Source organism: Schistocerca cancellata, chromosome 7, assembly GCF_023864275.1.
Source record: "Schistocerca cancellata isolate TAMUIC-IGC-003103 chromosome 7, iqSchCanc2.1, whole genome shotgun sequence".
Lineage (NCBI taxonomy): Eukaryota > Metazoa > Arthropoda > Insecta > Orthoptera > Acrididae > Schistocerca > Schistocerca cancellata.
In genome coordinates this window covers 346,372,415-346,516,593 of record NC_064632.1, presented here as the reverse complement: position 1 = coordinate 346,516,593, position 144,179 = coordinate 346,372,415, and the positions used below count along the sequence as shown (strand labels likewise).

Below are 144,179 nucleotides of genomic sequence, written 5' to 3'. Positions count from 1 at the left end.
TGTGTTATTTTTAATTCACAGAATTATGTGGTTCACTTCATTTAATTTTAATGGAGCCTAGCATAATTTAGTATAAGTAGTCAAGCTAACTTTTTATCCAGAGACAGTAAAGAATTAGAAAACGAGCTACAAGCGTGACTTCCTAATTAGTCCCATTTGTCATTTAATTAACATATTGGACAGAGATTAATATTTCATTGCTACTGTCAGCATAGCCTTTTTATAGTCGGGCATTGGAACTAACTCTCGGTGTCTGTATAGGTGAAGCTGATAGCGGTGATCTGTAGGGTTGACTGGAACGCCTCTCATTAAATTTAGTACTGTTAGAGCTCGAATAGTGTAGCATATTTTAATGATAGCAGACTAATGGATAAACGCTAATGGGTTTTAATCATTACAGGAATTGTTTCAATAAGATTCAAGGTGGTCAACAACAGGATTTTAAGAAACAGATATTTTTTTATAAATCAAGGTCGCGAAAATCTCCACAAAGTACATTTATGTATTCTTGTTGAACACAATCGGAGACAGCCACTACCAGAGTCATGCACGTCTATTTACATCGAAAGTCAGTACAGACCAAGTACATCAGAATAGTGTCACATTCTCTTGTAACAATCCCGATACTTTATTGTCACTACAGTCCTCTGGTCGCCACATAAACGCGAATGAGTAATATCAACACTCCAAAATTATAATCACATTCAGGTAAAACACTTTTGCTCCACAACGTTTGCTAGGGTTCAACCCACGGCGAAGAGGTACACATACAACTGGTACAATAGTGCTCTTTTCACTTCATCATTACAACAACTTTACTCATTGACTGTTCAACTGAAACTGACAACAATATCACCTGCTCGAGGTACTTAGCACTTGACAATGTTAGCTCTCAGTATGGGAGAATGGGTCTCATACATAATAAAGATCTTTATCACCTAGCCCAACTATGAAATACGCCCAAAGAACATATCCTGCGTTTGCAGTGAGCGTGACAGCTGTCTAGTATAATGCATACTATGAAGGTGGTGGGTACTTTATAGCCCTCAGAAAAATAAATGTCATTAATGTTGTTAACTGTTACTAACAATGTGATTTTCAAATAGGTACTGATCTATAAGTAGGGAACAGAACCTGAAAATATCCTTTAAAATATACCATCGCATTTTTCATAATATGTACACTGAGGATAGGGGTACTTTATGACCACCACAAAAATTTTAAAATTGTAAATTTCGTTAATCATCGTTGATTATTTATTCACGACATATTTTTTAAATGTATACCGATGTGCAAGGAAATCCATGACACTGGAAATACGAATATGACATTTGCAGCAAAAACTCACAATAAGTACAAAGACTTAAATTGTGGGCTAAGCTCAGAAAATGTAAAACTGATATGGAATGTGGTATAAGATATCATTAGAAGAGTAAATACTTTTTCAAAATTTTAAATATATAGTACACTAAATGTGAAAAAGTCGGATGAAATGTCACCCTTCCCATCTTTGGCATTGTGAGGGTTAAAATCGTACTGAAATTACCCCGGATATTAAGCTGACAGTGTCATTAAATGTGCTGTGCAGTATTGTGAACGTTGGAAAGAATTCAACATACGCCATAATGCACAAATATATTACATAATGGATAAATCAGTCAACTTGTCTCTTCATCCCAGCTTCAGTTGTGCTACTAACAGCTTTAAGGTGCAAATTATCGACTGTTTGAGGAGGAAAGCACTCAGTAGCATCCAAAAAATATAAATAATGTTACACCTGATCAACATTTTCTCTCTTTGGCGCACCCCAGAAAACAAAGAATAGGAAAAGTTTAATACTGACTACATTTTGTATGTTCATGCTGCATAAGTTCAGCATCAAGGAAAATGTTCTCAGATATTATTTAGTTATTACGATGAGGGTTGACTGAAAATTAATGCCTCTACCTTCTGTAACGCTTTAACAGTTGTCAGTATTGGTATGCGTCTGATACTGGCTTGTTCCGTAACCTCTTCTCTACAGCTCCAGTTGAAGGGAAGCTTAGAATTGAATAGTTGTGTTGTTACAGTGTAAAGAATGGAACCCTGCACAGACAGGAGAAGGTGTCACCCCAAAGGAGTATCATCAGAGAGTGGAAGCAGTTTCTGGTGATTGTGTTGATGTGAGTACTGTGTGTCGTTGGGCGAGTACGTTTAAAGATGCTGAGGTGGGAATATCTGACCTGTGTGACAAACAAACAGTTGGGTATCCAGTAACAGCAACCACCCAGTTTCACCAGCAAACTGTTGAGAGATTGATTCAAGAGGATCGCTGTATCACTCAGAGAGAAATTCCAAGCACAATCGGCATTTCACAAGAACGTGGGGGTCGCGTTATTGCTTCGCTTGGCTATTGGGAGATCTGTGCATGGTTGTTACCCAAGATGCTGACTCCTGCAATGAAAGTGCACAGACTTGAAATTTGCCAGGAACTCCTCTCATGTTACGAGCATGAAAGTGACGCTTTTTCTATTTAATTGTGACAGGAGACGAAACTTGGGTACATCATTATAACCCAGAGACAAAACGACAATCTATGGAATATCGACACAAAGGCTGGCCCTATGATGGCCTCAGAGAACTTGTTCATTGTTGGCAAAAATGTATACAATTGGCTGATAAGTGAATATTAGGATTTAAAGATCACATTCTAAGGATTAATTCTGCATTAGATTTATTAAAATTCTTATCGAAACATATTTTTCAGACAGTATATACATATGTTGCACATACAAATTGATTTATTGAAAATTAATCCTTGATACACTTAACATCTCACTATATTTTAACGAGGAATTATTAATTACTTAATAGGTAATTACATTGAAAATAATGATTGTAATAATAATAAAACGTGGGTTACATGATAACATAGCATTGTACATTAGTGTCCCAGAAAAAATTACAGATGTACTAATAGAAGTTAATGCAATAATGAAGAAAAACTAGTAAAACTTCTGTTTTTCCAAGATAATTTTAATTTTAGGGAAGCACTCTTATTCTGTGTTGGAACTGGATTATGCTCTCATGTTGCAGTCTTAGTAGAAACTAAGATGCTGCATTTTTCCTTGGTTTAGAACTGAAATGCTCTCCATGTATCGTACGTTTTTCCAAATTCTGCCTTTGGATTTATTTGCTGAGTCTGTAATGTGAGGCTCCTCAGTCATCTTGTGAGTAGTTTTCATGAGTGTGCCTGTTGAATGGCTTCTGTTGTTAGCTTGTTTATGTGCTTCTTTTTTCCAAAACATGTCAGCAGTTTCATCTCCACCGATACTTACAAGTGAAACCATCAACTGATACAATATTTCTGTATGTCTTTCTATGATGTACTATAAGACATGTCTTATTTGAATTGTAGTTGTTGTTAGTGTGGCAGCGTTCGTTGAGAAAGCTTGAATGTATGCTTTAGAGTCAACCAGTCTTACATATTTTGTAAATTTCTGATTCTCTGTGACATGTTGTTAACTACTAATTGGATTGCATATATTTCAACACCAAAACTGAGTCATTCATTTACACACCTGAATCTACCAGTAAAATTATGTGCATGACACAATTTAGGAGAACTGAAGTTATGAACATTAACATACACAGAAGAGTAGCTTCTGCTAAAATGTAGCTATTGGAGCCTTTAAAATGTTTGTAGTGAGGGAGGAAGAGGGTTATCAGTTGTAAGTAGGATAATAGAAGTAATTGTTTTCCTTCCTTCCTTTGTTAAATGAATTAAAACTATATGGCATTCTCTTTAACTTTTAGTTTTTTAATGTATTTATGACTTCATTATTACAAATACATATGTAAAGATGCTGCGTTTATTGTCTGTGTCAATGATTGTGTGTTACTCCCAATGCTCATCTAATACATCTGCCCACATAGACTTAAGATTTTTTAAACTATGATCTAATCACTCAGGTACAACAGCCCAACAGATAGAATTAAAACAATGGAAATTATAGAATCTTTTAAAATCAAAGGAGGAGCATTCTGTTAGCCTCAACTCTTTGCTATGAAACTCCACATACTGAAGCAGTTCATTTAGCTCCTGCCTATTGCCAGATAAAAAGAATGCAGAACCTTACAAGAAACAAAAATCATACTTTTTCTTCAATATAAATGTATAATCTGGCACTGAATCTCTGTTTTACAGTTATGACACTATTACAGGTGGCACTATACCATACTTAACTCATTTTAGTGATAAATTCATGTCAATAACATTTGCTACACGCCACTTATTCTGCATCCACTGTGAAAGGCAATATAAAATACATACTCTTTATCTGGTACTTATACTGGTAAATTTAATGTAGAATTAGAATTTTGTGTAGAATTATAACAAATTCTGAATACCTTGAGAGTGATGAGTCTCCAATTACTTTGAATGGTTTGAGATACATCATAATTCAATGATGTCTTAAACAGTACTCTATGAAAATCGAAGAATCTTGAGCGTTAATTTTTTATATAAAATTTTGGTAACTGCCTGTCCTGTAAATGTTTCATTTATAAAAAGTAAATGTTTCAGGCATGTTCAGAAACTGATGTCATATAGAGAACACATTAGGCTATTGAGTTGAAGAATACAAACAGCAGAAAATTGGTAAGAAGTCATGTCACCAGTAATGCATAGTTTTGAGGTTTCAGAAATAAGATCATCCATTACAGAGATCGGAAATTCTGCTGATACTGCCAAAAATGAACATGACGATTACTTGATGTAGGAATCAGATTGATCTGATATTGCACAGTATTTTTATAAGCCACTACAACATATTTCTTTAACAGCAAACATAGCTTAAGCAGTCTCAATATTTAAGCTCATTTTCTAACTGAAAAGTTCAAAAGTGGAAAAATAATATTCATTTAGAAAGTTACTTCTACAGATATTCTCAGTGAACAAGTGTACTTTTCAATTCCATTATCTGCAATTTCTATGGTGTTACACAATAATTTTATTAAAAACCTACTTACAATGATCAAAAGGATATATATTATTACTTAGTTATTCATCAATGACAATAACTCATCGGAACAGATCATAGATATTTTTGAATTAAGATAGTAAATCGTTTTTAAGATTAAGAGTGAAGTATTTTCTACAATGGAATGGAAATCTTCAGCAGTATTAGTATGAAAAGGGATTTAGTAAATTTTATAGGCATCAAAAGATCTTCATTGCCATCAACAAAGAGCTTCTCTTTACACACCACTATTTTTTGTGACACAGGAACTGACCTAGGTCAGTAACAATTACTTTTGTATTGTTTTCAAATTAAATGTATTTTGAGTTATTTTCATCACATGAAATGAATTCATGAATACTCTCTGTAAGAAAGGCAGCCCTAATATGGAACCCTGAAGAATACTGATTTTACAGTATCACAAGTGAATGTATTAATTTCGAATATGTTAGTGGTTAAAGCAATATTTAGGTTTCTAATTTCAGGAGACCATTGATCTAACTGTATAAATTATGAATAATTTAGAGTGGTGAACGTTTCCTAAGAATATACTATAGTCAATTCGAACGATATTTCATAGTCTACACAGTCAAACGCCATTATTTGGACAAGGACCATCATATGCAAGGAGGAAAATATTTTCGTCCAAACAAAACCAAAAGTGACTAAGCCAAATTAGAGAACTGAGAATATAAAAAAAAGTACCATAATATAATTTTTTTGGTGGAGAATCGAGGATGGGAAGAACTTGGCAATTAAGTCACATGTAATATGATAACATGTAATGAGTATACCTCAAGATCCTCATCAGTACATGTTTGATTTTAATTTGGAGGATGGAGAGCTGGAACCTGGCACACAGTTTTACTAACTTGTCATTGTTCGTAGCAATAAGCAAGAAACAAATTGCGTGAATAAATGTTGCTCCGAGATCAGGATAGCTTTCTGTTTAGTCAGTCATTGATAGTTACATGACTAGGCTATATTACTGTTGTTTGGAGTCACGTCGAAAATATTTGAAAAACTTGGGATTTAGAACATCACATTTTTCTTCTTTGTTCCACAGAAGTCTCAGCACTGACTTAAAGCGATTTACATATAATTAAATAAACTCCTGAAGTGAAGTATATGCAGATACAGAAGAGACAATCTTCATCATATGAGAAGTCATTTTGAATTATTTGAGGATATTTGACATGTGGGTGCAAATGTATTGTTTCTTTCCATAATGCTTTATGTAATTCACACTAAACTGAAATTAAAGAAACTTAGGCTTTATGAGATTGCACCAAAGTACATATTTACAAGAATGGAATAGAAAAGTTATGTATTCTAGCGATATCATATTTTCTGTTTGCCAAACACAGTACAGTATGTATGTAAGTACAACTATAAAGGTTAAATTCAAGACACTTTAATGGAACATAAGAAAAATCCGATACATGAGGCACAGAAACTTGAGCATCTCATTTTATTAATCTCCAACATTATACAGAAAATACAGCAAAAATACATTCTGATTGATGAACTGAGAAGATGGTTTTGATTTTCCAATTGTGGTTCACCACTAGCCTAAACTTTATTAGACTCAGTAACAAATATAAAACATTTTTGTATGAATAACATATAAGCTTTACATTGTGGTACTAGTGAAGACCAATGACATGAAACAAACACATTGTTATAAGGTTCCCAGTGAGACACTGTCTGCTTCAGTGATATTTCAATAATTGCTGAATATGAATATCATAACACAGTTACAGTTAGTGGGGCCTATCGTTTACCATCTGACATCACTACCAAATTCAGAGAAAGTGTAAACATTACTAAGGGCGCAATAGTCGTGACAGAATGAACAAGGAACTGTTAATAATACATGTAGAAGTCGATTAATGACGACATTTCAATTCTGTCTTTGCATCTAAATGAAAATTATATTTATGCAACCTAAAATAAACTGCCCAAAACACAAAAGTATGTAACTGCATTCAAAAAATGCATCATAAACCGAAAATTATGTGACATCTATAATCAAATATCGTGGAAAGAGTCGTGCTAGTTTACTACCATGATGGAAAAAGTCTAAAAATCGACAAGCAGATCCACAGACAAAATGTAACTAAACATATAAACAAAATCACGAATCTAAACTGTACCACACAATCATCATAACGACAATCATATACATATGCCCCATTTTCATTTAGAGCAATGTATCTTACAAATATAGTACTAACTGACAACAGACAGAATCTCTTGAAAAAAGGTTTAAAACACAATATTGACTCACTTCACAAATTAACAGCTAATTGATAGTTTCATTGTAGCAGCTGATTATGTTCTCACTATAGATGAAAATAATAATTACAATAATGTAACACAGGACAAACTGGAGAATTGAAAAAAGAAGAAATGAAAATCATGGCAACACAGATTATAAATATATACAATAAATTCAAAAAGTTAAAAATGGTGGAAAACTACATGTAGAAAATATTATGATACTAAGATTTGACAAAGGGAGTTGTGTTGTACTCACAGAAACAAAGAAATACACACAAGAGACACAGAATTCACCACCAAAAAGCATAGAATGGTTAAAATCAGACTCAACTAACAATTTTAAACACAGGTTTGTAAGAGAGCATAAATTTTCAGACAGGGAGACATTGTCCGACAGAAAGAAAAAGCCAGAAAGCAGTATGAAAAATATTTCTGTCCATAAAACAGTAATTTTCAATGTAGCATCCACATACCAACTACCAAAGCAAATGGAATCACTGTGCACACAAGGCTATGATCTAGGAAATGATTGCAGAATGGGAAATACCACCAAGGTAATTGAACATATAAGAGATAAAAGTCCCTTATAGCAACATTGCTATCATTTGATGCAGAAAATATGTATTGTTTCATCTCTGATAATGAAACCATTTAACTAACTGAAGGAAACCCAAAAATCCATAACCATCTCCCCATGAAAACATAGATGGAACAATGAAATTGTTATGTTTAATAATAGAAGAAAATTATTTTCAGATTGTTCAGTAATACTAAATACAAAAATAATGTTTAGCTATTGGTTAAACAATTTCAGGAGCACTGGCAATGTCATCCTGAATAATATACAAAATTAATATTTGAAGGTACAAAAACAAAAAAAGGCACACTATTAGTTAGTGGTATATGTATATGGACAACATAATGAGTATGGTAGATAAACCTCAAAACAAATAAAACAGTTACATAAAGACATAAATACAAACACAAGAACACTAAGTTTACAATGGAAGAAGAACAAGAAAACCCATCAAAATTTTTGGAGGAAACCATCACACCTTTTATATTTGCAGAAAACCTACAAAAAAACAACACAATAATAAACGCAACATCAAACCACCCACAAAGTCACCAACAGTCTGCAGTCACATATAATCTGAACAGACTCAATAACATTCTCCTAACCGCTTCATATTACCAAAAAGAGCTAGCCACTCTAAAGGAGACAGCATTCAAACGCATACAAAGAAACATTAGTAGATAAACCTAACAGAAAAATAAAGAGACAGATGATTAAACAGTGGAATGAAACATATGTACATATACAGGCAGCGCAATCGCAAGAAAATTGTCTACAGTTACCTACCACGTCTGGTTGAGACTCAAAATTCATTAAACAGGTCCTAAACATTGCCTGGAAAACGAATAACTCATTACATAAACATATAACTAAACTAAAATCAAAACGTGATCGAAAAAAATAGTCTGTTATCTCCCAGCTCAATTACAGGGACTGTGAAGAGAATCTAAGTATGGTGGGGCATTTTACAACAGATATAATGAGCACATATTGCATGGAAATACATTACAAACCATTCCACCTTCACAGACCACTTTAAATCAGTTTATAAACCAGTTATTATAGAAAAAGATGTCAACATTATAAAAGTCAGTATGGGCAAATAGCTTCCCCCTTCCCATTAAAAAATTCCATACACAGCAATCACTTTCACACAGTAAACAGATACTCAATGATGAAATAAATTTTGGAAAGGGGACAGTGCACAAAGTAATCAGAAAAGTTTCACAGAAAAAAATCCCTTTACAGCCTTTACTGCCTTTTACTCTACCACCTGCCTCCTCCCCTTTCTACTTCATCTCCTCTGTTCCAGCTCACTATCCATCCCACTACATTTCACATAATTTTCACTAATTTTGGTCTCCCACAACCATCCACTCACCATGTACATTTTCAACACCATAAGTACTCCACCTTTTCCTTTACATATAAAATAAATATATAGTAAACTAATGAATTAGGACGAGTAATAAATGACGAAATGTTGCAGTAGTAGAGAGAAAGTGAGAGAAGTTTTTACATCTAATCAAAACTAGTGAGAACACTGATAACACTAGAGAAGACCTACGATACACACTTAGCCAGAAGGATGCAAATAAGTACGAACAATATTACTTTGTGATGTTTTTAACCCCTTTGCCGGCGCATTTTCGCAGCAATTCAGTGAAAGTAGTTTTTTGATATCGTATTAGAGTTACGATCAACTGACTGTACACATTTTTTATAAATTTATTTATATAATTTAGTACCGAAAACTATGGTAGTACATACATCAGCAAGGCGCCTGTCTGAGGTATTAAGACTATGATGGTAAATCGATTTTCCTCTTCAATTTTGTGAGCTGTTATGTGTTGCCTTTACATGTAAAAATAATGAACAGATTTTTCTGTTTTTATTTTGTTTTATTTTACTTTATTTAAAAATCTGATATTGGAGTTTACTTACCAAAATGTGAAAATAGTCCTAGAATCTTAATCGCGCAATAATCGTGTGAGCTGGTGCAGGTAATAATAGTGTAATTGCAGAAGCGAAGGAATGTGTTCCGACGACTGTACTGATCTCACGACAAAGAGAAACTGATTGTTGTAGTAGTTTTCATACACATGGTCCAATGTTCTACCACAAGACATCAGGCACAGACTGAGATAGTAAGACACATTCCCAAAAGCTTGGGTATTCCCCTACGTTGGTGGTAAATACGCATCCCAAGGACCACAGAAGAGAGATTAATTCTGTGGTAAGTATATTTCTCAAGCCCCTTCAGGAAACTACTTTGGTGGCTAGCATACTTCCCAAAAACCATTAAACCACTGGTGTTTGGTGGGATATTCACTTCGCACAGTTCTGAGGGCCAGATTTCACAACAAACAGAAACTATAGCTGGTACAGCGGACTGCCATTAGATGCTAGGAGCATAAAGAAGTTTTAACACATACTCCCTTGGACGTTATAAAGAAATACATTTAGTGGGAAGTATAGCCCACATGGCTCGCGAGAGGGTGTTACTTTGTGATGTGTGTAACATAAAAAGACACAGTTTTGCAAAGCAGCTTGGGATTAGGCCATAACCAGCAATGTCGCACGAATAATTAACACAAAAATATTCAAGCCGACGGCGTTTGCAGATGTGAGCGAAATATCAGGCATGAAATACCGTAAGTAATATCACGGTCCCCAAATGAAGATTTTAAGGACACCTTATCAACTGATATAAGGTATTGAACCTAAATTTATAGTTATCACCACTAAAGAACCATTTAAATTAAAAAGTTCGAGAAGATTCACGTTAATCTGCACATAACTGTTGAAACCATAAGATTTAGTAATCACTGTAAATGTAATAATCTTAAGCCAAATTACATAGACGATAATGTCAAAAATAGTTCGAAGGTAGCGAAATTCAGAAGACAAGCTGCACAAAATTCTTAGCTGAAACTCCAGGCTAAGTGTGTCGGACACTTCAAATCAGAACATAAGTAGTCATTTTCCTAAATTAAGTTTAGTTTGTAGTAATGCAAAAAACAATGTATTGCGTCATCTGGCGTCTGCAGTTTGATGCCCCGGACCACCGAAGTTAATGAGCTCTACTTCCCTTGCAAATTAGGGACAAAAACTATAATTTCCGTTGCAAAATCATATTCTTCGCTTGTTCTGTCACTTGGAGGCTCATGCCATTTCGTACCTGTTTATCTCTATGGGACCAGTACGCATATCCAACCAGACTGAAATATATATTGTGTGACAAAATTTGAACTTCTTATTCAGATCCATTACGCTGAGCAGCTGAACTTATGTTTCCAAGCATATTTGTAATTTTACTTAGTGACCAAAATGTGTGAGCTCTTCCTTAAACATTTATCCTCTTATTCAATTTCATTTAAATCACTTTTTCGGCATTTGCTTTCCCGTTCTGTCTACAACTACTGTGAATATTTCTAAGCATATAGAAAAAAATTTACTCTCTGGCAACTTCATTTGGACCTGTCATTCTTCAGTTTTTCCCATTGTATTTCTTGCCTGAATTGTCCACGGGTCTGCTGCCAGTCCATAGTGTATAGCAGGCACTAAGGGCCGGCAGTACACCCGTGGACTGTTCAAGTTCATTTGAACCTGATTGCATTATACATTCAGAATGGCTGTGAATGTTACTTTTGCCAGATTAAAGGGTAAAAGGATTGCTGTTGTGCTCCGCGCATACATCTGAAAGCCCACTTTGAAAAAAAAAAGTCTGTATCATCACCAGCTTCGTTTGTTCCAAATAAGTGATTTGCTGTTTGATCAGTTGCTTCCTCATACATCTGCATTACGAGCATCACAGAAGACTAAGTTTCATGAGAAGTTTGGCTTTTCTATATTAGCTTACTCCTAAGAGTGATAATAGTTTATCATTTCTATAAAATATATGACACTAAAGTAAGTTGGATGACTTTAGTTTAAAATCTTGTGAGTTTGTGATACAGTTTCTGTTTGCTCATACTCCACCAGTTCTCTTAAAAACTACAAATAATGTGCACCATTGATTTATTCGCACACCAGCTATGACGAGTACGAGGCTGCCGGGTTGGCACTGCACAGCCGCCTAAATAGGTGAGTATGGGAAACGTGATTTGCCACAGACTTCACGTGGTACGGAGAGTGGCGCAATCGCATGGCGAGGCTCGCATTGCGGGCGTGCGCCAGAGCACAGACGCCCTAGTAGGTATCTTGGTCCGTACGGTCTGGCGAGCATTCTACTTCCGCACCTTCTGACACCAGATCCCTCCACCCGGTAACCTGTGCATAGGGGCAGAAACGCACCAGACGGTGTCGTCGTGGGCAGAAGGAGGGAAAGACCCTGTTTCATCGACCGCCAGCAGTGGATTGGGAAGGCAGTCTGTGGAATCCATCAAATGTCACCAGAGATCAGGCCATTACACAGAGTCTCTAATCCATGTGGAAGTGGGAAGGAGAGACGGTGTCCCTGCAGGGAGCCAATGGCCATTGGCAGTGGGGCTGACTCAATGACCTCGTGCACACCAGAAGGAGGTGAAAGAGTTGGAGGAAGTGAGGTGACACAAAGGAATACAAGGCCAAACTTGGTTACAGTGGCAGCGCTCTAGCCCCTTCTGTGTCTGCAGTGACTCAACACGCTGCCCATGGGTCATGACTATTGTGGTGGGAGTCCAAGCAGTCTTGCCCCTATAGAAGTGGGCCCACTCGTCTGTGCCCAGGGTGTACCACTGAGAGGGTTGGAAGTGGGTCTCCGAGTATGTCAGCAGATGGAACAGAGTCTGTGGTTGTCGCCCTGCAGAGAAGATCGGCTGTACTATAACCATCAATCTGCTGGTGTGATAAGTGCTCAGGAATAAGGCGTGGGCTGACACAGTGGCAGAGGACCGACTGCTTTTGTCAGCTGTAGTCTAAAAATCTTGACCAGTGGTTCTGCTGTACCATTGGAAGACAGATGGAAGGGAGGGGTGCAGAGAAGTTTGATACCATTAGCCTCACAGAATCTGTGGAATGAGGCTGCCATGGATTGAGGGCCATTGTCAGGGACCAAGGTACCAGGCAGGCCTTCAATAGCGAGAAAGTGAGCCCAGGCTGTGAGTGTGGCATCAGTCATGGTGAACGCCATGGGAACCACATCTGGAGTATGCATCCACAATAAGTACCACATCGATCCTAGGAATGGGCTCGCAAAAGTCACGGTGGATGCGGTCCCAGGGCCAGCGAGTCATGGGCCATGGTGCAAATGATTTAAAAGGGTTGACCTGGTGACGTGAACACACTGTCGCCATCGACGCCAGCCAGTACACATGCTGGGGACCCAGCGCCTTCATGTGAGACATCCCATAGTTTCCACAGTGTAGCAAGCATAGGATGTCATGTTGCAAATCGGGTGGGATGATCACCAAATGGGTGTCAGCCTCTGTGGCCAACATTGAGAGCCTGTGTGAGAAGTTCGTGCAGGAGCTGAATTCAGTTTTCAACTGGCGAGTCAGACTGGTGAGCCAACTATGAGTCACATAGCAAAGAACCTGCCACAGAATGGAGAACCAGTGTGTGGCAGAGGCGACCTGTGTAGCTGTGATGGGACATCTGTCCAGTGTAACTTGGTGGGCCGTATCGATGTGAAAGCAGAGGACTTCCTGCTGGTCGAACTCGGAATCATGGCCCAAGGGGAGAGGTGACAGGGCATCTGTGTTGGAGTGTTGAAAGGTAGGCTTGTATCGGATAACGTAGGTTCAATTGTGTAACGATAGCCCCCCCCCCCCCCCCCCCCCTGTGCTGGAGATGTTGAGCATTTCCCTCTGGGTAGTGTGTGTGTGTGGGCCGAATAGTGTAACCTAAGGCTTGTGATCAGTAAGGAGAGTGAACTTAGTCCCCAACAGGTAGATGTGAAACTCTTGTACAGCAAACACAATCGCCAGAGGCTCTTTCTCAGTCTGAGAATAATTCCTCTGTGCTAGGGATAGATACTTTGATGCATACACAATGAGCTGTTCTGGGCCATCCGCAGTCTTGTGACCAGTACAGCCCCAATACCATAGGCCTAATCAGTGCTCGCCATAACCAAGCTGCTGTCCAGAGTGAAGGTAGTCAGGTAAGGGGTGGAGATGAGCATAGTTTTCAAGTAGAAAAGAGCTTAATCACAGGCAGAAATTTAGTTGAGAGGTACCATTTTGCCACACAACCCTTTGAGGGGCTGTGCAACGTCAGCAGCCTGCGGTAAAAACATAAAGTAGTAGTTAACCTTGCCCAAAAAAACCTGGACGTGAGATAAATCCTTAGGTCAGGGAAGGGAGTTGATGGTCATGGCATTGCAATCCTACAGATGAAAGCTGTTTTTACTGAGCGAATGACCCAGGTATTCGATTTCCAGTTGAAAGAAAGTACACTTTTGCAGCCGACAGCGCAAGCTTGTGGCCTGCAGGGCGTGAAATAAAGTACCGAGGTTTTGCAAATACTCGTGGCGTGTACGGCCGGTGACCAAGATGTCATCGAGATAAGTGACACAAGCCGAGATGGGCTGTGTGAGCTGCTTCAGGTGCCTCTGGAAAATGGTCGGCGCCGAGGAAATACAAAATGGAAGGTGCTTGTGTTCGTACGATAGGAAAGGTGTGTTGATGACGACGATTATCTCGGATTCCTCATTAATGGTATTTGCTGGTAAGCCTCCACCAGGCGGATCTTAGAGAAGTACTCGCCATGTGCAAGTTTGGCAAAAAGATCTTCCTGCGGGGGAATGGGATAAGTATCAACCATGGACTATGCGTTGATTGTAACTCCAAAATTCTCATACAGGCAAAGGGAGCCATTGGGTTTCTTGATCACCAGTAATGGGGCCACCCCAACACCCACTCTGATAGGCTCGAGGACGCCAGCAGCTAAGAGGCGATGGAGCTCTTGCTTGACTACCCGACATAAGGCCACTGGAATCAGTTGAGACCAGAAGCATCACGGCTGAGCATCTGGCCATAGAGCAATGTGCTCCTGGAAGTCCCAGTCTCTCCCTAAGTCAGACTGAGAGGCATAGGCCAAACACAGATTGTCAAGGTCCTAGAATGGAATGACAGTGTAAATGATCTTAAATTTGTCAGAAATGGAAAAGCCAAACAGTGTGAAAGCATCGAGTCCAAAACTGCTTGACGCCAAGTGATGGTCAACCACAAGTAGGGTCAGGAGCTGGGGAACGTGTTTATAGCTGGACAGGACCGAGAAATGCTCAGGGAGGTGGACAGAACCATCAGCGTATACGATCAATAGACAAGAACCGGGAGAGAGATCCAGAGAAACTAGGTTGTATACGTCACCAGATTGATCAAGGGGACGGTGGCTCCGTATCGACCTGGAAATGAATGTCGACGTTAAATATATGGAGTGTGAGGAACAACTTCCACGTTAATCCAGTGTCCAGTGCAACAACTGATTGCAGCAATTGCACATTATCCCGATGCCCTGTGGGTGAGGGCAGGAGGAGTCTGAGTGGCTGCAAAAGACAGATCAGAGATGACCATCTTTCTGGCAGAGCATGCAAGTTTTCCAGTGATGGGGACAGTCTGAACGAGAGGAAAAGCACTGCAGCCAAATCGGAAGTGACACATGCGATTGATGATGAGGGGCCACCAGCAGCTCCGAAGCCCAAAGACGTCGAACAAGGAGGAGACTCGACGACGTTACTCTTGGTGATCTGTATGAAGCCGATGGCGCGAGGAAAACACCTGTAGGGAAGATTCTACTGGTGCCACCTGCGGCCTCACCAGGAGACACTCGTTCATTGCTTGTGCGATTTCAAAGGGGGGGGGGGGAGGTGAGGTTCCGCAGAATGTCTTCTTCCAGTAAGGGGTTATCGAGTATCAACGTATCCCTGGGGACCTTTAGATCGGGTACCACTTGAACAACAACAACGCGAATGAAGGAGTCAACATAGGATGCCTTGTGATGCTGATTGTTGCAAGTGAAGTCGCATTTTTGGCTGAGACCCTGCAGATCCGTGACCCAAGAATGGTATGACTGACTGGGCTGTTTATGGTACTGGTGGAACTCAGGATGAGACATCTAGACATGGTATAGCTGGGAATAGTAGTTATCTCCTTAAAGGAAAGAGCCATGGGGTCTGACAATGGTGTCAACTTGCGAAGCAGAAAGAATGTGTCTGGTGATGCCCAGGACAAGAATAACGACCACTGTAGGGAGTCGTCCATGACACTGTGAAATGTTGTTTCGGATGATGTAAGTATGTCTCCCAGTCTTCCTTAGCATCGTTAAAGGAGCGGAAACGACGGCGGGCGTGTGGAAATGTCAGAAACCGGGACAGCTGGGAGCTGGTGCGGTAGGGCGACGTGTGCTGTGACTTTGCCCATAAGAGACTGCAAGGATTGCTTTAAGACATGTAACTAGCCCTGCTTCTGCTTCTGCATGAGCTGCTGCTATTGATCTATGACACAGACATGCTACTGAACGTTTTATGTCGTCGCCAATGTTATAGCTCCGACCGATCGGCAAGTGGTGCACGACAGAGAATGGAGAAGCGAAGCTGCCAGTTGGTGGAGCCACTGCAGGTATTGCTAACAACTAACAGACAGGACTGGCTAATAAGTAGGGGGCGACAGATACTACGACACAACATGAGGTAATTACGTACGACGTGAGGTGATAACATGGCGAGACAACAACAACAATGCAAGAACACTCCTAACAACGACAGTAATAATCTCAACAGATGGAACTAGAACACATTAGGGCCGAGATGCACATGCCAACTACAGCAAGTACCAGGGGTAGAGTTTTCATTTTTCCTTTGTTTGTTGTAATTTCATTTCCCTGCCCCATGGACAGGGGATGGCTGGCAGCACCACAGTCCACCGCTATTCAGCCAAACGGGTTTACAACATACATGAAAGGAGAACGCTTAAAAAAAAGGGGGTGATAAAAGAGGGACATAAAAAACAGCATGTGGAGGTGATGGGAGTTAAGATATACACTAATACAGTGACATCCCGAGGGCAGACAGTTGAAAAGTCGATATAAAGTTAAAAGAACACAGCTGGCAATTCGTTGCACACTTAACATCACAGGACTCAAATGCAAAGTCAGCCACTACATAAAAACCAAGAACAGCGAGACACTTAAAAAACAAAACCACTGGAAATGACAGAAACCTCATAAAGAATAAAAACCACTGGTCGGCACCTGCCGAGGGGCTAGAGATCGGAAAGGAAAGAAAAAGGGGGATGTGGGATGGAGGAAGACGAAAAGGGGGGAGAGAGGGGGCGCACTAAGGGGCACGAGACTGGCAGGGCTGGAGATGAAGAGGGGAGACAAGGCAGGAGGTAGTGAAGGGACACTTGAAGGGGAGCACCGGAGAGGGAGGGGTTGTAGTATGGGGAAAGCCGCTCAGGGGAAGCGAGGTGGAGAGAAGGGAGCCCTGTGGAGAAGGGAGGAGGAAGGTGTCCAGTGAGAGGACTGATTGCAGAGTGTGCACAGTATCCCGATGCCCTGTAGGTGAGGGGTGTGAGTAGGTTGAGCAGTTGAAAAAGACACATCAGAGATGACCGTCTTTCTGACAGAGGAAGAACGTCTTCCAGCGATGGGAACAGTCTGCAGGCAAGATGGAAGTGACCCATGCAATTGCTGACGAGGGGAGACCGGCAGCTCAGAAATCATAAAGACGTCACACAAGGAGGAGTCTCTTTGTGAGCTGTATGACGCCGACGGCGCGAGGGAGGCACAGCGAGTATTCAGCTTCCGCGCCTCCTGACACCAGAGAGGACTTCTCGACTGCATACAAACGCATGAAGATATGCAACATCATTTGATTCTGTGTACTTCGGAGGGGTTATCAGAAGCTAATGTTACGAAGCCCACAATGGAATGTGTAAATTTTATACAAGAGAGGGACAACACAATTATCCACACTAATTTCTTAAAATTACATATTCATTTTCTTCAATATCTCTTTACAGTCCTTCATTATACTCTCTCTGTTTCTCTATGACTGAATTCCAGCGTCTCACAAACTCTGCTATTCCATCCAGGACACCACTTCGTTCATTTGTAGAATGGCTCGGGCAATAGTGGTTCAAATGGCCCTGAGCACTATGGGACTTAACTTCTGAGGTCAGCAGTCCCCTAGAACTTAGAACTACTTAAATCTAACTAACCTAAGGACATCACACATAGCCATGCTCGAGGCAGGATTCGAAACTGCGACTGTAGCGGTCGCGCGGGTCCAGACTGTAGCGCTAAGAACCGCTCGGCCCCTTCGGCCGGACTCGGGCAACGATGGTAGAAATTACTTCCAGATAAAGATAATGACGATAGGTTTTTTCAACTTCGAGAACAAGTGTAAATCTGATGGACTCATGTTTGGGCTGTAAGGAGGATGGGGCAACACTTCCCAACCATATTCACGCAGTTTTTTGGCTACTACATTGGCGACACGCGGGTGAGCACTACCGTCCAGAATCAGTGGCCCAACTCCGAGCGGCTGAGGACAGGTTTTGTACATTTTTCTGCGCAGGTTTCACGTAAAATTAAGATATTACACAGTTGTGACATTTGTTCCGCATGGGACTATATAGCATGATGATTATTTGGTTGTTGTTGTTGTGGTCTTCAGTCCTGAGACTGGTTTGGTGCAGCTCTCCATGCTACTCTATCCTGAGCAAGATTTTTCATCTCCCAGTACCTACTGCAACTTACATCCTTCTGAATCTGTTTAGTGTATTCATCTCTTGGTCTCCCTCTACGATTTTTACCCTCCACGCTGCTCTCCAATAGTAAATTGGTAATCTCTTGATGCCTCAGAACATGTCCTACCAACCGATCCCTTCTTCCAGTCAAGTTGTGCCACAAGCTTCTCTTCTCCGCAATCCTATTCAATACCTCCACATTAGTTGTATGATCTACCCATCTAATATTCAGCATTCTTCTGTAGCACCACATTTCTTTAGCTTCTATTCTCTTCTTGTCCAAACTAGTTATCGTCCATGTTTCACTTCCATACATGGCTACACCCCATACAAATACTTTCAGAAACGACTTCCTGACACTTAAATCTAAACTCGATGGTAACAAATTTCTCTTCTTCAGAAACGCTTTCCTTGCCATTGCCAGCCTACATTTTATATCCTCTCTACTTCGACCATCATCAGTTATTTTGCTCCCCAAATAGCAAAACTCAAAACTGCTTTACTACTTTCAGTGTCTCTTTTCCTAATCTAATTCCCTCAGCATCACCTGACTTAATTGGACTACATTCCATTATCCTCGTTTTGCTTTTGTTGATTTTCATCTTATACCCTTCTCTCATGACACTGTCTACCCCGTTCAACTGCTCTTCCAAGTCCTTTGCTGTCTCTGACAGAATTACACGGCGAACCTCAAAGTTTTTATTTCTTCTCCGTGGGTTTTAATACCTACTCCGAATTTTTCTTTTGTTTCCTTCACTGCTTGCTCTATATACAGATTGAATAACATCGGGAATGGGCTACAACGCTGTCTCACTCCCTTCCCAACCACTGCTTCCCTTTCATGTCCCTCGACTCTTATAACTGTCATCTGGTTTTTGTACAAATTGTAAATAGCCTTTCGCTCCCTGTATTTTACCCCTGCCACTTTCAGAATTTGAAAGAGAGTATTCCAGTCAACATTGTCAAAAGCTTTCTCTAAGTCTACAAATGCTAGGAACGTGGGCTTGTCTTTCCTTGATCTAGCTTCTAAGATAAGTCGTAGGGTCAGTATTGCCTCACGTGTTCCAATATTTCTACGGAATCCAAACTGATCTTTGCCGAGGTCAGCTTCGACCAGTTTTTCCATTCGTCTGTAGAGAATACGCATTAGTATTTTCATCCGTGACTTATTAAACTGATACTTCGGTATTTTCACATCTGTCAGCACCCGCTTTCTTTGGGATTGGAATCATTATATTCTTCTTGAAGTCTGAGGGTATTTCGCCTGTCTCATACATCTTGCTCACCTGATGGTAGAGTTTTGTCAGGACCGGCTCTCCCGAGGCCATCAGTAGTTCTAATGAAATGTTGTCTACTCCCAGGGCCTTGTTTCGACTCAGGTCTTTCAGTGCTCTGTCAAACTCTTCACGCAGTATCGTATCTCCCATTTCATCTTCATCTACATCCTCTTCCATTTCCATGATATTGTCTTCAAGTACATTGCCCTTCTATAGGCCCTCTATATACTCCCTCCACCTTTCTGCTTTCCTTCTTTGCTTATAACTGGGTTTCCATCTGAGCACTTGATATTCATACAAGTGGTTCTCTTTTCTTCAAAGGTCTCTTTAATTTTCCTGCGGGGAGTATCTATCTTACCCCTAGTGAGATAAGCCTCTACATCCTTACATTTGTCCTCTAGCCATCCCTGCCATTTTGCACTTCCTGTTGATCTCATTTCTGAGACGTTTGTATTCCTTTTTGCCTGCTTCATTTACTGCATTTTGATATTTTCTCCTTTCGTCAATTAAATTCAGTATTTCTTCTGTTACCCAAGGATTTCTACTAGCCCTCGTCTTTTTACCTACTAGGTCCTCTGCTGCCTTCATTACTTCATCTCTCAAAGCTACCCATTCTTCCTCTACTGTATTTCTTTCCCCCATTCCTGTCAATTCTTCCCTTACGTTCTCCCTGAAGCTCTGTAGAACCTCTGGTTCTTTCAGTTTATACAGGTCCCATCTCCTTAAATTCTCACCTTTTTGCAGTTTCTTCAGTTTTAATCTAGAGTTCATAACCAATAGATTGCGATCAGTGTCCACATCTGTCCCCGAAAATGTCTTACAATTTAAAACCTGGTTCCTAAATCTCTGTCTTACCAATATGTAATCTATCTGAAACCTGTCAGTATCTCCAGGCTTCTTCCATGTATACAACCTTCTTTTATGATTCTTGAGCCAAGAGTTATCTATGATTATGTTGTGCTCTATGCAGAATTCTATCAGGCGGCTTCCTCTTTCATTTCTTAGCCCCAAGTTGTACATGTTTATATGCAAACTAGCTCTGCAGATGACTAAGAAATTGAAGAAATGTATGATTATTTGGTTAGAAGGGGCAAATATTATTATTTGCGTGAGCTTTGATTGAGCGCGTCGAAATTACTTGCGTGTACGTTATTTGAAGCTCTCCAACAATTGGACTGTGATTTCGACTCAGCTTCAAAGTCTCTAATCCACTTTTCACTAACAGCGACACTTCTAGAAAAGAATCTAGACCTTTTCGGTCGAATCGTTGTTTCAATAAGGTTGCAATGTCCTGTCACTTCTGGTTTTTCTCAGCAGTCAAACAGTTTGGGACCCACCTCACAGAGATGTTTCTTTTCTTCAAATAATTAGTCAGAATACGGAATGCTGAAGATGAGGGAATTACCGTGGCTTCAAAGAGTTGATCACAAGATGCACTGCAATCATCTTCAAGAGCACCTGCCACAAGTTTCATACTTCGTCCGTCTGTTGACGTTTTGGCCCTTCTGGGTCTTGGATTATCGTCTATGGTCATTCGACCACCACGGAAACTAAACTTGACACGAAACTGTACTACGTTTCACTGTAAACTCACCGCAAACTTCACTTAACGCACTGTGGACCTGTGTCTGGTTTTTGCCGCGTAAAGTACGATTGGATGTACGACCCCTTAGTTTCAATAGTCACAGTACCCGAGACCCCTGCAGGTCCGTTTCTACCCATAGCCAACTTTACATTAGAATAAACAGTCAAAAAATAAAAAACCGCGCTTATTCCTCAAGCTCCCAACAACATCTGACATAATTTTCATTGCAGTCGCGTAAAAAAATTCACACTTGTATCTACCGGTGCATTATTTATGAAATGTCTCTCATGTATACAGCATGCTATTTTTCGACATAATATCAATGTCGATTTAGGCAGTTGTCGATTGTTGCGATGAATCTGAATATACACTGCTCGTAAAAATGCTGTCCTTGTAGGTTCAGCCACGTTGCCCATGAAATGTTCTATCAACATACGATTCGTGAATCGAACAGAGAAGGCGGAAAATGGGAGTGATAACAAAAGTGTCCCCCCCCATGAACCATGGACCTTGCCGTTGGTGGGGAGGCTTGCGTGCCTCAGCGATACAGATAGCCGTACCGTAGGTGCAACCACAACGGAGGGGTATCTGTTGAGAGGCCAGACAAACGTGTGGTTCCTGAAGAGGGGCAGCAGCCTTTTCAGTAGTTGCAGGGGCAACAGTCTGGATGATTGACTGATCTGGCCTTGTAACAATAACCAAAACGGCCTTGCTGTGCTGGTACTGCGAACGGCTGAAAGCAAGGGGAAACTACGGCCGTAATTTTTCCCGAGGGCATGCAGCTTTACTGTATGATTAAATGATGATGGCGTCTTCTTGGGTAAAATATTCCGGAGGTAAAATAGTCCCCCATTCGGATCTCCGGGCGGGGACTACTCAGGAGGATGTCGTTATCAGGAGAAAGAAAACTGGCGTTCTACGGATCGGAGCGTGGAATGTCAGATCCCTTAATCGGGCAGGTAGGTTAGAAAATTTAAAAAGGGAAATGGATAGGTTAAAGTTAGATATAGTGGGAATTAGTGAAGTTCGGTGGCAGGAGGAACAAGACTTCTGCTCAGGTGACTACAGGGTTATAAACACAAAGTCAAATAGGGGTAATGCAGGAGTAGGTTTAATAATGAATAGGAAAATAGGAATGCGGGTAAGCTACTACAAACAGCATAGTGAACGCATTATTGTGGCCAAGATAGATACGAAGCCCACACCTACTACAGTAGTACAAGTTTATATGCCAACTAGCTCTGCAGATGACGAAGAAATTGAAGAAATGTATGATGAAATAAAAGAAATTATTCAGATAGTGAAGGGAGACGAAAATTTGATAGTCATGGGTGACTGGAATTCGAGTGTAGGAAAAGGGAGAGAAGGAAACGTAGTAGGTGAATATGGATTGGGGCTAAGAAATGAGAGAGGAAGCCGCCTGGTAGAATTTTGCACAGAGCACAACTTAATCATAGCTAACACTTGGTTTAAGAATCATGATAGAAGGTTGTATACATGGAAAAACCCTGGAGATACTAAAAGGTATCAGATAGATTATATAATGGTAAGACAGAGATTTAGGAACCAGGTTTTAAATTGTAAGACATTTCCAGGGGCAGATGTGGACTCTGACCACAATCTATTGGTTATGAACTGTAGATTAAAACTGAAGAAACTGCAATAAGGTGGGAATTTAAGGAGATGGGACCTGGATAAACTGAAAGAACCAGAGGTTGTACAGAGTTTCAGGGTGAGCATAAGGGAACAATTGACAGGAATGGGGGAAAGAAATACAGTAGAAGAAGAATGGGTAGCTTTGAGGGATGAAATAGTGAAGGCAGCAGAGGATCAAGTAGGTAAAAAGACGAGGGCTAGTAGAAATCCTTGGGTAACAGAAGAAATATTGAATTTAATTGATGAAAGGAGAAAATATAAAAATGCAGTAAATGAAGCAGGCAAAAAGGAATACAAACGTCTCAAAAATGAGATCGACAGGAAGTGCAGAATGGCTAAGCAGGGATGGCTAGAGGACAAATGTAAGGATGTAGAGGCTTATCTCACTAGGGGTAAGATAGATACTGCCTACAGGAAAATTAAAGAGACCTTTGGAGATAAGAGAACCACTTGTATGAACATCAAGAGCTCAGATGGAAACCCAGTTCTAAGCAAAGAAGGGAAAGCAGAAAGGTGGAAGGAGTATATAGCGGGTCTATACAAGGGCAATGTACTTGAGGACAATATTATGGAAATGGAAGAGGATGTAGATGAAGATGAAATGGGAGATACGATACTGCGTGAAGAGTTTGACAGAGCACTGAAAGACCTGAGTCGAAACAAGGCCCCCGGAGTAGACAACATTCCATTGGAACTACTGACGGCCTTGGGAGAGCCAGTCCTGACAAAACTCTACCATCTGGTGAGCAAGATGTATGAAACAGGCGAAATACCCTCAGACTTCAAGAAGAATATAATAATTCCAATCCCAAAGAAAGCAGGTGTTGGCAGATGTGAAAATTACCGAACAATCAGTTTAATAAGCCACAGCTGCAAAATACTAACACGAATTCTTTACAGACGAATGGAAAAACTAGTAGAAGCCGACCTCGGGGAAGATCAGTTTGGATTCCGTAGAAATACTGGAACACGTGAGGCAATACTGACCTTACGACTTATCTTAGAAGAAAGATTAAGGAAAGGCAAACCTACGTTTCTAGCATTTGTAGACTTAGAGAAAGCTTTTGACAATGTTGACTGGAATACTCTCTTTCAAATTCTGAAGGTGGCAGGGGTAAAATACAGGGAGCGAAAGGCTATTTACAATTTGTACAGAAACCAGATGGCAGTTATAAGAGTCGAGGGGCATGAGAGGGAAGCAGCGGTTGGGAAGGGAGTGAGACAGGGTTGTAGCCTCTCCCCAATGTTATTCAATCTGTATATTGAGCAAGCAGTAAAGGAAACAAAAGAAAAATTTGGAGTAGGTATTAAAATCCATGGAGAAGAAATAAAAACTTTGAGGTTCGCCGATGACATTGTAATTCTGTCAGAGACAGCAAAGGACTTGGAAGAGCAGTTGAACGGAATGGATGGTGTCTTGAAGGGAGGATATAAGATGAACATCAACAAAAGCAAAACGAGGATAATGGAATGTAGTCGAATTAAGTCGGGTGACGTTGAGGGTATTAGATTAGGAAATGAGACACTTAAAGTAGTAAAGGAGTTTTGCTATTTGGGGAGCAAAATAACTGATGATGGTCGAAGTAGAGAGGATATAAAATGTAGACTGGCAATGGCAAGGAAAGCGTTTCTGAAGAAGAGAAATTTGTTAACATCGAGTATAGATTTAAGTGTCAGGAAGTCATTTCTGAAAGTATTTGTATGGAGTGTAGCCATGTATGGAAGTGAAACATGGACGGTAAATAGTTTGGACAAGAAGAGAATAGAAGCTTTTGAAATGTGGTGCTACAGAAGAATGCTGAAGATTAGATGGGTAGATCACATAACTAATGAGGAAGTATTGAATAGGATTGGGGAGAAGAGAAGTTTGTGGCACAACTTGACCAGAAGAAGGGATCGGTTGGTAGGACATGTTCTGAGGCATCAAGGGATCACCAATTTAGTATTGGAAGGCAGCGTGGATGGTAAAAATCGCAGGGGGAGACCAAGAGATGAATTTACTAAGCAGATTCAGAAGGATGTAGGTTGCAGTAGGTACTGGGAGATGAAGAAGCTTGCACAGGATAGAGTAGCATGGAGAGCTGCATCAAACCAGTCTCAGGACTGAAGACAACAACAACAACAAACAAAAGTGTCCTCAGATCTTCAAACCAAAATATGGTTATTACATTATTAATGAGGATGCCAACTTTCTATTTACTTTAGTCACAATAATTTTAGAATTTTATGTAAGAGGGTAGCAATAGTCTCATACGGAAATTAAACTGAACAAACTCTTTAAAAGAGCCAATACACTAACGAAATATGCGTACTATACCAGAAAACACACTAAATGAAATGGGACAAAAAAAGTTGGACATAGTTCCCAAACTAGGACATCTCTTGCTATTTTGGACCTCATCGTCCTGGCTGCAAGCAAAACGGTCGCTGACCCCGACTGTACCGATTATGCTGGTGTGGTCATCTGTTTGGCTTTAGTGAAGTTAAATGCATAGGGGAGTCAGTTCTAATACTGTACGTGATTATGGAACCTAGGCTTAAGAAAACTCAGGAAATGTATGTAGGAAGGACGTCTCGACCTAGAAAAAGCGCCCAATAATTGCGCAATATGTTGAAATTATCATAAAAATGGACATAAGCTGTAGCGGACGATAGGTAATATGCTGGGTGATTCACTAAGATACACAAATGTTTAAATATTTTATTCTGCAAGTAAAACTAAAGAAAAAAGTTCATGTAAACAAAGGTCTGCTAATATTTAGTTATGGAGTTACGGCTAGTAATATATTTTGTCTTAAATTTAGCAACTTCCCTAACATGAAGCCATAGCAAAACTGTACGAGGTTAAAATAAAGCACGACTTTCATTTATTTTCTTGATATTGATGTGGTGAATCCAATAAAAGATGTCCCAGTCGTTTATTTGCTGTTGTTTTCCAGAACATCCAGAGAAGCGAAGACATTATTTCGTAAAATTTTTAATTTACTAACTACTTGACCCATTTTGTTTCTTAAATTATGGACAATTCCACAATGTTATCAAGAGACGTTCTAGAGAATTTAATTTTGCAAAAATTATGCTAATAAATTTAACTGAACCTGTATGAATGCGTCTGATAATCAGCTTTTATTAATACCGTAGCGCACGTGAATTCATATCTAATCGGAAACAACAAAGCTTTAACTGAACAATACACAAAACTAAATCGTTTCAAGATTAAGAAACTATTGAAACAACTCAATAACGATTGCCAACAATGACAAAAACGTTTCTATATTCTTAATGGAAAGTAAACAAATTTATTTGTATAATACTCTTTGCTACTCTGGATGTTCTGATGGCAGCGGCAGATACACGTCTGGGACATGTTTTACTGGATTCACCAGACCAATAACAACAAAATAAATGGAAATCCTCTCTTACTTTAACGTTGTACAGTTTTTTGATGGCTTCATATTAGCCAAATTGCTAAATTTCAAGCAAAATCTTTCCTTAGTCGTAACGCCAAAACCAAACATTTGCAGACCTATGATTATATGATCTTTTTTCTATAGTTTCACTTGTAGAATAACATATTAAAATATTTGCGTATCTCCGTGAATCACCCTCTATGGTACGTACAATAATGTTCAAGGTAAAAGGTACAAAACGACGTAACAGGCCAAAATTTGCGTGGGTCGCTTTGGAATAACGTAGTGAGACGTGAATGCGACGGAATCATGTGTTGACAGACATCTAGGCAATGGAAGCATGTGTCGTCACCATCCTCCAAGATATTCACAGCTGTGACATTAGCAGGCTGGGTGATGTTCACTGTCTGTTCCGACGCCCGATAATCATTGACTTCTTCGAAAACCCTTAACAGTGAACTGTGAGACAATCTGTAGTCACCGCAAATTCATCAAGAGTGAAAGTTCTGAGCTCCTTAAAGAGGGAATGAGTCTGCTCCGCGATAATACGTGTCGATGTGTCTCCAAGGTTACACTAAGTGTAATGATCAAATGGAAGCAACTTGAGCATCTGCCCTACCGCCCGGACAGCTTGAAGCATGTTCCTTCAGCACAAACATGGGACATGTCGGTCTGCGACTGCCGTGTGTTTGGTCCCCAACTGAAAGGGAAGAACTTCAGCTCGGACGACGAACTGCAAGAGGCAGTAGAATACAGGGTCCTGTCACAGTCACAGGTATTCTGGGAACAGGGAATCTCTTCGGCTCGTGAAATAGTAGGAAAGTTGTGCTGAAGCCTCTGGTATTTACTTTTCAATAAAGACATCAATTATACCCAGAAGATCTTTCGCACCTCTTCTTTTAAACCCTCGTCTTAAGAGACAAGACGTAAAAATAAGAATGGAACAAATCGAACCAAGTGCTAGGATGAAAGCTGATTCATAACTGGGGAATAATCTATGGCCGTATTGTTCAACCTGTAATCGAAGAAACAATGACAGATGTAAAAGAAAGACTGAGGAGTGGAATTCCAATTCAGGATGAAAGGATGTGATTGATCGAAATTGCTGATGACACTACTCTTCTCAGTCAAAGAGAAAAAGAAATTCAGGTATCAGTCTAATGAGCAAATATTTTGGAGTGAGAGTAAACTGAAGCAAGAGACAAGTAATGACGACTAACAGGAAGGGATTTGCAATAAACTTACTAAAATTGGGGATCACTGAGGAAACGAAGTGCAGGAAGCAAAGTACAAGACAACAGGCGAAATAAAGAAAACATAAAAAGTAGAATAGCAGAGGTCCAGAGGAATTCAGAATCTGTTTATTTTATTCCCGTCTATGTTAACAAAAAGTTTTGTCCTGAGACTTTCGGTATCCATCAGTGGTGCCATGGTCCGACTTGCAGAAAAACTGGAAACCAAATGAAGCTGAGAGAAAATCTACAGCTTTCATATAAATCGTGATATAATGAGCAGTGCTGCTTACAGTAAATAAAAGGTCTTAAAAATGTTCATAAAAATGTGACCGTTCACATGGCTATAAGTTAGATGCGAACTAGAGCACATTGCCAACAGAGTCACCATCAAATGGTGTTACTGCTCGTAACGATAGGAGTACACTTGCCACAAAAAAATTTATTCTATTTTAAACTCCTTTTGTGCCCCTACTGTACGCTTATTTGACCGGTATACAACATAGAAAATGCATTTAAGTGAAAACGAGCAATTAGATAAAAATTTCGGTGTTGTTCAATTTTTCAGGTTGTACTGTCGAGATCCTCAGAAGTTTCCGTTTCTAACGCTTCGTTTAGAACTGATATGGTCATTTGCAAAGGTGTTACAAGTTCCGCTGGATATTGAGGACCTGAAGCATGTATATCTATGTGGAATCTCTGCAAATGACATTTAAGTGCCTGGCAGAGGGATCATCAAACCACCGCAACAGTAACTCCCTATAATTCCTATCTCGCACAGCGCGCGGGATAACGAACAGCTATATCTTTCCGTGCGAGCCCTGATTTCCGTTATTTTGTTGATGATGATCGTTTCTTCCCACGTAGGTCAGCGTCAGCAAAACAATTGCACATTCTGAGGAGATAGCTGGTGAATGAAATTTCGTGAGAAGATTCCACCGCAATAAAAACGCCTTTGTTTTAACGATATTATTACGAAGGCCAAGAGTATGTGGTACGCTAATAGAATAACTAATGCACAGGATAAAATTAAAACTAAATGGTCAGTAGTGAAGCAAGTGTCTGGTTAGTAGCATAAGGTCTACAGTATAAAGTCAGTTCATGGTAATAATATTCTGTTAGTAATAACTCCGATATATATATACAGTATTTAACAATCACTTTCTGAGCACAGCTGGTGAATTAAATAAGAACTTACTTTCTACAGGGAATCATATAACTCTCTTGCATGATGCCTTTCCGAGACTGAAGTCTGAAGTACTCCTGTGTAATACTGACAAGGGGAAGAATTAGTCAATAATTAAATCACTGAAAACCAAGGACTCTCTTGGGTATGATGGAGTACGTAGCAGAATACTGAAGTACTGCAGTGTACTTAGCCACATTTGTAATTTTTCCTTTAAGGGCGTTCAGTTTCCTGAACGATTTAAGTATTCAGTAGAAAATCCGCTTTATAAAAAGGGAGAAAGGGATAATGTAGACAATTTTAGACCTATATCTGTGCCATCATCTTTTGATAAAGTTATTGAGAGGGCTGTGTGCCTAAGGATATTTGATCACTTTATTTCACATAATTTGCTGTCAAGTGAATAGTTCGGTTTTAGAAGTGGTTTAACAACTGAAAATGTTATATTCTGTTTTCATTGTGAGATACAAGAAGGATAAAGCAATAGGTATCGTATGCTAAGCAAATATTTGGTTTAACTAAAGCGTTTGATTGTGTTGGTCACAAAATGTTGCACCAGACGTTGGTCCCTTTATGGAGTATGGGAGTAGCTCACAATTGGTTCACCTATTACTTTAACAACACACAACAAAAGGTCATTACCCACAGTGTTGAGAACGGCTATGATTTGGGGTCTGAGAGAGGCACAGTTAAATGGTGTTGCCCCAGGGATCAGTGCTGGAGACACTCCTGTTCCTTATTTAAATAAATGATATACACTCTAGAATTACTGCCTTGTTAGCACAAAAGAATGTTGTCTGCAACGTTGCACTGTTTCAAATATTGCAGATCATGACATAACTTCATGGCTTCTAGAAAATTAACTAACGCTAAATCAGAGTAAGACTCAGTTCTTACAGTTCCTAACACTGAATTCAACAAAACTCGACGTTTTAATTTCACTGAAAGGATATATGATTAGTTAAACTGAACAGTTCAAATTTCTAGGTGTTCAGATATATAGTAAAGTGTCGTGGGAACTCCACATTTATGACCTTCTTCAAAGACTTTATGCAGCAATTTTTACTGTTTGAACGATACGTGAAACAAGTGGTAGTTCGAGACGAAAATTAGTCTCCTTTGTTTATTTTAATTCGCTTATTACGTTTGGTATTATATTTTGGGGTACCTCTGCGCATTCTCAATGGATGATTTGGCTCAGAAACGGGTGGTTCAAGCAATAAGTGGTGTAATTTTGGGTACCTCGTTTCGAGCCCTGTTCATTAGCGTGGGTATTCTGACACTGGCCTCTAAGTATTTATATTCTTCGCTGTAGTCTCTCGTTAAAAATATTAATTTATCCAATAATATTAGCGACTTCCACTCAGGTAATACTAGGCAGAAATGCAACCTTTTGTGCAGAAAGGTGTGCGGTATACTACTGCATCCATTTTCAATGAACTACCACAAGAATTCAAGAACACTTGGGAGTAATCGACTCGCTTTCAAATCGAAACTGAAGAGTTTCCTCTTGGATCACGTTTTCTATTCTGTCGAGGAGTTCCTTTAAAACTAAAGCTGTTTCGTGTGTTGTATTGTTGATTGTGTTTACATAAACTAAAGGCTTGTCCATTTTTGGGTTTATAAACATTTTATTTGATCTGCTATTACTTTTATTTTGTAATTTCATTTACTGAGACGTTCCATGACCTTGTAGATTTGATCTCCAATTTGGTGCTACGGAACTAGACGTGTAAATTAAAAAAAATATCTGTATACGATCCGAGTTATGTGTGACAGTTTGAAAATCTGCTGGAGATCATTTCAATGAGATGTTTGAAGGCCTGTGAGGAATGGCAGCCCGTTATTTCTTAAGAGTGAAGCCGGAGAGGATAATTTTGTGGAGGACACCGAGGTCATTACAGATCGAGAACAAGTTCGGATAATGGAAGGATGGGATGGAAATCGGCTGTGGCCTTTTTCAATGAAACCGTGCCAGAATTTTCCTGAAGTGATTTAGGGAAATCACGGGAAGCCTAAATCAGGATGGCTCAAAGTGGGTTTCAAATGTTTCCTCCCGAATGCGGGTCCAGTCTACTGCATTGCACAAACGAGCGAACAGGCATACAGCCCGGTGAGGATGGAGGATAAGGAGCATGGCTGCTATTCCCTCTTACGGTTCGGTGGTCTCGCGTTCGAATGGCCATCATGCTACTTCCGAGGGTTTGCGAAGCAGTCTATGGCGCCTTGGTCCTCCGGGGTAGGCTGCCTCCTGCCGGAGCGCCACTCTTCCTTCACCCACTTCTCCAGTGTGCTAACCACTCCACCATTCCGCTCGGTAGTGTGTGGTGTGCATGCTGAGGTCTGCAAGCAAAGTACACTGCCTGACTCATTCCAAATGTCTCCCACACAATAATCCAGGTCGGGGCTCTGGGTAGTCCAGTCCGTTTCAGAAATGATGCCACCTACAAGCCACTGCCACAAAGATGCTGCCTTATCACATGGTGCAACGCACGATCATCGTGTCGAACAGCTCCTCTATAAGCGTGAAACGTCCCCTTTGAACAATTATACAAGACTGTGCTTATACACCTCTTACACTATTTGCTTTTCAAACAGCTGAGCTAAACTGAACGTACTCACACATTCACTAAAGTGACACACAATATTTTTAGCGCAACGCAATCTGACTATCAAAGATCCCTGCAAAAGAATGGCCCTGAGTAACATTAAACTATGCCTTTCAGAAATCACTTACCTCACAAAAATCTTCATTACTCGAACTACTGCAATACAGCGAGCGCCACTACTGCCAGCTAAATAAAAGATTCAAACTACTGAAGGCACTAACTACTGATAGTCTTAGCAAATGAAAGATTCTAATAGAGAACAAACAATGTATTTACCTCAATACTCATAATATATACAGCAGTTCATGACATTTTTCAAAACTCCACCATCTCTCTCCCCACATCCACCACTGCTGGTGGCTCACCTCCAACTGCGCAACGCTACGCGCTGTTCACATCCAGCTGCCGCTGCCTAACACTACAATGGCAGACAACAATGCAAACTGGCCACAGACTGCACACAGCACAGCCAGTGATTTTCATATAGAGCGCTATGTAACGTTGCCAATAAGAAAACATAAACAGCCTACTTACATATAGAAAACATAAACAGCCTACTTACATAAAGAAAACATAAACAGCCTACTTACATAAAGAAAACATAAACAGCCTACTTACATAGCCCCCACGCTCCCCACAAAAAACTTTTACAAATTTTTTCTGGGCAGTGGCCAATACAGATTTGAAAAATTTTTTCATAATTACAGTAAGAAAGATATCAAATGCACACACTTATTAATACAATGTTGGTCAAAAGCTAAAATTTTCTCACAGTCCATAAAGATAGTCCTGATCATTCATCATAATAGTAATTACAGTTTTTGTTTTTCACAAAGTCTCATTAGTAAAAGAAATTGCACACAGAAGTCGTGGATTTCCATGCAGTCTTGAAGAAGTAGTGTTGTCCTTCCAACGGAAAGACAGTGCTGACTCTTGACATGCTGACAGGTAATGGGCCACAACAGAGCAAACCAAGCAGAGTCATTCGACGTTTTGAAGAAGATTGGTAGGTAGGTCATCACAGAGTAGACCCACTGTTGTCCTGGTAGAGATTGTGGTATTGGTTGGCCATCAAAGATGCAGACCCACTGTAGTCCTTGTAGAGATTGTGGTATTGGTTGGCCATCAAAGATGCAGACCCACTGTAGTCCTTGTAGAGACGGCCAGCAGCCATCTGTTGCGACTGTGCAGGTGCACAAACACCATCGAAGAGTCTTGCAGAGAAAATAGCAAGTCCATAAACCACCACTCGTGCACTCACAAAGTTTTTTGAATTGTCCTTAGAACCAGCAATGCTGTTATCCAGTCCCTTGCTGAATTATTAACACACGTGCAAACACTAACAGTCCTCTTTTTTTCACATATTGTGTACATACTATGACCAACAGAACCGTGTGCAGTGAAATGTAACTTACAAGTTACTTAATTTGATGAACTGGTGTCAATTACAATATTATAACATGAGAATACAATTACAAGGGTCAAAATACATCATTAAAGAACATAACAATGCAGATAACATTTGTAGTACAGGCTTTACAAAAGAATCGAAATGACATATACATCAGTGTTACAGGAATTATGGCATAAGTAAATACATAAAAGATCAGAATAACTTTAAAAAACATCAACTTCACACATGAGCAACAAAACAGAATAAATAATGTCTAACATCTTTACAAGGTAAATAACGTATTATTAATGCCAATTATATTTGAGGATAACAGTATTCCTCATCATAGTGAATATAGCTTAGCATTAGAAAAATTCTACAACATAAGTCTTATCAGATAAACATATAAAGACAGGAAGAACATAATTAAACACAGGTACCCAAACACATAGTGGGATAACACAAAAGGAAAGGACAGGGTTTGTTTCATTGCAGTATTTTGCAAACAAAACTTTCTTTGCTTCTTGGAGATCTCCCTTCATTCATCATTATTCCCAAAAGTCCTATCTAAGCCTGCTTTCTGTATTCTGTTCACATCCTCTGTCAAAAATAGTTTTTTTCCACTGTACACTACTTTTTTGGCCAAACCATTTTTTTTAGCTTCTCAATGCATTTCTTCCAATCCATCATAGTTAGTTTCTTATATAGTCTACTCCCTATTAAGCTAACTTAAATCTACTGAGCTCAGATGCTAAACTAAGGGATGAGGCAATGCAGCATTACATAAAACAATTAATACAAACATCAATGAGAAAAAATAGAAATGGCAAAGCAAGCAGCATAAATTACAACTAATATAAGGCACTGTGCAGGAAGCAAGAAAAACTAGCTTAGAAGAGTAACACAAAGTCAAATTCAGTAACACTATGCCTGGCAAACAGCAGCAGCAAATATAAAAAATATAAAAAATATAAAACTTATATCTCTACATGACAAAGCTCAAGCAGAAAAAATATTACACTAAAAACAATAATGCAGACAAGGGAAATGCATATTCACATCTTAATGTCTATGTAATTAAAGTGGTGCACCATAACAAGTTATAGTAAAAAAAATATTACCATGTACTTGAAAAGAAAATTATGTGTCCAGTTACTGTTACTAGTCCCTTCTTATTGTTCTTTCCTTTCCAAGTGCTCCTTTTTTTTAAAGAATGTGGATTACAAAATTATCATTTAATAGATCTGTTGACAAAAAGTGTTCACATTAGCAAATGCATCTAAGTTTATTTTATAAAACTAATGCTGTAACACAGCTGGAAACCAGATATTAAATGAAATAAGCAATTACGCAAACCAAAGCATAAAAATATCATTCAATAGTCATGTGACATTTCATAAGTTAGTGGAAATTCTCTCAACTCTCGTAGAAAGACGCTTGTCGTAATCAGATGTGCAGATGTAAAAATATTTCTCGTCATTTCATTAGGCATTGCAGTAAATATCATAAATTACGAGCTCCACAGTATGCTTTCAACAAGGAAATGTCAGTAGCGCTGACAATGGCCTCCCCTTTCTTTTTTTTCTACCTGTGCTTCTGACGAGGCACTCACACTATTGGCTTGTTCTCCAGGTGTCTGACACAGCTGTGTGCCGACGATGCACGTGCAGGTGGTCACTTAACTTTCTTATGGAAATATTTACGACAGCAGTTTCCGCTACAGTGACAGTCTCATATAAAAATATTTCACAGGTCAAGAATTTGCGTTACAAATCTGTAGAAACAAAATGCTATTGATATAGCAGTGTCCAAAAAATTTTCATCGGCATTGTGATACATTCACGCATTTACACACATTTCATAACTCATAAAGTACGACTCTCAGCTTATTGATCATAAACATACCTCAACAGCATAATACACATCGTCATCGTAAAAATAACATCATAACACTTCAGTCAAATCTCAAAAAAGTCGTAGCTTTCTGCAATAGTTTCAAACCATAAAAAATTCTCTGCTCATGTTAAAAGTGTCATCTGCCTCAAACGTACTTTAAAATCGTGATACCATACCAAATACATCATTCAAAGCTCTCATAGTATCACAATGGTTCTGAAAAAATATGAACAGTTCACACAGTAGAGACAAAATACAATTTCTTAAGTGTGAAGTTATCCAACGGTGTAATTGCGTAAACATCTGTCACTGACATAGTAAAAAGGTTTGTCTCTCTCAGTTAAATGATCAGATAGCTGTGTAATTTATGTATTAGAGAAATATGGTACCGATGTGTAAAGTTGTATAAGCAAATACCTTGTGCTTGCCACACACGTGGTACACAAAGTAGGCGTGTACCCCCCTGAGGATTAATGTAATTATACCCTCAGGTGTTACAGATTACAGCAATGGAGTGAAATGTATCACGAAAAACTTTCTTTGTAATTCAAAAATCTTTAAAAATAAATGTTTTAAGTACAAAATTAATCACTCAAATACGTGTCCTGTAGCGCTAAATGTGCATGTTGTTGTAAGATAATCTCTGTGGAAGTGTCGTAATTATCGTCCTCAAAAGCTAAGTTCTGCAGAAGTCAATGTACTTACCTCATGATAAACAAAGTGAAATGCTTTGCGTATAGATATCTTACTTATTACGCTTATTACCGTGATGAAGAAAGTACTGTGCTGTAACGTATTGTTGTGCTACAGAAAAGGCTGTCTCCTTGTAGCTATACCACAAAAGTTACCACTAAAACATGTTCTGCTTTCCAGAAGAATTCAGAAAAACCGTGCAGATATAAAACAGATACTCCGCAAAAGCAACAATGTAAATTGTGTCACACATTAGTAACGTCGTGATATAATCGTGTAGCTGTCACATAAACTAACCACTGTGTCATCTGGTATCTCTCAGAAAGTACTTTAAATCCGGAATGTACACTCCTGGAAATGGAAAAAAGAACACATTGACACCGGTGTGTCAGACCCACCATACTTGCTCCGGACACTGCGAGAGGGCTGTACAAGCAATGATCACACGCACGGCACAGCGGACACACCAGGAACCGCGGTGTTGGCCGTCGAATGGCGCTAGCTGCGCAGCATTTGTGCACCGCCGCCGTCAGTGTCAGCCAGTTTGCCGTGGCATACGGAGCTCCATCGCAGTCTTTAACACTGGTAGCATGCCGTGACAGCGTGGACGTGAACCGAATGTGCAGTTGACGGACTTTGAGCGAGGGCGTATAGTGGGCATGCGGGAGGCCGGGTGGACGTACAGCCGAATTGCTCAACACGTGGGGCGTGAGGTCTCCACAGTACATCGATGTTGTCGCCAGTGGTCGGCGGAAGGTGCACGTGCCCGTCGACCTGGGACCGGACCGCAGCGACGCACGGATGCACGCCAAGACCGTAGGATCCTACGCAGTGCCGTAGGGGACCGCACCGCCACTTCCCAGCAAATTAGGGACACTGTTGCTCCTGGGGTATCGGCGAGGACCATTCGCAACCGTCTCCATGAAGCTGGGCTACGGTCCCGCACACCGTTAGGCCATCTTCCGCTCACGCCCCAACATCGTGCAGCCCGCCTCCAGTGGTGTCACGACAGGCGTGAATGGAGGGACGAATGGAGACGTGTCGTCTTCAGCGATGAGAGACGCTTCTACCTTGGTGCCAATGATGGTCGTATGCGTGTTTGGCGCCGTGCAGGTGAGCGCCACAATCAGGACTGCATACGACCGAGGCACACAGGGCCAACACCCGGCATCATGGTGTGGGGAGCGATCTCCTACACTGGCCGTACACCACTGGTGATCGTCGAGGGGACACTGAATAGTGCACGGTACATCCAAACCGTCATCGAACCCATAGTTCTACCATTCCTAGACCGGCAAGGGAACTTGCTGTTCCAACAGGACAATGCACGTCCGCATGTATCCCGTGCCACCCAACGTGCTCTAGAAGGTGTAAGTCAACTACCCTGGCCAGCAAGATCTCCGGATCTGTCCCCCATTGAGCATGTTTGGGACTGGATGAAGCGTCGTCTCACGCGGTCTGCACGTCCAGCACGAACGCTGGTCCAACTGAGGCGCCAGGTGGAAATGGCATGGCAAGCTGTTCCACAGGACTACATCCAGCATCTCTACGATCGTCTCCATGGGAGAATAGCAGCCTGCATTGCTGCGAAAGGTGGATATACACTGTACTAGTGCCGACATTGTGCATGCTCTGTTGCCTGTGTCTATGTGCCTGTGGTTCTGTCAGTGTGATCATGTGATGTATCTGACCCCAGGAATGTGTCAATAAAGTTTCCCCTTCCTGGGACAATGAATTCACGGTGTTCTTATTTCAATTTCCAGGAGTGTATTTTCAAGTAAACCAAAATGTTGCATTAGAATCTCATTAGCAGTATTGGTAAATGTTCTAAGTATGTGAGCCTTATAGTCGTTACGTAATCGTGCAACTAACAAGGAAGAATGTACACACACAATAACACTGTGTCGTCTGTTCGCAATAACAATGCAGTCGTAATTTCTGTTAAATAAATTCTCTTGGTTCTTGAGTGGATATTGAACTTCAAACATTGTTGCATGGTAACAGTTTCTAAGTCTGACAATGCATACTAGAAATGTGAAGTGAAACGTTTTATGGGAAAGACAAAGTAAAAAAGCAGATTATCTTTCAGTAAATGGTTTTACATGTGAAATGTGGTGTAGCCCTTTGCTCTTCCTAGTACGCAGAGTTTCAACTTTAACGCAATTATCATGTGGTATACGTCGGTAAAGGATATTGGAATTTTGCTCAAGGTTAGCGTCAATGTTATTTTTCCCTGAGCCAGCGGGCGCACACGGCAGCCTGTGGTGCAAGTCATTGTCTGTTCCTTTGTTGGCGCGCATCGTTACTGGGATTAGGAGACCTAGCTTCTACAAATTCACGTTGTCGAAAGTGCCCTGCTATATTTAATTCCCGCCAGTTCTGATGAAATTCAGGTCTGTTGTTATGATTATATGGTCTGTCGTCATGTCGGTAATTCCTGTAGTTTCTTTCTTGTCGGTTAAGTGGTGGAGAATTTCTCCCTGAATCGTAACTGCGCGCTGGACCATTGCGTCTGAAGTTATTCTGCCTCCCGTGATAATAATTATTTAGGTTCCCATATTGTCTGTTTCTCTGATTGTCTCTGTCATATTCATTACTACAGAAATGCGATCTTTCTCTGTAACTATTACTCTACCCGTGGTTGTCATACGGGTGGTGTCTGTTTTGGTCACGATTTACGTTGTAAGAATAGGCTTGTCGTGGCCATTTATTGTTTCTGTCATCACGGAATTGTGACGGATGTGACCTGTAGTGATTGTTTTCCTGTTTTCGCATCCTGTGTCTGTCTGTGTCAATTTCTAATTCTTGTAAGAGTCCCTGAAAAGCTTCAATGTCGTCTTTGCAACGTCCTGCCAAAATAATATGCCGTAAATGTTCAGGTAATTTGATTAAGCAAATGCGGATGAGTTCAGAGGGGCTGTATGGGTTTGAAAGGTACTGATTCTTGTGCAACATGTCTTCAAAATATTTGACAAGACTGGAAAATTCAGATTGTTCAAAGTGTTTCATCATCATGTTGCTATGTTTTATTCGGTCTTGTGTAGCTTGTGACCAATATGCTGAGAGGAACGCATGGTAAAATTTTCCTTCACTGTGACAATCGTGAATGACCGATCGCATTCTTACCGCTGGTTCATTCTCCAAGTAGCCACACATAAATTCTAACCTGTACTCCAATGACCAGTTGGGAGGAAAACAATGAGAGAATTGATGGAGCCACGCTTGTGGATGAATTTCGTTGGCAGAATTCTTAAACGTTTTGAATTTACGTGTAGTAATGAACAGCTTATAGTCAAAATCAACGTGTCGGCGAGTAGCATGTCGGTCATTCTTACGTCGTGTCGGCGGTTCCATCTCAAAATTCGGTGCACATTGCCAATTTCTTTCATAACTTCCGAAATGCCCTGTGTTATTATTTTGTGGCTGTTCCGTATTTCTATGTCCCTCTTCCCGTATTGGAGCGCGAGTGGCCTCTGAAATACGTAATTCTTGTATTACCTGTGTCAGCTGATCTTGTACTTCCCGGATTTCTCTTTGGTGTTGCGTATAGATTTGATTTTGATTTTGCTTGAATTTTCTTATTTGTTCATACTCTTCTGTGTCAGTGAAGGCTACGGGTCTTGTGTCATTCAGATCATCATCTACCTTTGTAGATAAGTTAGTGACCTGATCCGAAAGTTCGGCTACTTTCTCCGATAGTGTACTTATTTCCTCCATGTGTCTTTCTGAACCAATTTTCAGGGTATCTACTGTGTCCTTTAAATTTTCCTGAGTTTTTGCAAGTTGCGTAACCGAATCGGTAGATGCAACTGAGTCAATTTTAGCTTGCAAGGTCTCATGATTTTCATGAACAATAGTTTGCAGTTCCTTTATGGCTGCTTCGTGATTCTGTAATGCATTTTCATGACGCGAAAAAATAGGTTGGAAATGCTCACAAATTTGTGTTTTTACGTCATTACAGACTTTTTGACATTTCGATTCGATGTTATGTAACTCAGTAGTTAAATCTTCACGTGTTTGTTCAAGTGTGGTGTCTAACTTTTGAAGATTTTGTTCCATTGTGTCTAACTTTTTAAGATTTTGTTCCACTGTGTCTAACTTTTTAAGATTTTGTTCCACTGTGTCTAACTGTTGCTGTGTTTGTCTCTGGTATTGTTACATTGTGTCTAACTTTTGAAGTTTTTTCTGTGTTTGTCTCTGATGTTGTTCCATTGTGTCTAACTTTAGAAGATTCTGTCCCATTTGTCTCTGATTTTGTTCTATTTGTTGCATTAATTGCAATAATAATGTATTAGTGTCTGGAATCTGTTTCTCTATGTTTTTGGCAGTGCATTTTCACCGGCAACATTCACATTTTGACAAGCAGAAAATGTGTCTTGACTCATTTGAGAAAACGGTGAGGACCCAAATCCGAAGTCTACAGTATTTGCAGTATTGTGTTCTGTCATTTCGGATTCCTGAGGCGAGCTGTTGCCGACCGATCGATCGATAATGCTTCCCTGTTCACTACCTGTTTCACTGTCTACACCATTATTTGCCGCCCGCTCCATTTATCTATGCACAGTTACCAAAGTACTACTTCGAATGTCTCTTAATTCACTACCCAGTGGCGCTGATAAGCTACGCTCGTCGTCACTATTATTTCTCATTTTACTTTGGAGCCTAGTGTTACGTTTTTCACACGCCATTATTGTCACAATATTTCACACGATAACACAGAAAAGCACAATTTGAATAGCAAAAATAAGAGAACACATTAACATAGCACTGAAAGTAATATGTAGTTAATTGCAAGTGCAGCTGCGAAATACTTGGTGCAAATCTACATGCATGCCACAACTGTTTTACTGTACAACAATGAAAAACCACAACTATCAAGGAAATTCTCTCTATGATTACTCGCTAGCAATAAACAAAAGCTACACTAAATACACAAACTACAAGAAAATATCAGAAGATTCCAGTGAGGTATCCTAGGCTAAGGGTCGACGTATGAAACGTCCCCTTTGAACAATTATACAAGACTGTGCTTATAAACCTCTTACACTATTTGCTTTTCAAACAGCTGAGCAAAACTGAACGTACTCACACATTCACTAAAGTGACACACAATATTTTTAGCGCAACGCAATCTGACTATCAAAGATCCCTGCAAAAGAATGGCCCTGAGTAACATTAAACTATGCCTTTCAGAAATCACTTACCTCACATAAATCTTCATTACTCGAACTACTGCAATACAGCGAGCGCCACTACTGCCAGCTAAATAAAAGATTCAAACTACTGAAGGCACTAACTACTGATAGTCTTAGCAAATGAAAGATTCTAATAGAGAACAAACAATGTATTTACCTCAATATTCATAATATATACAGCAGTTCATGACATTTTTCAAAACTCCGCCATCTCTCTCCCCACATCCACCACTGCTGGCGGCTCACCTCCAACTGCGCAACGCTACGCGCTGTTCACATCCAGCTGCCGCTGCCTAACACTACAATGGCAGACAACAATGCAAACTGGCCACAGACTGCACACAGCACAGCCAGTGATTTTCATATAGAGCGCTATGTAACGTTGCCAATGAGAAAACATAAACAGCCTACTTACATAAAGAAAACATAAACAGCCTACTTACAAGCGCAATGAACAATGCTATAAAATCAATTCGCGTTCTTCCGCATTTACTGTTTTCTCAAGCCCTGTAAGAGGGCCAGATCCTAACTGATGTCGCACGACGGAACTACAATCGTTTGGCCACAGCTGTATCTTCTTTGACTGCTCGGTGAGGTGGCACATTAAACTAGATCACATGACATATTAGTTCAATTTAGTACATAAATGAATAAAAAGCTTGACTAACTTTGAAGCAGTTGCCTTCTACAGGATACCTTGACAACTTATTGCTGTTATTGACTATTAAAGCATCACTTGATGCACAGACTTACTAACTGTACTCTTGCAGTACCATGTTCCACATTTGAATGAAGAAGTCGATAAGAACATTAACTATCACGTTGGTTCTACATTACCATATCTATTCCTGTAGATGAGATCTCGAAATGGAGCGAGCTCTGGCATGCTCGATACTGTGCTGAACACAACGTGAGGGCGCTGAGAGCTGATAGGGGACGCGTGATGTTCAGGAATGTCTCCTATACGTCGTTGCGGAGAGCAGCGAGCCTTCGCTGATGTCTGTGGCATCGATTAGCGTTGCCAACTTTGGTGTGGAAACGCTGCCTCTGGACGATACAAGTCACGAGCAACACTGCCTCCTCCTTACCTCACTCTTGACAATACCTATGATGGAAGGTAACACTCCCCAGGTATTTGCCAAACGCAGACACTTAAACCGCATTGTCACAGAATATATCGCTGACTTGTAAGTTGCTGGACCATTGTACTCCGTCCTTTCTTACCATATCTGCACTGTCAATGCGTTACTTGGACTGGTGGTAACACTACGGAAATCGCAAGTGATTCCTTCGACTCATTTCACACAATTTTTATAACCACATTCTACAATACCCGATAGCAGCTTTTTGTCAGTATATGCGGCCTTTCTGGTCTTAGTTAATAACCAAAGGAGTTTATTTAAATATGGATCACAATTTCATTTCGTTATATGCGTGAATATTGCTTGCTCATTTTTTATAGACTAGCATTTGTAAGAAAGTGTGGATCTGTTATACTTACAGTCCCCTGGTGTTATACTGGGCGGCAGCATACAGAATGCAGCTCTTGTCCTGACATATACAGGAGGCTTCAGGCTCGGTGTAAACTCAAAATACGCTATCTCGCTGCCATTTGGCTGCACCGCAGGAGTAAGGAGCCTTTCGCTCCCTGCACCGAGAAGGTGGCTCTTTTGGAAGTCAAAATCTTAATAATTTCGGCAAAGGGACAGTGGAATTCCTTCAACGAGCACTTCTGCTTAGTTTGCTCTTGGTGAAACTACCGACTACGTGTGAGCACGCTGTCGCACTAACAATGTGCAGGCAGAGAAATGTTGATGGTGTAAACAACATAATGTCAGAGGGGTAAAAGGAACCGCTATCTTGATAAGCATGAAATGTAGCAACAGACGGGATTGGACAGAAATATCGATTTGCGGCTTTCTGGGACTGGTAGAGGCATGCTAGAAATAAGAGAAAGAAGGTGAATGCAAAACTTCATAACTTCCAACACGAGAGTGTGGCATCCTTTTCCTTCTTCCCCTATTTTCTGAGTCAGATGAACTACTTTGCTAGATTAACAGGCATCTCTATCGCGGATTACGCTGACAACGGAGAGGAAATACTTCTGCTTCATAATCTGCAAGTGCAGAGCAGCCATCTGCCTTAGCACGTAGCCAAATAGTTTTATGATTAACCTTCAGTTGTGACAGACTAAGCTCTGTTCGTAAATGCTAGAGTTGATAGACTGTTTCCTATGATCATGAGAAGTGTTATCTGTGTTAGGGCAGCTTTGGTCCTAAGGGCAGGTTTATGCAAGAAGCTCCATGCAGAAACATACAGTGTTTTACCCTTTTATTAGAAAGTTTTCTTCATTTTGTGCTGAACTTTGCTGAGTTTTAAAGATAGGCTTGGCATTTTCTGTGGTCACTTAACGTCATCGTCATTCACTTGAATTTGGTGATACTATTTTTGGAAAATTATTTCAGTGTAGGCCACGTTTAGTCATGACTCAATCACCCCCAGACGAGTCTGTAAGCACAGACCTGATACTCAGAACAGACACCGACTAGCGCCAGTCATCACTTGCTAAGCTTAATTACGGTGTAATTTCGTTTCGTTCAGTAGCTTTTATTTTCTGTTCATGACATACACAGTGTCCATAACATCTGTATCGCACTTATATTGCTGTTTGGGAAGAACTTGTCCCAAGAAATAGAAGTAGGAAATCTCTTGGTTTCTATTTCCTCCTTTCCCATACCCCAACTTTTTACCTAAATCAACTAAATTAATTCTTGTTCCTCTAAAGGATTTTAAGGTTCCTGTTTAATGTGATCAGTAGTTGTTGATTTCACGTCCAATGTTCACTTTTATGTAGTGAATATTAATATCATTCACTGAATGTGACATCTTATTTCAAGCATAGCACCATTCATCCTTGAAATTTCTATGATATGAATGCAGATTCAAAGAATGACACTTTAAATTCACGTAAGTCAGATGCATTATTAAGAAGTACAGTTTCAATTGATGTTTGTGAGATGCGTTATTACAAATATTCAGGAGTAGGAGTAATTTGTGCTAAATGCCAGACCTTAAATTGAATGCCACCGGGTCAATATCATTCTTTTATACGTGGCTTTCAAACTCTTGTTTGGATTTATCGCATATTCAACTTGAGGAGAGTAGTGCAGCAATTGGTATGTGCACACACGAGTTGGAGTCCACTTAATAAAATTATCACTCCGTCTGGTATCTCAGATAGAAAAGAAAAAAAATATCAACCCTGCCAGGCAGAAAAATTTAGTGGTTCTTCTGCGAAGCCATTAAGTAAACTTAACTTTCTTTATGGATTTAAGATTTTAAATAAAATTCTTTTTCTTTCAAAGATAGTAGTCATATAATGTTTTAAGGTGGCAGAATATATGAAGGTCAATTTCGCACCTTACATAAGGGTTTTATACATTGTAATGGGAAGGTGAATATGACATCTAACTTACTTTGGCAGTAACAAGCTGATTTGCCTGTAAGCATGTAATGCAAAAGGGATGACCCTCAATCGACGGTATTAACACACTACTCCTATATAATGCATGCCAATGAGCAGAAGGTGAAACAAGCAGCGAGAGGAAACGTTTTGTGTGGAACACACAGCTAGCAGATACAGAGGCTACACCCTGGAAGCCACTACAGAGAGCTCTTAATGGGGCGCACCCCACGGCGAGAGTCAGCGACTGGACAGATGATGCATTCTGCAGGGCGAATAACTGGCCACCAGAAATAGGACAGAAAGAGGCTTTAGAAAACTTCGTTTCGGAATGCCAATGGGATACGAACAAAACCGGTGATGCATTCGATCACGTGAACTGCAAGTGGTACACACGCGATAGACACATGTAACTTTTTAAGCGTCTGGATCAGGCACAAAACGTCCGATTGGCGGAAGGAGTAAAGTGCTGAGATTTCGATGCAGTTTAATGGTAGGACCCCTGCAATTGGTAAAGAGAGTTTCCTCGAAGTAAGAGGAACGCCACTATTGGTCGAAAAAAGCCGTGACGTGGAGAACGAAAGCACCAAGGTGGGGAGAGAGTTTGACTACGAGAAAGATAAAACGGAAATTTTGGGGTGGGCTCTTCTCTGAAGTGGCGTCAAGTGCAGAACGGAGAGCATAATGATCTGTAAGATGCAGAGGAGAAATCTGAGTGAACACTGCGTTCACAGCGGCTGAACTCCAGTTAGCTTCGTTGAGCTACAACTGTGGAGAAACGAACCAACCAGTTAGTTAAATCTTGCGAGAACAGAAAGGGCATTATAATATGCATGCTGCTCCAGCCATGCGCATGTATATCGACATAGTCTGAGACTATGCATCTCGAGAAACGTAGGGAGAGCTTCTGCTGTAAAATTCAGCAAAGGCTCAAATGGATTTTATAGGAATTTCAGTGGGCGAGAGCAGCCATGCAGACGACAACTCGTCGCAGCTAAGGTAAATACTGCCTGCAGAGGTGTAAACTTGTTTGTTCACCAGCTTGCGTCCACTATAAATTCGATCGACCTTCGGTAGTCTTCTGCTCGACTTGTCACAAAACTAACCATCCTTCCTTAGACTTGATTGTCATCCTAAAAATAGTACCGAACTTTGAACTGGATCAGATGAATTATCGTCGAACTGCACAACATCATCGTAACCGAAAAAATTATTTTGTAAAGAAACTTTCTGAGAGTTTCTGAGAGTTACAATTTACTACTGTTGTGTTTAGGATTAGTTCACTTTCAGAGGCCGAGATGTGTCATTTTGACAACTGCCTTAACATTGTCACATTGTAAACCGTGTAAAAGCGTGTACTGCCGTGAAAAAATTGCAATGTTAAACAATGTCGTTACAGCTCACACAGTTGTGTTCAGTCATAGAATGAGAAACCACCTAACCATAACCTTACAATCTTAGTAGTGTAGCGTCCTCGCATTTTATAAATATTAATTTTGTTTTCAACTGGGTTCTGTAGGACCTGTTCTACATTTCGGTACTGTAGTTTGTCGTTGAGAGCGTAGAGACGTTTTCGTAGTAGGTAAATTAATTTGTGGCAAGATCGCATGTTGTTCAGTATATACTTTATATTATCTGTGTCAGTGTTGTTGTTAAAATAAATGTTAACTAGGAAAACCACAGAATAATTTTCAGATTGAAATGCAAGAGACAGAATTACTTGTACCGGAAGAACAGCTAAGTCCTCTCAGTTTCGGAAATGAACCATCTGGTGTCAAAATATTGAAACCAGATACCGCAAAGTTGGTGGACAGTTCCAGATCGGAGACTGCAATTCCGCAGGACGCAGAAGCAGTTGTAACTGTTCAAACTTGTGGTTACAGTGACGATTAGAGGGCAAGTTCTGCACAACCCAGCCACGGAACAAATCAGATGAACTCACGTTGGTCGTCACCAAATAGAAAGACAGAGAAAGCAACAAAGAAAAAAAGATAAATTCGACGAGTTGTTTGATTTTATGAAACGTTCAGCCGAAGAATTCGGTGAAAAATACGAACGTATCGCTGATCATATTGATCTTATGAAGGAGAAAACGGTAAAGGATGAAGGAGAGAAAATAAAACGAGGTGAGGAGGAATGCAATCAAATCGATGAAATAAAAGCAGATGTGAAAACAATTTGCTGAGCGGATAAAAAATACAGTAGACAAATGAGACACAAATAGTAAGAGAATCACAGACTTAACAATTCATTATCTGCTGTGAAATCGCTAGCAGAACAGTTTCCTGTGGCGCAAAATTCAGTTAGCAAGCTAGAGACCGTGCAGACGTATCATGAAAAATGTATTGAAGCCAACGAGGATAAAACTAACCAAGTTGAACAACAAGTTATGGCCGATCTTGTTCAAATTACCAAACAGTTGTAGAGAAGCAACCGAAATATATTAGAACAAGAAATTGCTAAGATGCAGGAAGAATGAGACATCAGGAATGCAGCTCCAGCAGGTAAAACTAAAGAAGTACAGGACATGTTGGCTTTCAAAACGAGACAAGATGCGTACAGTAAGTGGCAGGAAGAGTACATGAAGAGCTTTGAAAAGCGCATTGATAACTTTCAGCGAAAAACTCACACAAACGAGAATTTTCGATGTTAGTAAATGTTCGGCAAACAGTTTCATATATTTCCGAAGGATTGTTGCTGGAATGCACGTGGCTTGTGGATCTAATGTAGGGACTTGTTCCGAATCCACAGAGCATGCTGATGCGAGTAATCCGGCAGGCGTCACAATAACGCAAGAGTCTGCATTGTAAATAAGATGAACTGTAAGCTCTCATGACACCAGAGCATTGGATTTAAGAGACAGTAAACAGCCCTTAACTTCCCTCAGTAATCTTCAGGGTTTGACATATTTGTAACAGCTCATTGGAGAAGGAACAGAGATGTCTCCCTTTATCCTTTTCCAACCATTGGAAGTAACTGTATCAATCCCGTCTTATTTCCGTGAACCTCCTGTGCCATACCATGTACTAGTATCAGTAGTAAACGAGTGTGCATACATTTCCTCCTCCTTAGGCTCTTTATCCCTTAATTCAATAATTTTCTTCTAATTCTTGTGACAATTGCACTTCAGCTTTTAATTGCAATGAGTTGGCTCATAGCAAAGTAGACTATGTCAGGACAGAGAGAAAGCAGGTTTCACAAGGAACGGCTTCCAGCGGCAAGCCCTCGGCTTCCAGTTATTTGCCTTTAGAACGAGCAGCAAGGCAAGAGTCTTACCCGGATGGTATAACCCAGGCAGACACCACGGTTTTGTAGAGGGCCACAGCCTGTGATCGGACGCACTAGAAGGCACCGTCTGTCCCTGAAGTATACAGCAGGTTCATGCTCGGCGAAAACTGAGAACAAACTTTTTCATCACCATTTCACTGTACTGCAGGTGGAAAGAGCGGTCCACACAACACGCTGTAGAGGTTTTGGAATTCAAAATCATAAGAACTTCGGCAGTGGAACATTGAAATTCCTCCCTAAGCCACTGCTGTTTATCTTGTTCTTTTTAGAGAAACTCCGAACCGAGTGAGAGAATGCTGTGACTACAGCAACGTTCAGAAGCAGAAATGCTGAAGGTGTAAACGACATGAGGTCAGAGGGGCGATAGGAGACTCACTCTGGAAAACATATAATGTAACAACACACTGTTTTGGACAGAAATTTTTTTAGTTGGTCATAGAGACTTTGTGCACTGTGTTACATCCTTTGTTTGGGAGAGGTTTGTTATAAATAAAGAAAGAGCTGAAATGCGAAGTGTCATAATTTCCAACTTGAGGGTCTGGCAGCATTCATCTTCTAATTCTATTTTATGATATTCTGAGTAAAGCGGACAGCTTTTCGAGATTAACAAGCTTGTCTGAGTCTGGCTGCCATGCCAACGGACCGGAGGTACTTCTGCTTCGTAATGAGCAAACGCAGACAAGCCATCTGCCTTAGCACATAGGCAAGTAGACAGATTTCTGTTTAACCTTCAGTTGTGACAGACGCAGCTATGTTAATAGCTGCAAGATTTTACAGATTGCTCCTCACGATTGTGGAAGGTGGACGGAACATAGAAAAATTTCCGTTCCTTGGCCCATGTTACGAGGGCTTTGGTTCTAAGTACAGCTTCCTCAGGAGCTTCACTCAGACTCACTCAGGATAATATGTTTTACCCTTCCATTAGAAGTTTTTCTTCATTTTTTTTAACTTTCCTCAAATTCAAAGATAGGTTTACTTCTGTATGGACACAAACTGCCGTCCTCTTTAACTTAAATTGGAATAGGTTTGTTTGGAAAATTATTTAAGCGTAGGGCAGGTTTTGTGATGATCCAACCATTGTCACATGACACTGTAAGCACAGACACGATATGCGGAATGCACGCCAACAAGATCCAGTTGTTGCTGCAATGACGCCGCAGTACGGTCAGTCGCTATGGTAAAGTCGTGGTCAGCTCTGGCATGGTAGTGTGGTCAGTTAGCAAGATTCAGGGAAATCTCTTTCGAATTTTTTCTTATCTCAGCAAGGCATGCGTTGTTTCGTTTACATTTGTAATACACATTCGTTGTTATTCGGTAAGGGTAATTTGTATCGTGAACGAGAAGTAGCAAATCTGTTCGTTCCTATTTCCTTGCCGGCCGGGGTGGCCAAGCGGTTAAAGGCGCAACAGTCTGGAACCGCGCGACCGCTACGGTCGCAGGTTCGAATCCTGCCTCGGGCATGGATGTGTGTGATGTCCTTAGGTTAGTTAGGTTTAAGTAGTTCTAAGTTCTAGGGGACTGATGACCTTAGAAGTTAAGTCCCATAGTGCTCAGAGCCATTTGAACCATTTGAACCATCCTATTTCCTTCTTTTCTGTATCTTTTCATTTAGCTACTAATTCGATTAGTTTAATTCTTGTTTTCCTAATGCAGCTTATGGTTCATGTTTCATGTGATCATCAGTTGTTGAAATCATGTTCGATGTCCTTCTGTGGTGGAAATAAATTGTATTCATTGAACGTAACATCCTGTTTCAAGTATTAGCACCATTCAACCTTAAAATTTGTGTTTTATGAATGTATAAGTCAGGTGTATTATTTAGAAATACCAAAATCAATTCACGTAAGTCAGAGGCGTTATTGTAAGTAAGACGCGTTATTACAAATAGTTCGGAGCAGGAAACGTGGTAAATGATGGGCCTTAAACTGAATGTTACAATTTCGCATTCTTTCCTTTAATTGTAACTTTCTGATCCTTGTGTGGGTTCATCACACCTTCAACTTGAGGGGAGTAGTGAAACATTTCACATATTCACACAAGAGTCAGAGAACAGAAAAAATAATCACTCACTTTCGCAACTTACGCATTTCCAATTAACTACGTCTGCCTAGTTGTGTTCTTACTAACGAATTACTAATCCTTCGTCACTATTTACATAATCAATCCCGGTACCTTTCACTTCATAAAAACCGTGCTCCAGAGCTCCTCTCTGTTCTCTTTTAGCTCCTGTAAACTACCGATTTGCCAAAGCAATCTCCAACACAACTCCCCCTTTCAGCACACTGATGTAACCGCCTTCCTAGCCCTCTACCATACATTTTAGAAATCACGAATTTCCCTCCAAATCCAAGTCAACCCCTCCAAACCCCAGGCAATAATTTTAGGACAAACCACCGACACTCTCCGCCTCCATGACTATATTCAGTTAACTAATACATTAACCCAACACTAAAATATTTTAGACGAAATCATGACTGCCAGCTAACATAGAATCCTCATGTACAAACCATCCAAACATATGTACACAATAGACTAATGCTACAGGAACTACAAACTGGCCTAAATAGCTGGTTGCACCTTACTATCACCGACAGCTTCCAAAACAATGATATAATAACAAAATAATTTCATTCCCACCAAATCCTACAATATTATGCTCTCTCACTTGCTCTTGGTATCAATGTGCTCTTCCTCACGTAAATCCTCTACAGTCTCATCAATTTCCCTCATCTCCTACCCACATTGAAAACTTCCGCATATTCTACATCGCCTGTAGAGCATATTTCCAAAACCTCATTGCTTCCACTCAGGTCACCTATCACAGAATAGTGTCGAGCCCTTACGACCACATCCTACGCTTCATATCCTATCCAAAAACATCTCCAACAGACTAAAATTTGCACTGTCTCCCCCGCCACCCATAGACCAGACCCCCTCACTAGGCTCATATTCACCTTCTGTCTTCCAACTATTCACCACAACACGTACCTCCATCCCCACTTTTTACTTCCAAGCGGATCCTGTATGTATTTTTTTACATGCACCCTTTAATCCTACAGAACCCGTTTTCCCTACCCAACTACTAGTCTCTCAGTGTAAGTTATTCAGATTTCAAGTGAATATGTAGTGCTGTTCATTTATGGAACGTCTCCATTTCTGCAACAGATTCCATATAGAAATATTTACTAATCAATAGTTCTTCTATCTTATTTTAAAAAACAAAGGAGACCAAAAGTCTTAATAATTTTATGTGAACGAATAAAATCTTAAACTTTTTATATATTTGAAAACCATCTGCAAACAGTTCTACTTGTAATCGTATTTCTTCCTACACAGTTTATATTTCTTAAGTTTTTAGACAAGGATTGTAGTTGTATACGGCTGACAGCCCATTCTCATCTTCTGCCAACCAATGCGGTGCGAAGTGGATAAAATAACAATAAAGTGGTAAACGATTGTCCCACGCTTGAACTGGAACACTGCATTCCCTCAAATTATCGACTAGTTCGGCTAGAGCTTCTGTACAGTGCTAGTTTCAACGCTGCTGTTTCATCGTCGTCCATTTCGTGCTTTACCGGTCCTATTAACTGCATAGTTAAGCAGCCACCTACATTGTCCTCTTTTTCTGTCTTCGTCACATTGTTCCATCCTCGCGCCACAGCGATCTGCTGCTGTACTTACTGCCCCATCTCTTGGACATTGCTCTCATCTACTGTCACCTCGGAAGCCATTCCTCGCCGGCCTCCTACACGTCGCCTACAACTCCGCCGTAGCACGTCGCCATCATCCTCAGTGTCACTTCAGTGGCTGTCCAAGCCACTCAGTACCGCTCTTCGCCATTTGCCATCATGGGCCTGCAAACCACTTCTCCCCACCTCTTATACCGTCACTGCATCATCCATCCAATAGACCCCACCAGTCTTCCCCCACTACCCGCTTCCGCTCCCACTCCAGTATCACTAGATTACTGCCTACATCTTATCCTCCCATTCACATTTTTGTCCTTTCCAGTCCAAACCCGAAATTCTACAAAATCTAAGACATTCACCTTCCAAACATGGAAATAAAACAGTTGATCCCGCCTCACGAATCAGTCCTAATAAAGACTATGGCCCCAAATTCTATAATGATAGCCTCCGAAAAAAGTTTCACATTACCTTTGATAGTAAAATCTCGTCAACATTTCTCATCATCATTCCCCTGACCAAACAACACCAACGCCTTCGAATCTTCTCACGAGCACTGCTGTGATCACGAAGGTTGACCTCGACTTCACAGCTGAGGAAGTACCAGCAGAATCTGCTCTTCAACATAGATTAAAGTTCGAAAAAGCACTCTGGATCAACAGTGACATACTTCAGACATATCTTGGCCGCGTTTTTGCAGAATCTGCTTCTATCATAAATCGTCTCCTTAAAGGATGGGTCCTGACGTACAGCTCTTACCAAGGAAAGTAAATCCCAACTACATTCGTGAAGTCTGATGTTGCAGTAAGTTCCTGTGCTATACTGATCATCTCACAGCCATTTGCATGACATACCCACTTGCACACACTGTAAAGGCTATCATTTTCTGATAAAATGCCCTAACCTCGCTTCTCCTCCCACGTCAAACGCATGCAACTATTCCCAAATCAGCAATTCCACGAGATGCAAAGCCATGTCCCAGCCTACCAAACCTGAACTAACATCCCAAGTCTGCCCCATCGATATTCTTCCCAACAACTCCCCTTTGCCCATATTCTATCTAAATAGCCAAGACACCTCCTCTCAGATTCATTCCCACTTCGTCTTCACCTGGCTGTACGACATAGTTTAAAACTCTGAAGCCCTCATCCCACCACTCCATAACTCTTATCATGGAGTGTGCAGTCACAAGAGGCCTTCCCCTAACACTATCACTCCAACCAAACTTCTCCCTCTATCCTAAAACTTGTAGAGAATCTGCGGCGGATATGGAGCTGGAAATGAACACCGAGGCCACATCCCATATACGTCTGATTTAATCGCCCCATCTCCTACACCCACAAAGACTATACATTTCATCTATAGTCCAGTCGCTGATCTTAACATCCCCAGCAGATCCTTCGGCAGTGGCGATAATTTACAGACATTCTTCGAAGTTTCACTGTCCCACTTCACAGCACACCCAACCTGAGGAAAACACCATTCCAGATATGGACTTAGCATCTGCCAAACTCCTTGTACGCCACACTGAAACAGTCCAGGATCAGAGTGGAAATGACCACTACATGTTTACCATTTGCTAGTCACTACCTCATCCCCATGCACCCTGTATCATTATACGTCATAAAGGTAAGCGAAACTCTTCTCATGGAGTGACTGCACTATAACATCCTGTTCCACGACATACCTTTCCTCCCAAGAAGTTGGTCCCTGATCATTGCTTTCATTTCAGATGAGGCCTTCCCCTTACACTATCACTCCAACCAAACTTCTCCCTCTTTCCTAAAACCTGTAGAGAATCTACGGCGGATATGGAGCTGGAAATGGACACCGAAGCCACATCCCATATATGTCTGATGTAATCGCCCCATCTCCTATACCTACAAAGACTATACATTTCATCTATAGTCCAGTCGCTGATCTTAACATCCACAGCAGACCCTTCAGCAGTGCCGATAATTTACTGACATTCTTCAAAGTTTCACTGTCCCATTTCACAGCACACCCACCCCGAGGAAAACACCATTCCAGATATGGACTTAGCATCTGCCAAACTCTTTGTACGCCACACTGAAGCAGTCCAGGATCAGAGTGGAATTGACCACTACATGTTTACCATTTGCTAGTCACTACCTCATCCCCATACACCCTGTATCATTATACGTCATAAAGGTAAGCGAAACTTTTATCATGGAGTGACTGCACTATAACATCCTGTTCCACGACTCCCAAGAAGTTAGTCCCCAATCCTTGCTTTCATTTCACATGAGGCCTTCCCCTAACACTATCACGCCAACCAAACCTCTCCCTCTATCGTACAACTTGTAGAGAATCTACGGCGGATATGGAGCTGAACCTACTAGGAATCCACTGATACCCAATTGGAAGCCATCTGTTAACCTTCAACCAGCCTGGTGATATCAGTAATGCTACGTTCTTCCTGCAGCAGACATTGTCAGTCTCTACACATGCAAACATTTCTACCAAGACGATAAATACTTATCATCTCACCCTCCCCTAAGAGCCGCTAATCCTATTCTTAGAACCTATAACTTGTTCTACTATTTCCTGTACTGTAGCCAGGATCCAATCACATGTAATCTCCCCACGGAAAATTACCCTCTACCCCGCAATAATTAATAATGGTCAATCAAATCATCCACATTTATTTACGTTTGAAAAGTATCTGAGCAGATTTTCTAGTAATATATGCGCCGACAGCTCGTCGACGCCAAGGTATTTTTCTAGTACGTTTATTCTTTGGAACAACAGAGGTACAGAGATGTATGCTCCATGGTTATTATAGAGAGAGGAGAGAGAAAGGAACAGCTTCGGAAAGTATCGGTTGGAAGATTTTCGGATTGCTAAAGGAGATTTATTTACTCTTCTTCGCGCTAAAGCGAGACAGGAAAGTTTGTGCCGCTAGCGTGGTAGATAAAGAGAAAGAAGGACTTGTAAAAGTAAATTGCATGAGACTTAAAATCCACGGAAACGGAACATGTACGGAAATGGATTCAATATACAATTTTCCTCAGAAATAAGGTTTGTGACCATTTTATTCTAGAGTGAATGACGAATGCGTTCTCTGTCTGAATCATTGATGATTGTCTGGGCCCTGTACTTAATTGGGAAGTTTCAGCTGTGACGAAGAGAGCCTGCAATCTCTGAGTTTTATTGAAATCGTCCAAAAAGGCTTCGTCCACATCTGAAATTTTAGATCTGTCGTAAACTGAACGAAGTGTTCAAACGATCGATTTTCCCAACTGAATGCGGCGCTTAATAATAATAACGTATGTAAAGATCTTTTCTAGCAAGCCAGCCGCTGAATATTAAGACGAAGGGCTCCACCAGAGATTCTACTAGGCTGATTTCATGTAACTTATATTTGAACTGTACACAGATAAAGGACAGAGAGAGAGAGAGAGAGAGAGAGAGAGAGAGAGAGAGCGAATGGAATTCTAGAAGTTACTCAGAATCCTCCCATTAGTATAATTTTTTTGTCTGTCTTTGCACGGATAAGCCTGATAAGAAAACCTAAGCCCTTGACTTTATTGTACAGAATTGTGTGTGAGGGTGAGAGAGCGATAAAGGCGACAGATACACTTCTGTACAGACAAAACATTACACCAAGTTAGCGGCTAGCTGCATTAACACACACACATAGAATTTCATCAAAACCAAAGAAGTAAGACAATTCATTAGACACACACAATTGGGAAATGCAGAGACTTATCAGTAACTTAATAAATGCCGAAGAAACGTCAGAGTCTGCGCCAGACATATATCAAACTTTACGCTACAGTCCCCTTTCACTCTTGCAAGTATTCTTACAGCGTTACGTGGCTTAACCGGCATCAATACCAAAAGAATCCATTGTGTTACACCCTGTGTCTGAAGACCTTTTACATCATACCTAGCCGCATCTTCACAATTTCTGAGGGCCCTTATTACCATTACTCTTCATTCCCTAAATTCTTTAATGCACAATTAAAACTGTCCAATTCCAAGTTTCCAGATTCCACTAGTTGCAAAACGCACGACAAACAAACAAATACACTAATAATAGCACACAAACAAAACAATCACCCATGCTTCACGAAGAACGTCACACTACCTCGTCACAACCGCATTAGGTAGCGACATCTGAAAGAATGCCCATTCTCGTCCATAGTCCTCAATACGATCCTGTCCAGAGGTTACAACATTGATTTGGGGAAGACCTTCCACATCTCTTCAAGCCTCAGGAACTTCCTCCTCTTACCACCGCAGTCTCACAACATCGTCCAGTGAATGCTTTGTACCCATGTAGGCCCTGACAAATCCAAATCCATCAACAGCTGAAATAATATCAACTCCTTCTTGTTAACCAATTCGTTCAGTCATATTTCAGTCCCGTCTCTTCCTCTGATTAATTGCTGCATCTCAACAACGAAAAATAGCGGATTTTTCTATTCCTCGACCAAGAGAAAACGTATGACACTGTTTCCTGTTCTCTTCTTTTCAAGTTTCAGAATTATGCAACTCCAATTAACTTTTCCCTCTTTGTTGTATCCTCACTACCAAACTGCGCACCATGTATTACTATTAACATGTTCAGTTCTGAAACCCTCCATACCACTGCTGGTGTGCCCAAAGGCTTCGTACACTCTCTTCTCCTTTGTGTACTGTGCAGTGCCGAAACAAACCTCAACAGTCCACGTGCTTCAGCATAATTATGACACCACTTTTCTATGCCTCTACTCTAATCCCTAGAACTCCCAACAATATCTCCAAATCCAAGCGAATCGTTTTACCTACTGGTATAACCAATGGCTCCTCAAGATAAATTTCTCCTAACTCCAGGCAATAATAATAAGAAATACCACCAGCAATTTGCACCTCGACAGCTCCTCGGCCACCATTTGAACCATCATATCCAGTTAAACAAAACATCACTAAATCTCGGCTGGCAACAAATGTAGAAACCTCACCTACCAACTGTCCATCAGAAATCCCACTATTAACCAAAACTACTAAAACTTCTAACTGGTTGAATATTGGAAGTATATCCTTCCACTATCCTCTCCATTTACCTATCTGCAGAATACTTTACCATCTTTTATTCACATTGAACACCTTCGAACAGCCTACACCAGCCGCAAATTTGATTCCAATAATCCTATAGTCTTCCCTCTAACTTCCTTTCCTAGTACGCTGCCGCACCTATGAAAGACATTCTACCTACCCTACACCAGTGTAGTCTCCACATCCTCTCCCAACGAAATTTCAACCAACTCTCTCTCCCGACATTTTCGTATACTCCACACTAACCATAATTCAGCCACGCCTACCCCACAGCATCAGGGATCCGTTTACTTTTGCTATTGATCTTTTCCTACCCATTCTCCCATCTCTTTAAATTTTTACCTAACTATATTCATCTTTATGTTATAACTTTACAGACACATTGAACTACTCTTACCTACCGATACTACCCATCGGTCCTCCATATCTATAGTTACGTCCTGTTAGTCTGCTAAACGTCTCAACATTTTCCCTCCAACGACGGACCATTTTCCCAGGGCCGTTTAGTCAACTTTTGGTGACAATGCAGCACATAATTTTTAAAATGACTAATGTCTGACATCGTTTTGAACTATTTACACTGTATTCTTATTGTTTCGTGATTAAAATTAAAGAAACGATTAAAATCAAATTTGTATCACGTAAATTAATTTCTCCATTCAATTCTTTAAATCATTTGCAAATACCCCACTGTTCATTTTAAGCTTTATAGTCTTTGCACATGTTTATGTTCTTAGGCTGTAGAACGAGTTGACTCTACGGCTGAGAGCACACATCCTGAGTGGGATGAAGTAACATTACTGAAGAATAAACAAGATTAATGTAGGTCGTCCTTAGACACAGCAAAATGACATTTTGCACAAAATTGCTTTGTCCATTTAGCTATCTGCCTGGCTTTTGCTTCCTGCCTGTACAAATTTCCAGCTCCTCGAGCAAATGGAGAGCACAGCCCTTTGATACTCTGTGGAGAGTGTGCATATTATTCTGAGTGCTCCTTATGGTGTGGGCGTGCTCTGCTTAACGCAACCACAACTCAGTTTTGTCACGCAGTTGTATATTTTTCTTATATCTTAACACTTTCCGTCCTTTCAAACGACTTTTTGGTGTATCGTTAACTAGTAAACCACATCATTAGATTTTCTAAGACATTTCTATATTTTTGTGATTTATTACTGAGACAATCGATGGAACAGTTTTCATTCTTTCTTGGTACTTTTGTTTTCTTGGTGAGTGTGAATTTACTTCCTGTTTACTTTTATGTTTCTTCAGCGTGATTTACTGAAGCAAGACATTCATTGATAAACTATTTGCTATTGCATCTAACGTTAAAACACAAAAGTTCTTTAGGTATTTCACTGTTGGTTAAGGGTGAACGAACAGGACGCACGTAACACGTTTCGGCAGAATGCGACCAGTTCTGCAGAAAACGGTACCTCGTGATGCTTTGTGGTGGAGGAAGGTTGGTGGTACATTAGGACATGTCGTTTAGAGGAAACCAAATGATATTGATTTGTATCTTCAGGGTGGTACTGGTCACCTTACAGCTCAACGTGAATGAGTACTTCAGATCCTGATAGGTTATCGTTATAGTTTCCCCACCTCTAAATCACCTTTCACCACAGGGAATATAGTGAAACACAGATCAGACACGCTGTGCTATCCACCTACCATGAATCGGGTGAATGATGAAAATAACAAGGTAGCTCCAAAGTCTATAGCATCTTTGCCTTACGCAGGTAGCTTTCCCCACAGGATTGAAGGAATCCTGCGAAAACGTGAAGTTAATTGTTTGTTTTCCACCACCATCTAAGATTAGGGTTCTATCAGAGTCCATAAAGGATGATCCTGGCCAAGAGAAGTCTGCTAGAATCAAACACAGGTCTTAACACTGGGGGAGAAATTTATGAGAAGATACGTTTGGAACACAGTGTTGTATGGTAGTGAGACTTAGACTGTGGGAAAACTGGAGCAGACGAGAATCGACGACTTTATTGTGTGGTGCTACAGAAGGGTGTTGAAAATTAGGTGGACTTTTACGATAAGGAATGAGCAAGTTCTCCGCAGAATCGCCGAGGGAAGAACGCATAGAAAACACTGACAAGAAGAAGGAACAGAATGATAGCACATCTATCAAGACAACAGATTAAGATAACAGGGAATAACGCCTATTGTACCGGAGGGAGCTGTAGAGGGCAAAAACAGTAGAGGTAGACGGAGAGTTCAATGCAATCAACAATTTCACGACATAGGTTGCAACTGCTACTTTGAGACGAAAAGTTTGGCAGAGGAGAGGCATTCGTGGTGGGCTGCATCAGACCAGGCAAACGACTCATGACTACAAAAAATAAAAGTATGCCTTGATTTACATAATGTGGGTTTCCACTCTGTCCCTTGCCGTTGCGGCAGGTTAAACCTTGGTCAGTCCATCAGGACCGTGGAGGACTAGGACCGTGGAAGACTGGCGTACTGAGCGTAAGCGTTACACATCCTTACAAGAATCGAACAAATTTGCCATTGCAGTATATCGCTTTGGTACCAGTCGTTATGTTGAGTATAACAATAAGAAGATTCTCGTAAGCACATCCTGCTATTTGGATAGTGATATTAAGGAAGCAGCTCAGATAAAACACCAAGTGACCTAATAAGTGCAGACGGAAGACTTTGCTTAAATCCTAATTGGCATCCTGCTCTCTTCCTGATCAAACAACACAGGTTCAGAGTTCATCCTACTTCACCCATTGGTAACTCATATTGTAATCAATACTCCCTACGTCAGAAGTTGTCGGTGGTAATTTTCTGTTGTATAGTGGCGCTGGTGTTTCCTTTGTGTATGTTGTCCTTTGGAACACGCCCAACAAACTGCGGTTTTATATTTCCTTGGACAGGGCTTTCTCACTGAATTATTGTCTTGAAAATGATAGGGTATGGACCTGTCGGAATATCCATGGCTCTCAAGCACTTTACACAGTTACATTCCTGTAAGCTCTGTGGCACAGAAAATTCAATTTCCGGGTGTAAATATAAATGATTAGAGTGGTTGCTGCGGGCGTTATAGAACTCATACCTTATGTCTCAGCCGATATCTGGGAAACGAAAGGAGAGCTATGTTGCAGAAGGCAGAGCGGAAGTCATTACCCATCGCCACATCGAGCTGAGCTGTAATCGAGAAGCACAAGCGACGCATTATTAACAGCGAGGTCTTTTGGCGAGCCATGTACAACAGTGCCATAACCTCCTCGTTCAACCCCTCCATGGCATCGTAGCACGGGCAAAAAGCAATGGGAATGGGCAATAATCGAGACATCTCGTTGGGACAAGTCCTCTGACATCTCTGAGTAATGCGGATGAAAGTCCGGCGTTAAATATACAATCTCTGAAACCTCACTCTAAGTGTGCGGTAATCCTGTCGGTATTTATGATTCATATGGAGTCTCACTAGCTACAAAGTAACTTAACTGGCGCATCTTGATGTGCTACCTGCTGCCATAAGAAGTCTCCATCTCTGAGACCACAACCAGCCCTCCATAATGGGACTTACCCGCTGCAAAATATCACTGCTGTCGGACCGCCGCAGTAATTGAAGAAGATGTGAGCAAGCGTGGCCCAATCCCATGTTGAAGGACTGTACGGAGTGACAGTAAACTACCACCTACAACCCGTTTGGCGGGAAGACAGAGGACCGCTTGCCTGGCTGTACGCTGTGTCGCCGATCCGTATCCTGGGCATCCGTCCCTACAACACTCGTCATGTGTGACATGCAGTTCGCACCCGCCTAATTGCACGACTTTATTCCAGAGCACTGAGATAGAGAGCGCTTTATGTCATTGCAGCGCCTCCCCTGCTGCCACCGCAACCAGAACAGCACACGACTGCGCCACAGTCCCAAGGCAGTGGTCAGCTCCTCTTCATGGCGTGTACGCTTGCTTACACACCCAGCTGAGGACTGCAGCTCTCAATACAATGATAACTATGAATAAATAATTTACGTGGCAAACAAATGTTATTCTAGATATTGTTGCTCCACTGACCTGTGTGTGTATGACGGCCGGCCACATCAGTTCCCGAGCTCTGCTTCCTACATCAGTAGCGCCAACACCTCACCTGCACAACCACCACACCCAGTAGAAACCCTGACGTGAGGGTGACCGCTACAACTGGAGGTCAGAAGTGGGCCTCACGACCATACTACCACCGGTGTTTCAGCTGTCGTCAAAAGTGTTTTCCCACGATACAGTTGACTGAACATTTTATAGGCCGCGAGAAACTCAGCTTTCAAATTACGGGACGTGATTTTCAGCAAGTTATGACAAACAATGTGAGCTATATTCTGACGTATATTGTGTTTATTGATCTCGAATTGTGTCTCTCCTGGCAGTAGTTGCTACGGTCGCAGGTTCGAATCCTGCCTCGGGCATGGGTGTGTATGATGTCCTTAGGTTAGTTAGGTTTAAGTAGTTCTAAGTTCTAGGCGACTTATGACCTAAGATGTTGAGTCCCATAGTGCTCAGAGCCATTTGCCATTTGGCAGTAGTTTCCGGTGCTCCGATCTTGTTAGTTATTGTTACTTACTATTCGATTGCCTTCTGTACATGTTATATCATTTAATACCTCATATAAGACTCATTCCACTGCTAGAAGAAGAAATGCATAGTACCACTACAAAACGACAGTTTCGTAATTGACAGTTATGGAAGCTAAATATTATATGCGTTTGTCAGAAAATTAGTCAAGTTGTCTGGTATGACTTGGTGTCTACATCTGCGGCTGAGGATGTACTACAGAGTGGATGGTACGCAGCTCGTGCATTCGACATGAAACGAAACTGTACATATATTCACTGACTACTGATTACAAATAAAAAATATCAGACATTAATGGTGTACGTACTACAGTACTTTAATGTATTTTACGAATTTTTACGCTCTCTCACCTGTGATCGATTTGGTGGGGAGAGAACCAATGTATAAGTCTCTACTTTCCAATTGCATATCTCACGTGTTAGATATTTGTGACGCACGTCTACTCCAAAGAAGAATGAAAAACATAGTAAATGCCAAAACCACACACTTCCTTACGTATCAAAGCAATAAATTGTCAGTTAATACAAATGGAGTGCGACAGTTTAATTTTAGACTGAGATTTTCACTCTGCAGTGGGGTATGCGCTGATATGAAAATTTCCGGCACATCAAAACCGTGTGCCGGGCCGAGACTCGAACTCAGGACCTTTTCCTTTCGCGGGCAAGTGGTCTACCATCTGAGCCACCCAAGCACGACTCACGCCCTGTCCTCACAGCTTTACTTCTGCCAGTACCTCGTCTCCCACCTTCCAAACTTAACAGAAGCTCTCCTGCGAACCTTGCATAACTGGCACTCCTGAAAGAAAGGATATTGCGGAGACATGGCTTAGCCACAGCCTTGGGGATATTTCCACAATGAGATTTGCACTCTGCAGCGGAGTGTGCGCTGATATGAAACTTCCTGGCAGATTAAAACTATGTACCCGACCAAGGCTCGAACTCGGGACCTTTAACTTTCGCGGGTGATTGCTCTACCATCTACTCAGGTGGTAGAGAACTTGCCCGCAAAAGGCAAAGGTCCCGAGTTCGAGTTTCAATCCGGCACAAAGTTTTAATCTGCCAGGAAGTTCCAGTTTCATTTTATGTTGCTTTCACGTAACTTACACTTATGTGACGAAAGTCATGGGATAGCGATGTGGTAGTATAGCGTACACGAGATACATGAGATATTACGGTCACACAACGTGAACTAACGGGCTTTAAATGCGGAATGGAGCTAGACGTATGGGATATTACATTTCGGACATCGCTAGGAAATTCAATATTCCGAAACCCATACTTTCAAAAGAGTGCAGAAAATACAAAATTTCAGGGATTTCTTCTCACCACGGCCTTCTTTTAGCGCCCGATAGCAGCGGCGTTTGCATAGAGTTGTCAGTGCCAACAGATAAGCGACTCTGCATGAAATAACCGCAGAACGGACGTCAGCCGCAAGTGCATTTGCTAACAGCAGGGCATCGCCTGCAGTGCTTCCCTGGGATCCTAACCATATAGATTGGACTGTAGACAACTGAAACACCGAGGCCGGGTCAGATGTGTCCCGATTTCAGTCGGTAACAGGTGATGACAGGATTCAAGTGTGGCGCACACGCCATTAAGCCATGGGCCGAAGTTGTCAGCATGGCACTGTGCAAACTGGTGGTTCGTATGGCTCTGAGCACTATGGGACTTAACATCTGAGTTCATCAGTCCCCTAGACTTAGAACTACTTAAACCTAACTAACCTAAGGACATCACACACATCCATGCCCAAGGCAGGATTCGAACCTGCGACCGTAGCGGTCGCGCGGTTCCAGACTGAAGCGCCTAGAACCGCTCGGCCACACCGACCGGCTGCAATCTGGTGTTGTCTCCATAATATTGTGGGATGTTTACATGGAAGAGACTACGTCCGCTGCTCGTAACCGAACATTGACAGGAAATGGTTATGCTAGGTAACTTGGAGACCATTTTAAGCCATTCATGGACATTATGTTCCCAAACAAGAATGGATTTTCTATATATGAGAATGCTCCATGTCAGCAGCCTACAATTGCTCGAGATTGTTTGAAGAACATTCTGGACAATATGAGTGCGTTATTTGGCCATCCAGATCGCCCGATATGAGTCCGGTCGAACATTTCTAGGAAACAATCGACAGATCAGTTCACGCGCAAAATCCAGCACTGCCGACATTTTCGCAATTATGCACGGCTAAATAGGTAGATAGCATGGCTGAATATATCTGCAAGGGACTTCCAACGAATTGTTAAGTCGATCCCAATTTGAGCTTGTGCATTACGACGGGCCAAAGGAACACGATGTTAGGAGGTGTCCATCACTTTGTCACCTAAGTGTGTATTCAGTTGCTTTAGATAATAAGAGTCTGTAGGATGGAAAAACACGAATATGTAAATTTGATTTTAGCGTAATACATAGAATTTAATTTATTAATTATTATAATGTAACGACGGAGATATAAAAATGTTGAAAGAAGAATTCTAATGGAAATATTGGCAACTAAAAATAATGGTAATGTCGGTAAGAAACTACTATCATACAATGAGGTCTATCTGAAAATGGGAACGTTGTGTGATGAGATGAGGGAAAGAGGAGTATAGTTTTATGGACACATGTATCGAATGAATAGTAGCAGACTAACCAAGCAGATATTCACTTTATTAAACAGGTGCGAAAAATTCAGATGGTCCATTGAAACTGACACAGATATGAAAAACACTGCAAAGGGAACGGACATCATAGGTAACAGAACACAATTTAGAAAAGTAACAGAGTATGCAGAATTTGAAGAAACAAAGATGACAACAAATGGGAGGATGTGTATGCAAGTGTCAGTGAAACGAAAGTCTCGAAGAATGAAGAAAGTGTGGGCGCTAAGGAACTTAAACACAAAGAACTGTAGCTGAAGATGATTTAACGTACTCTCGAAAAGCGTTATTCAAATAAGTCGGCGCAGAATATGAGTTAAATGGCATTCGTCCATAACTTGAATGAAGAGCATAGAACTGTGAGAAAGGGAGCCGTTTAATTTACAGTGAAATTAAACGTTTACCTACAACACATTCTATGTATATCCATGTGTTATTTTTACAGAACTCTCAGATGTCTTTCTCTACTGCTGATTAATGAACTCGAAATTTTGCTTTTGTTGTTATGGTACTGTAAGTCTTACTTGTAGTATTTATAATGAAGAAAGATTAATATCAGTGAAATTCATGTCAGAATAGCAAGTCCCTAGACTAGTGTCAGTCTAATTCTTATAACGAGCACCAGTCTTCTGGGAAGCCGACTTTCAGAAGAAAACAAAACGAATAAACTAAATGATTATGATTTAAGAATTACTACAATCACCTAGCTTATTGGAGATTCAAAAATAAAAATAAAACTGACCTCTGCAGGGACGGCAAGCGCTCATACACAGACGTGCAACAGAATGGCTCGTTAGCTGCTGTAAGTGTAGGAACGTCGTTACAAATATGGCTGAAAACTGTATGGTATAATAAGCAGCTGCAATGACCACTGGTATTGCAGCGTAGATGCCTATTCTAACTTGGCAGACATAGAAGGTCTGGAATATACAACTCCAGCGTGCTTGCAGATTTTGTTGATAGTTTCGTCCATCATATTACAAGTAGGCAGAAGTCTTCTGTTGGTCTGTATTGTGAGTATTTAAGGCAAATAGAAAATGCTGAATAGATTGACTTAAACGAGAACCGCATTGAAGGATCACTGTAATGATCAATAAAATACTGATGATGTGGACTTAAGGTTCTCTGGGGCTGTAGATACCGTGCTGACGAATACCAAAGTGTGGACATCCCTAAACAGGCAAATAACAGAGGTTGAACAAACTAATATAGGTACAAGGAAAATAACTGCTAAGAAATATTGAGAAACAGAACAAATACGTCAGTTGATCGAAGAAAGATGAAAATATAAATACGTTTGTTCTGAGAGGAAAAGAATTCAGCAATACAAGGCTTAAGACTCAACAGGAAGTGCAGGAAAGCAAAAAAAGAGTCTGCAGGAGATATGAGATGTCACTGAAAAGGTAATATTCTCCATAAGGACCACTTCGGCACATATAAAAGTCGAAATAACATTCCGTGAAGTTAATGAAAAGGGGTGAACAATACGAGTGAAATGGAAATTCCACTGCTAAACACAGAAGGAGTACAGTCTGGAGAGATAGACGAAGAAATGGGTATCGATTCTGAAGACATAGGGAACCGAATTTTAGAGTCAGAGTTTGGCTGAACTCTGGAAGATTTTCATTCAAACCAGGGAAAAGAGTAGATCCCATTCCTTCCCAAAGCCAATGGGGCAAGTCGCAATGAGACAGTTATTCAAATTAGCATAAAGAACTTATGAGAATAATGGAAACCGTAGGAGTTTTCGAATAATATTATCCCGAAGAGACAAATGAGAAGAATGTGATAAATATAGAACAATCATGTAACACCACACAAACAAGATCCTGACATGACTAATATAAAGAAGATTGGAAATGAAAACTAAAGAACAGTTACACGAGCCATTTCTGAATCTGCGCTTGACAGTGGAAGCAAGACTTAAGAAAACTCAGGACACTCTCTTTCTCAGATTATGATGTAGTATTGTTATTCATATCTGTGGAAAAATTTCCGGTCCCTCTCTGACGTCTCTATGCTGTCGTATTTTCGAATGTACACTGTTCAAATAGTTCAAATGGATCTGAGCACTACGGGACTTAACATCTGAGGTCATCAGTCCCCTAGACTTACACCTACTTAAACCTAACTAACCTAAGGACGTCACACACACCCATGCCCGAGGCAGAATTCGAACCTGCGACCGTAGCAGCAGCGCGGTTCCGGATTGAAGAGCCGAGAACCGCTCGGCCACAACTGCCAACATTTAGACTGTTCTCTGGTATTATTATTGTTAATTTTCGTTACATTATCTCAGATAGTGGATTGCAACATAACAAGAATGGTGAACAAACATTTCAGTCTTCAGGTCAGAAGAATGCGCGCAATATCCGAAGTCCCTTATGTCTCTTCATATAGTCAAATAAATTCCTGCGAAGGTTATTACAAGTCAGGACGGATCACTTCATCCCAAGATTTATTACATAATCCTCACATGATACCGCCTCCATCCCACCCTCCCGCACACACAAGCACAAACAATTATACACAAGAAATTTCCCTCCTTGATAAAACCAAATAACTTTACGTGCTCTTTAAATCGATAAATCACTTTCGTCTTTTTCTTCTTTACAATTACTTAGAAAATATATTTCGCTTTAGAGAGAGATTGGTATTAATTTTTAATTATAATCCGTTTCTTCTTACTAATTCTGTCAAGTAAAGGATGCTTACAAACGTCATTTGCGTGTTTTAGTATTTGTTCCAACCGCTGTTTTCGAGAACAGCGGTAGTGCTAATGATGACAATTTTTACTAAAGAGACGGATTTACCATGTGCCGGTTGATTCCTTGTGAAGCTCGAGTCTTCGGGAGAATATACCGTTACCTTACTGTTTTTGCTCAAGTTTTGAATCAGTTCTTTTGGTTCTTTTCTAAAAATCTGAAGTACCCAATGGTACTTATCTAGGTGGAAATTCGCAAGGTTTTTCTTTTGTCTTTTCAGCTAGGGACATCTTTGTTATGTTGCAAAATCATAACATAGGTATAGTTCCGCCTTCTGGGCCTAGACGGGGCAATCGCGCCCGACCACTGTCAATGACGTCATCAGATGCGGTACGCAGGGGCATGTGGTCTGCACAGCGATCTCCCAGTGGTTGTCGGGTTTCTTGACCTTGGAACGGCTACTAATCGGTGGAGTGGCTCCTCAGTCTGCCTCGCGAGGCTGACTGCACCACGTACCCTTCCTCTCACTGAGAAAAAGTCCGAACCCGGGTCCCCTGGTGGTGAACATCCACGCTGACCACTCACTTATGCAGGCAGATTAATCATAACATGTGAACCACTACATATGAGGATCTCAGACTGGCACGCTAATAGGTGCAATAACACATCCAGCTTAGGTAAAAATCAGTGTGTGGAAGTCACGAGTTTAGTTAACACTAGCTCCCCTAATTATTCCTCTTGATGTGTGTTTCCTACACTGGAGATCGAGCGTAGAGGTCACGGAGATACATTTGTTATGTCGAGGTCTCAGTCTTCAGACTGAAAGCAGTAATTTGCATTCGTGGTGCAAATGAATCTTGATATAAATCGTGAGTAAATGCCTGTCGTAATAACCGGCCGCTCGTAATTGAAAGACGGAAGAAGCGATCGGAAACAGGTACGAATTACCTCCGGCTTAGTTTCCGAAGCTCGATTCAGTAACAGATTTCGGGCAGGGAACAAATACCGAAGTAAATCTCGCTGCCATTGGAGGCTAGGAATAAAATATTTACTATGATTATGTCCACTGACTAACGGACAAAAGGAGGACAGTGACAATTTTTAAAGTTTTATTTGGGACTTAATTACGGGGCTGAGGCGTCTTTACTTATGCAGTGGAGCAGAGGCGTAGCTCTGGCATATTTTGGGAGATCACCAGAAAATGCACCAGTAATAGCTGAGTGAGCAGCGTTTGCTACCACCACGATTAATACATGATCAAATTACAGAAGGGAATCAAGCATCCTCACGCAGCAGAGCTCTTAAATAGCTGCACATCAGCTGGGACCTCGATGTGTCTCAGCTGCCGCTGCCCAAGGATACTCTGCATTTTCTGCGCTCCTGAACAAAAAGCCAGGTAACAACGTTCCGGTCTATCGTGATTCGCGATATGCTTACACCTTATAACAATTATTCCTTTACTTGCCGTAAGTGTTTTTGGAGGAAATAAAAACTTATTTCCTAATGCTTGAATTGACACTTTCGCCCCGTTAACCAATGCTACATCCAACAATAACTGATTTACCAAATCCACTGGTTTGATAGGAACACTGTGTGATGGTTACATGTACGTTTTGCAAGGCAAGTTGAGAGTCAGATAATGGTATAATTTGAGTATTGTTTTTTTTTTGGGTCGTATCATCACAGTCCAGCGCTCTCTGTCTCTTACTAACTACGTTTTTAGTAGTGAATGTATTTATCTCCTAAGAGAAGTTCAGGATATTAAGCTGTTAGAAATGAAATACGTAAGTGTTTTATCAGATACCAGATACCGGAGGCCCGGCTATCGTATAAGCCAGATGCCAAATATCCGAAGCCGGATATAAAGATAAACAACGGCACAGAGCTTGCTATAATATGTACCTCTCAGTAAGCCCGCAGCAGTATGGTGCAGACAACCGTGCAGTTTTGGGTAAATTTAGACGTCGTAGTACACAAGCGAAAGGAGCGAATGACGTGTTGATTGACTGCCGTGACTATTTAATTTGTAGCGATTCGTGAAATACACCTTTCGGACTATTTTCATACAAATAGTAACAATAATAAAATCGTTGTTTCTATATTCTTCTGAGTTCAAAATTCTTTTTGAGCAGTTGCGATAGTTTTTGAATGTTTTAATTTCAGGTTGCTACTGAAAATTATTTCTTACTTGCAAAATAAATTACTAAAAATGGAAGGAGAAGATAGCCTGTTTGAGAATATTTTGGTATAAATAGTGACAATAACACATCTGCCGCTCCTTTGTTGCGCCGAGAAAAAATTTCTCAGGGTGGAGAAGGAAAACGTGCAGTTATGCACCAAAGCTTTAGCTTGTACTTGATTCTTCTGTTTTGAATTTTTTTTATTACATTGATCTATATAGTATTTGTCCACAGATAGATAATTGATAATGTTAAGTAAGTATCTGTTTGTCGAGTGCTCTGCTTAACTAAATTTGTTTGGTATGTGCGGAAACGTACTTTAACCTGTTAGAATACCTGTCACTATCTTCAACGATATGAAATGTTACTTCTATCGAACAGACACTTCACCTGAGAAAAACATTTGTAGACGAAACATGCACATGATTTACAGGCATTTAATAGATACTGCCACTGCCGTGTCTACAACGCCCTCATCTATGCCAGATACATGTTAAATGCTGACAGTAAAGTAGTTCGTTATATCAGAATCGTTAGGAATGGAGTAGCGTTTGGATGTAAACGACATAAAAGCCAAAAAAAGTCATTATTAACAACAGATATGATTACGGTAGAGAAAGAGCCATTTTATAACGTAGAAAGAACCAGATTGGCAGAACTACTAGAACAAGCTTTAGTCCACTATAGCTTTCCAAGGCAAGCGTAAACTTCCCAAAAAATCGTTCCTAACACCTAAAATAGAATTCACGAAGAAAATAACATTTCAGGTGCCCTCAAGCTCTCTGCAATTTATATGTTTCACAATTAATCGGTTCTCTCCTGAATACCAGTTGGAACATGGAGTTCTTGCTTGAAGCCTTTTCTAGGTTCTGACACTGGAGGAAATATAGCAAGGGACTTTAACAAAGTTGTATATGGCCAGAATACCGACCAATGCAAAATATATTTATTTATTCGTGACAGCAGTGCTGTCATGATGAAATGTGTTCGATTGTCTTAATGTGGTTCTGCTACATATTTCACTCATTTGCTTCAGTGAGGCGGCAACTTAATCATTGATGGTCCAGCCTGAAGTAGCATGGACGATCGCTACTGCTATGAGTCTTTAATGCACTTGTTATTCAAGCTTAGCTTACTAAAGAAAAAAAGAAAACAGTAGGCGATTCAAAAGGAGGTAATTTTAACTGAGCATCGGGTGGTACACGATATAAGAACAATGTGCCATTTCATCTTTTATTGAGTAGGGCTCGCACCGAAAAAGAAAAAAAAATACGGGATATCTCGCTGTAAGTGGCTGATCACGATACCCTTACTAATTTGATGTCTCAACAGTGAAGTTTGTGGGAGAAGTGAGTTAAGCGTTTGAAGCTCTGGAAGTTCTAGTGTCTCCTGCATATCTCAAGTACTCGTAAGAACACATTTTGTGGCATTAAATATTTAGCTACGAATGCGAGAGTAGAAAGAACCCCCGACTTACCACACATGAGAGCCTCATTGGAAACTGAGTGAAAATGGAATTTCAGATCCGTAAGTGAAAATTCAAATTACCTGATTTCAAACTTTCTCGACATCAGAGTCAAGACAGGCTGTCTGATGGCTGTTGGAGCGAAAAGAGGGAACCAGGGACCTATGAACGACCCCCTCCTCCCTTCCCCAACCGACGCCCTATAGCGAACCCAGGGTTATTGTGCGGTTTGGGTCCCAGTTGATCCCCCCCCACCCCCCCCCCCCCCCCAGGAAACGTCCAATACCTCACGATTGCACCCACCCCAAATGTTTGCATGGTAGAGTAATTGTGGGGTACGCGTACGTGGAAACTGTTAGCGCAGCACTCGCCGACATAGCGTGACTGAGGCGGAATAAGGGGAACCAGCCTGCATTCGCCAAGACAGATGGAAAACCGCCTTAAAAACCATCCACAGGCTGGCCGGCACACCGGACCTCGACACTAATCCGCTGGGCGCATTCGTACCGGGGAGCGGCACGCCTTCGCGCTCGGGAAGTACCGCGTAGACCTTGCGGCTAGCTGGGCGGGCTCGTATTGGAATACTGCGATTTATCTTCCACCAGTACCCGTTTAACTCCAGTGCTTGCTAAAAGAACTAACGGAGACAAGACTGAATCAAGTGTGATTCGCGAAGCTCGCGGGGCGTTTTAGGATTGCTTTAACAAGATGCCAAATGAACATGACAATATTTAGTGTGAGGGTCAAGATTGAAATGCTATTGCTAGCATAACTCTCTATTGTTCGAAGGAAGTTTGAATCACTCTGTAGCCCGAGCCTTGGTGGTCAAAAAACGCGATACAGCATCTGCATTAGACAGTTTGCCGAATTCACTCTTCAGAGCCTTACATCAATTTCATGAAGCGGATGACTTTTCTCTGTAGCCCGCGTTATTGACGATGACAATGAAACTGCTTATCTCCTTTCAACGTGGAGATTTTTGTTACCACCCGCTATAATTTTCCAATAATTCAGCACGAGTACTACTTTATTCATTTGTTAAAATGAATAACAAACTATGTTTCAAATGAAATATGTTATCGTTTTATTTGTGTTTAGAGTACTTTACATTTGAATTAAATAAAGTCCATTTTATGAAATTTTCGTAATTTATTGAAAATCTGTTACCCACCCAGTATTGACTGACTATATGGTATCTGGATGGAAAGTAAAATCAGGCCATATAGGCCAATTGTATAATAATATCCGTTTCATTTCTAGTTGATATATCGTTATTTAAAAACTTTTAGTTGCTGTCTGCATTTATTAATATTTATAAATCTTTTCTCTTTACATCTATTATAAATCCAAACTCCGAAGGGGCAAAGTTCGAAAATCATGTCCCTCCTTTGCATTCGACGTTGGTGCATGTGATGAACACTTTTCGGTTTCCCTTTGCATAAATCTGAGTTCCTCTAAATCTGCCTTTGTCAATATGAGAGATGTACGCCGAAACAAGTAATAAGTTCCTCGTCTCGTATTTGACTGCGAATACAGAATTTTGAGCGTATGGCCTACCGGAAGAAAAGTATGTGTCTCTCTCTGTCTCGTATTAGAGCTTGCTACCAATTTCTGCAATGTCTACGCGCTGACTATGCAGAGAGGTGGTGATCCGTGTTGCTCGTCTGCGCATCCGTCAAGCCAAGATGATTACTCATAAGACGACGAAAATTACTAGAAGTACTGCATCAAGCTCTTTTTGTATGCCTGTAGTTATAACCAGAAACTTCACGCATTTTCACCCATTTTGAATTGGAGTAACACATTTGTATCTTCATCGTTGCACGGTTCTATCGAAAAAAAATATAAATCTATTACTCCAATTCAAGATGACTGAAGGCGTGAAACATGACTAGACGTAAATACGGCTATGTCGGCACCAATGACTCCTGCCGTCTGGGTTCAGAGGTTATCCTCAGTTCGTACTGGCGGTTGGCGGAATTGGTGAAGGCGGAAAGCCTCGCTCGCGGGGTGAAATCAGAGCTAACTATTTGTAGTATCGTTCCCAGAACCGATCGCGGTCCTCTGGTTTGGAGCCGAGTGGAAGGCTTAAACCAGAGGCTCAGACGATTCTGCGGAGATCTGGGGTGCAAATTTCTCGACCTCCGCTATCGGATTGAGAAATGTAGGGTCCCCCTGAATAGGTCAGGCGTGCACTACACGCCGGAAGCGGCTACAAGGGTAGTGGAGTACGTGCGGAGTGCACATGGGGGTTTTTTAGGTTAGAGAATCCCTTCCCTAGCCCCGACAAGACGCCTCCTGAGACGCGGCAAGGTAGGAGTAGGCAAAATGCAACAGGGAATAACAATATTAATGTGCTAATAGTAAACTGCAGGAGCGTCTACAGAAAGGTCCCAGAACTGCTCTCATTAATAAACGGTCACAACGCCCATATAGTACTAGGGACAGAAAGTTGGCTGAAACCAGACGTAAACAGTAATGAAATCCTAAACTCAGATTGGAATGTATACCGCAGAGACAGGCTGGACAGTGAAGGGGGAGGCGTGTTTATAGCGATAAGAAGTGCAATAGTATCGAAGGAAATTGACGGAGATCCGAAATGTGAAATGATTTGGGTGAAGGTCACGGTTAAAGCAGGCTCAGACATGGTAATTGGATGTCTCTATAGGCCCCCTGGCTCAGCAGCTGTTGTGGCTGAGCACCTGAAGGATAATTTGGAAATAATTCGAGTAGATTTTTCCATCATGTTACAGTTCTGGGTGGAGATTTTAATTTGCCGGATATAGACTGGGAGACTCAGACGTTCATAACGGGTGGCAGGGACAAAGAATCCAGTGATTTTTTTTAAGTGCTTTATCTGAAAACTACCTTGAGCAGTTAGACAGAGAACCGACTCGTGGCGATAACATATTAGACCTTCTGGTGACAAACAGACCCGAACTATTTGAAAAAGTTAACGCAGAACAGGGAATCAGCGATCATAAAGCGGTTACGGCATCGATGATTTCAGCCGTAAATAGGAATATTAAAAAGGGTAGGAAGATTTTTCTGTTTAGAAAAAGTGACAAAAAGCAGATTTCAGAGTACCTGTTGGCCCAACACAAAAGTTTTGTCTCAAGTACAGATAGAGTTGAGGATCAGTGGACAAAGTTCAAAACCGTCGTACATAATGCGTTAGATGAGTATGTGCCAAGCAAGATCGTAAGAGATGGAAAAGAGCCACCGTGGTACAACAACCGAATTAGAAAACTGCTGCGGAAGCAAAGGGAACTTCACAGCAAACATAAACACAGCCAAAGCCTTGCAGAAAAACAAAAATTACGGGAGGCGAAATGTAGTGTGAGAAGGGCTATGCGAGAGGCGTTCAATGAATTCGAAAGTAAAGTTCTATGTACTGACTTGGCAGAAAATCCTAAGAAATTTTGGTCTTATGTCAAAGCGGTAGGTGGATCAAAACAAAATGTCCAGACACTCTGTGACCAAAATGGTACTGAAACAGAGGATGACAGACTAAAGGCCGAAATACTAAATGTCTTTTTCCAAAGTTGTTTCACAGAGGAGGATTGCACTGTAGTTCCTTCTCTAGATTGTCGCACAGATGACAAAATGGTAGATATCGAAATAGACGACAGAGGGATAGAGAAACAATTAAAATCGCTCAAAAGAGGAAAGGCCTCTGGACCTGATGGGATACCAGCTCAATTTTACACAGAGTACGTGAAGGAACTTGCCCCCCTTCTTGCAGCGGTGTACCGTAGGTCTCTAGAAGAGCGTAGCGTTCCAAAGGATTGGAAAAGGGCACAGGTCATCCCCGTTTTCAAGAAGGGACGTCGAACAGATGTGCAGAACTATAGACCTATATCTCTAACGTCGATCAGTTGAATGAATTTTGGAACACGTATTGTGTTCGAGTATAACGACTTTTCTGGAGAATAGAAATCTACTCTGTAGGAATCAGCATGGGTTTCGAAGAAGGCGATCGTGAGAAACCCAGCTCGCCCTATTCGTCCACGAGACTCAGAGGGCCATAGACACTGGTTCACAGTTAAATGCCGTGTTTCTTGACTTCCGCAAGGCGTTCGATACAGTTCCCCACAGTAGTTTGATGAACAAAGTAAGAGCATATGGACTATCAGACCAATTGTGTGATTGGATTGAGGAGTTCCTAGATAACAGGACGCAGCATGTCATTCTGAATGGAGAGAAGTCCTCCGAAGTAAGAGTGATTTCAGGTGTGCCGCAGGGGAGTGTCATAGGACCGTTGCTATTCACAATATACATAAATGACCGGGTGGATGACATCGGAAGTTCACTGAGGCTTTTTGCAGATGATGCTGTGGTGTATCGAGAGGTTGTAACAATGGAAAATTGTACTGAAATGCAGGAGGATCTGCAGCGAATTGACGCATGGTGCAGGGAATGGCAATTGAATCTCAATGTAGACAAGTGTAACGTGCTGCGAATACACAGAAAGATAGATCCTTTATCATTTAGCTACAAAATAGCAGGTCAGCAACTGGAAGCAGTTAATACCATAAATTATCTGGGAGTACGCATTAGGAGTGATTTAAAATGGAATGATCATATAATGTTGATCGTCGGTAAAGCAGATGCCAGACTGAGATTCATTGGAAGAATCCTAAGGAAATCCAATCCGAAAACAAAGGAAGTAGGTTACAGTACGCTTGTTCGCCCACTGCTTGAATACTGCTCAGCAGTGTGGGATCCGTACCAGATAGCGTTGATAGAAGATAGAGAGAAGATCCAACGGAGAGCAGCGCGCTTCGTTACAGGATCATTTAGTAATCGCGAAAGCGTTACGGAGATGATAGATAAACTCCAGTGGAAGACTCTGCAGGAGAGACGCTCAGTAGCTCGGTACGGGCCTTTGTCAAAGTTTCGAGAACATACCTTCACCGAAGAGTCAAGCAGTATATTGCTCCCTTCTACGTATATCTCGCGAAGAGACCATGAGGATAAAATCAGAGAGATTAGAGCCCACACAGAGGCATACCGACAATCCTTCTTTCCACGAACAATACGAGACTGGGATAGAAGGGAGAACCGATAGAGGTACTCAAGGTACCCTCCGCCACACACCGTCAGGTGGCTTGCGGAGTATGGATGTAGATGTAGATGTAGATGTATGCAAACGTCTTTGGTTGCTGTAATTCTTCAAGAAATTCAGTGCACAGTTGCGGAGTTCAGTCCTCTTTAACAAGCATCGATTAACGTCAGAATTACTTGCCATGTTTATAAAATGTCCACCGACGGTCAAAAGTTTTCAATCGTGCATGATAAAATCTATACACTTTATTTCATTGTGCAAAGACGTCGTACAAACTAAGCCGACCAACTAAATAAATATTTTACGCCACCATCATTAAGTGCAACACAATATTATTTAGATTTTAGCCTCTTCAAAGTATTCCCCTTTTCCCGCACGAGCAACTGCTCAGATTCCTGCTATTCCGCAGATAAGGTTTTTTTGGGTTTCTGCAGATATTGAAATATAAATTTTTCCATTGCTCTTGACGTTAGATAACCTCAGTTTTCTGACTTTCCTGTCAATTTTTTCACAGATCCTGAGGCTAGATGACCTCAGTTTCCTCACCGCCTTTTCATGTTCATCACAAAAGAGTTGAATTGCACTTGGCCAAATCGAATTCTCCAGCAATCCACATTTCTCTTTTCCATTAAGGTAAGCTCTGCACAATTTAGAAGCACGCTCTCCTGCTGCAGAACAAACCCACGACCAGTAAGTCTCCTGCCGCGTAGAATATTTTCATACTTTAATGTTCCATTAAATATCACTACATAGCCGACTTTATCAACCGCCAAACTTCCTCACGCTATGACCGACCCTCCATCATTCTTTACCGTTGCCGTCATGCACTGAGTCTTAATATATTCTCCACGAACTCGAAAAACATTCGACGATGGCTTCCAAATATTTCAAACTTACGTTCATTACAGGAAGAAAAGGTTTGTTGGCGCTATGCACCCCTTTAAACCTCGTCCATGAAGACTACGTTGCACTGTTCAGACAGATGTTCGTGCTGCTCGGAGACTAATTACTTCCTCATCTCAGGTACGGTTCGAGGCCTTTGACGTTTACTCGGTACATATATGAACTGAAATTCCCATGTGGTGTTACCCGGAGACTTCGAGATCGAGAAACGCTTACATTGGTACCAGTTTTCTTGATCCGCTGCAATTTATACACGACTGGAGATTGAGCCACAACAACTTTTGTTGCTATTGTCCTTCGAGAATAGCCTTCCTGACGTAAAGCTTTAATTAGTGTATTTTTTTCAATTACAGTCTCGTGCTTCAGACACTTTGAAGGGTAATATGGTATGAACCTGTCAGATATACAAACAGACTGCTAGATGAGTACAGTGTACTGTAAACTAATGCAAAATGATTGCTACAGAAATAGCTAAAGAACTGAGGCCTATTCGAATGGAATTGTCTTAGGTAACTGCATATCGATGTTGTTGTGGATACTAATCAGCGCCCCTCTGTGGGAAAAACCGATTAATTTCACAACAGAGGCGCTTAGTTTTACATGTTTACACTCATTTTACTATCAGCACTAGAATATGATAGAACATTCAAAATGAATCTATGTTTTAACTTCAAATCCATAGTTATGATTTGTGCTCGAAATCTTTTGATCCGTAGAGTATAATTTATTTTGTGTGCCTGCAGTTCGTATAATAGGACAGTACCTTACGTAAATTAGGGTCACTGCGAGACATTTTAATTACTGAACGAAAACACACTCATTTAGATGTATCAGTTACTACTCCCTGTTCCGAAATTTTTACGTTTTGAAAAGTCAAAATTAAAAACTTGCCATCTGAACGAGTCACTTTATCGATAAAGTTTCCGAAATTTGTAAGATGTAATATGTAGACTTCAGTTCGATTACTGACTGTGCAAATAAAATGTTGTATACATCACTTAAAACATGGCTGGAACAAGAAGAAGAAGGAGAAGAAGAGAGACTATGTTATGAGTTCATAAACTCGAATCACTGAAAAATTTATAAACTTGTAATATAGCCGTAGATTCTCACAGAAAAGTTAGGGGTTGCTAATCCGCATGTTGAGCAGTTTTTCAGTACATGGTTAAGAACGCCTCCTTTGTGAACAGTTTGATGAAGCGCTAATGTGGAGTTACTTGCAACATTCATAAAGTACACGCAAGTTATCGGCGTTTCTCATTGGTCAGTCGATTTTAAGTTAGGGTGAAGCACGGAGCAAGACAAGTTGATCATAATACCTTCATGAATGTCATCCACACTCTCGTGCAATATGATTAAGAGCACCGCTAGCATGTGGGAGAATTGACGTTTGCTGTTTGTAAGGGAAATGAAACAGCGAAGAGTGGAAAATATTCCGGTGGTTGTTAATCTTCAGTGGCAACTGGTCGAGTTGGTTGAAGTGTTTCATGCGGTGGTTGGCAGAACAGTCGAGTTAGTCTCACAGACAGTAAGTTACATGTTCGACAGATCATTTGAACATTGTCTTTTCTCGAAATAATGTACAACTTGTCAGTTTACTGGTAACGCTAGCGGTTCTAAAATAATGGTATGGAAGGACTTATCCAGAATAAACGATGTGAGATTAAATCTAAACTCGCTTTTCTATTTGTCAGATACGGTATTAGACAGATGACGAAAGATTTTTATTAATGCATATTAAACTCCTTTCTCAGCAGCTGACAACTTTAATAATGAGTAATAAAGGAAATTTTCTTAAACGAAATTATTTTTTAGCAGTGGTACACAAATTTGCATTGAAAATCTCTATTATACATTTTCAAACAAAGAGGTGCCCTCTGTTTTACTGAGAAAAATGACGATTAAGGTACATGCAAGCCCTTGTCATTCACACGAATTTGGTCTTTAGTGTTATTTTGGTGTGCGTAAAGATTTCGGGATATTTTGATATTTCATTTAAATTAATCATTCTGTATAAGGAAAGACACGAAGAATCAATTCACATAAAACGTGCGCAAAACACTCTTTAATACAAATTTAGTGAGCAGGAACCTACTGACAGTGGAACTAACTCGCTTTCTTCCGCTGTGTCAATGAACTTCGTCAAATTACTGGGGCGATACAGTTTAATGTAGAATTCCAAGCTTAGGCCATATTTGCAATATCGACAAATGGCGAATGTTGCTACAAGCCTTATTCTAGTTGTAAGAATTTATCCTGCGACTGAGCAAGATCTTAAATTCATTCTTGCCGACGAGCAAGACTGTCATAGCACAGCTATGAAATGTACCGATAGCCTGTGTACAAGAGGATTTTTTAAACTTCAAACTTACCTACATGTCCTGAGAGATGAAAGCTGTCTGCAGTTGAAGATATCAGTTTCTGGGAGACATTTAACAGTCATTAAAAAAAGGAAGAGAAAAAGGGTTTTCTGAAAGGACACGATACAGAAGATTGCTACAAGTCTGTCGTTTCATATTTTCTATTTCATAATGCAATGATTTTTGTTCCACGAAATATTGGATGATGTGTTCAAGGGAAGGAGCTTCAGAAATTGAGCAAGTCAGTAACACGTTGGTCCACCTCTGGCCCCTATGCAAAGCAGTTATTCGGCTTGGCAATGACTAATAGATTTGTTCGATGTCTTCCAGAGGAACATCGCTCCAAATTCTATCCAGCTGACATGATAGGTCTTCAGAATTCTCCAAGCACAGTCAATTGGAAAGATTTCTGACGACCTTGGTGGCCAAAGCAGGATTTGGCAACCTCGAAGACAATCAGTAGAAACTCTCATCGTGTGAGGGCTGGCGTTATCTTCCTGAAACGTAACTCCAGGATGGCTTGCCGTGAATGTCAAGGAAACAAGGCATAGAATTTCTTCAACGTACCACTGTGCTGTAAGGATGCAACGGATTACAACCAAAGGGGTCCTAGTATGAAAAGAAATGACATCCGTGACCATAACTCCTGGTTGTTGGGCCCTATGTAGATCGATAGTCAAGTTGGTGTCCCACCACTTTCCACAGTGGCGTCTCCAGACATGGCTCTGGCGTCACTGATTGGAATACAACTGTCTTCAGTGATGCATCTCGATTGGAACTGTGTCCCAATGACCAGTGAAGACGTGTCTGGAGAAGCCCTGGACAGTGCTGAGACACAAACCCGACTGTCCTCTGTCATACGAATCGACAACCACGTATTGTGATCTGGGGTGTCGTTTCACTTCATAGTAGGCCCCTTCGGTTCTCATCTGTGGCACCCTTACAGTACCGCGTTATCTCGACTATATTCTAAGTCCCCTTTTCATTTTCTGCATGGCAAGCCATCTTGGGCTTACATTTCAGCCCACTAGCACACGAAGAGAGTTTCTACCGGTTTTCTTCGTGCTTGAAAACACTACCCTGGCGAGCACGATCTCCATATCTCTCCCCAATTGAACGTTTGGAACATTGTGGGCAGAGCGCTCCAACCTGCTCGGGATTTTGATATTGTAGCAATTTTCAGAGTGATTTTAGTAAACATGTCTTGTGTCATACTCGACAATATTTGTGAGTAAAATGTACTACGGTTTTTTACTGACGATACACTACAGTTCCACATTATGACGTCAATATGTTCAAAATAAAAAAACAAATTGTGCTGAATGTCGATGATTATCGTATATATATATGTGAGGGAGACCATCTGGTATTGTAAACAACATTAAAAAACCAATGTATAGAAAAAATGAACTATCATTACCTTTAGCGTTTCGAAGATTTTCAGCAATGTTTTACCTCATCAAAAACCATTTGATGCAACGATTTACATAATCTAACACCTTTTGACGGGGGAAGATGATAATACATAATGTTCTACGTCAACGAAATGTAATTGACGTTAATAATTGGCTGATGTAGCTATTTATTATTTTCAGTTTTAGACCTCCACTGGAGGAACTTTCAACATCTGATATAATCACAAGTTTCTCATTAATGCTTCACCTAATCTGTTACTATCTTAGAGAGGAAGTGAGTGATGCATCATGTTCGGTATTACAAGACAACAGCCGTTCCTGACTGGCTATATAGCTTTCTACTGCTTTCTATCCTTGGCCAAGTTTAGGTTGTGTTATTGATGGTACAAAGATCGAACAACCATAAGTGATGATGCTTTAAAAGATTTTCACTAATATTTCACTTCGATAAGCACTTTCTTCGGAAGCAAGAAGGTAATGCATCGTGTTGTACACTAGAAAAATGTAACTTACATTAATAACTGGATTTTCTTCGTGACATTTGCGACGTAACTTGATGTTAGAAAAGGCGCGGCTCGTGGTTTCTGTACCGAGGAAGGCTACAACGTTCACTGACCATAACTACGGTGTCAGGACTCACATGGTTTAAATATTTTATTTTCTTCCATTTTTAATAATCTACTTATAAATAATACCAAGGATTAAGTCGTACACAAGACCAATTCGAAGTTTTGCTACGAAAGTCACTTTCACAGCACTTTTGAGCAAAAACCGTGCTAAATTGGCGTGCTTTGTATAGATCTGCAGAGCGCTGTACTACTTATACTGCGTTTTCTCGTAACTACAGTCGATAGTGAAACTACGAAAAATACCAAATACATGTTAACTTCATGAACTCTTAGATCAGGGTGGCAGACGCTTGGTTTGCTTCTGTCAATAAAATACAGGACAGGATCTTTGACGTCATTATTTCCTCCAATGAACTCATATACTAGCGGAATTTGCTTACCCAACATTACGCGTACCACTTTAGCAATGATCGTTAAATGCAGTTATTTAATCTGGTTTAGAAACTTTAAATGTGCAGACCAGAAAATTAAGATACATTTCTCCTTTCTAAGTAGATCCAAAGGGAATAGAGGTTTATAAAGAAAACCTTTCGTATTTCTAATGCATTAAATGTCCTAGGATACATCAATTTCTGTGACTACTCCATCACATGGTCACCTACCATTGTTATTTACGGTGCACACTGACTTTCAATGTTTCATGCTCTTACCCAGATTTTTTCGTATACCCTTTTGAAAATAATTTGCGGGCCCTGGTTACGCTTTTGAAAATGCTTATTCTTTTCCTAATAGCAGTTCACAGTCTTTCTAGTAATTTTTTCAAATAAACTGGTTTGTGTCTTTCGATTTCAACCTCTTCCATTTCCAGTTTGCTTTAGAATACAAGTGCACAGAACGCATTAACTGGATTGAAATTTAAAAAAAAATGACATCAGTATTTCGACATCCTGTGTCAAAGACTGCGTAAAAGCATCAATAAAACCAGTATTTAACTATCTGGTTACTGGCTCAAGACTTATTCAATGTGTTGTCCACCGTTTCCTGCCACACGATGAAGTCAAGCAACGGCATGTTCCGCAGCAGATCGCTGTGTCTCAGGGGTCACGTTCAAAGTGCGTTGCGCAATGATTGCCTTCACTTCAACTGCGTTTGTGATTGGAGCACTGAACACAGCGTCTTCCAGCTAACCCTACAACCAGAAGTCATGTTCATTGGGGTCAGGTGATCTGAATCGCCAGGGTGTAGGGAAACGATGGCTGATAAGTCTAGCGTATCCAAAATGTCGCTGCAGTAGCTGCTTCATTGGCTGTGCAACAAGCGGAGGAACGCCAATCTGCATATAAATGATACTACCCATCATCCAAGCTGTGAAAGTGTAGGAACAAAATTGGTGTGCGAAAGAGTCTCACTTCGTTTACCACTTACTACACAGGTAGCAGGACCCGCAGGACCCATATCCATGAAAAAACGTGGCCCTACGATAATCGATGCCGTCAAGCCGCACCACACGCTTTCCTTTGCAGAATGAAGAGGTGCCGGCTGATGTGGGAGGGGATTTTCCTTTCACCATATTCTACAATTCTATGTACTGAAGAATCCTAGAAAAGGTAAATACGCTTCATCTGCCCACAGAATGTTCCATGGCCGTCCGTCGTCTGTTGTGTCCTGCGGTCGGCAGGTAAAAGTACTACCAGTCAATTTGAACACACTTTACTATAATTAAAAGAATGCCTTCTTGGAATACACTACGTTTTAAACGCAGGAACAACAAGTGAAAAACCAAATAAAGAAACAAGACTATAGAAGAAAAATACTGAGCAAAATATTCTCTACACAATGCAAAATACAACGTGCTACTACAAATGCTACAGCGAGTGAATACAATGCTGGGACCGGCGTAAGTACTGACCGGAGCTAAACTTTACCAGTCCGACAGTGTAGGCGTACTTATAAAGCCAGGTCGACGCAGTACTACGTGAGTCATATGATTTCTGATTAGTGGAACACTGTCACATGTTGTCTGGCGAAGTAGTTCCGTGTTTATTTGGTTATTCTCTTATTGTTTTTGTCAGCTGCCGATGTTTCTCTCCGCGCTCCTAGAAGGGGGTCGGCAACCCATCTTGCGTGTCGGTTGTGCGGGCCCTCTAACAATAAGAAACCGCTACGACAAGGTCCACTTTCATGCGAGCAAGGAATTGTAGAACAAGCCTTTACCTCACTGGCAGAACAGCATAAAACAACTCCTGAACATAAGTGATTTAGTATGGTTAGCAACACTGGATGTTTTGTACAATTTTATGCACCATACTCACAGACATATTCAAAGTTCGGGCAGTTACCTGTGCACTGCATGCTTGCAGAAAATGCAGACCAGCGCTCAACTTCTTCCACAATGCTGTGGTCACGTCTCCCACTGACATAGGATCAAATGTTTTCCTTCCTCTGCCATAGTGTACTTCAAAAGAAAGTATCCTTTCGGATTTCTAATCATTCTCTCCAGACTCTTGGCAGACATCGGAATAATGCCTCTTTTCATATCCCTGTGTGTATGGATCTTCTGCAGAGCTAATAGTTCACTGTCATTGTTGAAAGAGATATACCAGCAGTGTGCGATCCCTCACTGACAAGGGGAGGCCGCCAATTGTGAAATTCAGATTCGATTCATACTGTGCATAAGAAAAGCTCATGGCCAGAGGTGTAGTGTGGCAAAGCACCAAGATGCACTTCTCAGCCGTTGTCGAGAAAATCGACAGTTAAAAGACAACGTTGCGGTGGAATACTTTCTACGATTAATAATTTTCTCCAGCGTCGTGGCGCAGCGGTAAGCGCTCGGGTTCGTAATCCGAAGGTCGCCGGATCGAATCTCGCGCCATGCAATTTCTTTTTTATAATTAGTTTTTTGTAATTCAAATATATATATATATATATATATATATATATATATATATATATATATATATATATACTATTAATGAATTGCTTATGCATGTTGGTGAAGGCGGATCGCTCTCCAATTGTACCGCCTCCATTTTTCCGTTTGTTTAACAGGGTGCACCAAAGCTCTCCCGTCCGCACTGATTTTCGACGATGTTATAAGTTGCGCTAGGGACCGCATCTACCTTCTTTCGAAGTTATCAGGCAACTGCGCCAGTTATGCGGCGGCTCGTTTCGGCCCATTCAACGTCTGTTCTTCAGGTATAACGAGCGAGTAACGGAGCTTATATTTCATACCTGCCACAGCAAATTTGTGTTCGTGGAGTCTCTATTCTAATTCGAACGTTTTACTTACGCTACACGTATTCGTTTTGGAATATCGTTTCTACGTCTTCCGTTAACTAAACGTGGTTAACATTACGAAGAAAATTAATAACATTTGTGAAATACAACTTTGTTTACGAAAACATAATTATGTTCGAAGTCGCTAGTTTTTCCACGACAAACGACTTTCAACAACTTATTATATGCATAATTGTTGCAACTGATTGCCGGGAATTATATATTTGAATTACAAAAAACAAATACTAAAAAAAAGTTTGCATGGCGCGAGATTCAATCCGGCGACCTTCGGATTACGAACCCGAGCGCTTACCGTTGCACCACGACGCTGTAGAAAGTTGTTAATCGTAGAGAGTATTTCATCGCAACGGTTTCTTTTAACTGTCGATTTTCTCGACAACGGCTGAGAAGTGCATCTTGGTGCTTTGCCACATTACACATCTGGACATAAGCTTTTATTATGCTCAGTCTGAATCGAATCTGAATTTCACAATTGGCGGCCTCCCCTTGTGAGACAGTCATTCCGAGCGTCTCAGAAGCAAACTTAGGATCAGCCGCCTACGCCACGCCTTTTCGTTTGCATATTTACCGCTAACAGCGCCGTCTAGTAATAACATTTCCTTTAAAAGATTATTTTTGTTTCCAATATCTTTCACCCTTGTTCGATATAATTCCTTTCAAGTTTGACGTCATTCTGAGCAATGTTTACTTCACCCCTTTGAAACTGGAACTTCATTTATCCACTGAGATTAAAGAAAGTCATGGGATGCACTTAACAGAAATGGTCGTAACATTGTATAAAGAGGCAGTTCATTGGCAGAGCTGTCATTTATATTCAGGTGATTCATGTGGAAAGTTTTCCGACGTGATTATTGGAGCACGACCGGAATAAACCGACTTTCAGCGCGAACTGGAACTAGACGCATGGGACATCCGATTTTCGAAAACATTGGGGAATTCAGTATTCCGAGATTTATATTGTAAAGAGTGTGGTGAGAAAACGAAAATCGGACATTACCACAGACAACACAGGACCAACGGCCTTCACTTAATAACCGAGAGCAGCGGGGTTTGCGTAGAGGTTTCAGTACTAACAGACAAGGAACACTGAGTGAAATAACCGCAGAAATCAATGTGAGACGTATGATGAACGTATGCATTACGATAGTGCGGCGCAAGTTGGGCTTAGTGGGCTATGGCAGCAGACGATCGACGCGAGTGCCTTGGCTAAAAGCTCGACATCATCTGTAATGCTTCTTCAGGGCTCCTGACCATATTGAGTGGACACTAGAAAACCGTGGCCTCGTCAGATGAATCCCGGTTTCAGTTGATAACAGCTGATAGTAGGGTTCGTGTGTGATGCAGAACCTACGAATCAATCGACCCAGGTTGTCAACAAGACACTGAGCAAGCTGGTGGTTTCTCGAATGGAGTGCGCTGTGTCTGCATGGAATGGACGGGGTCCGCTGGTCCAACTGAACCGATCGTTGACTGGAAATGTACGTTCGCTACTTATGGATGATCTGCAGTCATTCACGGACTTCATGAAACTTCGTGGCAGATTAAAACCGGATCGAGACTCGAACTCGGAACCTAAGCCTTTCGCGGGCAAGTGCTCTACCAACTGAGCTACCCAAGCACGACTCACGACCCGTCCCCACAGCTTCAGTTTTTCCAGTGCCTCATCTCCTACTTTCCTAACTTCACAGAAGCTCTTCTGCGAACTTTGCAGAACCAGCACTCCTGGAAGAAATGATATTGCGGAGACATGGCTTAGCCACAGCCAGGGGCGTGGTTCCAGAATGAGATTTTTACTTTGCAGTAGCGCGTGCACTGATATGAAACTTCCTGGCAGATTAAAACTATGTGCCGGACTCGAGCCTGGGACCTCTTGATCCGCCACAGAGTTTTAATTTTCCAGGAAGTTTCATATCAACGAACACTCCGCTGCAGAGTGAAAATCTCATTCTGGCACAGACTTAATTTTAACGTGACAATTGTAATCTCCCTTCTCCGTCCTTCTTAAAGCTATTGTCCACATTAAACAACGCCCAGTCCAAGGAATTAATAAGCTAAGTCTCCATGAAGATTCTGAGAGGAGCGAAGATTACAATAAACTTCCAAGTTTACTTAGCCCGTCGTGTTGAGATAGCTGCAGTTCTTCTTTTCTAAGGGTTTGATTCTTGAAGCTGAAAGTCTCACATCATGTCCTCAGGGTTGGTTTGAACTAAGTAAATTTGAAGATTGTTGTTGCAGAATATTTTTACACAAAATACATTTCTTCACATTTTAGTATATCATACAGTTTTATAATTTTTCACATTAACTAAGCCGATATTACTTTTTTCGCACCTGTTATAGAAGAATACGTCGGTTCACATCAGAGGCACGCTTACGACTCTCTCACTCTGCGCAAAAAACAATATTCCAAAGGGTTTACAATTTTTCTTAAAAAATTAATTCCTACAAGTTTTCTTTACACTATCAATTTCGGTTATTATTTCATAAATGAATCCAGAAATAAACATAGTAAATTGTATAGGACGGCTTTAGAATTAATAGAAATTTTAAGTGAGCAAATAATTCGTAATTTCAAATGTTTCTAAAAAAATTATTTTAACTTACATTCAGAACTAGTAACTTTCGATTATAGCATCGAAATTAAAGTATTTTATAAGGTAATTCCTTTTCATAAATTTTAGCTTGAAATGTAACATACTGTGTACAAAATTATATGAAAGATTTCAGAAAAGCAACTGAGACAATACTGACCTGTCCAAAATTTAAAAATAATATTGGTATCGCCTACTGCTGTTGAGGAAAAGTAACGCTAGAAGAGGATGTCCCGGTACATAGTGCGCCATGTCACCGGGCTACTACTGTTCGCAATTGGTTTGGAGAACATTCTCAGCAATTCGAGCGAATGACTTTTCTATCGAGGTCGCACAACACGAAACCTGTCGAACATCTGTGGGATACTACCGAGAGCTTAGGTCGTGCACATGACTCTGCACCGGAAACAATTACGCAATTATACACAATTGTCCAGGCACCATAGTTCAGTATTCCCGCGGAGGATCTCCAAAGGCTTTTTGAGTCCATGCGACGTCGAGTTGCTGAAATATGACGGCCAAAATAAGGTCCTAGACGATATTAAGAGATATGCCATTGTCTCCACAGTATAATCTCCATGTATGCATGTGAATACAACATTTTCTTCTGCTTCTTCAGCGTCCGTCTTGAACCAGTGGAATCTCGGGAAGCACTTGCAGCTATGTTTCCCTCCGAAGTCCTCTTTGTTGTGCGACTGGAAGAGTTAGTTGTTCCTGCAACTCTATCAAGCACATCGTAAAAGTGACTTTGGCTTCGTCCTTGAGCTGGAATTGCTTTTAATCATATGTACCCGATTGCGAGAAATATTCTCTGTACCTGCACTGATCGCTCACTGCGATACCATACCCTGTAGATGCTCTGACACTCTGCTGATTGGGTCACTCCTTCGGCACATCGGATGGAATCGCCCAGTGCTTAGAACAAGAATATGTTACGATCACGATATTTGTGCAAGCTCTACCGATAACTTTATGTTAACGGTACTTACGAAGCCTCTTGTCGATAACAGTCGCTGAAAAGCGAAGCCGTACGCTTATACTCCCATTTCTCTGTGCAGGGCGTACCACAATATGGCCAGCGAAGCGCAGTCTCCTTCAGTGGCGGCGGCAGCAGAGACTGCCAGCGACCTCAACCACTTGCTGCGGCCTCTGCACTGGACGGCCGTCATGCCACACCCACGCGGCAGCGCCACATCACTTATCTGCTACCGACTCTACACCTTCGGCTTGATAGCCTTGAACTTGTCGTTCTTCGCCTCCACGGTCATCGTGTTGTACAGCGAGGGCACAGCAGACCTGGACGTTTTCACGCTGACGCTCAGCGTCGCAGACACAAACGGCACGTGGCTCTTCCGCATGGCGCACACCTTTGTGTGCGAGCGTGCCTTCCATAAGCTCTCACATCAGGTTAGTTTCGGAAATATGATAGAGTGTGTGGCGTTCTTGCGACTCCTCTCACGTTGTTTTACTTTCCTAGATTCTGGATGCTTACTAATCTTATTCGTGAGTTACTTGTTTTATCTCTAAGTATTCTACCACAGAAAGTTGACAACTGCGGTAAACTGACTCAGTTCACACTTATAGGCAGCACCATCACACTGATACTACTCACATTTCTGACAGTGTAGCACTAAGAGTCTCAGTGCTGTGTGTGTCAGATTATTGTAGTGCTTGTAGCCGGATATCTTGTAAGTTCCAACACATACGAGGGTCACTCCAAAAGAAATGCACACCATTTTTTCTTAAATCCATCTTTTATTCTAAATGTTTGATAGTTTTACAGTGTGTAGATACATCATTCAGAAACAATATTTTCATTTCTCCACATAATTTCTATCCCTCTCAACTGCCCTACGCCATCGCCTGTATACCAGCACGGTAAAATTCTGGAGCAACCTGTTGGAGCCACTGTTTGGCATTGTGTACAAGGTAGTAATCATCTCCAAACCTTGTTCCACAAAGAGAGTCTTTCAGTTTCCCAAAGAGATGATAGTCACATGGAGCCAGGTCAGGACTGTAAGGTGGGTGTTTCAGTATTGTCCATCAGAGCTTTGTGATCTCTTCCATAGTTTTTTGACTGACATGTGGCCGTGCTTTGTCGTGCAACAGCAAAACATCCTGCTTCTGCCGATGTCGTCGAACACGACTCAGTCGAGCTACAAGTTTCTTCAGTGTCGTCACATATGCATCAGAATTTATGGTGGTACCAGTTGGCATGATGTCCACAAGTAAGAGTCCTTCGGAATCGAAAAACACCGTAGCCATAACTTTTCTAACATAAAGTGTGGTTTTGAATTTTTTTTCTTGGGTGAATTTTCATGATGCCACTCTATTGATTGCCTCTTCTTCTCTGGTGATAAAATGATGGAGACATGTTTCATGGCCTGCCACAGTTCTTCCAAGAAATTCATCTCCACCATTCTCGTACTGTCCCGAAAGTTCGCTGCATACCGTTTTTCTTGTTTCTTTGTGAGCCACTGTCAACATCCTGGGAACTCACCTGGCACAAACCTTTTTTAACGCCAACACTTTCAGTATTCTGCAAACACTTCTTCCCCTATCCCAAAGTAGCGTGACTGTGATGCGTCTGTCAGCAGTCACCAATTCGTCAACTCTCTGCACATTGTCTGGAGTGTGTGCAGTAAGAGGACTGCCGCTGCGAGGACAATCCTCAGTATTGCCGTGTCCGCTTTCATCACGTAACCTGCTTGCCCACAGATTCACTGTACTGCGATCGACAGCAGCATCTCCATATCCCTTTTCAACCTCTTTTGGATGTTTCCCACTGTCTCGTTTTCACAGCACAGGAATTCTATGACAGCACGTTGCTTCTGAGGAACGTCAAGTTTATCAGCCATCCTGAAGACATGCTGTGACGGTGCCACTCACGGGAACAGGTTGAACTAAGTTTGAAAACAGGCGGGAAGTATCTATTTACACACTGTAAAAGTTTCACACATGAAGAATGGAAACTGTATATTTACAAAAATAGTGTGCATTTCTTTTGCACTGACCCTCGTACAACGCCAACTAATGTGAACAAGGCTTTTCCTCCTTACATAGGGTGCTTACGAGAAACGTGATCCAACGACGGCATATGATGTAAAAGTTATGGGCACCCGCGCTTGCCACTACACGTCCCATTGGGCTTCAAGCCTTACTTTGTAGGCTGACGGACCGTCGATGGAACCACTCGTAATGTTGTTTGTTATTCTGTGGTCGCGACTCATTGCCACGATTCCCAGTGAAGAACATCGCGTAGAAAGGCCTTGTGTCCGGAGAATGTAATGCTCTGTTGCCTTGGTAGATTTGGGTTTCGGACATGAGTTTCCATCCGCCGTTTATTTTTCCTGTACGCAGAACGACAATGGAGATTTTAGTGGGTTCTGGGAGAAAACTGAACTGCATAAACTGCAGATGGAAACCCGTGGCCGAAACCGTGATCCACCGAGGCAAAAGAGCTTCACATTCATGGAAAGAAAGGGCTGTCTACGCAGGAGCAAACTCCATCCTCTACTGACCATCGTGACATTCACTCTTCCATGCGTCAATGTATAAAGTCATGTTAGCTGCTGGAGGGGCAATCCAGGGGGCAGGCGGCGGCGCCTGTAACTTCGCCGCTCTGTAGCGTCCTTGGATGACGTTTGTCGCAACAGTTCCGAGACAACCTTCAAATTGATAAATAGACAATATGGGTTTCACAGCCACTAATTATTTATGGGTTATTCTTGTTGGTCCTACTAAAAAATTTAAACACCTCACTACTAGTTTCGGCCGAATGTCCATTAACAAGCTAAGCTGACGTAAACGTCAGTGTTACCAGCTGTAGTGGCCCTTGCTTCTTGACGAAAACGGCTGTACACAGATATTACTGTAAAAAAAATTTACGTACTACGGTATACTCAAAAAAGCAAATAATTTTGTTCAGATTGAGGTAAAACATTCCTTCCGTTTTAGCCATTTCAGCTTAATCATGGTCATTTGACCGAAAGAAGAAACGCGCTGCTAGGAGTCAGAGGAATAAAGGGAAAGGCTACTAGATGATGAAGTTATACTTCTTGCTGGTGAGGTTTCCCGTTTACGCTTGATAATTGGATACAAACAGACAGCTATCAGAATATTCACCCACTACTGCCATTGCCATCCGTATTTACTCCATGATTTTGGTACGTTGGACCAATTCCGTACGGACGCAATATTATTTCACTCCCATGCGGAACCAGTTATTCCGATTTAATGTTTTGCAGCCAGCTAGTTTACTATCAATATGCGCCTTGGCGATCTCACTTGTGGTTGACCCTGCTTGTTCATGTTTTTCCTATCACTTACTTATCATGTTTATAGTAACTGGTCGTGTTCATGGTTTATTTGCGTAACTTTGTTTTTATCATGCCCATCCTCCTGTGCCAAGATGATCAGAATTCCTTCATCCAAGTTTTAAATGTTCACTTGTTTACCTCAGGGTGTTGCTTAGGTGTCTTGCCTTTCGATAATAAAACTAGCTGTTGCAGTGACCGTTTGTTTCAATTATGGTTAGGTGATCTCTCCTCTCATTAATATCTCTATACGTGTGGTTTGGTACCCACATTTTCATTTTTATTATGCCACCCCTATTAATTGTCATTCAGTAAGACATTTCTGTTATGTGGCATTATTGTTATCTTTAAGTAATATGCATGATTGTTTGGGCTCACCGCAAGTTGGACTGTAGGATCGTAAGGTTACGGAAAAGAGCACACCTGACACACTACAAAGCTGGTTTTTTTTTTCAGGAATGTTGAAGCAGGACGATGCGTACAGAAAATTGTAGCTCCGAACCCTTACTTCCAACGGTCACTGCATGCAGTGGATCTGTTCCATGTTCAAACCTAAAGTTATTGCGGTAAATTGCTACGAGTTGGTGTCAATCTAAAAGGATGTTGAGACAAGGTAGTGGGTTACTAACGTCACAACTTGTCACATATCAGGAGCAGATCCTCGTCTCCAAGCCACTTTCATTGCGTCCACCGTAGTGAATATGACACAGCTCTTGATATACTGGTCGGATAACCTATTGGAGGTACTTCCCCCCCAGAACCTAATGTACCTAACAACACCCTAGTCCATTCAGGACTGGACGAACTGATGCAAACGTATGAAGGACGCACTAGAATGTAGTGGATGCTCCAGTATGTAGTGACATACCGTGATGAGCAATTCATTTAAGTCATGGCAGTAAGTCTTTCTGTTCCTGGTGCTGTTGTGATTACGACTCTACTTAATGTAACCTTTATCCCCTGTAGGTGCTAAAATGCTTGACGACTAGAGCTACCAGAGCATCGATAGCCAGAAGATTGGGTTCGGTTTGGAAAACACTAATTACTGTAATAAGACGCCAATGAACAGTGCGGTTCTCCCTGAAATATAAAAGTAAAATTGACGAATATTATACATATCTGTCAAACTATGAATGTGTTGAGAGATTTTTCCAGAAATCTAAATGGATGACTAGCTAGTACAATGGAATTCCTAAAGGGGACAGGAGTGTTGTGCCACGTTTCTGACTGGTATAACGAATGGCTTTTGCTAAAGAATCAGCAAAACAACATCATAAGGAGACTATCGCAAAATGTTGGCAACCTGGTGCAAGAACTAATATTAATTGAGTTGAGAATGCTGAACACATTACGATGCAGACAGGGCTACTGAAAACGCTGATGTAAATGTAGAAAAGAATTTATTCATTTTGAGTAATCAGCAGGAACGATCTGTCTAACTTGGTAAAAGCTTTCTAAAGCCAGAATCGCATAAATATTTCTTTATTAACAAAACCGGTTTCGACAGACTTTGCTATCATCTTCAGGTTGAGGAACTTCTTATTGTACGATGCCTTCTGTATTGAGGGCTCGTGGATATCATAAATTGGATCAAGATGAAGCTGTTTATGTGTGGTGTAAAGAATCTGGCGTTTCTGATTCTGCAAGACTTGCTGGTGTTTTGCACAGCATATTATCGTAAATGAAGATTGCTGATACCCGAAAAGGGAACTACATATTGTCTGAGAAGCGATTCTTTGTGCTGCAGTTCTCAAGGGCAGTCTGGGATGCTCCCTGGGTGGGGCACTCTATTGAATTCAGAGATTCGCAGCTCGATTGCATAGCACAACACAGAACTGTGAGCCGTAGTGAACTGGAAGACCTGGAGGTGACAGCAAAGTCTGTTGAAACCAGCTGTTGAAAATAAATAAATATTTATTCGATCTTGGCTTTCGAAGTTTACACTATGAATATAAAGCTAGGAATAGTGGTATCGTGCAGCCGGACGATTTTCCTCGGCATCTAAGACCTGTTATGACTTAGTGTGCACAATCGCTGCTGTTTCAGAAGCACTAACCGAACCAACTTGTAGATTTAATGCCAAAATTCAGACTGGCGTTATTATTTATGCAGTCACGGACAGCCAATAGTTATGAGGTGAGCTCTACACCCATCTTCCCTCTCAGAGGAGTAGGGATTTGTCCATGTCAGACGCTTCCATTAATAGCAGCAAGTCGCTGCAAGTGTGACTGCTGCCGCCTTGGCTCCTTCACACTGTCGATGACCCAATGAGAGACTTATGGTCATCTTCCTGGTGGGCCATGAACTAGAGTCTGGGCCACCTAGCTGCCAGGCCATCACTACCTGAGTGGGCGAAGACTGTCACTGTACATATGCCTTTGAGTGGCATTCACTGTTGCTGTCCACCAACATCCAGGCGGGGTGTCGAGATTTGATACTGCCCGGCCCAGTACGTGTCGTGCTGAAAATAGGGGCAGAGGAGATGCCTGAGGCCACATGCTGCTCGTCTGCTAGGCGTCACCTTGCGCTGCTGCCTGGGTCGGCGTCGGTGCCGCCATGCTGACTGCAGCCCCTTGCTGGTTGCCGCCGTCACCTAATGGAACACACAGCACTCCGTAGTTCTGCCTATTGCTGACACTAGTTTTTTACCAGCTATCACAGAGACCATTGATTGCGTTCTCAGATCTGTCTCCACTGCTGTAATTGTTATGGTACAAAGGAGTAATTTAGCCAGCATTGTTTCCATCACGGTCCAGTAGATGCCTACCACTAACTCGCGACAGCCTTACCCTGGGATGTGAACTGCCACACATCTGAACCTATCACAATCATCTTCACTTGGCACCACATGGGTTACACACCCCAAAGTCAACAAATTCTCTTAACTAAATTTCAGAATCACAAAATATTGTGTGTGACATAGTGGGTCATTAAAAGCCAAATTAAGTTCTAGTCTTTTAAATGGAAAAATTCTTAGGCCTATTTGAAATTGCATATCTTGAAAGTGTAACGCCACCACAAAAGTATTATTGTCGGAATAAAATCATTATTTAAAGATTGTTAGCCATTGCAGTTAGAATAAGGAAATGTAGTCCAACACGAAGTTTATAGTCTCCAGCTCTTATGTATAAAATATGTCATTGCTATGTTTATTTAAAGCGGACACAGTACCTTTACGGAGAAGCTAAATGAGTTACTCCACCTTTAATAGGGCATATACTGCTGTTTACTCTTTTACGTGTTTTGGCGCTTCAAAGTCCTTCATTTTTATAAGTTTAGATAAAACAAAATATTCTTTTCCCTCATCAGTGAATTAGCTTTCCAGCTCAGTTGATAGTAGTAAATTACAAATCACAAATGTTTTTAAAACTTATAAAATATTGTTGATAAGTAATAACTACACACAATTAAGACAAATACGATAGTAATGTACACAGTCAGGTCACGTCAATGTGAAATAACCACCGCGTGCTGGGGGGATGCGGACAACAGTGCAGTCTTTACCGTAATTTGGAATGTGACCGACCTATCACACGACCGAACGAGTATGACCATTGGCTTTTGAATCAAGGATCGAAGCATATCCGAAATACCTAAGTTTGTAAACCATGTGTCGCTGCGGTTTAAGTATGCCGCGCATGCGAAATGACGCTATCCGAAACTGGCGCCATGGCATCTGAGGTGCACGATGAGCATAGATTCGAGGGCGGGACGGGGCCTGCTGAGATGTGAATGGGCCAATAAACTTGAGATTGTTGAGCAACTGGCCACGCAGATGAACCAAAGGGCTACCAACAGCGTGTCTTCAACGACTGTTTAGCGACCGCTGTAGCATATGGGCCTCTGCAGTTGGCACCTGGTCCATGCGCTCATGCTGACTGGTGGTTATCGGACTGAAGAATGGAATTTACACGCCGGCACAGCAACTAGACGTCCACCGAGAGTCGACAGGAGGGCTTCTCCGATGATTCGCGTTGTATGCTGCATCGCATAAGACCGCCGCCGTCTACAGCCCTGCAAGAATACTTGGCAGATTTCAGACCGGAGGAGGAAGCGTTATGGTCTCGGGAATGTTTTGTGGCATTCCCTGGGCGATCTCATCATTCTGGAAGTCGCAATGGAAAACCACAACTATGCATCTGCCCTTGAGTATCATGTCCAACATAAAATGCGATTCCTATTTTCTCGGCACAATGACAACCACCTGCAAGATAATGCAATCTGTCACATAGGTCGCATGGCTTGCGCGTTTTTCTGCGAGCACCAGGATGAGTTTACCTTATTCTTCTGAGCACCAAAATCCCCGAATTCAAACCAAATCGCGAATATGTGAAACCACTTCGATCGGGCAGTTTGCGCCATACATCCTCAACCGAGATACCTAGGGCAGCCTGCCACACCTACCTTCCAGAACCTCAATGTCTCACTTCTAGCGGGTCTCTCAGTGGTCTGCTCTGCAAAAGGTGGTTATTCAGGCTTTGGAGAGGTATTCACTAAAGTGTCTGGACAGTGTATTTTTCTGGTGTAAGGTAATTGTTAACGAAAATGCCACCCACTACTTAAGTAGATTCACAGAAGATGTCTCTCCTATCGCTAACAATAGGATATAAAATGAGGAGTTCTGGACAGAAAAATATTAATGTATGTCTCATGAGAGAGATATATACAGACCCTCCTAAAAATAATGGAAATGTTTGAAGAAAGATCAAGTATGCACGACTTTTAGCTACGCTATGTCATGAAATAAAATAGTAAAATTTGTAGACTTTATCCAGTGAGAGTGAGAGACAAATATTTTTCCACAGTGATATCGGAGTGTAAATTCTGTATTGAATTTCTGCACTATGTTCGAATTCAATGAATTTTAATTGTAATCAGAAATTTGGGAGTCCCAGAGAGGTAGTTGCGATTGTATTATTCGTAAAACCACACGTACGCGTTACGGCAGTTAATGGAAAAATATAACTTGTATATAGAGATCTAAAAATAATTTCCCTGTCTTAGCTGGATTTTGGGTCTCTAGCTTGTTGAAGAACTGCTTCGAAATCATTCATTCTTAGTGAGAACGGTGTCACCAGCTCAGTACCATAAAACTCCTTCTATGGAAGGAAGGTCTCATCTCCAATTTTATGAGTGGGTAATATCGATGCGTAATCGTGAGCAACTGAGATGCGTCAGGCATCCCTGGACCATAATCTCCACCTTTGTTCAAGACAGATAAAGAATGATTCATCGTCAGCATCAGTATCTCTCAGACATTGTTATGTTTCCAACTGATGAAGGTAATGCGGTTTTTAAGACAAGGGACTTTAATGTGGTAAACGGAGGCTATGAATTACAATATGGCGAATTTGACTTCGAGCTTCCACGCTTCCCTTAAATTGCGTCCAGGTTTCTGTCTTCTTGAACATGTTGCAGCATTTTCACCATAGCCGCTATCATTCATCTCTTCCCAAAACACGTACTTATTCTTGTTCAACTTGTCTGGTGTTCAATCTCTGACTGCCTCGACGCCGATTTTTGCGTTTAAAACTTTCTAGATCACGTAATACTTATTTATTTATAACAGCTACCGCCTTTGTGAATTTAAAAGGTAGAACATGTGAAACAAAGTTCTGTGTTTCTTGCAGAGAGACCTATGCAGTGTTCTGTTACAAGTTCTATGTTTCGATCTGATGGGGGCAATAACCGAAAGGTAAAGGGCGTTAAGCAGTCTAGAAGACCTAATTAGCTAATTCCGCATTTAGGAAATTAATTACTTTTATTAAGTGCCTGTAATTGCAGTTTAGACGTCTCATAATTCTATATAACTGCAATTGTCATTAAGTCCTTTGAACATACACAGTGATGCATTTCTCTGCCTACAGGTGGGTGATGACTTCGCTGAATTCCTGACTTGGGACGACATTCCGATGCTACGCGCGCAGTGTCGCATTATGCGTCGATTCACGCTGACCTACATCTGGTTCGGCATTATTGCCTGTGCCTATTACCTGGTCTCGCCCGTCAGCGCTGAGGGCCTGCCCTTCATACTCGCTCTGCCCATTGATGCGATGCAGCCGGTAGGCTTTGCCGTAACGTGGCTCTACTGCACCGTTGTGACCCTCCACGCTGTTGTCATGACCATGGTGCTCGACTCCTTCAATGTCAGCCTCATCTCGCAGCTACGTGTACAGCTCACACTGCTCAACAAGAAAATTGTCAGTCTCGCCAGAGAGATGTCCGAGAGAACAGATAACTCTTCAGAAACGACTGACCATGCTGAACTTCGTTATCGACTGGAGAAGTGTATCCTCCACCATCAAGCAATTATCAAGTAAGAATATTACCAAGTAGTCTGGACTGTACTTTTCCTGCTTGCTTAACGCATTTGTATGCATACTTGAGACAGTATGTAAAGTACACTGTTGTGTCGGGTATTTCACCACCAGCTAAAAGTCTGTTTCTAATTCCACTATCGTATTCACATGTCTCCACCTATTCACTTTTCACCATCTATTTGTTACACGGAAATAATTTAATCATGAAAAAATTTATAGTATTTGTTGGGACTAGATAAAACTACAATCGTCAGGTCACAACTGTGGGTTATTTGAGTACTCTGAGAGATGCTTCATTTTTAACTACAACAGATGTAATATTAGTTCACGTTATTACATAAATGAATAGAAGATTTATTTAACTTTGGCAGATTTCTTTGCTACAGGATTACTGGGCAATTTGCAATTGTCATAAAACAGCAACGCATCACTTGCTGCATTATTTTATAACTGTTCTCTTCAGTTACAATGTTGAACGTTGCGACGTCTATTTCATCAGAAACTGTAACAGTCTCTTTTCTCCTGGATGATGTTGACTACTGTAGCTGAGATCTCAATCTGGAGCAGAGTTCTTGGTAGCTCGACTCGATACTGGCCTCAGTGTAAGGGCGCTGCTATGCTGAGTGGGGAGGAATGCCTTCAGTAGCGCTTCCCATACGTCACTGCAGATAGCAGCAAGCTCTCGGTAAAGTCTGTGCTATCGATTAACGTTACTGATTTTGATGTGATACCGCGATCTCCGGACGGTACCATAGTATTCAAGACCTAAAATAAATTAAATTTGACAGAAAGTGAATAGGAACTTCAGGGGCTGGGGCAAACATCACAAAACCCGTTCTGATTGCAGAACAATCAATAGATTTCGCTACAACGCAATGGGCGTTATATCTAAATTATACACGGTATCTATATTAGATATTAGTACTGGTTACTATGATAAACATTACAAGCGATGAAACTTAGTCTCAGATAAAAACTGTGTGCCAGACCGAAACTCTAACATGAAACCCTTGTCTTTTACCGACTGAGCTATCCAAGCACGACTCACTAGCAGTTCTCATAGATTTACATCCGCCTGTACCTCGCCTCGTACTTTCCATAATTTACAGAATCTCTCCTGTGAAACCTAGGAGCTAGCACTCCTGGAAGGAGGGATACTGCGAGACATGGGTTAGCCACAGCCTGGGCGAATTTCCAAAATGAATATTTCACTCTGCAGCGGAGTGTGTGCTGATATCAAACTTCCTGGCAGATTAACATATAGTTCCTAGAAATTCGCCGAGGCTGTGGCTACGCCATGTCCCCGCAATATCGTGTCTTCCAGAAGTGCTAGTCTAGCAAGTATAGCAGGAGAGCTACTGTGAAGTTTAGGAGGTAGGAGACGAGGTACTGGCGGCAGTAAAGTTGTGATACCGGGTTGTGAATCGCGTTTGGATAGCTCTGTCGGTAGAGCACTTGTACACAAAAGGCAAGGGTCCCGAGTGCGACTCTCTGACCGGCAGTCTTAATGTGATAGGAAGTTTCACATTAGTTTATACTCCGCTGCAGACTTAAATTCCATTCTGATTAAAAGAGATCTTCGAGGTAGCCTTAATATGAGTGTGAGTGTCAAAGCCTCAACAAACTACGTCTGTCTCCCAAAAACGTTAGGTTGTCCCCAAATGATGTCATTAGCTGAGTGCAACATTGTTAGAACTTCTGCATATGCCTCAACATATGCAAGTCTTTTATAATGACCTTTCTAGAAAATAAGAAATGGATCAGGGAAATTGACCTCCAAGTTGTTTAATCACCATCTTTAACATAGCGTTCCATGGTGTGCGCCAGAACAGTCTTCCTGCACCAGTATTATATCGCCATATAGGCAAAAGATCGCTGCCTGTCCTGCTTTAGATTGCGGTTAGGGCCGCTACACTAACATGCTTTCCCTACCGCATCGTACATCCACACTGTTATCAGGTGACAAAAAGAGTTGGAGTGGGCTGTGCTTATCACGTTTTTTTTCGAAAATGGCCAAATGTTCTGGGGTCTCGCATATGAAACACTGTTACACCTCTTTGACGTGGGAGGTACTATCTTTGCTTTCAGACACGTGTTGTGAGTTTACAGATGTCTCTGTCAATTGCGTGACGAACCCTGCAACTGCTGATCTCGTAGAAATGCAGTGCTGGAAGAAGGTTAATATACTGGCAATTGCTGTCCTTAAAACAGTTTTTGACGGCAGGATTTCATTCAACATAAAATCCTTTTGGACTTAATTCAATACTGACAGACCGTAGCAGTTCGTAGATGTCTAAGCGTACTCTTCCGTGAAAGTTCAGAGGTTTCAGCACACGCAATTCTGCTGTTAGTCAAAATCATGAGTCCGACTGACGCGCCAGTTCCAGCAGCTGGAAATGACCACCGTACAATCGTCCGGTCATATCACTGAATCGTCTTTGATACTGTTGATTTTTCTGGCAGCACCTCGTCTTAAACGACAGAGGACGACGCTGTAATGTATAAAGTGGATTGTGTTCCCGAGAGTTACCGATGAGTTCCTAATATGAACTGCTGTGAATTTTATGGTAACTTATTTAGTAAACACAGTCGTCATCACTTTTAAGTTATTAATTTTTTTGTTTTTCATGTGACCGGTCACTGAAAGAATGGTCCAAAAAATTTTCTGGTGTTCCTCAGGAGATGTCTGCTTGACATCATGGGATGTTACGCGCTAGTATTGTACTTTAATGGGCGTGACGATACAATTAGTAGATGAGTTCGCAGGAACTCGAATGATGTAAAGTGATGCACCCTATTTTGATATTGGAAAAACAGCAGGCAGTCTAGGTAACTCACCTGGTGAAAGATACCGAGTCGTAACCTTAAAAATTCATCGATTGGTATGCTGATATCTATACGTTTAGATTTTTCATGGCAGACCTTAAGCACATTCGGTTTATTATAGTACCATTTATTTCTGCATTAATTTAACCAGTAGTTAACAATGAACGTTAATTAAATAATATTTATACACAAATATATTTTATTGCTATACACTGAGATGATAAAAGTCATGGAATACCTACTAATATCGTGTAAAACCTCCATTTGCTTGGCATAGTGCACCAGCTCCACGTCGCGTGGACTCAACAAGTCGTTGGAAGCCCCCTGGAAAAATATTGAGGAATGGTGCCTCAATAGCAGTCCATAATGCCCGTCCCCGGTAGCTGAATGATTCGCCGGCACGGTAGCTCAGCGTGTTCGGTCAGATGGTTTATCTACCCTCTGTAATAAAAAATTGAGTGAACAGATCAAAGAACAACATGAACGGGTGTCATCGGACGTCCGCCACGAACAAATACAATGAACAACATAGGACAAAATGAGATCAATTACAAAAAAAAAGAAAAAAAATGGTCCGCGCGATACAATGTCAATCCTAAGGGTCCGGGTTCAATTCCCGGCTGCGTCAGAGATTTTCTCCGCCCGGGGACTAGGTGTTATGTTGTCCTAATCATCATAATTTCATCCCCATCGACGAGCAAATCGCCCAACGTGGCGTCAAATCGAAAGACTTACACCCGGCGAACGGTCTACCCGACGGGAGGCCCTAGTCACACGACATTTATTTATAGCAGTCCATAATAGAGAAAGTGTTACCTGCGCCAGATTTTGTTCATGATTATGTCCCATAAATGTTTTTATGGAATTCATGTCGGGCGATCTGGGTCATCAAACCATCCTCTCGTAATGTCCAGAATGATCATCGAATTAATTGCGAACACTTGTGGCCCGGTCACATCATTCATTGATTCATTGCCGTCCATAACATTGCGTCGTTGTTTGGGAACATGATATCCACGAATGACTGCAAATGGTCTAAAAATAGGCAACATCCAGAGGGCCCAATCCATTCCGTGTAAACACAGCCCACACCATCATGGCGCCACCACCAGCCTGCATAGCGCATTATTGACAATTTAGTTAGAAGGCTACGTGGTATCTGCGCAAAAATCATACCCTACCATCAGCTCTTACCAACTGAAACCGGGATTCATTTGACTAGGCCTCGGTTTTCCAGTCGTCTGTGGTCCAGCCGCTATGGTCACGAGCCCATGCGAGGCGGTGCAGGCGTTGTACTGTTAGTAGAGGCCCTCACGATGGTAGCCACTTACCATCGCCCATTAAGGCCAGATTTCGTATCGAGCAGGGTGGCGCAGTGGCTAGCACAGTGGTTCAAATGGTTCAAATGGCTCTGAGCACTATGGGACTTAACTGCTGTGGTAATCAGTCCCCTAGAACTTAGAACTACTTAAACCTAACTAACCTAAGGACATCACACACATCCATGCCCGAGGCAGGACTCGAACCTGCGACCGTAGCGGTCGCGCGGTTCCAGACTGTAGCGCCTAGAACCGCTCGGCCACCACGGCCGGCGCACTCTCGAACAACACGCACTCAAGCCTTGACATCGCATTCGGGAGGACGACGTTCAATCCAGACGGCTATCCTGATTTAGGTTTTCCGTGATTTCTTTAAATCGCTCTAGGCATTTGCTGGGATAGTTCCTGTGAAAGGGCACGGCCGATTTGCCGTCCTTCCCTAATCCCATGAGACCGATGACCTCGCTGTCTGGTCTCCTCCCCCAAACACCCCATCACTCTACCCCTATTCAGGTATCAGTCGGTCGATAACCAGATTTCGTCGCACTGTCCTTACGGATGTGGTCGTCGTACGTCCCACATTGTTTCTACGGTAATTTTGCATAATGTTGGTTGTTTGTTAGCACTGACAACTCCACGGAAACACCGCAGCTCGCGGTCGTTAAGTGAATCCCGTCGGCAGCTGCATTGTAATGCCTGGTGTTCTCAGCACATTCTTGACACTGTGGGGAGCGGAATATAGATTTTCCTAACGATTTCCGAAACGGAATGTCTCATGCCTCTAGCTCCAACAACCGTACCGCATTCAAAGTCTGTTAATTCCTAATGTGCGGCCATAATAATCATCAGAAATCATTTAACATCAATCACCTGAATGCAAATGACTGCTTCGCTAATTAACTGTCCTTTTATACCTCTTGCACGAGATGTAAATACCATATGTGCGTAACATACTGTATAAAGGGTGTCGTATTTTTTTTGAATAGGAGGATACATCAGACAGTGACTTAGTTACTTTGAAAAATTAGTAATAATATTCTCATCAGCAATCCAACGCAAGATCACTTATGGTATAACAGACAGGACAACCTGAAGATGAAGAGACAGAGAAAGTGTATGATGATAGTGAAAAGATAATTCACTAGATTGAGGGACATTATAATCTATTAATCATGGGGTAGCAGAATGCTATTGCAACAATGGTAAGGTGCTGGAGTTCAAGTCCAAAGGGCTTGGCTTCGATTACCGATCGATGCTAGGAATTTTGTTTACCACTCTTTTGGGTTCATCAAAGGTCAAAGCAACAAGAGCGCTGGGGTCGAGCGTTCCCGTGCCTGTTATGGCTGACGTGGCTGCACTCATAAAGACAGAGAATAGTGCCACGCTGTATGCACCGGACATGCCCGAGCTTGTTCAACTGTGTATGAAATCTTATGGGACTTAACTGCTAAGGTCATCAGTCCCTAAGCTTACACACTACTTAACCTAAATTATCCTAAGGACAAACACACACACCCATGCCCGAGGGAGGACTCGAACCTCCGCAGGGACCAGCCCGAGCTTGTTCTCCAGATCGTCACTGATACTGTCACTGCAGGAACAACAGAAAAATAATACATTAAACTCTACAGATGAATGCGAGCGACGTTCGTGCTCTAAATAAATCATTAAAAGAAACTAATAACAAAGCAGAATTGCTCGAACAGAAGCTCATTAGGATATAGGACGACCTTCATCAATATCAGAAACTCAATAATCTCAGACAGCAGTGATGAATCATGCTTCAGGGAAGATGTGTCTACAGGTGACGCTAAATGGTTCAAATGGCTCTGAGCACTATGCGACTTAACTTCTGAGGTCATCAGTCGCCTAGAACTTAGAACTAATTAAACCTAACTAACCTAAGGACATCACACACATCCATGCCCGAGGCAGGATTCGAACCTGCGACCGTAGCGGTCACGCGGTTCCAGACTGAAGCGCCTTTAACCGCACGGCCACATCGGCCGGTGGTGACGCTAAATCAGATGCCTTGATCTGAAACACACAGACTTATAATAAAGAAGTTCTTTTCGTGAAGAAAAAGCTCAGAAATCATCAAAATGAATAACCAATTTTCTAAGTCAGGTCTGAGAGGCGAGTATGTCAGCTATTAGGGATTACTCTAGTCAACAAATTTAAACATTTTTCTGCATCTCGTTTGTAAATGGGTGGATCTACCTAATTTTTGGGTGCTGAATATACGGGTAAAATTATTTTTTCTCTATGACGTCACATTTACACAGCAGAATAAAAAAATGGTAATAGCGAAAACTGACACAGTTAAGTCAAACAAAAATACACATTTAGAACGTCTGAAATCAATACTACTTTTTATGTATATATGGGCATGATGTCAATAAAAGGTCCAAATTAATTCAAAAGATATATTAACCTTTAATCGTCTTTGGTTTTTGAAAAAAGCCACGACCGAACTCTTCTTTTGCTTGCTGTTTCATCACTCACCCTGACAAGACCGCAGTAATAGTCACTCGTCATCGAAAGGTTCCAATGGCTTTGGTAACGGCGATCCATGGTCAGAATGTCTTGGTGAAAGCGTTCAACATGTTCATCGCTTACGGCTGCCAAATTCTTCGGGAACAAATCAAGGTTAGAATGTAAAAAGTGAATTTTAAACCCAGTGTCCTTATAGTTGTCCCACAGATCTTTCACAATGGTAACATAGTTTTTGTCTTCTCTCTTGCCCAAAAAAGCCCTTCACAATTACTTTAAAAGAAGAGCAAGCAGCTGATTGAATATCTGTGAGTTTGTGATCAATGGTTGGATCTTTCAGCAATTTTCTTATTTATGCTCCAACAAATATACGTCTTTCTGCTTTGCGTCACTTAATTTGGGAGACTTTCCTTTTAAGTGATTGCATGCCTCACCTGGTTGATCCAGAGCCTTTACAAAGTTCTTGACGAGGCCCAACCTGGTATGAATGCGAGGCAAAATGATTTTATCGGGCCCAACCAATGGGCTATTGTTCACATTTATGTTTCCAGGAACATACGACTTCCTTATAGGTCATTCCTTGACTATACAGGGTGAGTCACCTAACATTACCGCTGGATATATTTCGTAAACCACATCAATTACTGACGAATCGATTCCACAGACCGAACGTGAGGAGAGGAGCTAGTGGAATTGGTTAATACAAACCATATAAATATGCACGGAAGTATGTTCTTTAACACAAACCTACGTTTTTTTTAAAAATGGAACCACGTTAGTTTTGTTAGCACATCTGAACATATAAACAAATACTTAATCAGTGGCGTTTGTTGCATTGTAAAATGTTGATTACATCCGGAGATATTATACACTAAATTTGACGCTTGAGTACAATTCCTCCGCTGTTCGATCGTGTGTATCGGAGAGCACCGAATTACGTAGGGATCCAAAGGGAACGGTGATGGACCTTAGGTACAGAAGAGACTGGAACAGTACGTTACGTCCTCATGCTAACACCTTTATATTGGTCTTTTTACATGAGGGGTGAGGTACACGTTCGACGGGCGTTTCATAGCACGTGGAGGACGCATAAATTGGCCAGCCCGTTCTCCTGATCTTACACCTCTGGACTTCTTTCTGTGGGGTACGTTAAAGGAGAATGTGTACCGTGATGTGCCTAAAACCCCAGAGGATATGAAACAACGTATTGTGGCAGCCTGCGGCGGCATTACACTAGATGTACTGCGGCGTGTACGACATTCATTACGCCAAAGATTGCAATTGTATGCAGCAAATGATGGCCACCACATTGAACATCTATTGGCCTGACATGTCGGGACACACTCTATTCCACTCCGTAATTGAAACCGGAAACCACGTGTGTACGTGTACCTCACCCCTCATGGTAATGTACATGTGCGTCAGTGAAAAGGACCAATAAAAAGGTGTTAGCATGTGGACGTAATGTGCTGTTCCAGTCTCTTCTGTACCTAAGGTCCATCACCGTTCCCTTTGGATCCCTACGTAATTAGGTGCTCTCCGATACACACGATCGAACAGCGGAGGAGTGGTACTCAAGCGTCAACTTTAGGTTACAATATCTCCGGATGTAATTAACATTTTACAATGCAACAAACGGCACTGATTATGTATTTATTTATATGTTCAGATGTGCTAATAAAACTAACGGGGTTCTATTTAAAAAAAACTTAGGTTTGTGTTAAAAACATACTTCCGTGCTTTTTTATGGTTTGTATTAACCAGTCACACTAGCCCCTCTCCTCACGTTCGGTCTGTGCAATCGATTCGTCAGTATTTGATGTGGTTTACCAAATATATCCAGCGGTAACGTTAGGTGACTCACCCTGTATAGCTGTTCTTGGTGTCGCGTCTCTCGCAAAGGCCCAAATGCAGCAGTATTTCGTGAATCCAGCCTGTAAACCTGTAAGTAGTGTAACAGTTTTTAAATCACAGCAAAGCTGCCATTCATGATCCCTCTATTTGATTGCCTCTAGCAGCAAAGCCATGGTTTCATAAGTTTCTTTCATGTCTACTGCGTAAAACTGGTTTTACTGGAGTCAATAAATAGTCACCACTCCTATGGATTATGTTGTACACTTCGCTGCCTCATCGGACCATTGACATCTCTATATACACACATTGAATTCTGTATATCGAAATACTGAGCGAAGGAAGCACCTCCTGGTCTGGAACAGGAATTTTTTTCCCTGTAGCTAGAAGGTTCCGTTGTTGCAGTCTCGACCCCAAGAGTTCAGCTTGCTCTTTCGAGAGTTTTAGATCGCGGACCAAATCATTCAATTCCTTTTGATTTAAGAGTTTAGGCGAATTGTCATGATACTGAGGGCAGTACTCTTCTACATGTTCAATACTTCCTGATTCACTTGACGTGGTGTCTGGTTCCGTGGCTTTCAAGCTACAGACAGGAACAGGCAATCCCTCACCATGGGGCACATGCAAATGCACTGAAGTTACATTTGGATACTTTATTTTATGTCTAGGTCTGCTTGAATGTCCCAAAATATTTGTAAGACGGAATTAACAGTTTGAATAATGGTCATTAGGCTCACACAACACCATCGGAACAGCGACTGGCATGGCTCGGCGTTTTCCTTTCAACCACTCGGTTAAGGTTGTAGCACAGGTTATGTATGCAATATGGGGTGCAAAATTTTTATCTTGATCACCAACAGGACAATCTAAATACAATTTGTGTGCCTTCTTAACCAAATCAGTGATTGGTTTTCTTTGGGCTTTTGGAGTGAATTTCCCACACACATAACAAAAGTGGTCAGGGTTGTTTGGACAGCAACGAGATTTAATAGCTGCCATTTTTCTTAGTGTAAGTTTTAAAGGCGAAACGTTTGCACTATCTTTCAAGCGAAACACTCGCTGAGGATCTCTTTCACACCACTGGATTACCACACCGTATAGTGGGCATGCGGGAGGCCGGGTGGACGTACCGCCGAATTGCTCAACACGTGGGGCGTGAGGTCTCCACAGTACATCGATGTTGTCGCCAGTGGTCGGCGGAAGGTGCACGTGCCCGTCGACCTGGGACCGGTCCGCAACGACACACGGATGCACGCCAAGACCGTAGGATCCTACGCAGTGCCGTAGGGGACCGCACCGCCACTTCCCAGCAAATTAGGGACACTGTTGCTCCTGGGGTATCGGCGAGGACCATTCGCAACCGTCTCCATGAAGCTGGGCTACGGTCCCGCACACCGTTAGGCCGTCTTCCGTTCACGCCCCAACATCGTGCAGCCCGCCTCCAGTGGTGTCACGACAGGCGTGAATGGAGGGACGAATGGAGACGTGTCGTCTTCAGCGATGAGGGTCGCTTCTGCCTTGGTGCCAATGATGGTCGTATGCGTGTTTGGCGCCGTGCAGGTGAGCGCCACAATCAGGACTGCATACGACCGAGGCACACAGGGCCAACACCCGGCATCATGGTGTGGGGAGCGATCTCCTACACTGGCCGTACACCACTGGTGATCGTCGAGGGGACACTGAATAGTGCACGGTACATCCAAACCGTCATCGAACCCATCGTGCTACCATTCCTAGACTGGCAAGGGAACTTGCTGTTCCAACAGGACAATGCACGTCCGCATGTATCCCGTGCCACCCAACGTGCTCTAGAAGGTGTAAGTCAACTACCCTGGCCAGTAAGATCTCCGGATCTGTCCCCCATTGAGCATGTTTGGGACTGGGTGAAGCGTCGTCTCACGCGGTCTGCACGTCCAGCACGAACGCTGGTCCAACTGAGGCGCCAGGTGGAAATGGTATGGCAAGCCGTTCCACAGGACTACATCCAGCATCTCTACGATCGTCTCCATGGGAGAATAGCAGCCTGCATTGCTGCGAAAGGTGGATATACACTGTACTAGTGCCGACATTGTGCATGCTCTGTTGCCTGTGTCTATGTGCCTGTGGTTCTGTCAGTGTGATCATGTGATGTATCTGACCCCAGGAATGTGTCAATAAAGTTTCCCCTTCCTGGGACAATGAATTCACGGTGTTCTTATTTCAATTTCCAGGAGTGTATATTCGGATTCCACAGACCAAAACACACTGGTTTGTGTATCACATCCAAGACGCAAAATGGCTGTTGACTAGTTTTATGAACAGCGAGATGTGGTCTAGCAAGCTTCTGGTAACATGTTAGACCTCCACCACCCTCCTATGAGGTCTCGCTTGACAGCATTGAAGTCAGTGGAATGCACACTACGGGGCGTCTGGCTCGGAGGTGTCCTTGAAGTAACCGACTTTCAATAGTTCGATGTGTCTCTGTGGTACCACCTGGTGTTTACATTGCGGCTGCAAATCAGTACGAAGGGCCAGAGCCATACCTAGAACACGATGATCTCTCTTCCTGGTACCACATGGCCCTCAAGAACCCGATCGTCTTGGTACAGTGGCCACCGCTGCCAGTAATCCAGTATAGTGGATACATTCTTGCCAATTCTTTCTGCAGTATTGCAGAAGGGACATCCAGTTATTGGTCGCCCTACTACACGCCCTCGTTCAAACTCAGTGAATTATTGATAGGTAACGCTCACGTCCGTTACAGAGAGTATTTAAAGCTAATCTGATTTGCACCTTACAGTAGGGTACTAGCCTCACTCTTATGCGACTGGCACGAAATTTTAATTCGCTTGATCTTTCAGATGCCGAAACACACCTAACAACTTTCGTTTATATCCCACAACACTCTCTTGGTGTTGTGACTTTTTCCGTTGCTGTGTGATAGCTTAACACGTCATACAACCATGTTATTGACAAGAATAATATACAGAAGAAATGGAAAGGAAGTTGAGGATGTCTCAAGTGACGATCAAATCGTTGTCAGGATAGTTGGAGGCACGAAAGGGAAGGAATTGACGTTGCACTTGATAATGGAAGGAAGACCTTAGAAGAATCAAGGCACCTTCATAGGATTTGTCACCCCAGAAAAAATTTGACGATGTAAATCAGTGCAAGATGTTCGAAATGCCGGGAAATATAGGTGTAAGATACAGTGAAAGCCGGGTAGTATACCTTTCGTATAATAACTAACAAGGAGCAATAAGAATGGAAGGACAAGAGCGAAGTGCACTGATTGACAAGCATGCAAGACTGTTCTTTAGTCTGTACAATGAAGAAGCCAAAAACTGTAATGAAAAGTAATGTAGGGAATTATATTGTAATTCAGGTTGATGAAGCATTTTTAATGAGATTTGTGGATGACATTGCTATCCTAAGTGAAAGTGACGAAGAATTACAGGGCATTCCGAGTGGAATGAACAGTCTACATAACACAGAATATGGATTGAGAGTAAACTGAAGAAAGGGCGGAGATGAAATGAGATTAATGACAAATGTAACGTAAAATAGTGGACCACAGATTATACGAAGTGAAGGAAACATACTATTTTCGAACCAAGCTAAGGTATGCTGGACGAAGCAGGGACATAAGAAAACAGACTAGCAAAACCAAAGAAGACATTCGTGGGCAAAAGAAGTCAAACATTTGCCTTCATTTAAAGAAAATACTCTGAGAATGTACGTCTGGTACACAGAACTGCATGAAAGTGAACCGTGGAATATGGGAAAGTCAGAAAATGATGGAATGGAAACGTTTCAGATATTGTCATATAGACGTATCTAAAAATTTGCTGGAGTGATATGATACGCTTCTGTAGCCGAGTGGTCATCGCGACTCACGCCCATGCGGGTGACCAGGATTCGGTTCCCAGTACTGCCAAACATGGGAAACGTAATTGACAGGTAGCGACTCCAATGTCGAAACGCCGACAACGATGGGAGTGCGGTGTGCTGACTCCTTCTCCTACATACCGCATTCAATGGTGAGTGACTGAGGATGAAACATCGGCCGGTAGACTATCACGTAGTCTTTGAGTATGAATCGCGGGGGTTCCTTTTCTCCTCTTTGATAACACACTAGGAAGTTGTCCGAAAAAACTCTCTGGTAGAAATGTGTGAAAAATATTGAAAAGAAGGAAAGGCAGAATGATTCGAAATATATTAAGACGTCAGCAAATAACATTTATGTTACTGGATGGAGCTGGAGAGGATAAAAACTGAACGACAAGAGTGAACTCAGAATATCTAACAAATGGTTCAAATGAAAATGATGGTACAGAACAGGAAATCATGTCAAACTGTACCAAATCAGTGAGACGACCAATTACTTAAAAAGTAAGGTTAGAGTTTTCTAGTTCCAACCATGTACGTTGCTCCAGATTCGTATTCATTATGAAGTAGGCTGCACGTAGGTCTTCAAGCGCACTGGAACAGGCGGAACACGGATGCAGAACACAAAATGCTTGATCATTCTGACTATGAACTCTTACTGTTTTTGAAAGCATCTACTTTGCCACATATACGTGTATGTTTAACGATAGCGTAAGTTATGTAGCTGTCTCGTCATATTTCATAATAGGTTACATAATAGGTTCAGACACATAACATTTGTCCACAAATATTGCACTATGTAATTTGGTTACTTTCGTTTTTCAGAAAATGTCACTCGGCTAACTAGACTCGTGCATTTAATTCGTTGCTGGCAGTCTCGTGCAACTAGACACAACATTCAAAGTAGTATTTTAGTACTTCAGTTTCTCATCACACTCCTCAGTCGACCGCTAACAAGGCGTGTCTTCTGTTGTGTGTTTTAACAGGAACGCAGACTTGTTGGAGAGCAGCCTGGCAGGGATGCTACTGGCGCAGAGCATGTCTATCGGCGCCTCCACTTGCTTCCAGATGTTCCAACTTGCCACGGTGAGTGAACGCACACAATCGCCGCGTGGAGTGGCCGCGCGGTTAGAGGCACCATGTCTCTTATTGCTTGGCCCCTCCCGCCGGAGGTTCGAGTCCTCCCTCGGGCATGGGTGTGTGTGTTGTTCTTAGCATAAGTTAGTTTAAGTAGTGGGTAAGTCTAGGGACCGATGACCTCAGCAGTTTCGTACCATACGAATTTACACACATTAGAACATTTTTATTTTGAACGCACACAATAATTACACAGACTGGGATCTGGAGAACATATCGCTTATCCTATAATTTCATTCAGAAATTCCTGGTGTGTTTTTTTTACGCTTTACATTAATTAGCTGTTTAATCGGATATTCCATTGGTCATCTGGCAGATATATTTCATGTGGTGTGGAACTAGTCAGTGTTAATTCTACTCATAAGTATATACTACATTACGTTAGTTCTCCCTTTACAGTGATTGCAAATTGTGAAAAGCATTAAAATTAAACGATAAAGGTAAATATGTTAGACTTTTATACTGCACATGTGCCCAAATGTCAAAAAATTCGTGTACAATGTAACAGGAGAAATTGAAACTGTCAACACCTGTGATATAATATTACTAAATGATTGAATCGAACAGTAAGAAAACAAGAGATGTTAGCAAAAACGGGAAAGAAGGACGTCAGTTGAAAATATTACTTGCATAACGCTAAAGTTGATGAGACTTATCTTAGTGCAATCAATAGAAGAACAGCTTAATATTGGAACTGCACTACAAGAAAGATTCAATTGTGTATAATACGTGACATCCCAAATGGCATATGGGTAAAGCTAAACATGTTGCCATAACACAGAAAGAAAAGTGAATCTAGTCTTCTTGTAATGTCTTGAATGCACTCCCTGCATTTAATGTTCTTATCCTGCTATTTGTGAAAGCTGTAATATGACACAAATGTATTTCACCTTTATTCTTGAAGGAAAAAATTACAATAAGTGCTCTTCTTGTTAACCATACACTTATTCTACTTCCACAGTTATATTATTACAGCTTACTCTAAACTCTCGGTTTCAGATGTATTAACTATATGATGAGAGTGTGATACCGGAAGACTGTATTCTTAGAGTTAAAAAAGTATGTCATTGACGGATGTAGTGTCCTTTCTGGGAAATATAGTTTCTCTACCGTTGTTCGTATTAGGATACATCCTTAAAGTGCATACGGCTGCTACAAAAATTTCTTTATCCGTGGTAGTGGATGGGAATCACTGGGAGATACATTTGATTCATAAGGGATGTTACCACTTAAAATCTCTCAGATTCCCCATTATAAAACTGTCGTCGCTTACTTTCGAGAATTTGTTTCTTTAGTTGCATGGCCTGTTTTCATTTTTCCACCTAGTGGTCCCAGAAGAGTGCGAGACACCACGGTATAGACTTCGTATTGACACTCCTCAACTAACTTTTGGCACGCCTCGTCTTTAAGAACAAATAACTAAACTTTTTACCCAAAGTTAATTGCATAAGGTGAAAATTACGGCTATAAGCCTATGTCTTAAAGTGAGGAATGTACTCAAAATTTCACTCTGGCTCTTGTTGTACGACTGGAGTAGTGTGTTGTGTATTATTGGGAGTTGGTTGCTGATAGCTTACAGGACATAGATCAGAAGCCTACAACTTAAAGTGAGTGAAGGATCAAACTGGAACAATCACTCACTTCAAAAATCACATTTATTCACAAACACATTTATGGGACCACTACACAAAATGAATAACCAAAAACGAGTGACAATTATATATCTCCATTTTTGCATGAACATGAAATGGAAGTCATAATAACTCCCGTATCAGTTATATTATTTCTTTCCCTGTTAGGAATTTACTCTCTTCCGAATTCAGAGATAATTGACAACTAGCTCAGACTGTAATTCTCAATCTGATCAGTTACTGGAAGTTGGTGACTAACTCCTAGAAGTCGACAAGTTCATTACCACTGCGACAGCAGATGGAACAGACGATCGATCTGAATTCCACAAATGTGAAATGACATTGGACTATTCAGCAGGCGCTGCTATTTATGCTCAGCGCAAGTATGACTGAGTTGCACCAAGATATGAGCTGCAGATGTGCTGTCCCCTTCGTGAAGACGGAGTCATCAGCGTCTTTACAGCACTTCAAGACGTGGCAGCCTCTACCGCGCTACTACGTCAAGTCAACCAGGATGTCATGGCTCCCTAACCGAAATTCGATGCATACGCTCTTGCCTTCTACAAAAAGGCTCCCTCCTGGGGCTCATTTACATCGTGCCTATTTCCAGCCACCAAGAAGGTGCTAGATGCCTATTGCAAAATTACGAAATCTGCGGTGCTATCAAGTGTATTCCTTCCAACGAAGCATCCCGCCAAGATATAGTGCGTCTTTTTCATCCACCAATGATAACTCTCCAGTACTGCCAAAAAGCATTCATTTTAGCAGCGGTACACCTTATATTACGCAGATAGCACGTTCTCTCATCAATATACACTTCTGGAAAATTAAATAAGAACACCGTGAATTCATTGTCCCAGGAAGGGGAAACTTTTTTGACACATTCCTGCGGTCAGATACATCACATGATCACACTGACAGAACCACAGGCACATAGACACAGGCAACAGAGCATGCACAATGTCGGCACTAGTACAGTGTACATCCACCTTTCGCAGCAATGCAGGCTGCTATTCTCCCCTGGAGACGATCGTAGAGATATTGGATGTAGCCCTGTGGAAAGGCTTGCCATGCCATTTTCACCTGGCGCCTCAGTTGGACCAGCGTTCGTGCTGGACGTGCAGACCGCGTGAGACGACGCTTCATCCAGTCCCAAACATGCTCAATGGGGGACAGATCCGGAGATCTTGCTGGCCAGGGTAGTTGACTTACACCTTCTAGAGCACGTTGGGTGGCACGGGATACATGCGGACGTGCATTGTCCTGTTGGAACAGCAAGTTCCCTTGCCGGTCTAAGAATGGTAGAACGATGGGTTCGATGACGGTTTGGATGTACCGTGCACTATTCAGTGTCCCCTCGACGATCACCAGTGGTGTACGGCCAGTGTAGGAGATCGCTCCCCACACCGTGATGCCGGGTGTTGGCCCTGTGTGCCTCGGTCGTATGCAGTCCTGATTGTGGCGCTCACCTGCACGGCGCCAAACACGCATACGACCATCATTGGCACCAAGGCAGAAGCGACCCTCATCGCTGAAGACGACACGTCTCCATTCGTCCCTCCATTCACGCCTGTCGCGACACCACTGGAGGCGGGCTGCACGATGTTGGGGTGTGAGCGGAAGACGGCCTAACGGTGTGCGGGACCGTAGCCCAGCTTCATGGAGACGGTTGCGAATGGTCCTCGCCGATACCCCAGGAGCAACAGTGTCCCTAATTTGCTGGGAAGTGGCGGTGCGGTCCCCTACGGCACTGCGTAGGATCCTACGGCCTTGGCGTGCATCCGCGCGGTCCGGTCCCAGGTCGACGGGCACGTGCACCTTCCGCCGACCACTGGCGACAACATCGATGTACTGTGGAGACCTCACGCCCCACGTGTTGAGCAATTCGGCAGTACGTCCACCCGGCCTCCCGCATGCCCACTATACGCCCTCGCTCAAAGTCCGTCAACTGCACATACGGTTCACGTCCACGCTGTCGCGGCATGCTACCAGTGTTAAAGACTGCGATGGAGCTCCGTATGCCACGGCAAACTGGCTGACACTGACGGCGGCGGTGCACAAATGCTGCGCAGCTAGCGCCATTCGACGGCCAACACCGCGGTTCCTGGTGTGTCCGCTGTGCCGTGCGTGTGATCATTGCTTGTACAGCCCTCTCGCAGTGTCCGGAGCAAGTATGGTGGGTCTGACACACCGGTGTCAATGTGTTCTTTTTTCCATTTCCAGGAGTGTACATTGCTTCACAACTGGTTTCGACAAATTCAGGGATCACTGCTACGAGGCTAGAGTTTATTCCCCATCGCCCTCACTTTCTACAGGTGGCAAATGCTTATCTATTAAAGAAGTTAGTAAATATGGAAAGACGCACCCAACTCACACACACGCCGCTGTAATACCCTCTAGCCGGACATTCCCCAAACAGTCATGTGGGAGGACAACGCGTCCGCCCAATGTGCGTCCCGAGTTGACCTCACATCCAACAACCTTACGCCAACAGGCCACGGTCCCGTCCATTGGTCCCAACCAGCTTGACCCAAACGTTTCCTGTTGCTCCCTCTTAAATCCAGTGCACTGCACTTCCCACAAACATTCACAATCCATTAAAATAAGTCACCGAATCAGTAAAGAGAGACATGCAAATTACACTCTGCTGCCAGTCACCATGGCTTATAATATAAATAATATTTTCATTCCTATTGTCAGACTCAGAATGGTCAATTTATTCTAATTTTTAATGAAACTGACATGCAAAATGATCATCACATTTTAACACCATTATTCTACTTCCTAGAAGAGAAGCAATATGGAGCTTATGTATTCCATGAAACGTCGTCATAATCTTACTGATTATTTATAGTCATCACTCTTCTGAATGGCTTGATGCGGCTTCCCATGAATTCCTCTCTGTGCTAACTTCTTCATCTCAAAGTAATACTTGCTCCCTACATCTTCAATTTTTGCTGCACGTATTCCAAACTCCGTCTCCCTTTACAGATTTTCTACCCAGTACAGATCTCCGTAGCACCATGACGGTTATTCCCTGATGTCTTAACACATGTCCTATCGTCCTCTCCCTTTTGCTTGTCAATGTTTTCAGTATATTACGATCTTCGACGATTCTGCTGAGAACTCCTCTTTGCTTATCCTATTAGCCACATAATTTTCAACATTCTTTCGTAGCACCACATCTCAAAGTCTTAGATTTCCTCCTATTGCCATTTTTACATTGTCCAAGATTCACCACCGCACAACGCTGTGCTCCACAGGTATATTTTCAGATATTTCTTCCTTAAAATAAGGCCAATGTCTAACACTGGTCGTCTTCTCTTGTCCACGAATGCCCGCTTTGCCTGTACTACTCCACTTCCTATGTCATCTTTGCTTCGTCCGTCATAGGTTATTTTGCTTACAAAGTATCGGAGTTCCTTACCTACGTCTACTTTGGGAACACCAATTTCAATGTTAAGTTTGTTGCTCTCTTCATTCCTGCTATTCGTCATTACTTTTCTCCTTTTTTCTGGATCGCTCTCAACCCATGTTCTATATTGATTAGACTGTTCGTTTGATTCAGCAACTCCGGCAATTCCTTTTCACTTCTGCAATGTCATCAGCGAATAACATCACTGATATCCTTTGACCCTGAATTTCAATCCCACTCATGAAACTTTCATTTTCATCATTGTTCCTTCGATATACAGAATGAACATTAAGGGGAAGGACTGCAGCCCTCTTTTACACCCTTTCCAAGACGAGCACTAGATTCCGGCTTTTAAAATCGGTATTGTTTCCTCTTGGTACTTTTAAATATTGTTTTACCCATCTTTCTTTGTATCACATCAATTACTCGGAGAATTTGCCATTGTCGAACGATTTCCCTACGTCAACAAATCCGTTGACCTTGTTTTGATGTTTCTTCAGTCTTGCTTACATTATCAAGCACAACATCGTATGTGCCTCCATGGTGCCCTTTTTTTTCCTAAAGCAAAACTGATCGTGTAACAGATACTAAATTTTCTTTCGCATTCTCCTGTACATTATCATTCCCAGTAGCTTGGGTGCATGAACATTGCGATAGTTGTCGCAGTTACCTGACCTTGCCATCTTCTTATTTGTGTGAATTATATTTTTCCGAAAATCTGTGGGTTCGTCGCCAGTCCCGTAAATTCTGCACATGAAACTCAGTAGTTGTTTTGTTGCCACTTCCCCAATGATTTCAGAAATTCTAGTGAGATGTTTTCCGGCCCTTCGGCCTTATTCTTTAAGTAGTCTAGATTTCTTTTATATCGTGACCACAATACTGGATCCCATATATCTTCCATATCAACTTCAATTGGCCGGCCGCTGTGGCCGAGCGGTTCTAGGCGCTTCAGTCCGGAACCGCGCTGCTGCTACGGTCGCAGGTTCGAATCCTGCCTCGGGCATGGATGTGTGTGATGTCCTTAGGTTAGTTAGGTTTAAGTAGTTCCAAGTCTAGGGGACTGATGACCTTAGATGTTAAGTCCCATAGTACTTAGAGCCATTTGAATTTGAACCAACTTCAATTTCTTCTTCTATCGTCGTCAGACAAGGTCTCGGCGGCCTGATATATGCGTTCAGTGTACTCTACTCACCTATCCACTAGTTCCATTGCTTTAAGCAGTTTAATTTCCATTGCACTCTTATTGTTAACGCTCTTGCTTTTAATTTCACGGAGGACTGATTTCACTTTTATACATGCCCAGTCAGTCCACCCGACGATCATTTCTCTTCCGATTTCTTCGAAACTTTCCTGCAGCCATTTCCCCTTAGCTGCCCTGCGCTTCATTTTCATATCATTCGAAAGTGATTTATATTGCAGTATTTCTGTCTTTCCCGGAAGATATTTGTACTGCTTTCTTTCATTGATCAATTGAAATATTTCTTTTGTTACTCAAAGTTTCTTCGCACTTACTTTTCTTGTATCTGTGCTTGTCTTCCTACATCTGTGATTGCCCTTTCTTAGAGGAATTCATTCCCCTTAAACTGAAGTACCTACTTTCGAAGTCCTTAAGACAGTATCCACATCCTTAGAGAACTTCAAACGCGTCTCATCGCTCCTCAATACGTCAGTACCAACATCCTACCATACTAAATGCCCCACACGATTCTCTTCAACTTCAGTCTACTCTTCATCGTTACTAAATTGTGATTTGAGTATATATTTGCATCAGGGTGCGCCTTAGAGTCCAACACCTGATTTTGGATTCTCTGTCTGACCATGTTGTACTCCAACTCGAATCTTCCTGTGTGTCTAGGACTTTTGCAAGTATACCTCCTCCTCTTGCGATTCTTGAACAGAGTTCTCACTGTTACCATCTGATACTAATCTAGAACTGAATTATCTGTGGCTTCAATTTCAAACATCCACTATGAAGGTCACCTTCAACAGAAGAAAGTCTCAGAAGTCCATTTCTTTAGCACTGAAAAGAAGAGTGCAGACCTCTGTTAAATCTTCAGTAATTCTACATAAGTTCAATTGGAAATAAATCACCCAAAACGAAGAAATTAAGTGACTGCAAGACTTTTCATTTTACCGATTTGAATGAAATAGAAACGATTCGACTGCTATGAAGTGGTAGGTATACGACAGCAAGCCGCAGGTTAAGTTGATCCTTCACCTACGTTATTTAGCAACACAAACGTAAGAAATCATTTGTATCTATCGGAGGCCAAGAAATTCTCAGGTCAATTATCTAAGACAAACTACCTGATAATGTATGTATTTTTCAAAGTGTGTCCGCATTTGAAAGAAAACTAACTGACCATGTGGTTATTATTTGCTTCCTTTTCGACATTTTTTACCATATCACCATCAAAGTTTGTCTGAAGATGACTCCTTCTCTACTTTACGTCATCCTACACGTCTTAACTTTGTTTTATATTCATTCCTATTTCTTCACTTCTGTGTAATTTAGCCTTCCTTTTTTCTTGTGTCTACTCTAGGTATCCTCTTCTAATTTCAATTTCTGTGATAATGCTGTACAGATTAGTTCTCGTTTCTCATCCATATTTGTTGAAGTAACCAGCGTATAGCTGAAACTACAGTTTCTTGTGATAATATTTTCTCTGCCTCGTGATGACTGGGTGTTGTGTGATGTCCCTAGGTTAGTTAGGTTTAAGTAGTTCTGAGTTCTAGTCCACAGAGCCATTTGAACCATTTCTTTGTGATGATATTATAGTCATTACCTAGCTATTTCGTCTTTTGTATGATTTGTATTACTCTTATTACAACAGAACAATATTCTTTAATTTTACTGCCACATTATCCAAAATTCTATGTACGATTTGGAATAATTCGTGAACAGATGTTCAAGATGATGGATGGCATGGGTTTCTCAATCCTTTCAATACCACAACAGTAATCTGCATTTCGTAGATTACTATCAGAGGTATAGAAAATGTGCAGTGAGTAAAATTAACTGCAGAAAATGACTAATGGTAAAATAATGTTAAATGCAGAAAATAAAAGTATATTAGTGAGGCATGTCATAAAATAGAAACTGAAGAAGCAGGAAAAATGCAACGGGAACACGTCTTTTGGTACCATTAATACTTTCGCACATCATTAGGCCGTTGTTGCATTAAAGACAATGTGATACTACTACTGCTAATTATACTGCTGGGCTTTTTTGATTAATAATCATTAACTTTGATGAATCCGGTTTCTTTAACTACTAAATTATTTCTGGACAATATTTATTAATACCAAATCGCTTTCCAGCGCACTGAAATTCCACATTACACACTATTTAGCTGCATTCTGTGCCCTCAACTTAATGTAAGAACTAGGTCTTCGTGGTGAGCTACCGCTCATCCTAGTCTAATGCCAACTGAGTAACTACTAATCTTTGTGTTGTCCCAATTTAGCAAAATATATATTTTTATGAGAACTGTTTCTCTGCGTGGCCACCCTTGTCTCACTAGAGTCAGACTCCAACTAACTCTTTATTTGCTGTGTTTTGGTGCCAGTGACATTATATTAAACTATGAAGGGTACTGTTCCTCTACATATCCCCAAGAAAATTAAAGCTTTAATCCATAATTTATTGGTCAAATAAAATTTGAATTTAAAGTAAAAAGACGGAAAAAATACATATTTACGTTTAGTATGTAAATTAGTTGTTTCAGTACAGCAGCTGGTATTTAATTAATACCAGTAGCCGTTCAGTTAAAAGCCATACAAACGCTACTTTTACATGAACGCAACTGAAAAATAATACTGCAATTGCAAAAACATGGTTTGTTGCAACATTAATTATTTACATAAATAAAATTAGATCTTGTATGAGAAGAATTCATATTCATACAATGGCAAATAGTAAGTCATCTAATAAAACCAATTTTGATTATTGTATGTATGTTAGTGAGTAACGGTAATGAGGTTTGTTGATAGGTTATTTTTGTTTAAAGTTTGAATGTTTGTGCATTTTTAAAAACGACTGCCTTTTGGAAGGGCCTGAAGATTATTTGTATGGACAGTGAAAAAGCGGTATAGAAATCACTGTCCATAATATCCGGTCAACAGTCCACAGTTCACAATAACATAAATAAGAAATTTCCTTACATACGAGTACATTGGGTCGAAGCTTACTGCTTCACTAGTCCAGACATTTCTCCAGTACAACCTACAGCACTATTATTTAACTAGATCTATCGTTACAGCTAATTTATGTCTGCTAGGAAAAGAATGATACAAAACGTAGCACAACTCACTTACTTCAGAGCCACTCTCAAAAACTCAGCTCCCTATTATTCCTGAAACATTTCATTCAGTAGAGGTGCCTCTTGAAATCGGTAAAGCTAATCTTTCTCAGCCTGTCTGCAACTAATATCATCTCTTTTACACTTAATAATCCCATTTACACATAGATTCACAGTGTCATCCATATTCACGTTTTCAACTTCCTTTTCGAACTATTCCACCAATTTCAAATAAAAGCAGTGGACGAATTCATGTACTTTTATTTGCGGCACATCGGCTAAACCTCTTGTAGCGACGGTGTTCTTTCGCATCATTGAAATTTAAATCATTGTCATTTGGCTCTACGTCTTTTATACGTCTTTTAACAAGCTGGCACAGCTCATTCGTACCTTAAACATGTAGTACTTGAAACCCCCACCCCCCCTCATCAGCCCCTAATCCTCAGAATTTTGCATTACTGAATTCACACCCTCCTGAAGAAATTTAGTCAGTGGGTTTACACAATTCAGGTAAATGTAAGCATACGCGCCATCTTCATTATCACCTGTTACGTTTAAGCTATTTGGGTCTTCCATGCTAACTGTAATATTTTCTTTTTTATGCTTATCTCACTTTATAATGATCCCAGAACAATGTCTATTAGACAAACAGTATTGTTCAACAGATTGACAGTACTGGTAGATGCTACTGAAATGTCAACCTGTCATCGATTTGAGTGTTTTGATTTAGTACTTTGGTCTATTTGTCAGTCACTGACTTTAATTTTGTCTCCACCTGGTAAGTACCAGTTTCCTCATTGATGGGAGTTAGTTTCCCTCGTATGGCCAAGTGTATTCAACAGTCATGTTTTCATATCAGAACGCATTTTTTTTCCATTCGGTCTCAACTATACATTTTCTACATGTTTGCTTTCCTTATAATTTCTATGTCCTTAATGCGACATTCATGATAATAATCACATGGCCTACCATTAGTGCGCATTTCCTCTTCATCAGCAGCCAGTCACTCTACCATTCCAGAAGTTCATTGAATCCATCAGCATTATCTCTAGGTGCCGAAATGATTAATTTCTGTCAGTAGCAATGCAGTTTACCTTCTAACCCTATTATTGTCATTTATACTTTCTCATTTTCTGTCAGATACGACAAACACGAAAGCTACATTCTAAAGAATTTTTTCATCGGTTTACAACCACTGTGATTGCTGCAACTCTAAAATTTTCTTAATGCGATATTTCGTTTGCTCTGTGACCTGAATTAAAAAAATTGTTTTACATTGTATCATGATATCAGCTGACCAGCATAAAACACCTCCAGAAATAGACTTCTCATAAACTAAATTTTCTTGCGTTCAAAACACCCATTTTACAACACTTCTTCGAAATAATTCCGGATCTGTAATACGTGTGTTCGCTTGTATGGATATTGTACACATAAAGTGAAAGCGGCGACAATAGAAATAATTGTCGCACAGTAGTATTATGAAAATTACTAAAATTTATCTGTTTTCAATGTCAGCAATGCTAGAATTTAAGTCCTCTCCTCAGAATTCTACTGCTTCTAATTCGTCAGAAATTTTTTTTGTCAGTTTCATTACTTTATTCTTTCCGTTTTGTTTTTTTAATATGTTATGCAATTTGGAAAAACTGATGCCTACTTTTAATTTCAAATCATGATGATTTGAATCAGTTTTGTAGTTTAAGGTACTTATGATATCATTCATTATGACTGGACTCTAAGTCATGTGTAGAATTCGATGCCATTTTATTTGGCTGTTCTTTAAGAGTCAGAATCGATTTTAAGGTTATTCCAAGAATTTTGGAAAATAATAACTGTATCCAATCGGTCGTCTCTACGTTTCCATCAAAACTAGTTTAAAGAAGTCTGTTGCGCCATCTGACTCACTGGAATCCTGGAACCCTGAGTTTCAGTTTCATTGTCTCACACCTCCAGCACTATTCTTTTTTACTTTAGTAACCTCAACATGCATTACATTATCATCATAAGTTGGTTACCTATCTCATTGCCCTTATCAATCGATTTTGACTTAGATCTATTTACCGTCTCTTCGGCATCATCGTGAGAAAGTGGCTGTATCTTAATTTTCACATCCCTCTTTCCAGTAGGCTCCATCTTTAAAAACTGATTATAAGCAGTTAATATATATCTTATATATTCTCGACTTAATTTATTTTCATGAACTCGACGAGTAATTCCAGCGTGTTGTAACAGTAATTATGTTGCAAGGCTTCGCGGCGTAATGCAGACAGCAACAGCAACTGTCGTGGCTGTGACGGCGTTGGGTATCACCTTTGGCAGTAGCGCCAGTGGGGTATCCGTCTGACATCGGTGAATGTACACAGCAGCGTATACACGCACGCACATCTGCGACGATGCACCTTCTCCCACTGCACTCAGTGCTGATGGAGGCCGAAACGTAGCGCCGACTTACTTCCTCACATCACTCTCAGATTCGCCTTAGATATCAAACGCAGTTAAGACTTTACAGTCGCGAACAGAAGATAACAGTGTTTTCACTGTTTCTTTCTCTCGGTCTTGCTTCTGTATGTTCCGTTTTGGGATCCCGTTTGTACCTATCAATTTCAGTTCCTATACCGATCACTTCCACTGTTCATTTTGCCACACCAGTTAGTATCATTTGTAGGATAGAGGGTAAAAGTAATGAGGATTGTTGTTTGGTTATCTCTGTTGACAGTTTGAACCTTCATGCCATTTTGAAAAACCATGATTATTTTTGTTGACAGTTTGAATCTTCGTGCCAATTTTCAATACAAATGGTTGTTACAAGGTCCTGAAGATTATTTGTATAGACGGCCAGAATGCGGTGGAAAATGTGCTGCTCATAATGTCCAATTCACAAGTCCACAACTCAGCCAGCCAAAACTGAACTGAAGTATTCCACTTTTCTATGTATAATTCAGAAGAATCCGGAACTCCGATGATAATGAAAAGTCTGCTGTCGTTTGATGAATGAGGGCATTCTGGTAATGGTTATCATGCACAAGAAATAAATTTGCAATACGGTAAAGTTTTCTTGTCGTACTCAGCATTTCACACGGTTTAGAGGTGACTTATACTCAACGATCAGAGTATTCATCATTGTTTCTCCGCCTGCTCATAAAATATACTTAGTTGGTCGCCATAGATGTGGCGAATAAGCTACGCCGATTGCCACGTGGGCTGTTGTAACATAGCGGATGGTGCACAAAAAAATACAGCAAAATCGAAATCAAGAATTTCCAATAAACAATTAATACACTAATGTTTACTTTTAGGCATTTGCACTGGATGCGAGCGACAACTAATTCGACTGAAAACGCAGTCTTGCCAATCATCATAATCGCCATCCTCGGCTGACCGGACACAATCATGATTAGAATCACGGCACATTCTGAAGTGTGGCAAGACGCATGGAAGACAACTGAATCCTCTCCTGAGACTCTTCAGTCCTTGCACCCATTTTGACTACAAAATTATTTGTATTGTTGTTAGTTAACAATTAACAAAATTTCCAATTTTTGTATGAGAAAAACTGAGCTATGTAAAACATCAGATCGATAACTCTTAAACTCTGTCTTTGAGAAATTTTCAAAATAAACAATACATCGATTCTCAAGTGTCTCTTTTCTGACTTGTGTACCTTAGTCAAATATCAGTAACTTCTTGAAAATTGATACGACTCAATCATTACATGTACTAAATACAATGTTGTAATTTGAGCTCATTATTGTGATTATAAAAGTTACTTAAGGCAACGGCCTTGCCTTAGTGGATACACTGGTTCTCGTGAGATCACCGAAGTTAAGCGCTGTCCGGCATGGTCGGCATTTGGATGGGTGACCATCCAGGCCGCCATGCACTGTTGCCATTTTTCGGGGTGCACTCAGTCTCGTGATGCCAATTGAGGAGCTACTCTACCGATTAGTAGCGGCTTCGGTCAAGAACACCATCATAACGACCGGGAGAGCGATGTGCTGACCCCACGTCCCTCACATTCGCATCCTCCTATGAGGATGACACGGCGGTCGGATGGTCCTGGTAGGCCACTCGTGGCCTGAAGACGGAGTGTTTTTTTTATAAAAATTACTTAATGCAACACGTTTTTAAGCTTTTTCTTTCAAGACTCAGTTTTTACCTAATATTTCAAAACGTAAAACAGGTAGTTTCATGAAAACCTCTGTCATACGTTTGTGAGTGTAAAAAGCTCTGTAATCAGATGTATTACTTTTTACTTCTAATACTACACGCTTCTGAAGTTTCATTAAGTGTGAATTATTATGGAAAGTCATCAACAGACCATACTGAAACTGAAAACATATTTCATGTATGTAGTTACATATATAATCTTGTCATGTCTTGCTACATTAGTTAAATATTAACATTATTTTAGTTTATTACACAATTCTTTGTCTGCTATGCACAGGCATGGATTAGGCAATGCTGACTTGAAGAGTGACAGTGAAAACCTTAAAATTCAGTCTCTCACAAAACACTGTCTCTCACTTGCCACCATAGACGTAGAGATGTAGCACTTGCTTCGTCACACTGTCAGCCTAGTACCTCCTCAATTTTCCTTACACTGTACGTAATCATTGTAAACAATCTTTCCTAACATAGTCGAAATACACCAAAATATATTAGATAACCTACAAGTCACCATAGAAGCAGTTGTGTTAATACCTCCTTCCCCCCTACCACCCGTCCCCCCACAGAAGCAACCTAAATTAAATATGTGTAGCGTTATGAAGTGTAATTGGATATGACCAGCAATTCATAGTCTGTGTGTTGCACTCATTTACTAAGAAGCACAGTTCGGAGCATGTAGCTTTATGAGATAGAACATAAGGTAAGAAATATAGACATTTACATAAATAAGGATATGAATATGTGAAACACTGCATGATATGTATAGCCATATATGTGAAGAGATAGGTGGACTGAGTGAAATGGTTATATTGGAACACTAGCGTATGCCTACTGAACAGGTGTCATAAGCTTAAGATAGTAAAATCTTAGGTTGTTCAGTAAGTAGGCGGAATGTTTTTAATACCATAAGTGAAAGCCATTGATATGATGTACTTGGAGTAGTTAGGTACCTCTAAACATGATTTACGGCAAACTATGATATGGTTAAATCTACAAAAAACCATGCACTGACAAATATGTATATTATTATCCCAAAGAGCAGGTTAGTGTCACGTACAGTTGCATCAAATTTTGAAAGTAGCAATAGAGAAAGTTGACACAGAGTTTACAGTCTACTCTATGCAAAACATTTAAAAATTTATACATACCTTGGCATAATCTATTTATAAATGTGATAAAAAAGTCAGCTATTAACACATCATGCAACACGTAATTATTGCTCTGCAGTGAATAACCGGGAGCACATCATTAAGTACTCTGGTTTTAATGCCCTGACTACATGTTGAGCTTTGCTTCACGCACAGTTACGCAATTTATCAAAGCGTCAGGTTTTGACATCGTTGCCCCTGGGGACTAAAGAACAAGTAGAATCGTCGTAAACACATCACTATTTATTCTGCTTTGGACACATTTACTTCATGCCCACACAGAGGCATACCGACAATCCTTCTTTCCACGAACAATACGAGATTGGAATAGAAGGGAGAACCGACAGAGGTACTCAATGTACCCTCCGCCACACGCCGTCAGGTGGCTTGCGGAGTATGGAAAAAAATATATATATATTGATCTGTTATCCACACGTAATTATTTCTTGAGGTAGAAGGGCTGTGACAATGCTGCCGCAGGGGGGCAGGATTGCGTCCCTGTTGAACGTGATAGGCAGTATTCGCCCGTGGCCACTGTAGTGTCGCAGCTGCTGATTCACGTGCTCTCAGTGGCCTCAGTACTATCCAGACGTCTGAACGTGCCGGTCAAAGATGCGCTTATTTCTTTTCTTGCCTAAGTACAACTAGGTTGCCATGAAATGTCGCGATAATTTAAAATGAAAATATTTTTCGAGTGTGCTTCCACACCAGCTTACTACATTGCATTTTCATATTAAGTTCACAGCCAGAAATATGCTCCGTCTTATTTATCACGTACAGATTGATGGAATTTCTTTCTTAACTAAGTACAATATGGGGGACTACGCAGATGAGAAAAATACGCAGGGACGTCGTAGTTCAGTGCTCAGAGATCAGGATCTTCATCTAGGTATTATAGAGATAATCGCGTGCACCTCAGTGTGTGTTGACTAGCGCAGACAAACAGTTGACTGATGAGGTGGACCCTCCCATGGCTCCGTGCGCCGACCAGTCACCCTCCACTGGACATCTGACCACCACAAAAATACAAAACTTTACGTCAGCGTTGGTACCGAAACATAGTCGTGCTGCGAGCATATGACTCTCGCGTTCCTAGCTACCAGCACATCAACGAGCATTCCCTACACGCCCTACTGTCATTGTTCTGCTGTAGCTTCAAGCGAAATACAGTGTTAGAAAGCGTTATCATAACTACTTCAGTTACATACACAGTGACAGCACCAACCTACTAGTGATTGCTACTTAAAACTAACTGTTTAACGAAACATTGTCTACTTTTTCTGAAGGCTACACACGCTAGTCTGCCACGACCTTCCCATGGTCTCTCATTAATACGTTTGCATTGCATTTTCCGTTCTGGCTCTGTAATTCACCGTAAGTCTTCGTCTCATACGTAATCTGGGACGAAAGTCGTCCAGCGTTTGCACAACGGAAAACATAGCTCTGCATTCATTGACGTCAATAATGTCTTCACATAATGAACTGCACAGATTGTATCTTAATGACTTCTCGTCATAAATGCACACTTCAGATGAGCTAACGTTGCCTGCTATGCTGTCACAAAGGTCCTCATAGCTAATTTTAAGCTGTTTGGAGAATTCGGTCAAGTACATCTTCCACCAGTCCAGTTGCAATTGATGACAAAAGTTTGAAAGGGTTTCCCACACCAAAGTAGCTTTGATCGATAAAAACGCAATTTGCCAAACATGGTGTCTTAACACTTCCTACATTACTCATAGCATTCTTCATGCTCCGACGTGGTTTTTTAATTTCTTGAGATCGTCCTTCGATTTTTTGGCCAAAGTTTTCCATTTTGTTGGAAAAAAATTTCAATTTTCTGATAATATGTTTCAAATCTCTGACTACGTTTCTGCAATATTAGCCACCGTAAGTCATTGCTATGCTATGCACTTCGAATCAAAATCACAAATGCGAAAACGCTCTCTGTAGGGGGGGGGGGGGGGGGGTGTACAGCTCGAAGTATTATGGGTTTTAAAATTCTGTTCTACGTCAAATAAATCGTCAAACTGTTCTTCTTCAGCAATAATATCGCTATTGTTTTGCTCTGTGTCAGCCATTATAAAAATGTTCACAACATTTACTGTTCGTTATAACAGCATAATGTACTCGGAACTTAAAAGTTCTTTCGCGAAATTAATTTTTTTTACAGTTCACAGTTGGTTTAGTATTCACAATTAAGCAACGTTGTATCCAGTTGTAGACTAATCCCCGCTGTAGAAGATTTCACATTACCCGCTATTGAGCGGTGCTGTGTGCCACTAGCTTAACCGTTAGAACCACCTCTCTGCATGGCCGCCCTTGGCTCACTGCAATCAAACACAAAGTAACTCTTTGTCAACGCAGTTGCCGCTGCCAACCGACCGCGTTGTGAAGCGATGCCGGGGCTGGACTTCAGTTAAGGAGTTTTAATTCGACATGGTACCACGCTACTGTAGGTTTTAATTTTTAATGTTGACTGTGCCTTACTCTGGCATGTTATCGTAATTTTATGCTTCTGAAGAAGGCTACATTATTCGAGCCGAAACCTGGGTAAAGGCCAGAAAATTTTCGCAGCTGAGGCGGATTTTTCAATATAGAAGTATATCACAGTAGCTGACGGGCCTGCAATATGCTAAAAATTCTTAGATTTCTATCGTCACAGCAAAGCAAACATCCTAGAAACTCAGCTGGTTGTATTTATTATTTAAGTGTCACCTAATCACAGCGAAGTTTTGGGATGCACGGGATCACAAAATCTTGGTCACGCCGAGAAGAAAAATTTTAATTTAATCTTTCATGTGAGCAATTGTCAACGAACTGTACAGACCAACGTTCTTCAAATTTTTGGAAGCTAAAATAGAAAAACTTTCAACTGTCTGGGACCACACTCACCTGAAGACTGCAGGAAGCGAAATGTCTATAACTTCCACATCTGCGACGCACTCAATGAAAGAGAAATGGGACAAATACTCAACATAGGTAACTGAGCATACTACATGCATAGCCAAGTGAGTAAAGTACGAGCTGTGCATTGGACGAAATGCGCTATTGTCCCAGTGAAATTGACATGCTTCAAGCACAGCATGAGAGGGCACCGATATGCACAATTTTAGAGACTAGAAGCGAATTCTCTCCCGTAGAAACAGTTCTCTGCGGTATCCAGAACTTTCCTAAGTTCTCCTATTTTGGGAGATTGAATGCTGCGGTCAATCTGACGAACGAATACGTTCTCGTTTCTCTGTACATGCAGGAGAAAGCAACAGAATTTTCTCACTCAAAGCTTGCAGAAAGAATCATAATATTCGAAGAGTTTGGTAGTGGTTTCGTGCAGTCTCTCTCAACTGGTCAGCACCGATCGCAGCGCATCTGCTAGCAGGAAAACCAATCTGGGTTGGACAGTCTATCATTTCAGGAGTGAAACAAAGAAGTTTTCTCGCCAGGGAAATGGCAGGAGGCTTTCTCCTCTCTCAGATACAGATAGGAAGGAGATTTTGATTCTCAAACACCCTCTGGGGAAGATTTGTCGCATCCGATGTCATCCGTACCTGCGCCAAACAGATTAGTGCCAGCAACTCTGCACAAAGAGCATATCGAGAAACAGGACCATTTTCACCAAAACCGGCGGCCACCTAAAAGGCATCCATTCCCTGCTACTGAGGCACATTGAAAAACCTCTTCTCGACCGTACGGGTCTACCTAACCACGAGGAGCTAACCTTTTCTGGCGAGAAAAAGAATATTTGCCAGTCCGAGCAAAATGTGATAGACTCACACAATTAATCGTGACAGAGGCGAAAATAATCGCAAAGTGATATGTGACTGGCATGTTAGAATTGCGCTCCATTAACGGATTTGAATAAAATGGACTAATGAATAACGTGAATATATAAATTCCTTTTAACTGAACAAAATTTCGTTTCTGAACTGGGACAATCACAAAATCAACCATTAAAGACTTTAGTGGCGCTCGAAGCTCTTGACAAGGATGACTGTATCGCAGCCATGTTATTGTACTTGGTACAAGACTTATGATTCTATTAGTGCTAGAGGCGCTAGGTGTAGGAGGAATAGTGAACAAATTCTTCAGGGTAAAGAAGATAAAGGTAGGGCTCACATTTTCTGACGATAAATTTTTGTAGTCAAACTTTAAGTATATAATCATAGGTATCCTTAGATGTGTTCTATTGGCTCCAGTTCTATCCTTAATACGTATCAATAACTTTCCAGGTACTATAAGACATTGAGTAAAAACTCACTTTTTTGAGGACAAACACATCAGTAAATAAAAACTGAGTATGAATATGTCAAACAGAGTGCATTCCAGAATAAAGATGAAAAGTTGCGTTGTAGCATTATGCATATATTATAAATATATAGATTTTGTAACACATACAAAGTATTTAGAGACGAATATTGATTGTCATTCAACATGTAATGAATACATGACGGTACTGATAAAAAGAATGTCGTAAGAATTTTATGCTCGTAGGTTTTTATCATCAGTTTACAACAGCCAGTGTCTTAGGGTGACATATTGCTCATACGTGTTCTCAGTGGTTGACAATGGGATTCTTTCCTGAGTATCGAAGACACAAAACATCGCCACAGTTTTTAAGCTGCAGAAAGGGGTTGTAAAAATAATAACTAGAAGTAGTAGTCGGGCTCATAATAAAGAGCTATTTAAAAAGTAGTGAATCCATAATGCACCAGGTCAGTTTATGTACCAATCTCCGGTGCATATCCATATCACATAAGCATTACCGAAAGCTCTATACATGGTAGTGGAACAAGCAAAAAAAAAAAAAAAACAGAACAACCATAAAACTATAACATAAAACCATAAAACTATAGCATTAAATTTCTCAAGGAAATCAAGTATCTGTTCAGATAGGCAGCTAAAATATTCTTCTTAAGGATTAGATAATACACAATTAAAGATTACCTCGAGGGTTCACTAGATGAGTGTTTGTGACCCTGGTGTCAGTTTTCCGAACAGAGCGTGGTTAGTGCAATGGGCATAGTAACATCTTCATGGCCAAGATGTCGTCAGTAGGTGTCCTTAGTGTGTGTGGCGACGAAGAGAAAAAGTACGCTTCACATTACAATTTGTATGAAGCAAATTGTGTGTAACACAAATAACATTGTATGATATGGACCAACGAAAACGGCAGGACAGCTGTTAAGACACTAACCACTTACACGGAAGGATAAACTTTGCCTTCCACATGGTTTTCCTAAATCTCTTCAAGCAAATGCTGGAATGGTTTCTTCATGAAGGCATGGCCAACTGCCCATCCTGTTCTTACAGAGCACACTTATGTATACTGATTCTGTACAACTGAATTCTACTGTATTATCATGACAATTGTAATATCATTCTGAGACGATCCTTGTATGAAGAAAACGAAAGAAATTAATGAATGATAAAATAGAATGACATCTCAAATAAAAGTGATTTAAAATTATAATTTACTCATAATTACAAATAGTGGAAATTCCTGAAATCGACCCTAAGGGCTAAAAGAGCTTTGAAGACCCTTGTAATATATCAGTTATAGCCTGCGAAGAATTTTGATTTCTTGTGCCTAACAGCAACTGTTTTACAGAGAACAAACGGTATGCAACAGACTGGGAAATCCGGCAGCTACCTGATTGCTATGCTTGCGGAGCTCTTTGTGTACTGCTACTTTGGAGACGATCTCATTAATGAAGTAAGTTATTCACTGCGAAAATGTTACTTCCATTAGCACATGTTTTACTTCAATACCTAGACTAGCGTCAGCACACATTCCGTTTTAAAGTAACAGATACATACTAGAAGACATTAAAATGTACAGGTTGTAGTTTTAGGAACTCAGTTCCATATGTAATATCTGAAGGCCCTTGATTTAAAAACAACAGACTGACAATTCAAATATACCTGTTTATAAAAGTATAGTAAAAGGACTTCGCTCTAATGTTTTAAGTAGCCGTTATTCGAGCTGTCATAAATGTAAGTCATTTTGTTGTTACAACTGATGAAAAGAGAATAATTTTACATACATTTATCTTCCAAACGACTACAGTTTTCTACGGTAACAGACATTTTGAGGCTAATGTAACCTGTAGAACACTGGAATATGGAACAATGTCGAGAAAAATTCGATACACGATTAATGCTACTCCCATGTACAGCACGTAGAGATTAAAGATAATATCAACACCACGAGTTTTATATCGTGTATTATTGATGAAGCCATATCACAGGGCAAGCCAAAATTATTATAATGGTAGCTGAATAATTAATTTCTTACGAGAAAATCCATTTCACCTCCCTTAGTCAAAAGGAGAGTGATCATTGGGTTTACATAAACGTTTTCCAGCTAATTACAAATACGACTAACAGTCTGATGTTAAGTGTGTAATTTTTCAACAACTGTTCACTGTTAAACATTCAGTTTATAATTTTTCAGTTACGTAATATAAATACGAAACTGAAAGCCTAATTAGTTATGTAAAAGAAGCGTTCAAAGTACGAGTAATAAGGAGTAAGCGTAATAAACTAATTTGCAACATATGAGGAAATTTATTTTGCTGCCTCATTACCGAAGAATCTGTAACGATGTTGTTCAATACTTAGTGACCCTGTATTAGATTCAGAACTGATTACCGATACCGAAAATCATGTTTCCCTTCTGTCCGTCTGTGTGAATTTTGCTGTTTGTCTCATGCTAGAATGCATTAATCACTACAGTTTCATCCAGATAGAAAATCATCGTAAAACTGAAGTTAGTAGTAAACGCTGGTATATGATTACACGGTTTCCTTATGTAGTAATCACGTATAACTAGAATTATTTTGTCTCATTCTCTCTTACTTAAAAATACTTGAATAACTTATTTATTAATAGTTATCCTATAAAGTTATCATTGTATCTATATAACTCCATTTATTTTACTAACTCTCAGTAATTTGCTTTTCTGAACTTTTTTCCTAAGAGGTTAAAACATTGAGATAGACAAAGTCTTTAGTCTTCCGTTTTTGCAATTTCCCTGATGTACTTGACGAACATGACTGTCTAAAAACATTTCAGAACAGCACTCAACGACTTACCCTGTCTCTAAATGTTCGCTGTTAGCCCACATGATCAGATGGAATCCTCATACGCCAGAGCACTGTCCAAAAAGACAAGAGTACAGATGCAGTCTTCGGTTCAAGAACCTATTTATCTCTAGAAGTGTCATATTACTATACTCTCTGCTGTAGAATAAATGCTTTATACACTGTTAGTTGGGTCTTTTGAAAAGGGAACTCCTTTCGTCTCCTATTCAAAATAAAACTGAATGCATCTCACGAATAAGTTGACATTAAATGAAAGATAACTGAAACCTGCAGTTGTAGTCCACCCATTTTACATTGCTGGATCAGCAACTCTGTGTGAGTGCAGGTAGCACCGTTAAACCAAGGAACATGATGATACGTAAAATTTCATATTTCCATTGCGGTTCTGACAATATTAAATAACTGATTTCACCGATTCTGAAGCTTTCACCCACAATTTCATACATATCTTTTTCTTTTATTCGCAAGATACAATACGAGGGGGAATTGTGAAATAAGTTTCCCCTGTCGACAGTGGACGGAGTTTTGTGATATGGGCGAAAGACAACACGACAGGTGAACGCACACATGCAAGACACCGATACGGCACTGGGTAGAGGTCGACAGAGATCGAGCAGATGGCGCTGTCGGAGTGTCTGCCCAAAACGGAGGCCAGCTGCTCAGTCTTTTCCCATAGCTGTGTAGAGGTGCGGTTTGGAGTCGTGGTCAAAGGCAGACGTGAGAGCTGTTTTCCGCTATGAATGGGCACGTGGATTATCAGGCACAGAAATTCAGAACCGCCTATTTGAGGTGGATGGATCAGGTGTGATATCGAGGCAAATGTTGCGGGGATGGTGCCAGCAATTCAGTGATGGACGTCAGTAGTCGCAGGACATACCGAGACCTGGACGGACGCGCATGGCCACTATAGATGCAAATGTCAGAAAGCTGGATGACGTGATTAAAGTGAACCGGCGTATGACCATCGATGAAGTGGCGGCAGAACTTGGAATTGGACTTGAGCGAGCTCACAAGATCTTATAAACCGATATGACAAATTTCTCAATGTACTTGGACATTATGTAGAAACATAAGGATATGTCTTATCTTTAATGTCTCATTCTTTTTTTTTTCCTTTCACACACTACTCTGACAACAGTCGACAGGGGAAACTTATTTTTCAACTCCCCCTCATCATATGTGACATTTTAAAAATTTTGAAAGTATTATGAGTGTAATGGTCAGCGAGTTACAGTGACTTGCTGCTGCTAATGGTGGTGCCATTTACAGAGCGAGAACGTGGCGCTGGCAGCGTACGACGCTGTGACGTCACTGCAGGAGTGCCCCCTGTCCATCAAGCGGTCGCTGCTGCTTCTGATGCACCGCGCGCAGCGACCGCTACGCATCACGGCCGGTGGGTTTTTCCCACTCTCCAGGGAGTCCTTTGTCTCGGTACGGAGACTTTTCCTGTATTCCTGAAACATTTTGTGCTTCGTTTCTTTCTTATAGTACAGATTATTTCAGAGGTAACTCCCACTTTCATCAACACTACTTCCATGGAGTGCCCGCTGGACATATCTTCACACACTTTTCTGTATTACAGGTCTCATAATATCTAGTTGACTGAAACTGTAACTTCTCCCTCCCTTCCTTCTCAGATAGGAGCTAATAAGTTTATAGTTTTATTAGTTAGAGCATGATTCTAGAGTCGAAAGTGTTGTCCAGGAGGAACTCTGAATCATTTTTATCAAATTATAATACACTTGCAGTTTTTCCAACCTATTCATGTTGCAAGCTGCCACAGAACACGACGCTGCATTTTGTGACAATACATGAGCCATTGTGTCCCTGTGGTACCTAGATTCCACTTATCACCCGATTAGTGTACCAATGGGTATACTAATTGGTTAAATAGACTAAAGCTACACTGCATGGACATTACCTTCTGTCCCCATTGTAGGGAAATCTGCTTCGACCCTAGAGAGTATGCACTTTTAAGCCCAATTAATGAAGCAAGACTAGTGCATCTAACAACTGACGCTTTCTAAGCCAAGATATGTACAGAAAACATCTGCTCTTTGTGTGAGAATACTATCAGGAAACTCTATCGTTGTCACATCAATTCTAGGAAGCTTCTGTTAACTCAGTTAGAGAAAATACAAAGTATAAAACAAGTGAAATTATGCACATTTAAAATTAAATGATGAAATGCAATATGTGTCAAATAAATTTACATAAAATACTTTAGTATGCTTTAAAATATTAATACTGATTCAAAAAACTAATTATGAAATTATTTGTAACCTTTGTAAATCGATAGTAAACTTAAATAATTCAAGAACTAAGTGAATTCAGTAAAACATTTTACTACCGTAATTTCTAAAAGAATTAGTGATTGTGCTGTGGTTCTCTTAACTAGTTTTTACTTCATGTTTCAAATCAATACCCATATCACGTGGTTTAGAAAATTTACTTTAATTTACTCCTTCTGACCGATAGTGATTGCTTATTCCGCCAATGACTCGCGTATAAAAACTTTGCGTTTCTTCCTTCTGCATACTAAACTAGAGAAATTTAAAAGATTTGTATTATTGCGTTGGCCCCTAAATCGACATGCGCCTCACTGTTCTTGAACTTTCTAGAGAGTTTAGGTCTCCACAACTGAGCGTTATCTCGTACGCTTCAGAGATACTTACATCGTGATATTTAAAAACTCCCGCAACTAGAAGTTTACAAATGTACAATTCATTGCGAACATATCGATTCAGGTGCGCAATAGATTCTGTAATATGTTGTCAGATTCAGCTACGTTAATACCAGCAACAAGTCGGAAACGAAACATTACTGTAGTCACTTCGTAATGGCTTAAGAATTTGGAATCTCAAGGAAAAAGTTTCGTCAATTACGGTACTACATACATCCGATGTGGCGGAAATCTGTGTTATTTTTGAAAAACAAATACTTGACTAAGTGTAGAATCTCCAACTCATGACTGCTTTTCTTTTGCAGGTCGTCAATGTGTCTTACTCATTCTTCGCCATTCTACGCAATTTCAAGAATGAAGGGGAGTAGCGCACTTCAGTTTGTAACACTGTTCTCACGTTTTGTTCCGTTACAAAGGAAGGTTTCATCAGGAATGAGCAATATCATTTTATTTACTTTTGTGAACAAGGGATCATTTTTTATCCGGAAAGCCTCTGTTACGTAGTATAATAAAACAAATTAGTGTAATAGCAAAAGGAAAAGTCGTGAGACAGACATGAGAACAGAATTCCCAGATATAAAATGTAGACTGTAGTAGTTGCAATCATAAATATTTTTTACACAGTTCATAACGCAAGCTCTAGTCCGAGAAAGGCTTTATTACTTACTCGGCTATCAAACATATTCCTTCAAAGAATAACATAATATTTAGATACTTATTTTTTATGTATTTTATGTATGTTTATTATCAACACACACTTGAGCACAAGTATTACCTATCTGCAATGTTTATGCAACATATGGGCTAATATACTTACCCTCCGAAGTGGTTTTCATCACAAAGAAAATTATTTTTCCCCAGCACTTGAAAAAACTGCGACATTAAGAAGGAGACATGAAGCTGAATCAAGGATCACTATATGACAGTACAAATGGTTACAATACACAGCATACCTTACAATGGGAATTCATTACATGGAAGAATCAGTGTATCTGCACGTCAGGCATGGAATGAAATAGTCCCTGAATGTGTACAGCTGTTCACATGATTTCCTTCCGGGGTTGAAATATGGCCTCGAGAGGTACTGCAACGAGTTATAAGTTTTCACGGGCGTAGCGGTATCAGTATTAACTGCTCTCACTAAGCAGATGACAAGCTGACCACTATATCTACAGTTATACTCTCCAAATGACTATCAGTCGCATGACAAAGGTTATATCCACTGGTGCATCAAACCGAGACATTCCATTGCCGACATACATTGCAGCGTACCTCATTGTCATCTCTACCATTATGCTGATAATAGATGGCATTTTAGAGGCAAATAGAAATAGCCCTTCTTTACCACATTGATAAATGTTTTAGTTTTTATAGAACTAAAGGATATTTTGGCAATGCTAATGGCTAATTAACTACATTCAGGAGATACGGAAAGTGTGGATGTTCAGTACCAAATTTTGATGATTATACTCACATTTTCCATGTAAAAATGCAGGGTTCTTTTCCGCGGGTTCGTATTTTCCAGTGACAACATAATTTCACACAATTTCTTCTCTCTTTATAAAATAGTTTTATCTTCAGCCGAAATAAAGCAATTTTTACACGATTTACTCAAAATGTAGCGTTTTGCAGAATATTTTTCGAAAACAAAAGATATACTATATGCCGAGAAAAATGTCTGACAGATCACAGCTTCATTCACTGACGAGTGAGAGCAGACTGATTGCCAACTACGAGACTGCAGACTGACATTCAGTTCTGTACAACAAATTATGTTTTCCCTGCATTTTTAAAAGCTGTTTGTTCATATAGAAGATTAATATTTCATCCGGTTTTATACACAGAAAGACTATAAATAAACGTTTATCTGTTTATACGTAGGGAAATCTATGTATACAAGTGGTAATAAAAGTTGTTGAATATACTCGTAAAGGAAAAAATATAAATTATCATGATATGCCACATGACGAGGTTTGTCTACATTGATAATTAATATCATAGCTATTTTCTACAGGATCTGAATGTGTTTTTGATATATACAGTGTATTCCCGTTACAAAGTAGGGGTGGCATGAGAAAAAAAAATAACGTTTGTTAGGTAGGTTTGCAACAGGGTAGTTATGGTGGCAGGTGGTTACGTCTGATCGACTGATGTCATCTGACTTCTGTCCTACCTCTCAGACGTAGTTCGAGCCTCATTCATGTGAGTGTTACAGTAACGTGGCTGAGTACACGTTTGCAGAATACACTGACATGATCCTTCTGAATGACAAAGCTCGCGGTACTGGAAGAACAGTTCGTTTCTTTTATCAAGATCGTTCTCCACAACGTCCGACTCCCTCGCATGCCCTTTTCGCCACAATTACGGAACGGCTTCCAGAGAGGCTACCTTCAGCGCCAGCAGGAGTCACTGTGGTGCCTCAAAGAATGACCGAACGCTCGAACTGGAAGAGTCGCTATGCATCACTCTGAAGAGAGTCAGTCGACAACTACACGAGCAATTCCTTTGACTATTAATGAATGGAACTGTAAAACAAGTTTATACTGAGTCACGCCTAATCCGTTACTTATAAAAGTGGTCGTCTTACAAACGTGTCTTCATAAGGTTGTAGATGGAAACGCTTTGTTTCGGGACAAGGGTTTCAGTTCATAGTATTTCTTTTCACTCCTCTCTACAAATCCTGGAAATGTGTAACGGGAATTTCCGAACACCGCCTAATAATGGTTCTTAATTTCATGTATAATAAGGTACAAATTACTACCATATAAATTAAATTTGCAAAATATCCGGTCAAGGTGGCATGATGAATAAAAACAAATTAAAAATTTCATAGATACAACATCTCTTTGTAAAGCGAAAACTATAGCATGACCAAGTTTTGCAGTATTAATGCGTTCATATAACAGTTCGCGAGAAAGTGTAATAATATTATAAACAGTCCTGGAAAAGAATATCGTTTCTTAAGTACTTCAAAGCATAGCGAACTTATATGAAATGAAATGAAATCCCATGCTTCTTTATAGAGCGTAGGGGAACGATGCGGGAGACCCGCACCGCCTTACTAGGCAAGGTCCTAATGGAGGTGGTTTGCCGTTGCCTTCCTCCGACCGTAATGGGGATGAATGATGATGATGAATACGACACAACAACACCCAGTCATCTCGAGGCAGGAAAAATCCCTGACCCCGCCAGGAACCGAACCCGGGACCCCGTGCTCGGGAAGCGAGAACGCTACCGCGAGACCACGAGGGCGGACTAGCGAACTTATATAAAGACCATCAATTTCGTATTCTACGACCGTAATCAGAATAAGCATCACCCAAAACGAGCTGGAATCGCAACGTTCGATTAGCTTAGAATGGAAACGGAAATTTCTATTGATTTAGAAGCCCCACAATCTTTCTTTATTGTAAACTCTCGTTTCGTCATGTACATCTACCTACATACTTCGCAAGCCACAAGATGCTTCCATACGAGCTCTGATTTACCTTCTTTTTCAATCGGTGGGCGGTATGTGTGTTGGTGAAATAGGTACGTTCCGGAGTCTGATGCGCATCCTAGTTCTCTAAAGATTCTCATAGTGCCCCGTGAAAATAACTCAGTTTCCCTCAAGGGATTCTCATTTGAACATTTCCCTAACACTCGCATGTTGATCTGAACTAACGACAACACATCTAGCAACTGGCATACGGACTGTTGCCTCCTTTTTAGAGGAGCTACACTTTCCAAAGTCGATAAGTCGGCTTGCTTACAGCCGAATTTAGATGCTCGTTGCAGTTGTAGACCCTCTTCAACGTTATGAAAAAGTGTTTAATCGACGTGAATGTGTTAGATAGCACACCACTAATGTTTTCTAACATTGCGAGACAGGTTCTCCTACGTCTCTTCTTTAATTTACATCTCGCAGTCACTTAAAAACGATACTATATAGTACAACAAATAACCGCAAATTGCTACTGGAGCTGATAATGGAGAATAGAGTCTGAGGTTAGGGTATGAGGGTGTCGGGTATAGGCTGCAGCAGAGAGCGTCGAACCAAGGACGAATGAGACAACCCAATTCTTGTCGCTGCAGATCCATGCTCATATAACGATCTTCGAAGTCGACAAGGAGTATTAAGATGCCACTTGCGTAGAGAAGATCTCTGGCTTTTAGAGTTATATACAAAAAGACTCTATAAGGCCAACGTGAATGCTACCCTTGCAGTCTTAATTACTTATTCCAGACAGACAGTTTTACATATCTCTCCCGATCAATCTGACAATTGGACATTCATTCTATGCGATGCAGCTCTAAAAATGTTCGTTGCAACTGGTCGATTTCGTTTTAAGTTTACTCTACTCCAAGGAAGTAAATTCAATGGTCATTCTGAACATATAGTACAGTGACGGAGAAAAGCTCGCAACACCAAAAAAATAATTAATGCAGAACAATGAAATTTCGTGAATGCATTTGCCTAGATGAATGTTTATGTGATTAAAACTAAAAGATAATTTGTTAATGTAAGTGCGAGATAAGCCATTGCAGATAATGTGAAATGCTGGTATATTAATATTCCGTATGACCGCCAGAATGTTAAATGCAAGCACGCGAACGTGCTAGCATTTTGTTGCACAGGTGACGGATGCCAGTTTGTGGGACGGAGTTCCATGCGTGTTGCACTTGATCGGTCAACACAAGGACGTTTAACGCAGTTTGTGGATGTCACTGGAGTTGTCCGATGATAATGCATGTGTGCTCGACTGGAGACTGATCTCGTGGTGCAGCAGGCCAATATAACTTGTCGACAATGGGTTACAAGAGCGGTACGGTGGACGAGCGTTACGCTGTAGGAAAACACAGTCTGGAATACTGCTTATAAAAGGGCACCACAACAGTACAAATCACCAAACTGACGTACAATTCTGCAGTCAGGATGCGTGGGCTCACAACAAGAAAGCTCCTGCTCTCACACGAAATCGCACCTCAGGCGGTCCAGCGTATCTAGCACGTAGGCAGATCGGCTTCCGGCCCTCAACTGACCTTCTTCTAACCAACACACGGCCATCACTTGCACCGAGACACAACCAGCTTTTATCAGACAACACAACAGACCTCCACCCTGCCCTCTAAAGAGCTTTCGATTGACACAAATGAAGTTTAAAATGGTGCTGGTTTAAGGTCAGTGAAATGCACGGTACAGGGTGTCTGGCTCGGAGTTGTCCTTCAACCGATTTGTAGCATTTCGTTGTGTTACTATGGTGTCAACTTCTGCTCCAATTGCTGCCTCATATGCGGTATGATGTTCCAGGGCAGTACACCGAACACCGATGGTCTTCTCTTTCGGTAGCGGCACGTGGCCATCCGGAGCTCGGTCTTCTTGCGATTGTACATTCTCCTGCCCAGTGCTCCCAGGAATCATGCACAGTGGCTACATTTCTTTCAAGTATTTCCGCAATATAGCAGAATGTCATCCAGCTTTTCATAGCCCCACTGCACGACCTTGTTCAAGCCCTCTGAGGTGTTAATAGTGGCGTCTTTATGGCCTTACAGGCTTTCTTGACTAACATCAAACCACCACGTCCAATCTCAAAGGTAACTAACGCTCATGATCGTTACAGCGTGTACTTAAAGCAAATTGATTTCCTTCCGTGACGCTACTAGCCCCCAATCTGAATAGACATCATCTTTCAGTTGTAAAAATACGCCTACCAACTTTCGCGTATGTCGCAGAACTTCTTCGCGTTGCGGTTTTTTTCTGTATGCAACGATGTCGTTATCCTGAGGGTAGTCATTTACAAGATGAGCACGATGTGGGCGCGAATTGTCGTCCGTAAATACGAATGCCTCGCCAATATGCTGCCGATATGGTTGCACTATCGGTCGGAGGATGGCATACACGTATTGTACAACCGTTACGGCGTCTTCCATGACCACCAGCGGCATACGTCGGACCAACATGATGCCACCCCAAGACAGCAGGGAACATCCACCTTGCTGCACTCGCTGGACACTGTGTCTGAGGCTTTCAGCCTGACCGGGTTGCTTCCAAAAACGACTCCGACGATTGTCTGGTTGAAGGCATATGCGGCACTCATCGGTGAAGAGAACGTGATGCCAACCCTGAGCGGTTCTTTCGGCGTCTTTGGGTCCATCTGTAGCGCGCTGCACGGTGTCATGGTTGAAAAGATGTACCTCGCCATGGACGTCTAGACAGAAGTTGGACATCATGCAGACTGTTGCACACAGTTTGAGTCGTAACACAACGTCCGTTCAAGATGATGGCGAAGCTGTCGGGGTTCCTCCGATCCATAACCCGTAGATAGCGGTCATCCATGCAGAAGTATCCCTTGGGTGGCCTGAGCGAGGTATGTCATCGACAGTTGATGTCTCTCTGTATTTCCTCCAAAACCGAATAACTTCGCTAAGGGTTCACTCCGAGACGTCTGGACACTTCCCTTGTTGAGAGCCCTTCCTGGCACCAAGTTACAAAGCGGACGCAATCGAACCGCAGTATTGACTTTGTAGGCATGGTTGAACTGCAGACAACACGAGCCGTGTATCTCTTCCTGGTGCAATGACTGGAAATGATCGGCTATCGGACCCCTCCGTCTAATAGGCGCTGCTCATGCATGGTTGTTTATACCTTTGGGCGGGTTTAGTGACATCCCTGAACAGTCAAAGGGACTGTGTCTGTGATACAACATCCACAATCAACGTAAATCTTCAGGAGTTTTGGGAACTGGAGTGATGCAAAACTATTTCTGTTGTGTGTATACAATAAGTGTTTACAGTTTGCTACTTATAGATTAAAAATAATTTTGTTTTTTTATTTTGCAAATCCATCATACAATATGGTGTTTATTCTAGTTTGTTACAAGTTCTGAAGTACCTGCAGCTGTCAGGGTTTGAAGTCGGAAAAGGTGGTTACACATTCACCCCTTACAATTTATCGGCTATTAGGAACCCGCTTTTTCTTTTCCTACATCTGCGTCCGTTCACTTCACTTTTATGAGTGTCCACAAAAGTTGTCTTCACAGAAATATCATTGCAGTTTCATATGATATGCAGTCAGCTAACAACGAGGGAAGAATCTGTTAGTTTCACTATATGTAAACCGTAGGAATATTGTGGCATTGTGGCGACGTGGCACTACCGAGAGGGAAGGTAACCGTTTTCGGCATATGGCTCTGATGCATCGTACTGCATCTGCAGCAGCGATCTGAGCAGAGAATTTCTCCACAGTGAGATAACCAACTCTTACAAATCGGTTCCAGTTTCGAACCAGATGTCCTCTGGCGTACATTCCACTGACTTCAGAACACCGCCATTTGCGACTTCAGAGGTGTCAAGCGAGAGCTCATTGGAGAGCGGGATGGAGATCTGTTGTTTTGTATGGTTCTGCCAGTGATGGCTGTGTGTTGGATAGGAGGAGCCTAGTTGAGGGACTGCAATCAACTTCTCTGTGTGCTAGACACACTGGATCGTCTTGGGTGCGATTTCGTGTGATGAGCCCTGACTGCAAATTTGTACGTCAGTCTGGTGATTCGACCTGCTGTGCTGCCATTCATGAACAGCATTCCATGGGGTGTTTTCCAACATGATGGCTCTGGCTCACATATCGCTTTTGTAACCCAACGTGCTCTACAGAGAGTCGACATGTTACTTTGGCCTGATTAGTCACCAGATCTCTCTCCAATCGAACGGAACTCTAGCGTCCTGCACAAATATCATTAATCGTCGTTGCGAACGCCATATACCCAATTTTTAAAGAAATACGCCATATGCCCACTTTTTAAAGAAAGACGTTTTTTATCTACAAAAACGAAATGTTGAAGCTTATTATCTATTTTATATTTAAGAAATGATTTGTATGTAAAGCGAAACGTGTCTCGTGAAAAGCACTTAAATTCACATGAACCTAAGGATATTTATTCTAACTCAATTGCCTTGTGTACTGGATCTACTGCAGAAGTTCAAATGGTTCAAATGGTTCAAATGGCTCTGAGCACTATGGGACTTAACATCTGTGGTCATCAGTCCCCAAGAACTTAGAACTACTTAACCCTAACTAACCTAAGGACATCACACACATCCACGCCCGAGGCAGGATTCGAACCTGCGACCGTAGCAGTCGCGCGGTTCCGGACTGCGCGCCTAGAACCGCTAGACCACAGCGGCCGGCTACAGCAGAAGTGTAGGACTCTTTTTCAAAGGTACTTTAAAAATTCTTCAGTCTTTGTCTTATCAGACCTACCATTCTCATCTTTCACTCCCACACACATCAGCCACGAAAGTGCTGAAAACTTTCTTTTTGTAATGTACCCCTCGCTAATTTACTGTTTCGGAATCCATAGTAAGTTCGAACAATCCTCCATAATCGCGTCGATCAATTTCATTGCCTCAGTTTTGGCCTTGCTTCTTTTTTCGCAGAATTCTGCTATTTGTTTTGTCAAACTAAGGGTGCCATTCCTTCAATGTGCCAATAAAATTTAAGTCTTCGTTTCCTCATGTCACCATCTATGTCTGTGTATTCTTCTATATCCATTTTACTTCTCAGCCTGTAAGCTTCCCCTTGTGTAATTTTGGGGCCTTTATTTTGGTAATAATCTTTCTTTCTTTCTTTTGAATTCCTTCAGTATCCCTCTTTCTATTTATAATTAAAATTTCTGCTCCATAAACACATTCTGGTTTGATTACAGTGCTGTAATGCCTAAGGTTACTGAATTTAGATAACGATTTTGTTGCAAATATTTTGTGTTAACTGGAATGCAGTTGCTATTTTTCGACAGCGATCTTCGTTTGCAGCTTTTCTGCATATCGTTTTCTTGTATGAATTCCCCCAAGTATTTAAACAGAGAAACCCTTTTTTATTTTTCCATACTTTGTGTTCAAAACTTTGGTGCTTGTTTGTTGCACGTAACATATTTCGTTTTTTCGAGTGGTAATTGTAGTCCTACTTTTACCGCAACTTCTTCAAGAACTTCAATTTGTTTTGGTGCTGTGGTAGTATCCCTAGTTAAAACTACCAGATCATCTACAAATGCGACTCAGTCTAGTTTAATATTACTTCTGCCTAACTTCATTGATTGATCTACGTTTTGACTCGACTTTTGCCGTTCCAAACACAGTTAAATAACAATAGAGAGGGATCATCTCCATGTCTAACACCAGTTTTGCATTAAATGGTTAAGAAATTTTTACCATTCATTTAACTTAGTGTTAGCATTATATTATCTACCCTGACTCCTTTCAGATTTGGAAAAGAGATTAACGATTAATTGAGCTGTAAGTCTTTTTAAAATCCACAAATGTACATACAATATTGTTACCGTATCAAATATCCTTTGGCTCCTAAGGATTAGTTTTAAATTAAGAATTTGTTACGGACCGGATCTATTTGGTCTAAGGCCTGCTTGGTATTCACTAATTTCATGTTCAAACTGGTCTTGGGCTCGGTCAGGTAAACAATACGAGAGAGTTCTGTATGCGACAGGGAGAAGAGAGATAACTCAGTAATTATCCCCTTTTTTATGCAATGGATAAACTAGGGCAGTTTTCCAGTCCTTAGATATTTTCTCAGGTTACCAGATATGTCCTATTAGTTGAGTGATCTCTTTTACAGTGCTAGGGCCAGCTGATTTTAGTACTTTGCATTCCTACCGTCTTCTGCGAATGCT

General features: G+C 41.2%; 1 protein-coding gene across 1 annotated transcript; it reads left to right on the top strand.

The window, feature by feature from the left end:
- Positions 1-45,062: 45,062 nt before the first annotated feature.
- Positions 45,063-135,062, top strand: LOC126092768 (odorant receptor Or2-like). Its single transcript, XM_049908496.1, has 7 exons — positions 45,063-45,127; positions 87,005-87,353; positions 96,130-96,578; positions 109,925-110,024; positions 130,343-130,447; positions 133,107-133,268; positions 134,826-135,062. The coding sequence occupies exons 1-7, from the start codon at positions 45,063-45,065 to the stop codon at positions 134,886-134,888; spliced, it is 1,293 nt and encodes a 430-aa protein (XP_049764453.1). The 3' UTR covers positions 134,889-135,062.
- The last annotated feature ends 9,117 nt before the right edge of the window (positions 135,063-144,179 follow it).

What these genes read in the sequence shown, in the direction of transcription:
- LOC126092768 (XM_049908496.1), top strand. Translation starts at nt 45,063, where the DNA reads ATGGATTTTATAGGAATTTCAGTGGGCGAGAGCAGCCATGCAGACGAC. An exon ending in GACAACTCGTCGCAGCTAAG is followed by an intron (nt 45,128 to 87,004) that starts GTAAATACTGCC and finishes TTCTCTGTGCAG; the next exon opens with GGCGTACCACAATATGGCCA. An exon ending in CCAGGGAGTCCTTTGTCTCG is followed by an intron (nt 133,269 to 134,825) that starts GTACGGAGACTT and finishes TTTCTTTTGCAG; the next exon opens with GTCGTCAATGTGTCTTACTC.